Source organism: Diadema antillarum, unplaced genomic scaffold (assembly GCF_040938485.1).
Source record: "Diadema antillarum isolate AM-2024a unplaced genomic scaffold, OU_Dant_1.0 seq00000682_RagTag, whole genome shotgun sequence".
NCBI lineage: Eukaryota > Metazoa > Echinodermata > Echinoidea > Diadematoida > Diadematidae > Diadema > Diadema antillarum.
In genome coordinates this window covers 542,087-663,982 of record NW_027271587.1, presented here as the reverse complement: position 1 = coordinate 663,982, position 121,896 = coordinate 542,087, and the positions used below count along the sequence as shown (strand labels likewise).

The window sequence follows — 121,896 nt, the reverse complement described above, 5'->3', positions numbered from 1 at the left end:
TTTGAGGAAAATCGGACAATCGATGCAAAAGTTAAGAATTTTTAAAGTTTCGGTATTGAAACCGCTGGATGAGGAGACTACTAGGGGTTATGGCGTCATGTGTGTGGACAACAATATCTTCTTCTGATGATGATTAAGTCTGCCTCCTTCAATAGGCTGAAGATTCTTGCAGACTGTGTTATTTATATTATAATACAGTTTATTATACAGACCCCATTTACAAGCACATAACAAATTTGAAGAAAATGACTAGCCACTGTGATCAACCGTTAGTCGGTTACGGAATGATCCCACAGATGGCGCTGAAACAATTTCCTACGACAGGGAATTCCAACGACAGGGAATTCCAGCTCCTTATACTGTTCTTGGAAAGAACGAATGGCGATGCGATTCAGTTCTCGAGTATGACCTGATAGGAATGTGCATGGGTGCGTGACTCTCGTCAACTGAGTAACCTGTTTGATACTGTGTGCTGAAAGATGAGTAAGATTATTGTGTATTTTGTACATCATGATTAGCCTGTCATTTGTCATCATTTTTCAAAGCTATTTGTTTCTTTTTGTGAGGATGACAAAAGATTTTTTTTTCAGTTTTGATTTGAAGGAAGGAAAAGTCAGAGCATCTTATAAAGTGCTGTCAAGGCTATTCCAGAACCTCGGGCCAGTGAAAACGAATGTATTTTGGGCGAGAATTGTTCGTAGTAATGGCAAATGATATTCACTAGAACGTCGAGTAGGATAATCGTGTACCGCATCATTGCGACGAAAGATTTGATCAAATATTTGTAGCAAATGTTTATTATTGTATTTAGATATAAATTGACCAAGCTGAAATGAATATAAATCATTTATCTTTAATAATTTGTTATCACAAATGTATCGCTGTACCTCTCTTTAGAAGTAAACGCATCAGTAAGTGAATGAATTACTTTTTTTTTATAACAAGAAAATAAATGCCATCAAGTGCAGTGTTTAGGCAGATATTATGTGTCGCATAAGCATCACCCTCAGGAATTTTTACATTATAAGATAGTTTGAATCAGTGCACGTGAAGGACGTGAAGATAGGAGAAAAGAAGGTACAGTGTGGGTACAGTGTGCAGTGGTGGATCCAGAGGGGGCGCACCGGGTGCGCACCCCCTCTTTACTTTTTGTTAAAACAAAAGAAATAAAAAGAAAAATGGGTCGCTTGCGCCCCCCCCCCTTTCATTTTGTAAAGGCGCCTCCCCTTTACGGAATTCCTGGATCCGTCCCTGGCGTGGAAGTATTCCCTCTGTGACACTTGTAGTTAGGCACAACATCTTATTTTGCTCCCTTTCATTTTGTTTTCTGCAGAAGGGAATGATAAATGCATCTGGATACTTGTGATTCTTCATTGATGGTTGTTTCGTGGGTTGTGTCGTTAGTTAGCAGCTGCATAATATACCGGTATCTTCGGGGCTGTGATCCTCCGGGGAAAAAACAAACAAACAAAATAACAGAAGGGAAAAAACAGAGAAACAATTGAGACAGCAAAATCCAACCAGTTCCGGGATTACTAGTATCTCAGAGCGTGCAAACACATTTTGCAGTGTGGAGTGTCAAACAAGGACGATAAGACAGGAGAAACAACGCCCTCCCATCTAGCTAGCTACCTGCTCGCGATCGCGTTGCCTCGCTGTCGCCGTAGAGAGAGCCCCTTCGTGCACAAGTGGCATAGCACTGCACAAGTGAATACAGTAGACTTTCATGGAACCCCTCTAAAATCGTCGCAGCAAAGTTTGATGTCTCTGTAAGTAGCTGTCTGACGCACCACTGTCATGTATCTGAGTGAGCTGTGGTCATTTTATTTAGAATGAGCAGTGGCTCCTTCTAGAAGGCCAGTCTGCAAGCCAATAATGTACTCCTAGCTCGACTAACTCACCTCTTTTATGCTAAAGATAACGCGGTGTGCAGAGAAAAGGGGATTTCTGTCGCGAGAGAAAGAGCTGCCGTCGACGCCAGGCTGCCGTGGTGGGATGCTGTGCCCATGACTATGACTCTTATTAACCCGCCGTCCGAAAATAACACTTACGAGCTTTAGTTTGCCTACAGCTATGGATAACAACGATGAAAATCGGTGTTTGCAAAGGATCTGGAGTTAATTTGGATTCTATCTCAGTTGGGAGCCATCAGCAAGGTGTCGCGTATTGTGTGTGGATTTTTACAAGGGAGAAATTGTCAAGTATTGGTAACACAATACCACCAGCATCATGCCATTTATCAAGCGCATCGTTGAGCCACAATACCTGAGCAACAGGCCCCTCCCGCCTGGTTGCGATCGAGAGCTGGACACCGTGTCGAACTACACTCTGTGCGGTTTGGTCCGGCAGCTGGCCGATCTCTCGCTCCGTGCACATGACATATTCAGCGACATCAACGCAGAGTCCCATGTCCTCGCACACAAGGCAGTCTCTCTACGGTGTCGGATTACTCGACTGGAGGAGGTGGTTGAGATTTTGGACGCCAGATCGGTGAAAGTCCGTAAGTGATGGAGATCTTGTAAGAAGATTTTAAGATATAGCCTACACTCGCACGTGTAGGTTCAACTCAACTTCAAAGTTTGAGATAATGGCTGCATGCATCAGCTAACAATTATGGAAATGAAAAACCTGGGCATGACCCATTTAAATTTGGATGGGTCTACAACAACTTTGATAGAAAGTTTCTGATAACATAGAATTAGAAAACATGCCAGTTGCTAGAGCTCCTCGGATCGTACTCCCCAAAAACAGAAAGAATGGGATTGCAGGTGCTTCGTAGACAACGTTGATCGTATCAGTCTATGCACTACCCAGTCGCCTTATAAATTGCGACAGGGCTCAGAGCGGCCCACAACACAGAGCAAACACAAAGCGAATTTTACGATCGCATTGAGTTTTGATACTAGACATCATTTTTTTGTCATCTCAAACTCATTAAAGACAATCATTAATGAGACTTGCTCTATGTTATCGATATTGACATAGGGCCTACTACACAATTCACAACTTACTGAAAACGAAGGTTATGAAAATTATGCAGCATGTGCGAACGGTACATCTTCTTTCACGCCAGGCCATTTTGAGTAATCAGGAGTTCATGCGATCTGAATACACTTTTAAAGGTCACGCTGTCGACCGTGCTGCTACACTCAAGCAGCACACGCACGCAAGAGATCACTGCACTTATGGTCACGCACGCGCATGCATAATTGCAGAGAGATCAACGCGCCATTTTGAAGTCTGCAATGATGAACCGCTAGAAAGTGCGATTTTTTTGTTCCATGGACATATTGCGAGGGCTCTCTATGGACTTCTGTAATATAAGCATGCACTTTCCCTGAGTAATGTATAAATTTGTATACAAAATGTGTGTTTTGTAGTTGTGCAGTAGTTTCCCATGTGATGGCAAGGCCCCCCTTGTCTGACGCCTTGCTTTACATGACCTCTGGTCGGGCTACGTTAAAGGTTGTCTATAGAATGTACACACGTTCAGTGAAGATTAACCCCTGGGCGCTCCTTCACATACACTTTATACTGTGGGAGCGCCTAGCGCGACCAGACCCCGTGCAGAGCAGGGCGTCAGACAAACGAGACCTCGCCAACAATGCGAAAACCACAACAAAACTACAAAACTGATGAAAATTTATATGTTCTGCCAAGAAGTGTACATTAATAATACAGTACTCTCCGCGTAATCAGGTATCGCTTAAACAGGTACTCCGTTTAATTGGGTAGTAATGCCAGAGTCAGATCCAATGCACATTAGAATAACCTGATAATCGGGTTGCCTCTCCGCATAAATGGGTAAGTAATTTTCTTCTAATCTAATTTCTACCCACATTTTATTGCAGATCACACTTAAAGAAATCATGCATGTCAAATTTTCCACGACAAATCGCATTCTCTGCTTAATTTGCAAAGAAGACCGATCATTTGGGGAGTGATTGAACAAGTCATGAAAACACATTACCCATACCAACTTGCCACATGAAAACGAACATTACAAATGCAGCTGGCACTCACAATTGCATAGACAGACAGGAGTTGAACACACTTGCGCTCCTCCCTTGCACCGCAACAACATTCACAATACGAGAAGTTTGCAACGAAAGTCAGGCCATGCACCAGCTCCATAATTTTGATTTTCCCAAATCACTTCTCGAAAAGTAACCAGACGTGAGACGTGACTATAGTGCACACAAAGAGACGTGGTCATTTCAGAAAACGCCTGCGTGTTAGTGAGGAGTCTATAGTCCAACGACAAAGATTTCTGAAGACATATTTGTCCATAAAAAGAGTGTCAATTATTGCTCGTGACTGAGCAAGTGTAAGGTATGTATAATGTGCCATGCAAGCATGCACGTTATAAGCATACAGTGTAGGTGTTTTGTGCAATGTACAATGCATGTAGATACACATTGTGTGTGTCTATTGTAAATGAGACATGTTCATCTGTTAATTGGGTACTCCGCTTAATCGGGTAAGAAATGCTCTTTCCGAGCCTACCCGATTATGCGGAGAGTACTGTACTTATGCAAAGTCCATAGAACAAAACAATGACGCTTTCTAGCGCTATCCCTGACCATCGGAGTTCATCGTTGCAGATAGTACATATGTACCAAATTTGAACGATGCAAGTTGTGCGCTAGTCTGGCTTCAAGATCCTCCGCTCGTACTATTTTGCTACATAGGATACTGGTTTGCCTTCGTCTCCACGGAGGGCGCATTTTGTAAAAGGAGTTCAGTTGGCAAAGGGTCTGGAAACCAGACTAGTTGCGCGCAAATGCGTGACCAAAATCTGTGCGTGCGCCTCATAGAGTTCTGTGGCTGCGACGCTAGTGTTGCATCACGGTCGACAGCTCCGATCGCATTCACATTCGCGATCGCATGGCCGTGCGAAACTGATTTTCTGCTCACACACGCTGCATAAAATCTTTGTTTTTGGTAAGTTGTGAATTGTATTCACGTGTCAATATTGATAACAAAAACATGAAGTCTAATTAATAAAGATTGTCCTTAATGAGTCTGAGGCATGGTCTGAGGTGACAAAAATGATGTCAAGAATCAAAACTCAATGCGATCGACATGTTTGCTTTGTGTTTTGGACCTCGCTGGTACAGCCCTGTCGCATTTTGATAGCGACAGGGCTGTGTATAGTTACGGAGCGCCCTGAGTCAACAAAGTGGTATCTCTTTACGATGAAAAAAGAAACACAAATTTAAACCCCTCTAAAAGTGTCCTATTTTACCAGCAAATGGTTTACTTTTAAACTATACATGTATACGTTTTGTATCTAATTCATACCAGTTGTGCACTTGCTCATTTTCAGATTGATCCCATGTTCTTGAAAAGATGTTTTTCTACGAGTTCATCTCCATACCTCCCGTTCTTTCCTTCGTTTTTCGATTTAACTTTTGAGTGACTTTGTGCATCGGTGATTTGAATATGCATGAGTTGTTGTTGTGTTTGAGGCGCGTCATTCACTATGAATATTTGCGACTTCATCTGCGTAATATCATTAATTTACATATGATTAATTTCTCAAAAAATGAACTTTTAAATACTTCACAATTATTTTCATGCGTGCTATCTGTCTGCTGTCATACAGTTTTGGTAGATAAGTCCTGGTGCATGCTGATGGCAAACTCTGGTCAGCCCGGCTCGTTACATTGAGCAGGCTTCTCGGTCGCACACACAGACCTAGACCCCTCATTTGCCGCACTCAGGACCCTCTGCCCAACGCATATATGGTGCACAAGCAGACCCGCGAATGCGATAAAATAAACATCAAAACAATTATTTCATATGTACTTTCCAATAAATAAACATATAATTTACAAATAATTCCAATTTTACATTAAATAAGCAAACATCCACTTGTGCAATGTGCAAGTCGCAATGAGAGTCACAATGTTTTTAGCCTTTGAATAATGCCCTTTTGCTGCACGCTGTGTAGTGACGAGCAAAAGGGTTGGAGTGAACGCGCACACCAGCAGAGAGCGATCAGGCGCCACACGAAGTCAAGCAGCAAGAGTGCTTGGTCAAAAGGCTACACTGCTACTGGCGAGCGCAAGTGCATAGGTTTCCAATCTTCGTACGGAGCAGGTGTCGTTCTCACAGATTCATCTTGACCAAATCATAAATGGTCATCAATTTGGACAGAAATGGACTAATAGCAGAACCAAATGTTCACCATATCCTGTTGTCAGTAATTGGACTACAGTATCTGCATGTACTGTATTCAAATGGACGCAACTTTTAGTATTTACAGAACTGTGTAAGTTGAAATTTAGCAGCGATACTACCCTGTACGAGACCCAAATCTTATTTTCCCCAAAGCTTATTTTCCGCTGGTCGCAGTTACGGTACATATAAGGTTGTGATTTCACTGAGCGTGTGAACGATTTGCGAAGGACGCGAATGGCAAAATCCAGCATTCATATTTTAGTCTGCAAAAGATCGCCAAACAAACGTGAGGGTTCGTAAGCGTCGTTAATTGTTCGCGAATGTCGTTTTTAGTTCGGCGAGAATTTCAAAAAAGTTTGAAATTTTTTGCGAACCTTTTCCGCACACTTGGTCGTGATTTGCTCGTGAATTGTTCTCGAAAGTGTCTTTAAAGCCTCGTTATGCGCAAGACCTTCGCAAGACACGCGTGATGTTCGCAAAATGTTTGTGAAACCCCAAACAGACTCCGAAACTTTGGAGAATGTCGCACGTATGTTACGCAAAATCAGCGAAGTTTTTCCGATCATTTTACGACGTAATCGCAAACTGTTCGAGTACCTTTTGAGACGTTCTCGCGAACGTGCAGCGCACGTTTAGGGGATGTATGAGCTATACGTTTTCTACAAATAAAAATCGTAGCATACATCTAAACATCAAACAATAAATAACAACTATACTAACGAAAGAAATTAAAGACTAGCAAAGAAAGAAATGTTTATACGAAAAAAATCACAGAATACACTTGAAAGTATCTAAAGTATGTAAAATTTCATTTGAACTATAGAGATTATGTGTTGGAGGAACTGCAAAAAAAAATCAAATTCTTTACTACTTGTAGTGGAGATAGGTCGTAGGAAAAAAAATGTAGGCAAGCACATGAAAGAGAAATGAGAGAAAAGGAAAGGAGAAATAGAGGAAAGAAAAAAATCAACTCAAGACAGCTTTCACCTCTCCTTGGGTACATTTTCTCCCATGAATATTGAAAATTTTTCGTTGTTCGCATTTCCGTCGCGTGTTCTTCATGTACGTAACATGCTGTACTTTAGCAATGATACACACGACATTCCCACATACACGTCGTGGAAACTTCGCACAAATTGCGCAAGAATAGTTTTTGGCTTCATTGTCGGAACACATTCAGAGAAATCGGAGAAAAACTTTTCCGAATGTTGGATCTTGTCATTCGCGTCCTTCTCAAATCGTTCGCGTGCTCCATGAAATCCCACCCTAAGTGGAGATACAATGCCAAAATAGGAAGACAAAGATCCCCCATTCTTTTTACATTTTCTGAGAGCAGATGAGTTAAAGGGATATTCCAGGCGATTTTCATAATTTCACATCATGTAGTACATAAATCAACAGCTCTATACATTTGAGGAATTTATTGTAGTTCTTGAGCAGAGAAACAATACTTCGAAAAACCTGAAGCGACTTACACTGAACAAGGATGATGACATAGGAGGGTCACATATTCCAGAAATGTAGCAGTGTAAACTCCATTACAATACAATATCACTTGCTTGCGAGTTCACATGAGTATAATCTATGAATGCCTTCTTCTTTTGTTCTGCTTCCAAGAGCCCCAATTCATGCATTCTTATGGGGAACCTGCCATGTCATCATCCTTGTTCATTGCAATTTGGTATAAATTTCGAAAATATTCTTATTTTTCATCCCAATCATCATTAATACTGAAACTCTGTCCTCAGTATAACTAATTTATAGTGGTTCAATTGTAAAACTCTGAAAATCATCCGGAGGTCTCCTTTAAATCATTTCATGTGTTGCCAATGATGGCAAATGATTCAAAGTTATCAAATTCCAGTATGAAATTAAAAAAGTAAAATTTTGAAAATAATTTCATCAAATTTCAAGTTCACTTGAGCCTATAAATCCTTGGCCGAATTGTTAAATTGCCTTTTCGTAGACCGTACTTGACATCAAATGTTAAAATTTGTGATGTCAACACCTTGATTTATCGAATGTAACTTGTAAAATTTGACCATTTTATGTGTTATCTCAATGGCGGTCCATTTTTTTTCTCAAAATGCCAATAGACATTTACTGTCTTTATCAAGCAGTATGGTAGCAAATGGTGAATTTCTCTCAGATACTGCTATGTTGTAGCTTACACTTTGGGCTATTGGAAGTGTGCCCTCCATTTTTTTGTTGGATGTTGGGATCTCGTTGAGAAATTCAGTTGAAATTGAAGCTTAGCTTCAATGTAGGGAGAGGTTTTTTAGCTCACCTGAGCCAAAGGCTCAAGTGAGCTATTGCGATCGCCCTTCGTCCGTCGTCCGTTGTGCGTCGTGAGTCGTCCGTTGTGCGTCGTGTGTCCTGCGTAAACTTTTTACATTTTCATCTTCTTCTTGAAAACCCAAAGATCGATTTTCATCAAACTTGGCAGGTAGCATCCCTAGGGGGTTAGGAACTCAATTTGTTAAAATGGGCACCATGCCCCAACCAGGGGGCTCCCAGGGGGGCCCAAACTCCCAAAAATTAAGGAATCTGTAAAAATCTTCTTCTCTAGAACCAGAAGTGATAGAGCTATTAAGTTAATACTATGAGTTAGTACATTGATGACTGTAGTTTCAAGTTTGTTCATGGCAGAATCAGGGGTGCCCCCCTTGGGACCTAGGGGAGGGAGGTGGGAAGGGGTTCTAATGGGGCCTAAATTGTACAGTTTCATCTTCTTCTTGAGAACCCCATGACCCATTTTCACCAAACTTGGCAGGTAGCATCCGTAGGGGGTTAGGATCTCAATTTGTTAAAATGGGCACCATGCCCCACCTAGGGGGCCCCCAGGGGGGCCCAAACCCCCAAAATGAAGGAATCTTTAAAAATCTTCTCTAGAATCAGAAGATATAGAGCTATGATAATACTATGAATGAGTTCATTAATGACTGTAGTTTCAAGTTTGTTCATAGGAGATCCAGGGGTGCCCCTCTTGGGGGCGGGGGAGGGGGGGGGGTGTGGTTGGGAAGGTCCAAATGGGGGCCTGAATTGTACATTTTCATCTTCTTCCTGAAATCCTCATGATGGATTTTCGTCAAACTTGGCAGGTAGCATCCCTAGGGGGTCAGGATCTCAATTTATCAATATGGGCACCAAGCCCCACCCAGAGGGCCCCAGGGGGCCCCAATCCCCCCCCCAAATTAAGGAATCTTAAAAAAAATTGGGCCCTTATTGTACATTTTCATCTTCTACTTGAGGATGCCTGGTCAAATTTTGGTAGAGCTGTGAATAATTTAGATTAGTGACTGTGTGAAAGGTGAACTTGCGATGCTCAGGTGAGCACTATCTAGACCCGCGGGTCTCTTGTTTCTTTCTGCAACTTTCTTTGCGATAACTTGAGAAAACAGGCCCTATCACCCCCTTTGCACATGTTTAGCCCATGTCACGTGCATCATTTCATAAGAAAACGACTGCTCCATCAAGCACCATCTTGGCTATGCCAGTGTGTGAATTAAGGTCAAAGGCTATTAATGTTTCATCTTGCAACTTGGTATCAAATTATACAGTGCACTCCCATTACATAACGAACACGGTTATAACAAAATTCCTGTTACAACAAAGTAAAAATTCAGGCCGCGAAGTTATCCGCTCTTTGTTCTTTATTTTGTTTGTTCGGTTATAAGGAAATTGCGATATAATGAAAGAAAACTGCCGGTCCCTAGGACTTTGTTATAATGGGAGTCCACTGTATTTGTATGTGTAATCACTCCCAGGTAGTTTGGACATGTGAAAACCATGATTGCAAGAATCATTTCACAAATGACAACTTTTTGCTCAGATGCCATCTTGGCTATGCAAAGTGGGGTGAAAGGTCAAATGTACTTCATTCTGCATCTTTTTTAGTGAAGTACTGTATGTGATATCACCCCCACATTTTGCACACTTAATCATTTTACAAGGATTTTAAAAAATATTATAACTAGGGTACTACTTATGGTACATTTTACTCAAGACGCCATCATGGCTGTGCAACCCTGGCTATGAAAAGTGGGGCCAGCAGTCAAATATTTTTCATTAGCTGCAGCTGTACATGTACATTGCACATGTACATTGTATAATCTTCATTACTACACATTTTATATGCGGTACATCACCCCTGTATTTTGCACACCCATGGACCGCATTACAACTGTACATGGATCTTGTCATAAATTACTGCTTTTTGCTCAGATGCCATTGCAGCTGTGCAAATTAGGGTCAAAGGTCATAAAAATACCTTACTTTTTTATCTCAGAGAATACATGTCATATTTTGCACACATACATGTATGGACCACAATACTGGATCATTTTGTAAAGTAATGACTGTTTGCTCAGTTGACATCTTTGCTGTAAAATTTGGGTTCCAATTTCAGGCAAACTTTTCTTTGTATCTTGGTTAGTACACAATGTACATTTATGGCTTATTATCACACCTATACAGTGTAGTTTGCACACATGTATGCTGTGTACATGTAGTCCATGTTACATGGATCTTTTCATGAAGTGGGCCATTCTTTGAAAAGTGGCCCTAAATTTAAAAGAAGAATGAAGCTTGGTTGTTGTTGTTTTTTTTTTCTTCAGTTGAGTACATTCATACAGAACATTGTCCGAAGTTAGATGAATTATATTCTTATTTTTCTATTCAGGTCCTCGTTGTGCTCATTTGCGTATGATTTGCGTGGGCATTAAATGAAATGTGTACTCATTTTCTGCCATACATGTATTTTGGACTGATGACTGTTTATTAACTTCCTTATTGTAGTTTTCAGTTATAACATGTTTGTCCACACTTATTCAAACATATTAAGCCTAAGAATAATAGACTAAGTAATTAACATATAATTCTGATTATCTTAAAGTGTTACACATGTGACCAAAAAACAGGAAAAGGTTGTGCCCACTACTGTAAAAGTGGATATTTTCGTGCGACTAATTTTTCGCGCTTGGCCGGGTGAGAAGAGTTTCATGTGTTTTTAATTCCGCGGAATCAAGACACCAAGTACAGAAACATACGGCAAGCAAAAATATTCGCGTGCTTTTATTTTCGCGCTACAGTTTGTGGTTGCGTGAAATGCGCGAAAATTTCAACACCGCGAAAATTTCCACTTTTACAGTAAAAACCTGAGCCCTGATCAAATTTCTTTTTCATGTCACGTGCATGTCAATAGCTAGTTTGCTTGCATCTTACTTTTCACCAAAAATAAACATCCTACAGTATCAGTCTTAATTGGTAATACAGAAGCAAATTAATTGGTCACACACATGACCAAGTGGTCATGTACTTGGTCATGTGTGTGTTTGACGTACACTGTAACTCTTGTCACCTGTGTGATGGGCAATCCATTTGTATGCTCTAATATTACAAATCCTTTTCCCTCTTCATGACGATCATGTACAGCTACCAATATGTAAAGATCTACGGTCAGTCTACATGTAAGCGATGGTGTCTTCCAGTTGCAGTAGCCTGCATAGAGAACTGATGTATTGGGAAACAAGTTAGGGCAAGTCCAAGATAACACGCGCGTTACGTATGGGACATTCAGAGACTTTTATGACCTGAAAAATAGTGTTAATGGCTTTTGATCGTATCAAACTTTATCATGGTGATTGATATCTAGGAGAAGTATAATCATGCAAAAAATGGAGTAAAATGACCTTCACAATTATATTCGAGAAGAGAAAATATGTGCCGTTACGTATGGGACCAGAAAATTTTTGTTTTTTTGAACATTTTTTTCAACCTCAAAACTCTCTGAAAGTATTTCATTCTACAACTTGTAACTCACTGTGATGAAAGTCACAACACTCAAGATTATCATAGGTAAGTTTCGTGTCATTAGGTAAAAAGCTCTAATTACAGGTTCTAATTGAAGACAGACATGACATGTTACGTATGGGACAGTTACGTATGGGACAGTTTGTCCCCCATTCATTTAGTGTGTGAAAAACCATGTTTATGGGTATTTTGCATAATTATCGAAGTAAAATCAGTTGAAACTACTCAAATACTGATCCAGATTGTCAAGGAAACAATATTCCCCAAATATTCACCATCCTAATCATATTCAATCATATTTTTATATTTTTATGACCAACCCGAGTATGCATGCCCTTTGTCCCCCATTCGTTTAGTGTGTGGAGAGACACATTTATGGGTATTTTGCAAAATAATTTTGCAAAATACCCATAAACAAATTTTTGCATAATTATTGAAATGGAATCAGTTGAAACTACTCAAATACTGATCCAGATTGACGAGGGAACAATGTTCCCAAATATTTACCATCATATATTTAATCATATTCTATATTTTCATGACCAACCTGAGTATGGGGTATGCCCTATTTTTATCAGGATAGTTACTACTGAAAAATTGAATAGTTTAAAGTGTTTACTTCCATTGATGAAGGGCAGTTTGCCATTTCGTTTCAATAAAAAACAACTTGACACAAGAAATATTAATTTTTATAAATAAGCAATACCTGCTGCGTGGAACCCCAGTGATCAAGTAGATATATGATGTCTGTCTAGCAGTCAGGTCATTGATTCGAGTCACACCTCAGTATGTATACCCATGAATTTTGTCGTGGCTATTATTGAAACCTGAATAAGGACAATTTGTGTATCACTTGCAATAAAAAAAAAATCATTTTACTTTATATTCTTTTTAAATATTTATATCACAACCATTTCAAATTGGATCTCCATCACTAAACTTTGAATTCCTCTAGTCTTAGGATTGTATGCTCTTTAGTAATTCATATAACTGGTTTCCAATCATCTCATTAAATGTTGAAAACTGAATCCCCATTTCTACAAAAAACTATACCATCCCTTTAATGCTGTTTTTTCATTGTGTATTTTGCCATTTTCCCCTCCCCCTTTCTGAAAATTGTTCAGTCAAGTACATGTATTGTTTAAAGTGTCTATAACTCAAAAAGTAGCGACAATGTTGGGATGCTTTCTTCAGGATGATAGACCATTTGTGTACTGAGAGACCTTCCCAGCTAGCTACATGCATTCACATGCATTATGTATGAGGATGTCCCATACGTAACGCATTTGTCCCATACGTAACATTATTTCAATGCCTTATAAAAAATATTCCTTTTACTGTTTCTTCTTTTTTCTGTGGTATTTAATTTCTCTAAACAATAAATTAGAACTTTCCAAAAGGGCATTAATATAACCTTAGCAATTTCAGAAAAAAACCTAAAAAAATGACCTCAATATGTTACGTATGGGACATCTCATGATAGGACACGAGCTAATTTGCATAATAATTTGCATAATCCCTAAATTTTCATACCAAGTTAAACTATTTGATGAACTTCTTATGTCCACATATTAATCAAATATCATTTGCTTTCCTTTGAATTAATATGAATTTTTATAAATGTCCCATACGTAACGCTGTGTTTCACATTTATGCAAATGAAGCCCTTGAAATTTGCATAAATTTACGTAATACAATTTTTTCCTCCATGGAAATCAAAACTTCAACTCATAAGCTTCAAAATGATACCAAACATGTCAATATTGAGCAAAGATGAAATTTTGCCTTCTGAGGGGACCTTATCTTGGACTTGCCCGTTAATGGCTGAGTTCTTTTCAAGTTTGAGATTAATTATACAACAAATTCAAACAAACATACTCAGTTGCCTTTCTGTGACTCTAGAAAGCACTGAAATAAAATTTTCCAATTTGTGTACAGTGATAGTCTCCAAAACTACTACATGTGGCCCAAGATTGTATACGAGTTCTACAAAGTGTAACTAGAGAATCAACCACTGAACCTCTTTGTGTATGAGGGATGACTATACAGCATACATGTAGTTGACAAGTCTTACTCATAGAGTATGTAAACATATAAGGAACAAAGATAAGTATATTCAAACAACCATTGGCCGGAGAGAATTCCATGAGGGAGAGAGAGGGAAAAACGTGTAAAGAGGACTTGTATACAGGACAGTATTCATTGTACTTTGCACTGTGCTCAAAGTTTATGAGCCTACAACTAGTGTCAGTGTGTGCACAGGTGTATGTATAAAAGGGACGGAAGTTTAGTGATCTTGCAATCACAATGAATTGCAGCTAGAAGCAATCCAAATTGTCATTGAACAGCAATGAACAGCAGCATTACTGTTTTTAGGTGGTCTCTACACTATTTTGTACCCATTTGCACTCGCACGATTTCACTTCCCCAGGAACATTTTGTATGTGTAACTTGTACATTGCACTATAAATTTGTATGATAGAATGTGAATGACATCCTCCAATGTATGGAGAGTACAATTTAAACAGAGTTTACTTCAAAAGAGAAAATATAGAGTGAGCAATACCTCATTTGAATAAAAAGCAAGTTCAGGGAAGACACATGCTTTCAAATTTTGATCATTTGAATGCCAATATTTATAGCAGGGCTAGACATTAGCCGAAACTATTTTGGGCCACAGAATTTCCACAAAGGTTAAATTTTTTGGTGGCCCAATTGGGCAACTAAGAATCAAAATGGATTGCAATGTTTCTGTGTTTTCAGGCATTTTTGGCTCAGGTGAGCTATTGCGATCGCTCTTCATCCGGCGTGCGTAAACTTTTTATGCCTCCGCCCGAAGAGTGTCGGAGGCATTATGTTTTCGGGTTTTCCCTACGTCCGTATGGCCATCCCCATTTGTTTACGTGATAACTTGAGTAATATTGAGAGGAATTTTACCAAACTTTGTCCAAGTATAAAGTATGATGGGGCAATTCTCCATATCGCATGGAGATAGCAAAATATCATCCCAGAATGCATTGCGCAATCAACATCCTGGCTTTTATGCAGTCAGCTTAACTTCGGGTTATCGCCAAGGTGTTACGTATGCAATGCACTGCACCGCAATGCACTGCACGCCAACGCACAGTTTCACTTGCATCGGTAGCGTCTGCTCAACATCGGTCACGCAAATTTTACCTTTTCAGCGAGTGTCTTTCTAAAAGCTATTAATCATGGATGATCACGAAAGATTCAAGAACATGACAGTTCCTCAACTGAAGAAATATCTTGTCAAAAGGGGTGTGCCTTGCACTGGAAAACGACAATTTGAGTTAGAAAATCTCGCCAAAAAAGCCACAAAAGTTTATCCGGTTTTGGAGGAGTGCGACCACGCACTTCCTCTTCGCATCATGCGACCAACACATGGCTGCCTCATAGAAGAATACCATGCTGATATCTACACAAAATTCTCACTGTTGATTCTCCAATTCGGTGAATTTGCAGCGAAATAAGACTCAATCGGGTCAGACGAAATGCGAGTAAGTATATGTACGTGGTAATGCAACGAAAGTGATGAATAAGTGTGTGGGACGCTAGCCACGCCGCTGCACACAGCGTGCATGCATGCATAATGGCGCGCGGAGCGATAGCTGCAACCGGAAGTGGGGTTGACTACAAATCGCTCCAAAATACGCCGATTAAATTAGTGCGCCGCCAACGTTGGTTCTTTTATAGCTATATGCGATATGGAGAATTACTTGATTAGATTTTGGGTGATATCGGCCAGAGGCCAAAGGTCAAGGTTAAATCATGAAAATATTGTATTCATTTACGCGATAACTCAAGACTGGATTAAGCAAATTTCACCAAACTTTGTTTGAGGATGACATATGATGGGGCAACACAGTGAATGTAGTTAATGGGGATTTCAACAGTCACAATGTCCTATGGGGATACTCTGAGACAAACATTGATGGAGATCTAGTTGAGAGTTGGTCTGAGGCAAATGAGCTTTCCCTCATCCGTGATTCCAAACTATACCAAGCTCCTTCAACAGTGGCAGATGGAGGCGTGGCTATAACCCTGACTTGGGGTTCACTTCAAACAGCATTGCTAACCAGTGTGACAAAATCGCCCTCGACCCAATCCCAAACTCTCAACACCGTCCCATCGGGATTAAAGTCAATGCAGTCATGGCTCCCCGTCCAGTCCCCTTCAGACACCGCTTCAACTTGAAGAAGGCAAATTGGGAGAAATTCTCAGAAGAATTGGATACTGCAATCAGTGACCTTCCAGCAACCCCAGCCAACTATGATATCTTTGTAGAAAAGGTGAAAAAGTCATCTAGAAACAACATCCCTAGAGGATGCCGGAAAAATTACATCCCTGGCTTATCAACTGAAGCAAAGCAACTCTACAAGGAGTATATTAATCTCTTCCAGGCAAACCCCTTTGGAGATGATACTTTGGCAGTTGGGGAAAGTCTTATCGATGCAGTGTCGTCAGAGAGACGAAGGAGCTGGCAAGAATTGATTGAGTCTACCAATATGACTCACAGTAGCAGGAAAGCCTGGAAGACAATAAGGAAGCTGGGGAAGGACTACACGAAAGCCCAACCACAGTCTGAAGTCACAGCAGACCAAGTTGCTCATCATTCAACTCCTTTTGAATAGCCGGGGAAACCCAAACCATCATCCTGGAAGAGCTAAACTACCAAAGCCAACTGAAGACGACCAGGAATGTTCTGACCTCACCAGAGCTTCACAATGAACGAGCTAATTCTTGGCATCAAGACAATGAAGAACAACAAAGCAGCTGGTCTTGATGACATCCTGTGTGAACAAGTTAAACACTTAGGACCAGTGGCTCTCAAGTGGATTCTAGACCTGTTCAACAGCTGTCTGAAATCAACAAGCTACCTAAGATATGGAGGCGGGCAAAGATTGTGGCTATCCTAAAGCCTGGCAAAGATCCTGCCATCCCGAAGAACTTCATCCCATCTCCCTGCTCTGTCATACATACTACAAGCTGTTTGAGAGACTACTCCTGAATCACATGGGGCCCATTATTGATCAGCAGCTGATTCCTGAGCAAACGGGTTTCAGACCTGGAAAGTCCTGCACAAGCCAACTCCTTAACCTAACTCAATTTATTGAGGATCGTTATGCAGAGCTGCCAACCGTTCCGAAAAATTAGTATTTGTTACGAAAAATCAAAGGGAATACGAAAATACAAAAACGCCCTTAGAAAGTACGAATTCACAGTGGGAAAAAATAATGGGTAAAAAAATGGCAAACGCACGTCGCATGCGCCATGTTATCTGTACTCAGCTGGGATATCGATGCAACGCATACGCACAGTATGTGGAAAGCGCTGAATAGAAAAGTGTGCGCACACACATATTGCTGCTTGCGTACTGTGTACGCCGAACAGAACTTCGCGCACGTGAATCCCTGCTGTCTACGGACCCTGGATGTTTACATGGATCGCCGTGGTATCCCCATGTGTGGCCAGCTGGGGAGCGTGAGTATACTGCAGTAGCTACACACTGTAGCCAGCTGCCACTACAGTACCCTATTTCGTTTTGAGGCGGGGTAGAAAGCGTTTCATTGTGCAATGTCTGCTTCTTTTTCTCTTCTTCTTCATCCTCTTGTCCCTTGCCTCCCAAGTACGAAATGATTTTTAGAGTGTTGTGTGTTTTTTTTGTAACGTTATTGCATCATTTTCTGCAAGGAAGAGGTGAGTTTCTGTTTGTGTATTGATGTGCACTGTAGTAATTTATGTGCAGGTGAAAAGCATTCGAACTTTCTTTCCCGAGTATCGTGGAAACTCGATGTATTTCTAGGCCTATTAAAGGAGATCTCATATGACAGAATACTTATAACAAACTATTTTCCGGTCAAAATGAACTAATTTCCTTTGTTTTGTATCGTTTATTGACTTGATCCCAAGGATCTTGTCGCAATACCGAGTTTCCAATGTGCATTTATTTTTCGCGTAGCTTTCGGTGCTGCAAACTTGCTAGGGCATAAGCTTACTACTAAACTTCGTTTTATTTCTGTCGTTTCTCACACCTCGTTTGGTACGATTTCTTCCATTTTATATCACTTTATCCGTTCCCTTTATACTTTGAAGTATTTATACGTAATTCTCTTAAGTGTCTCGCACTGTTATTTTCGTAACGGCGATTTCTCCACTTCGCTGCAATACTTTTTCAAATCGAAGCGACGGAGTTTGATCCCAGCCGCTTTGATGTGCTCTTTATTTATTATGTAAATGTTTGTGTTGTCGGGAGGTGTTGATACTTAATATTTGTTATTTATTTTCCTAGGTATTTATCTCGAGGGATTATGCGTGTTTCTTAATGTTGATAGGGAAAGGCTAAAAATGATCTTGAGTGATGTCTGATGGTGATGATGATAACTATGCTGGTGACTGGTGTAAAAAGACGGCTTCCTGTGAATGCTGAGCATACGTGATGTTTGTTTTATTTCACTTTCCCTCTTACTCTTCTTTCCCCTCTCAAGAATGATAAAAAAAGAAATTACATACACCTCACAACAAAAAGAACCACGTACTATAGCAACCTTCGTAAAGTTAAATCTCAATGTTCAATATCAGCAAAGAATAAGGGGAAAACATGAATGACAATAAATAAAAGCGAAGAGATTGTGTATGCAGTCTCTTTGGCTCGAAGAAACTTGACACCCCACCCCTCTCCCTTGTGGAAATTTCCACAAAAGCAGGTGCCACACCCAGGTGCGTGCCAGACGAAAGAATGCGCACACTGGAATAAACAGCGTGTAAATATCCTGGAAATATCGATCGAAGAACCAGCTCATTAGTTGAATTAAAGGAATAATTGCAAAGATATCATGATTCTATTTCTATAGCCTTTCTTTTGGCGCATAGTAGGAAACATCGAACAGTCGATTATAGCGTACTTGATCGAATATCTAACGTTCCCTGAACAATGAAAAAATTGATTATTTGATTAATTGATTGTCATCACCTGGTTAGACAGCAAAATACAACGTGTAAAATGACAATTAATTTCAGTTCACGCTCATCAAAACTGATTGCTTTTCAAAGTTTTGGCTATCAACATTCGTTCGTGGGTGTATTTTGTTTGTTTGTTTCTTTTGTGTGTTTTTCCCTCGTGAAAGACGTAATGATTTCTTCGTATCGAACGTAAACTGCATGCAGTTTACCATAAACGAGCCATTCAGCGCAGCTCAGCTTTGGCGCATTCGATCCATCGAACTTGCAGTTGAGCACATGGCGCATTCCTTTAAACTTGAAAGTGAAGCCACGTGTTTGCACATCGGCGCTTCCACACACAGCGCGGCATTTTGCGATCATCATTATAGCAGACTTTCCGATTCCAGTCAGGGGAAAAGGAATTGGAATACTTCGGAAAATACTAATGTTTAAAATCCAATAAAATGAAAAAAGCCTGAAAACAATGCATGATTATGTTTTAATAGTAAACAATAATTGGAAACACAGAACAGAGTTGTGCATCCGCTCACACAGAAGCTCTCCTGAGAAGATGAAAGCATTCCCCGTCCCCTGCTAGATAGTGGAAGCTTCCATAATCAGCCCAGCAAGTTTTTGGAGACACATTACATACATACTTGCACTTGTACACATTCATTGCGAGAAAGCAATCAATCGACGCTGAACATTGCGTACAGTGTAGTTTGGCATCTTTATCGTGCTGGTAAACAGCTCGATGCTTCGGCATGTATCATAACGTTATGTTTAGAGCCTGTAGGCCTCATAGGTCGACGAGTTTAATTCAAAATAGCAAAAAGAGGGAAATTGAAAAAATACGAATTCTGGTGGAAAAATACGAATTTTGGAGCTGCTGAGTACTAATTTGTGCTTCCAAAGGTTGGCAGCTCTGGTTATGAGAAGGGACTCATAACTGGTGCTGCCTTTGTTGACTTGTCTGCAGCTTACAACACAGTCAACCACAGAGTCCTTGTGCAGAAGCTGTACAAGATTACACATGACGCCAGCCTGACTTCTCTGATCCAAAACATGCTGGAGAACAGACGCTTCTTTGCTGACCTCAGGGGAGATCGAAGCAGATGGTGCAGACAGAAAAATGGGCTTCCGCAAGGCAGCGTTCTTGCTCCACTGCTGTTCAACATCTACACAAACAATCAACCCATCCATCAGAACACCAGGAGCTTCCTTTATGCAGATGACCTGTGCATAGCCTCCCAGTTCCAGTCATTTGCAGATCTTGAAAGAACACTAAGTGAAGCACCAGAGGGCCTGACCACCTACTATGCTGAAAACCATCTTCGGGCAAATCCAGATAAGACTCAAGTCAGTGCTTTCCATCTCAAGGGTCGTGATGCAAACCGCAAACTGAATGTCCACTGGTATGGCAAGAGACTAGAATACACAGACAAACCGGTGTATCTAGGAGTCACTCTAGACCGCACTCTCAGTTTGAAGGACCATGTCAGCAAGACCAAGGCAAAGGTGGGAGCCAGGAATAACATCTTGAGAAAGCTGGCAAACTCCAAGTTGGGAACAGACCCAGGAACCATTCGCAGCACTGCCCTTGCCCTGTGTTACTCAGCAGCCGAATATGCATGCCCTGTCTGGGGACGTTCCTCACATGCCAAGAAGCTGGACCCTGTTCTAAATACAGCGTGCAGGACCATCTATGGTTGTCGTAAGCCTACCCGAATTGATGACCTCTACCTGCCATGTGGAATTGGCCCTCCTACAGTCAGAAGAGAAGTGTCTTCAAGAGTGGAACGCACCAAACAGGAAGATGACAGTCACCATCCACTTTTCCAGCATGTCCCTCCACCAAAAAGGCTAAAATCCAGGAAGAGTTTTCTACACGCAGTACAACCCCTGGATGGCAATCCCCAGAGCTGCAGGGTAGAAGCCTGGTCAAAAGATCTACAGCAGAAACCCCATAACCTTTCTTTTGAGCCAAAGGAATCCCTCCCAACAGGTGCCAGCGAGCCATGGCCAGATTGGCTCTGCCTGAATCGCCTTAGAACTGGAGTTGGGAGATGCAAAGCCCTGATGCAGAAATGGGGATACAACCGTGATGGATCCACCGAATGCGACTGCGTGGAGGCTCCCCAGACAATGGAGCACCTATTAAACTGCACCCTGCTACCAGAACCCTGTACATCACATGATCTCCACGATTATAACCCATGTGCCAGAGCCTGAGTTCTGCAGTGACTGGGAAAAGTGTAGCGACACGAGAGAAGAAGAATGGGGCGATTAATTGAAACGATTTTGAGTGAAATCGGCCAGAGGTCATAGGTCAAAGATCAAGGTCAAATCCTAAAATTTATCTGTTTACGCAATAGCTCAAGACTCGATGAAGCAACTTTCACCAAACTTGGTCCAAGGAAGACGTTGGATAGGGCAATTAATTAAGTAGTTTTTGAGTGAAATTGGCAAAAGGTCAAAAGGTCAAGGTCAAATGCTGAAAGTTTTGCTATTAGTATTTCCCCTATATCTATGCAATGCCTGAAGGTATTTTCTTTAAACTTAGTGTAGAAATGTACTACTAAATAAAGATTCTCCATAGAGAGTTTTAGGTCAAAGGTCAAAAGGTCAAAGGCCAGGTGAAAATTAAAATTTCACTTTTTTTTCCATATCACAAATGTTTCAAGGTATATTGGTGGAACTTGGTACATACACTGTATGCATATCATACTAGCAGGGATTATCTAGGGAGTTAAGGGGTCATGGGTTAAAGGTCAGGGGTCAAAGGTCAATGTCAACTCCTCAAAATTTCACTGTTTTCCTCATAATAAGCAATGCTTGCAGGGTTTTTCTTGAAACTTGATGCTACATATATGTTACCTAATGGAGATTCTCTAGGAAATTTCCTGCTAGAAGGTCAAAAGGTTCAAGGTTAAGGGTCAAAGGCCAGGCTAACATGCAAAAATTTTTCTATTTCATTCTGAAATTACACTTTTTCTTCATACTTTGAAAATTACTCAATGCATAAACTTATAAAAGGGTCAAAAGTCTCATGAAAATCATCAAATCCCCAAATACACGTACCTGCACTCTTAGACAATGTATAGCAAACCTACAATGTACGTGTACATGTAGTTCAAGGAAAGTGAACCTTCAACAGATTTGTGACAAACCTGTCATTTCAATATTTTGCCAGTTACGTGAAAGTGTTATCACATATTGTGAAGACATTGTGTACTATACACCTATTAGGAAAACCATGCATTATGCGGAGGCATACCAGTCGCCATAGAGACATTTCTAGTTACATTTTCATCTTCTTCTCAAAAACCCCATGTCCCATTTTCACCAAACTTGACAGGTATCATCCCTTGGGGAATAGGATCTCAATTGTTTAAATGGGCACCATGCCCCACCTGGAGGGGGGCGGGGGGAGGGCAGGGGGGCCCAACTCCTCCAAAATCAAGGAATCTTAAAAAATCTTCTTCCTATAACCAGAGGTGATAGAGCTAAGTTGATACTATCAGTTAGTACATTGATGACTTTAGTTTCAAGTTTGTTCATGGCAGAATCAGGGATGCCCCCCTTGGGACCCAGAGGAGGTGGTGGGAGGGGTCCTGATGGGGGCCTAAATTGTACATTTTCATCTTCTTCTCAAAAACCCATAAAGGATTTTTACCAAACTTGGCAGGTAGCATCCATAAGGGGATAGAACCGGGCCCAACCTACCCCCAGTAAGGAATCTTTAAAGTTGAAATCCAGTCCAAATATAAGTTAGTTTGATAAAAAAAGAGTATGAGTCTTACAAGTTCAAAGGTTAAAAATTTGACTGAAATCGGATGAAAAAAAAGGAAGTTTTGACATTTTAAAGTTTTGCTTAGCAAATTTCTTTAAAAGAGTTCTTGTGCAGTGGATATGAATATGCAAATGAGTGAGTTAACCATGTCATAACCTCACAAATTTCCATTGATCATGTAAAAAAAGAATAAGAAGAAAATGATGAAAATTCAATGTTTCTGTCATTGAAGTCTGAAACATGATGCTATTCCTGGTTCTGAAAATAACTTCAGAATAGTGATCGCTTGGATTTGAGCCTGGGGCATAATTGCATTTGAATGAAAAACTGGAAGTTTCACAATTTTATGTACAAACTATGTGTATATGGCAAGTTGTGAGGGGTGACATACTCACTTTGCCATTTGCATTCATATCGACAGTTTAATAATCGTTCCCCCCCCCCCCAAAAAAAAAAAAAAATAAAAAAATAGCAAAGCTTCAAAATGTCATAACTTCCTTATTTTTCATCCGATTTTGATCAAAATTATGCTGTTTAACTCCTGATATTTTACTCTTTCTTATCAGACTAACTTATATTTGGACTGGATTTCCCCTGTAAAGATTTTCTGTAGATACAGAAGTGATAGAGAGCTATGTTAATACAATGAGTTAGTATATTGATGACTGTTGTTTCAAGCTTGTTCATGGCAGGATCAGGGGTGCCTCCCCCCCCCCCCCCCCCCCCCCCCCCCATTCGGACCCAGTGGGTGGAGTGAGTCCAAATGGGGACTTAAATTATAGGCCTACATGTTTATATTCTTCTTGAAAACCCCATGATGAATATTAACTAAACTTGGCAGGTAGCATGCCTTTGGGGCCCAACCCCCCCCCCCCCCCCAAAAAAAAAAAGAGAGGAATATTTACAAGTCTTCTTCTCTAGAATCAGAAGTGATAAAGCAAAGTTAATGCCATGAGTTTGTACATTGATGACTGTAGTTCCAAGTTTGTTCATTGCAGATCCAGGGCTGCCCCTCCCTTGGAATCATGGGGTTGGGGTGGGAGGGATCCAAATGCATACCTAAATTGTACATTTCCATCTTCTTCTTCTTCAGAAAAACAGAATGGTATTCTACCAAACTTGGAAAGTAGCATTCCTAGGGGATAGGATCTCAAAGTGTTTCAGTGGGCACCATGCTTCCCTTGGGAACCACAAACCTCCTAAATTAAGGAGTACCGGTATTCAATAATATTATTCTCTAGAATCAGAAGTGATAGAGCTTTAAGGGGATTGTACAGTACTGGTTGAGGTGAGGATTCAGGTTTAATAACATTCCTAAGTGAGATAATGAGAAACCTCTTATGAAGTATGAAAGAGCATGTAATTTTAGAAAGGATTCAACGTTTATTTGATGAAAATTGGTTTTCAAATGGCTGTGATATCCCAAAAAGTGATAATAAAAGGCGACAGGCCACGACTTTTATTAGGATCTCTTTATTCACATTGTTTTTAGATATCTCAGCCATTTCAAAACAGATTTTCATCAAAGCAGAAATTTATAGAGAATCTGGAAATATGACAAGTTTGATATCTACGGAAAGCTAAGAAGCTAGTTAACAAAACTGGATATCTTTTAGACGATGTAACTTTACCCCCAAACTGTTTTTGAGATTGAAAAAACACCCAATTTCCATGACCACGTAGCTCCGTTCGCGACAAGAAGCATCGGATTTGAGCGACGTCACCAAATGTGTATGAGCTGATTTGCCGTACGGCTATATGAGACCCGCTCTGGCAAAACCCGAAACTTCTTGGCAAATGTGATTTTGCGCTACAGCCCGAAAAAGGTCAAAAAATGACCTCAGGGACCAAATTGACATTTCGGTATCATGTTGTAGGGGAAATTTTTTAGTTTCTGATTGATATCAACAACATTTCAAAATACAACCTACAAAATGTGGAATTTTGAAGAGAAAAGTGGGATGTCAATCTCAAAAGTTGGCCAAAATCTTATGTCTAAAGACCAAATCACCTTCGCTTACGGTGAAAATGACTGTTCTTTTGGTGATCGTGTCTTAGATATTCTGCGTTGAACCCTGACACATTTGGTACCTACAGAAAGCTCTACCTCTGCTTATTCCAAATATGGTCATGGCATGATGTCATGCTACTCACTTTCATTCATAAATTCGTCTGAAACATGGGTAAGTTTATGCAAATCGTCTCCCAGACGTGTAAACAGCCTTGTTACCAAGACACTTGATCGAAATACGTGCAACCTACATGTTATACTATGGGGATCGCTGCAGCAGCGGTGCATGCTTGCATGCAACACGTGTATCATGACTGCTGCTCAGCACGGAAATGTTGCAGTTTCCTGCTTTGTTAGACTGTTTTTTTAGCAAGTTGAGGTAGAAATTAGAATTTAAACCAACACACAAGAGAAAAAGAAGGTCACATTTATCTAACAAACCTTCATCATGCCATTTCGGAGAAGAATCAAGCTGAAATCACGGCATCAAGGAATACCTCTTCACTGCCGATTCTGCTGGTACTGTTGTGCGTACACCTGATCATGGCGATCGCGAATCTTGAGCTGATTATGGTAGGTTTTGTGCATTTCAAACGTCGTATTTCCGTAAATTTATGGGTGTAAAAATGATTTCCAATCAATTTCAGCTCTTTGACTTAGTTATCATCCTTCATGAGTATGTCAGAATACCTCAGATATACGCAATTCCCCCCCCCCCATGATCAATTTGTTGTGTCAATAATAACAGCAAATTGTGGCTGTATGAAGGAACAGCTGATCACGCGATCGTGAATCTTGAGCTGATTACAGTAGGTTTTGTGCTTTTCAAACGTCGTATTTCCGTAAATTTATGGGTGTAAAAATGATTTCCAATCAATTACAGCTCTTTGACTTAGTTATCATCCTTCATGAGTATGTAAGATTACCTCAGCTATACGCAATTCCCCCCACAATGATCGATTTGTTGTGTCAATGATAATGTTCAGCAAATTGTGGCTGTACGAAGGAACAACTGATCACGGCGATCATGAATCTTGAGCTGACGATAGGTTTTGTGCTTTTAAAACTTTGTTTTTCTGTAAATTTATGGGTGTAAAAGATGATTCCAATGAACACAAACAAACAAACAATTTCAAGACGTGAATATATAGTTTTCGGCGGACGTTTTATTCTAGATTGACAACAAATTACACACCAATTTCCTGAAAAGTGCACACAGTTTGCCTATAGATACGTAAATCCCACTGGGTTGCATACACATTTGGTGACGTCGCAGATTTGGCACTTTTCGTAGCTGCATCGAACTTTTTCCAGTGCTCAAATTTGATAGAAATAAAGATCAGGGATGCCAGTTTTCCAGCAATAGCCGGAATTCCGGCTTTTTCATATTTTGGTGTCCAATTTCCGGCTTTGTGATATTATTTCCGTCTGTGTGGGAAAGCCGGAAAACACAAGAAAGAAACGAAGAAAGAAAGAAAGAAAAACGAAAAAATATGATCATCTAAACTTACGGGACATTCACTTTCACGATTTCCGTAGTATGTTTCGCATACACTTGGGCGTGATAATATCACAAAACGACTGTCATGCAAAACTAGCTCGATGTTGCTGCTGCTAGCTGGGACATGCAACACGTGCGATGATAGCGATCGAACAGTGTGTGGTGTTTCTATGCGATGTACTATGTGCGGTGCATGAATCATAGTGCGTTCTCGCTATAGCTACAGCGCTGAGACGGTGTGGTGAGTGGATTGAGTCAGCTGAACGAAGCAAAACTACGGATTTTACGGCACTAGGACTTCTTTATTTTTGCTACAAATTCCTTTTTTTTCTAGAATACGACCACATTATTGTCTGGAAAGCGTTATACCAGCACGTGCGATCGCGATCGAACAACGTGTGGTGTTTCTAGGCGATGTACTATAATGTGCGGTGCATGGATCATGCTGCGCTCTAGCTACAGCGCTGAGAGAGTATGGTGAGTCGATTGAGTCAGCTGAACGAAGCAAAACTACGGAGTTTACGGCACTAGGACTTCTTTATTTTTGCTACAAAATTCATTTCTCTGGATTAGATTTGAGGGAAGAAGAGCCCTCAGAAATGCTCAGATTGCACCAGAGAGCATCTAAGAACCCCAGAGCTTCCAGGGCCCTTGAGCGGGCCCTGGACCCCGGCCGAAGGGACTTCGCACTTCGCGCTCGTGATGTGCGCTTTGCGCACATCAGTTTTCGTTCACAAAAAAATTTCCGGCCCAAGAGCAATTTGCCACTGGCATCCCTGAAAGATTCTTATATTCAAAGCAGAGACAACTTTATTGCATGATTTATGTCAGAAATTAATCAAAATAACATTAAATGATGGAAAACAGTCAATTTATATGATATTATTTCCTATAAATTTCTTCTTCAAGTAAACCTGTGATTCCCCTTAGATTTGCATGCTCTTAACATCTCATAGAGTGGTTTCTGAATATCTCGCAAAACGTTAAAAGCTAAATAAATCATCACCTCAACCAGAACTGTACAGTCTCTTTAAGTCTTTTTTTTTTCCAAACTGCATAGTCCAACTTTCTAAGTATAGTTTACTTGGCAGGTATATTTACCAGTGTGATGGAATATGCAAATGGACACCATCCCCCAGCTCTCAAAGCTGTCCCCCCCCCCCCCCCAGCCCCAAGTTTCAAATGATCTCAAGTAAGAATCTGCAAGAATGCATTGAAGGTCCACTGGCGATACTCGGGTGACTTAACAGTGAGGGCCAAAACCCCTGGGCCTCTTTTTTTTCTTCTTCTTCTTTGTGTACCATATACAATGTATATATTTGAAATTTAAAGATATTAGCGACTGGAACAACCCACCAGAGGGATAAAAGTTAGTTATTGAGCCCAGCTTATAGCATGTGGCTCCACTGTGGGCCTTTTATATTTTACAGAATGTCACCAATATCAAAATTGTCTCAAAAGATGCAATGACAGGTGAAATTATTCACACATCTGTAGACAGAGGTAATTATTTGTATTTTTCAGTACGGATATTTTGAAAATCATCTATTTCTTGTGTATTAGACAAATCAGGGATAGTACTATATTCACATTCTATCATACTAGTTTGTACAAACAGAGATTGCCTTGTTTGATAATCTGCTTTTACACATCAACTGAAAACAAAACAAAAAAGCTCATGGCCACAGCATTTTATGTTCATGTACAATGTATGCATTGATGCTGTGGCCAAGTGAAGTACATATTAGCATGAGTATACATGTACATAGTATGTATGTCAGAATACTTGCGTGTAGTATATAGGCCTCTTATTGATGCCTCAAGTGTATGGTGCGTGCTCTCCGTGAAATCAGGTACCTCAATAAAGAGGCCATGTTTGCTTGCTCCCAGCCTATCCTGGTTGTGCAGCGAGTACCTAATGTACTCATGCATGTATTGCCAGACATTGATTCTCTTTGGAAGTTTTAGATAAGAGGTCAAAGGTCAAGGGTCAAAAGTTGCAGTGTATTTAAACATGGTATTAAACTTGGGGAAACTGATCAGAAGTGTATGTACTGTAAAAGTGGATATTTTCGCGTGACTAATTTTTCGCACTTGGCCGGGTCGGGAGAGTTTCGAGTGTTTTTAATTCCGCGGAATCGAGACATCACGCACAGGCACATATGGCAAGCAAAAATATTCGCGTGCTTTTATTTTCACGCTAGTTTCTGGTTGCGCGAAATGCGCGAAAATTTGAACACCGCGAAAATTTCCACTTTTACAGTAATTCATAAGTGAAAAATTGAGCAAAGAAAATGGGATTCCATTGGGATTCGAACCCGAGACCTCTGGATGCTAGCCCGGTGCTCTACAGACTGAGCTGTAGAAAGCCCTAGTACAGTGTTAGTCCCAGAAACGCTCTTGTGATCATGGGGTGTTTCATCAACGTTTGTCAGCGCTGACAACTTGAATCACCATGGTAACAGTCAGTGACCAGAGCATCTCAGCCAATCAAAATCAAGTATTTTGCTGAAATTGTCAGCGCTGACAAATGTTGATGAAACACCCCCCAGAAGCTATAATAGAGCCTGACCACACAGGTTTTAAATCTCAGTAGACAAAATTTGTGGAAGCTGGCTGCATTAGACAGGTGGCCACTATACACAGGTACTTTGAACATGGCTTTTCTCCCCCGGGGGGGGGGGGGTTATTTTTTTAGTGGCTGCATACTGCAGGTGGCCATTAGGGCAGGTTTGACTGTATACAGTGCTAACATCAGGAACTTCTGAAGGTTTGTCAAAAGAGAACAGAGTATAGGTCTGGTCACGATGCACACCTTTGACATTTGCTGCGATGCTCACTGATAATTGCTGAACAGGTGTGTTTTTTCATGTGTTCACTTTAAAAACAAATGTTAATTTTTCAGATCCCAACCAGATTTAGAGAACTTGTGTGTATGACTAAGCCTTTTTATGTGGGCATTTTTGTTTTGGATGTGTTTTTCCTTGCACAAATGTAGTAGTTTTGGGGAAATAATGTGTGCTGTATCTAATTTTTTTTTTTTTTTTTTTTTTTTAGATCAGACATACACAAAATAATATCATCACATATTATGACGTACCTATGTAGAGTTGATGGGATCTGAGAGTAGTTAACCTTGACTAGAGACAATTAAAATTACTGATCTGCCAACATGTTGCTGGTAATGTTTGCTAGTGCAGGTTGGTATTGTGTGAACCAAGTAAACAACAATAAATCCTCAGAAAATCTGATTATTTTGGTCAAAATATCTTTCAGCTTTCAAAAACTTTAGTTTTCATGAGAGCAACTCCCCCAAAATGCACAGTATTCCTCTGAGTCACAAAACTCATAGTGCAATATTCATTAGCAAGACCAAGAAAGACTAGTTAGAGCTACATATAATTTGAAGCCGGACTGATATTTTGATTAAAGGTAAGAAAAGGTTTAATCTATTCAGTGGAAATTGCAACCGTAATAGTGAGGAAGACAAAAACAATACCTGTATTTTTATGCGTGTGGGGTAGTTGTGGGATCAACTTTTGGAAAATCAACTCATTCTCATTTCGATATATTGTGAACTTAAAGATTGTGATGTTTTAAATTTGAATTCTCAATTCCAACAAAAAATTGTCAGAAATATCATTTTGCCAGCTTTTGCCTTCCCATACAATGTACATGCACAATTCTCCCCATCACACAAAACTGTAAAACCTCAAACAGAGGTGATGCCATTTAATTTCTGTACAGTGCACATGTCAACAGCACTGTACGGGTGCACAGCACAAGCTCTATATGATCTTATATGGAAAAGATGAAGCAAAAATATATCATATAAAATGAGGTTGGTTAATCCCAAAAATGAAAGGGGGTTCATCATTCTGAAATGGGATAATATGTTGTAAATTTGAAGGGGTGGGGAGGGGCATATCATCATTTCTGTGTGACAGTAGTTATGAGGGTGGGGAAAGGTTGGTCTATCATGACAAGGGGGGCATGTGCAATTCTTCCAAAGGGGATGATCAGTACCCTGCACATACCTGTGTGAATTTAGGTGATCTGTTAAAGCTCATGTATCACCTTCTGTTTCTGTACAAATTCTTCCTTTCTTTCTTTTTTTTTAATTTCTCTATTTCTTTACTTTCTGAACTTTATTGTACAGTGTATGTCTCATGAGGTGAGGATGCTACCCCTTTTTTTTCTATGTGACCACTCCACCATGACATCGTTATGATGTATCATTATGATGTCTTTTTCAAAATCACATTATTGTCAGTATCTCTGTTTCGTATATCATTATTTTGCATTGAAACTTGATATTTCGTGTAATAATTTATGTGGACAGTATATGAAATTGCCCTGATGTGTGTCAACATTTCCAAAATGCTCTGGTGAAGCTAGAAATCAATTTGCAATATGTTTCATAGCATTTTGAGCATTTATTTTGCGCATACATGTGCAAGCCCGCATCATTTGCACCTGCTTGCCCGTACATAATTCATGGGTCCTTGAGACTGGAAAAGCAACTTTAAGCTATCATAATTCTGTATGAAATGACATCAAATTTCAAATTTATGTCATCATATCCTTGGCCAGTTTTTACCCAGCTTTAAATGGGAAAGCGCTCAAATGCACCCCTCGTGTAAGGAAACTGAACAGTCAACACATTTTTGACAAACAATTCATTTTTTTTCCCTTGTCAATTATGTGAAACTGTCATCACACATTGTCAAGACGTACTATAGATATTTTGATAGAACCATGCATTATGGCAGAGGCATACCAGTTGCCATAGTGACATTTCTCTTTCCGAATTTGCTCTTTGATGAATTTCAAAATTTACATGGCCAATTGCCCCCAATCACGAATGGATTGGATCATCTAATTTGTTAGTCTTGACAAATATCTAAACCCCCATTTTAACAAAACTTTGCACGCGCCATTGTTTTGAGAACAAAATTCCTCGCCTCGGGCAATAAAACCACAGGAGAGAGTGAGGGCTACTGTTTTAACAGACACACACCGAAAACCATCCGGCGGAAAATATGAAATTTTGCATATAGGGGTATTTTTGGGCGCTGATTTCAAATATTGCCGGATCCAAGAGATCTGACCACGGGGTCGGCCGCCATTTTGAATTCCAATATGGCCGCCATCACAAAACAAATTCAAAGATCCCTATCTTCAGTTCTGAATGACCTGTGGCACCAAAATTTGGTACACAAGAGCGTTTTGACACATTGAATTTGATGACAGATTGATTTGGAGTGTCTGACAAACATCAAATGGCCGCCATTTTGAATTCCAATATGGCCGCCTCGACGAAATATTCAAAATCCCTATCTCGATTTCTAAGTGGTGAATGACCCTGAAATTAGGTGTAAACAAGTATTTTAACATACTGAGTTAAAATATTCACTGATGTGATGTGTCTGACAAACGCAATGCCTGCTATTTTGAATTACAATGTGGCTACAAAGACAAACATCACGACTAACATTCACGGGCATGTCAAAAAGTGCAGCGAAAATCTTGGATCCGGCAATTTTTGAAATCAGCGCCTCAAAATACCCCTATATACAAAATTTCATACTTTCCGCCGGATGTGAGCATCTTTTTCACATATCTGCCCCACTAAACCCTCTACATGGACGTTTCTACGAAGGGGGTGTGTCCTCTTATGTGACTACCCTGCCCACCAGCCAGTGTTGCATGTCTGTATACAAAGCGTGGTTACAGTCACTGGTCTCAACTACATAGAGATCAGTGATTACAATCCTTGCATGTGATTGGTGTGCAGTGTGTCAGTCATTCTATGTCTGCATGTTGAATGTAACAGAAGAATGTTACTGCAGTTGCATTCTAACAGAAGGGAAACCCGGGTAATGTCAGGGTAATATCGTGGTAATAAGCCAGTTCGGGGTTCCAGTTTGAGCATGAGCAGAAAAAGGTCATTTGTACTGAGAGACAGGTTGGTTTTTAATTTCACTGAGATAAGCATCTGTAATGCTATGATTATTAATGAAATCCTTATAAATGGTGCCTGCCAGTACATCCACCTGACAGCAAGCCTGGTATTTGGCAATGTTAACAGAAAAAGTTTGTTAATGTATTCAAAACAACACAATGAAATAGATGCTTCCCAAAGTGTTGATTGATGAACCATTCTGGTCACTTCATCTACACAGGTTCATTCTTTGTTGGAATATGAGTTCCATAAATTGCTATGTTGGGCAAGCTGCTGCATTATGTCGCTTTGAATTGAGTGAAGTGCTTAACCAACTGAGAAAAATGAAAGGTCATTTGTACCCATGTGCACATGAGGTATCTCTGAACTATCTCCGAACTGGCTTATTGCTGTATCTAAGCTGGGGTAGAATTTGGCCAGAGTAACAGTGACAACATCCAAGCAACATTTTGCAAGGTTGGTTTGTTTTTAACCTGTTGAGGATGAGTCCCGAGTATACTCGGGTAGGTGTCTATGGGAAATGCGTGTTGTAGCAAAATCAAATCGTCCTCAACGGGTTAATAGCAGGCAGGGTAAAAGTTCCCCTGCACGCTACCAGGACATTGTCACCGTAACAAAGCTCTGTTTTTCTAAAAGTGAAGCTTAAGTCTGGTTTTTCCTCCTTTTTTTCCTGCCTTTATACATATACAGTACATGTGGATTGAGTGAATGCAGCGATATTTTGTAGAACACATCAGTGAAAGTTTGGGGAAAATCGGACAATCTGCTCAAAAGTTATGAATTTTTAAAGTATCTGCATAGTCACTGCTGGATGAGAAGACTACTAGAGTGTATGATGTCACATGCATACAACGATATAAGGAAAATATAAAGAGAATGTCACAAAATCTTACTTTTTGAAAAAAGCGCACATTTCCTCAACTCGTCACTGACATATGTTAAAGGGTGTGTACAGTTCTGGTCGAGGTGACGATTTAGCTTTTAACGTTTTGTGAGATATTCAGAAACCACTCTATGAGAGGTCAAAGAGCATGCAGTTCTAAGGGGGTATCAAAAATTTATTCGATGAAAATCGGTTTTGAAGTGGCTGAGATATCCAAAAACAAAGTGAAACAAAGAGATACTAATAAAGTTGGGGCATGTCGCCTTTTATTATTAGCACTTTTTTGGATATCTCAGCCATTTGAAAACCAATTTTCATCAAATAAACTTTGAATCCTTCTTAAAATTACATACTCTTGCATATTTCATAAGAGGCTTTTCATTACCTCACTTAGGAATGTTCAAAACTTGAATCCCTACCTCAACCAGTACTGTACAGTCCCTTTAAGGGTAATTTTATTTCCCCTTGCCTTCAGAAAGAGGGAAGTCAAGTGTTCTTTTATTACACAAGAAAAGTGAAAATATCTTGAATTTTCCTTATACTTTCTTTATATCGTTGTACACATGTGACATCACAAGCTGTAGTAGTCTTCTCATCCAGCAGTGACTAAGCAGAAACTTCAAAAATTCAGGCTCTTTTAAACAGATTGTCCGATTTCCCTCAAACTCTTGCTGATGTGTTCTATTAACATTGCTGCATTCACTCAATCCACATGTCTGTGAAGGTAAACTTGTCCTTTAAGCGGCCTCGCATAATAATTGTTTTTTGCATCATGCATGGCTCATTTTGATGATGATGTGTAATAGAAAAGAAGAGAAGCATGCTGTACAGAAGAGGAGAGAATACTTTTTTTTTAATCAACTATTACTGATTACAATTGTATTCCAGTTTGTCAAGATAACCGTAAATGCATGTATCATGTGTGTTTACATGTCTATGCATGTAATGGTTTATCATGGTAAGTAGTAGATAAATTTTCAACGTATGCTTGTAGTTTGAGATGAATTGCCCTTCAAGACATATTGATGCATACAACATTTGTTCAGTACCACACATTGACCTATTAATGTGTCCGGCAGTCAGCTTCCATCTACTGTGTAATATATTGAACATTTAAGAATATCACTGTAACTAGAGGTATGTGTGTCTACAATGCATCTAATGTGGTTTTATAATGAGGGAAGTAGGGGAAAAGGGGCAAGAAGAGATCCTTATGTCTTACCATCACCTGCTGATCAAGAGGAATATAAGAAAGTTCAGGTCTCTTATTAAGGTGTGCATTGCTATGCAGCTATTGATTTACGTTCTTGTGGGGAGGCAGCAAGCGCTGTCAATGTAGCAAGACAAACACTACACTGGAGGCCTCATGGCTTCAGCTTGTTCTCTCGTACTGCATGTAGTATTGCATGAGAATGCAGAGGACAAAAATGCGTTCGACCCTGTGTGGGTCATTCTGACTCTTTTTTTTTTTCTTTCTCTCTTTCATTATCCAGTATTACTTTCCATTGCCTCATCTTGCAAGAGGTTTTAGTGGATAGAGAGAGGGAGGGAGAAAGAAAGAGTAAGACAGACTGACAGACAGACAGACACTGTTAAGGCATGGCATGAGCAGTGGCAAAACAACACAATTTGTAGCCCAATACACAGTACAGTGTATGGAGATGTGGATGGAGAATGCCATAGACATGCACGAAGGGCTGGGTATCCAATCAAATCTTACACATGCCAAGCTTGTAGTCAATGCCATGCAATGCACATTGACTGGTGCTTATGAAAGCAACAGGAGCATCTCTGTGCAGCACTGTGTAGCAGCGTACAGAATTTAAAGTGGGTTCAAGCGTGCCATCTCTTTTCACCTTTCACATGAATTTCATAATAAGTGTTGCATAAACAGTGTGAATATTTTGACATTCAGTTATCAGCAATGATGTGCTTTGCCCAGGATGAACTCTGAGATGAAGATGGAGAAAAAAAGCAGTTCAGTTACACATCCACAAAGTAAACATTGCATTTCATGAATTGTGCTCTTTTGAGTTTCACATGGATATGACTGAAGTAGCATAGAGTATTTCATAATGTTTCTGTGCATTGATTTTATGTTCCTGGCATATCATTTATATCAAAATATAAAACTGAAACATGCAGACTACTTGACAGTTAGGAACACTGTTTGTCTATTAAAAGATGCCAAGACAGTTAGTGGCTTAATGTGGATTTTGGAATTTCTTTCCATTTAAAGGAAGCATCTAAAGCCTTCAGTTTCTTGCACTGCCGTCCTTTCTCTGTGAATATGAGACTACTAACTGAGCCTATCTTGCATCTTCTGTTACTGTAGGGTCTGAGATGGAAATCAGCTTTTCAGAGGCAGCAGAATATGAATTGCCTAGAAAAGTGCTTTGTTGTGAACAGATTGCAGGGTGGTCTAATAGGGGTTGTAGCATGTCTCCGAAACATGCTTGAGTTCTTGTGCAACATCCTCTAAAACATGCTATGCAGCATCCTGGAGAATTGGTGACATGCTCGTAATAAAGCATGTGCTAATTTGAAATTTACAGCACTGTATCACTGTTCACTAGTTTGTTTGTTTTTTTCATTGCATCTATGTGTATTTCAATGTTGTAATCGTATGTGTTGGAAATGAAATAAAACAAAACAAATTTTGAGAAACATAAAACTACTGGTACTACAGGGCTGCCAACTCTCACGCATTGAGCGTGAGACTCACGCAATCCAACCAATTTTGACTGTCTCACTCTGATGAACGTAATCTCACGCTAAACCCCCAAAATGGAATGTACATGACTACAAAAATAAATCTCAAAATTCTCTGATATTCTGAATATCGATATGCCCAAGCCCAAAATTTCGAGATTTTCCCGCGCGGGTGTAAAGCTTAGCCAATAATTATATAATCGTTTTCGGTTCGCGCCAAAGACGAGCTATTGGATTACGATTGGTTTCTACTTGTCAGCGTAGCTTGAACTTTTGGCAAATTGCAGTACATGTATGCATGGCTATGACGTGTGCTTTGCATCGCTTTACATACACTGACTGTGTACGTAGTACATACGTATACGGCCGCACAGCAGGCCGCCAGGCGCTAGCCAGGAGGTCGCTCCGCTCCCTCGCAGTGTCTCACGCCAAACTGTCACTCATAGTTGGCAGCCCTGTACTAGAAATTTGTGTTCAAAACATGAGTCAGAACATCAAACGTAAGCAGCTCAACAGAAATTTACATGAAGTATAGCACGCTACGCACTCATGGTACATGCTCCAGGCACATACAATTTTTGCAATATTATCACATTCAGAGCTCACAGCAGGTTCAGATTTCAAGAAGGATTGTCGACTACCCTGGACTATACATTCATCCTTGTAGTGGAATATGTCAAAGTGGAATCAGGACAAAGTGTGAACAGTTTGTGACTACTCCTGAAAGTGTTCAGCAGGGTCAAACCCACTGTCTCAGCAAAACTCGAAGTATAATGCTGCTGTCTATTCAGCCTGCATTTTAAAGAAATTAAACAGTGCAGAATGTAATTCTTGCATCTTATCTACAATTCGGTGGTTATGCTAGTTGAAAGCAGATGTGCAGAGAATGAAGCAGGAATAATGCATTAGGGCCTACTAGTACCCCTTACAGTAACTCCTCTGGCTCTGGCTAGGCCCGAGCTAAGTCGTAAAATTTTGAGTTTATGAATGAATGGATGGGGCCAAAGTGGCCTGCGCCAGGAGCGGGCTATTTTGGCGCTGCTGAAGCTAGCACCAGGCGCAGGCCAGGCTTGGGCCTGGTGCTGATCAAAGAGTTTATGGACGATAGCAGTGCCAGGCTCGGGCCAAAATTCCTTGTACGGTCAAAGGTAACAATTACTGGCCGTGCCCTCTCCCGGAGCGTGCACTCAGTTACCATGGTAGTTATCCCTTATGTGGCTGAGTTCGTGAATGGGTAATCGTAAAAGTAAGCGCGGCTCTGCTGTAGTTACTGAACGCAATTTTTACTGCTTGGCGCGGCCTAAATTAGCTCGGGGCCAGGAGCTATCCGAAAATGCATTTAAGTTACTGAGAGGGGTATGAGTGAGGGGTAATGAAATTTAAAAAAAAAACCTCACTAACAAAAAAACAAAACAAAAAATCTCGTCAGTGTAATGCATTGATGATAATTCAAAAGATATTTTTCTAAAAACCATATTAACATATAGTGCACATTTAATTGTCCATCAGAATGTGAAAAAAAAAAAAAAGTTGTCTTGCTGTGCTTTGAATGCTGTTTGTCGTCATCCCTAACTTGTTTCAAATTTTCTGTGACATATGTTGTCCTGTATTAAGGTAATACAATAAATGTATTGTGGGCACAAAAGGTCAGGTCTGTATGTTATTTGATTTTCATTTTGTGTATAATTATAATAATTATTATTATCATTATTATTGTTATTATTATTATTATTATTATTATTATTATTATTATTATTATTATTATTATTATTATTATTATTATTATTATTATTTATTCGACCAGGTAAAGAATATAGGATACATATCATAAACATTACAAACATGAAACAAAAACCAGAATGAACATTACAAAGGATACTGTACTGTACATGTTACACAAAATGAAAATGAAATGAATGGAGACTACATGAGTGTCAGGGCACACAAAAGTAAATTTACTATTGTCCATAGGCATGTGAACCCACACATGTTGCCCCTAAGAAACATTTAGCAATCATTAAAAAATTATCCCTCAACCCCCGATCCCCACCCCTTAACACCATAGCCCATATCAAACTTCAAACATAAAAACGCAATACAATTCCAATACAGTCATCCAACCATTGACTTCATTTATAAATATATTCATACATTAATCTCAAAAACTGAAAATGACATTACCCTTAGAAATTACATTAAACTATATCAACACTGATAAACTAGAATATTTCCAGCCACATATTGAAGTCACTTGGTGACAAAAATATATTTTTCTGCTGCATAGCATAAGTTATGTTACCATGGTTGGTGGTTTTTCGGAAAAGCCATTTGCATTGACCTTGCTTTATTTTTAAGTGCTGAGTGATAGAAGGTAACCAGAAGAGAAACCCCCCAAAAAAGTTGTACTAAAAATAAAAGGTACCAGTTTATACCTATAGATATATTACATTGAATCAATATTTTGTAACAGAATATTATGTAACATACATTACCAACAGACCAGTTCTGTAATGTGTTCAGATTTTATTCATGCTTTGCTCACAAAAGATGCCCTAAACAACCACAAAGCTTGCTGGAGGCTTGCCCTACCTAGCAACAACTAAAAGAATTCCTGCCGATATATCTTAATTGGAATCAAAGTCAAAATATCAAAGGTATCTCCCCATTTCGACAGGAAGAATCTGTAGGCAGAACTTTCGGGAACCTCATAAGCGTTTTAAAGAATTTTCCCCTGTATGTTTGTCTTTGTTTTTGTTTTGTTTTCATTTTTTTTTTTTGGGGGGGGGGGTGGGGGTGGAAACTGTGTATGTGTGTGTGACGGGGGGGGGGGGGGGGGTGAGGGACAACAAAACAACCATTGGATTTCAACTGGTGCTGCTAACCCCTCGAAACTCAAATTCTATAATAAAAACAAGTGGCGGGAAGATCCCATCCCATGGACCAGATCGCGGTAAGTATTCAAGGACAAGTCCACCTTCATATACATTTAAGGATTGAGAGAATGCAGCAATATTAGTAGAACACATCAGTGAAAGTTTGAGGAAAATTGGACAATCCGTTCAAAAGTTACGCATATTTTAAGTATCTGCGCAGTCACTGCTGGAAGAGAAGACTACTACAGTGTATGATGTCACATGCATACAACTATATAAGGAAAATAAAAAGAGAATTTCACAAAACTTCACTTTTTGAATAAAGTGCACAGTTCTTCGACTTGCTACTGACGTATGTTAAGGGCAATATTATTCCCCCTGCCTTCTGAAAGAGAGAAGTCAAGTGTTTTGTTATGGGAGAAAAATAGAAATATGTTGAATTTTCTTTATTCTTTCTTTATATCGTTGTACTCATGTGACATCACAAGCTATAATAGTCTTTTCATCCAGCCGTGACTGAGCAGAAACTTCAAAAATTCATAACTTTTTAACGGATTGTCCGATTTTGCTCAAACTCTCACTGATGTGTTCTACTAATATTGCTGCATTCACTCAACCCACATGTCTATGAAGGTGAACTTGTCCTTTAATAGTTGCATTTACACCTACTAACTGCGATTTTTGAAAATCGCGATATTTTGGTTCTACCGTTTACACTTGCGCAAAAGCATGCGAAGTTTGAGCTTCACGAAACATCACAATTTTTTGGTTGGTAGTGCGCATGTGTAATTTACCTCTCTTCAACACGGTAGATGAGTGGAAGCGCAGGCTATTCGTATTCACTGCAGAGTAGTCTATTTTGCTTACAGCTAGCTAGCTGGTTGGAACGTTGAGCCAGGGCTTTTCATCAGTCCAATGCACACATAAATTTAATTGTGTTTCTCGAGAGTGTAAACTTACGGTAAAACTATAATAGCTTGCTATATTAGGTCACACACGTAGCAGTTGTGTAAAACTTCAGCTTAGTATGGGAAAATCGTTGAAAGTAGCATTTATGAGGATCATGAAATTTCGCCGATATGACGAAATTGTGAAGTAGGACTTGAAGTTAGGACTGGTATTTCATCAGGCGACAGCAAGAACTCGCCATTGTTTTACCAACACTTGTTACGTACTCCTGTATTCCACAAAGTCAATGTATACCGAGAGCGCAGTATGGGCACTCCCAAAATCACAGCATTTCTGCGATGGGAGAACATTATTTTGTTAAGTCGTTATTGGGTGATGATACGTGGTTGGAAAACTTCAGGTTTGTTACTATTTTTCATAGATACAATATAGTTTCATCAGGGAGGTGAGAGACCACGAGCCGAGGATCGGCCGTTTACCTGTACAACATGTACCCTGTACTCGAACCAGCGGCCGACGTACTCTATACATGTTCCACCATGTCCACACAGGGATCGGGAGCGCGCGTAAACGCCTGGTGCAATCTGATACGGAAAGTCATGTGATGAAAAATTGCGATATTTCTGTAGCTTGGGTTGACACTCGCCTCAAACATCGCGATGTTTCAAAAAATCGCACTCCTGCTGGTGATTTTTCTGGCGATGTTTTGAGGGCATTTTGGTGTAGTTGCTTAGCAACTTGCACCCAAATGCCGCGATTTTAGAAAAATTGCAATTTTTCCAAGCAAGTGTAAATGGGCCTAATATTAAATTTCTGCGACGGGACATATTCCAATCATCGCAGTAAACTGTAACTTTTAAATCAGTTCATGAGACAAAGTCAGTGACTGGTGCCGTGCTTGTCACTGGCACTGAGTGTATAGCAGTGGTCATACTTCAATGCAACCACAATATTCAACGAGTGGTAATATTGATTTCATTGTCGGTCAATATCAATCTAACAAGCAAGATATGAAGGGATATTTTACTGATATTTTGTTTTATTTCTGTATCAATTTGTTAAGTATGAAACATGACAGTGCCATGCAAATAATCATGATATTAGTGAAATAGTAATATGTATACCTCTAGCGTGATATGCTAGAATATGCTGTATTTGAGCATATCTGTGTTATCTGGCCAAATCGATTATCCGCACTCCTGCCAGTCGGATAATCAAGGTCTTACTGTACTTTGGTTGCAAGAGTGTGTGTGATGCCCACGGCAGGCTACACTAACTATAGCTTTGAGTAATAACCCTATAGTGCAGGCATGTGAAATAGCTATGAAAAAGCCACATCTCTGATGATGATAGAGAGTGACATGCTGCTATCCTAGTTGTGCCAATTATGTCTGCTTATTTGGATTGCAAATTTGAGGTGGATAATTTGATATAGTATCAGCAGAGGGGATGGAGATGGGTCCTAATGGGGCCTGAATTGTACGCGTTCATCTTCTTGAAAACCTCATAATGAATTTTGACCAAACTTAGCAGGTAGCATCCCTAGAATCTCAATTCCTTCAAATGGGCACCATGTCCCTCTTGGGGGGCCCCTAGGGGGCCCACCCCCCCCCCCCCACATAAAGGAATATTTAAAATTTAATTTAAAATATTTAAAACCAGAAATGATAAAGCAAAGTTAATACCATGAGTTGTACATTGATGACTTTAGTTCCAAGTTTGTTCGTTGCAGATCCAGGGCTGCCTGCTCCCCCCCCCCCCCACCCTGGAGTTGAGGGGGGGGGGGGGATCCATATGCAGACCTAAGTTTCCAATGTTCTCAGGTAAGAGTGTGCAAGAATGCATGGAAGGTGAAATTGCGATACTCAGGTGAGCGCGTGACCCCCGGGTCTCTTGTTTAATGTATTGCTGCTACTCTAGATTATATTCGCACTTGCAGACTATAGGGAGCAAGGTGACTAACATTTGCCAAATATGTTTACACATCTGCTGACAAAGAGGGCTTTCACATTTTGCAAAGAAATTGTGTGAATGATGATATTTCTGCATATGTTTTAGTGCGAGTCAGGTATCGTGTAGTCAGTCTATATTTATGCAAGTATACATCATGTTTATCCCAAACGTTTCTCAAATCATGTTTGATGAATTGTAATCTGCATATGTTTTGAGGTGGTCAATCCTAAGTGCATGCTTGAACACTGGTTTCACCTCTAAGATATAAAACGACACTACAGTTTATTGGGGAGATGGAGCTGTGCTTGACATTCCTCAAATTATAGGCATGTACACTGTACATGTGCATATTTCTGAAGATTAATTCAAGAGTTGCATGTTAACAGGACATAGTGTTTTTGACATTTAAAGATAATATAAAGTTTGGTACCTCAAAAGTTTCCCTGAATTTCCTTGTCTTAGTTTGTGTTTCAGGTTAAAGTACCTTTCATATAACTAACACTGTGAGACTTACTCGCCCCAAAGTGCTCTCATGTCTTAGTAATCATGCAATAATTGTTTCTTACCAGAGCCGCCGCCGTTCGACGGCGAGGTAGTACACGTATTGTTTAACTGCGACCAGCAGCGTGCAGCCCCATACAAAACACGTGTACGCATAGCTAACTGCGACCAGCAGCCCCATACGCATAGCGTAATGGGGCTTCGCATTGTAGCATTTAGGATCATGACAGATGTAGTATCGCGGGTAAATATCAACTAAAATCCAAAAATCTCTTCAATTTGAAGACTTACCAATTAAGTTGAAGTATTGAAAACAGGCTGTCGGATAACGTTTGGTTCTGCCAATAGTCCCTTTCTGTTCAAATTGATGACTGAATGTGACTCGGTCGAGAGGACCTTCGGAGAGCTACATACACTGAATACTACGGCCAGCGCATGCGCACACATCACATGCGCACAAATTTCAAATCCATGAACTGATAAGATGTTTGTGTGCACACCGTCAGCAGCGGGAGGGTCTCTTCTATTCCCCGTCCGGGTTTCGTCCGCGCTCCGCCTCCATGTCGACGTCGAGAGTGGCGCAAATAACAAAGAAAAACAAAAACATGCGCTGGAACCCTGCTTCAGTGGCATAATGGGGTGCAGCGAAAGCCCTAGATCATCTTTCGTGATCGCCCAGCTGATTGCTTCGCAGAGAGCACACGCACGGTAATACATTATACTGTAAAACATGATATATTCGCGGCATGAATTTTTTGCGAATTGGAGCCGACGGCCTTTTTTGCGGCATGAAATTTTCGCGAACTGCCACTGGCATCCAATGCATGTAGTGTAGACAAGAACTTTCGCGCGCATTTTAATTTCGCGAATCTTGGCTCTCGCGAAATTCGCGAAATTAAAATGCATGCGAAAATTCCTCGTTTTACAGTATACACGGGAGCTTGCCTATTTCGCCAGGTGTGTGTGTGTAATACTCTACCGAGAACGTATGTCGCCCAGCTGATCGCTGGTGGAGCTGACAATGGATATGACACACGCACTATGGGTATGGGCAATATACCATCGCGAAGAGTGGCATGTATGCATTGAGCCTGTCGCTGTGTTGCATTCAATATCATGATGCGTTCTCGGACCCTCGTATGGTAATAAACGGCGCGGTCATAAAAGGGCATCTACGTACAATGTCAGGGACGTTCGCCATTAATTGGCATGCCCAAATGAAAACAACGAATGGTGTTATTTCATTGTATTTTGCACAACTGCAGGATACTATGCAGCCCGGGTACGTCATTTTGTTTACTCTCAAGTCGGGTATCATTGTACTCAGGCTGTTTAGGACGGCTAAATATCCACTTAGATTTTGATTTTTCGTTTACTGCTTAGCTGCTGTAAAACATACATATTCATAAGACGAGCGGACGTGGGGGAAAACCTCGCTTTGCCGACCGCCTAATAAAAAGGGTGGTTCTATGGTCCATCGTACCAAGTTTTGGTTATAAAAATAAAAATGAGGGAGCAATGAAGACAAAAATATTCTTTTATTTCTCCCATAACGTGGGAAAAGAAATATTAAAGAAAAAAACACGAGGCCCTGAGACCCGTGGATTCCCACGGGTGCCTAATACTTATTAAACCTATATAATGACTACGAGTAACTCCCTCTATCCAAATAATAATGATAATATGATAATAACAATAAAATAATAATAATGATAATATGATTATGATAATAATGATAATAATAAAAGTGTACAGTCTGAAGCAGATAAACGGGTGGTTCTTAGATCTATCAAACCAAGCTTTTTTTTTAAAGCAAAAGAAGGGAGCAAATGAAGACGAAAATATTTTGTTTTCTCTCAGCACAATAGCAACAAAAACACTAGGGGGTCAATGAAGTAGCACAATATTACGTATGTTAGTGCAGTGAAGTAGTTTTTTTAGTTTGCGCAGGATTTTCTTCAGAAAAGCTTTTTATCAAGAGCAGAAAAATGGGGTAAACTGATTTTTACAATTCTTAACAAATTAACATTTCCGCCTCCCTTGGTTCATTCCTATATTATGACTCTACTCTCGATCTCTTCTCCCCTAAATAATTGTAATGTTAAAGTAATAATAGATAATAAAAACAATAATAACAATGAACAGTAAAAATGAGATGAACGGGTGGTTCTATGATCCATCATACCCAGTTTTGATGAAAAGACAGAAAGGGAGCAAATGAAGATGAAAATATTCTTCGTGTATTTCTTCTCTCATAACGTGGGTGAAGAAATATTAAAGAAAAAAAATCCCACGGGTACCTAATATTTAACAAGCTTAATGACTATGATCCCCCTCCCCAAATATCAGTAATGATAATGATAATGATAATTATAAGAATGATAATATGATGATAATGATAATGGTGATGCACAGTGTGAAGCAGATAAATGGATGGTTCTATGATCTATGAAACCAAGTTTTTGGTGATAAAAACATATAGGAGGGAGCAAATGAAGACGAAAATATGTCATTCTTCTATCATAACGTGGGAAAAGAAATAAGAATTAAAAAGAAAATGGGAGGCCTTGAGACCAGCCGTTGATTCCTGCATGGAGGCAAGAGCAGGGGGTAATAAATATCAAAGTCATAGTGTAAAGGGTATCAGATCCCCGTTCCGATGGGAAGAATCTGTGGGCAGGACTTTCAGAGAATCTCAGAAGCGTTTTTGGTAATTTTTCCCTGAATGTTTGTTTGTTTGTTTTTTGTGGGTTTTTAGGTGATCCGAGTATCCTCTCGGATCACCTTCTGTATCTGTACGGATTCTTTCTTCTTCTTTCTTTATTTCTCCCCAAAAGTTGTGCAGAGGTTAGCTCAGAAAGTGCTATGCCTATCAAGTTCAAACTTATACCATGTATGTATCGTGTCCCAAAGACGGCAATCGAACTAAAATCAAAGTGATCAGTCGACCTTGACGTCACTATGACGTCATTATATGAAAACACATTCTCAATCATATCTCATTAATGGAATAAAGTTTTTCAATGAAATTCACGTCACATTTATTTCAAGTTATGCGCATTCTACTCATATTCTCAAAATTCACATTTTCTCTTGATACGTGCGCGTACGCGCGCGTTGAAATATTTGTATGCTCAAATCGAGCTCAATTTTTTTTTGCATACGTTTCAGACCATTTGGAGCATTTTTTGAAAAATTGATAAAATCGGACGGACGCGTACGCGCGCGCACATATACGCACGCACAGCTCATATGCAATAGAAATTTTCAGTTTTTTCACATGGATCGGATGTCCGAAATGTCAAGGAATATTTCTATCAAGTTTCAAGTCGATCCGACTCAATATGACGTCATACGGGCCCGTCAAATTCAAAATTCCGCGCGTGCGTCAATGGGGATACACAGTGCAACTATGCCAAAAAACCGCCAAATTTAAATCGGATTTTACTCGTCAGGATGGACGGTGACCCCCCATTTTCTTGATATATTCTAAAAGCTGATGAGTTGTACATGTCATTTCATAGGTTGGCGATACTGAAAAAATGATTACAAGATATCAAATTTCTTAATAAAGTAAACAAAGTAAATTTTCAAAATGACGTCATCAAATTTCAAATTCACTCGAGCGTATCTCACTTAAATTTCGCCAATTTTCACCCAGATTTCAGTATGTTGTAGCTTATGAAATGTTCTTTCATTAATATTAAACAACATTTTGATTGGATAACGTCATCACCTCGTAAAAATGGATTGAAAGTATCCTTGTAAAATTTGACCAGTTTACGTGTTATCTCTATGGGAGAGCAGTTTTTCTGGCAGAGAAAATTGACATGACTATCTTTTTCGAGCACTAGCTCACTTATGCTTCGGTGAATTTTTCCTAGATTTTAGTATGTTGTAGCTGAGACTTTGAGCTATCGTAAGTGTGCCCTCCATTTTTTCATACGACGTCGGCATCACGTCGAAAAACTTGGTTGAAAAATTGCATGTGGCTTCGATGCAGCGTCATTTTGCCTAATACACAGGGCCTTTGGAGCATGAAATAGGTCATTGCATAGCGCATCCGACTCGTAATCCTAAGGTCCCTGGTTCGATGCTCACCCCTGCCAGTTTTTTTTTTTTTATTTTTTTAAACACTTTTTTTCCTTCTTTTTCTTTAGTTAGTCTGAATCTCCTTTCCTAACTTTATCTTTTTCTGATTTTTTCATGCTTCTCCTTCAAATTTCTATAAAAATAACATAATTTTTCTTTATTTTTCTTTCTTTCTACTACTTTCTGTGCAATAGATGAACAATAACAATGGCTATTAATCCCATATTTTGCACATGTTTTGTTCATGTCACGTATATTATTTCATAAAATAACAATTACTTGATCGGACACCATCTTGGGTATGTAAATTAGGGTCAAAGGTCATAAATGTTCCATCCTGTATCTTGGTGAATACATGTCCTATCTCTCCCATATTTTGCACACGCAAAGACCATGTTACAAGAATCATTTCACAAAATAACGACTTTTTGCTCAGATGCCATCATGTCTGTGCAAAGTGGGGTCAAAGGTCATATATTCTTCTTTCTGTATCTTCATTATGACGTGTTATCTCTATGGGAGTGCAGTTTTTCTGCAAATGAAATTTGACATGACTCTCTTTTTCGAGCACTAGCTCACTTATGCTTAGGTGAATTGCTCCCAGATCTTAATATGTTGTAGCTGAGACTTTGGGCTATTGTATTTTACCCTTCGTTTTTTCATACAATGTCGGGATCACGTTAAAAAACTTGGTTGAAACTAAAGCTTATCTTCAATGTATTGAGATATGTCTTTCTTTCTGCAACTTTCTTTGCAATAACTCAATAAAAACAGCGTCTATCACCCTCAAAGTTTGCACATGTTTAGTTCATGTCACGTACATTATTTCATAAAATAACAACTTCTTAGTCAGACACCATCTTGGGTATGTAAATTAGGGTCAAAGGTCATAAATGTTTCATTCTGTATCTTAGTGAATACATGTAATATCTCTTCCATATTTTGCACACGCAAAGACCATGTTACAAGAATCATTTTACGAAATAACCACTTTTTGCTTAGATGCCATCCTGGCTGTGCAAAGTGGGGTCAATGGTCAAATATACTTCATTCTGTATCTTCGTTACAGTGTATACGGAATTTGGTACCAAAGATGGCAGGTCTGACTCGCTTTTGTAAATGAGATTCCAAATATCACACGGCGAATGTCCCTAAACACACATGAAACCTGTATGGTCACGCCTATATTATGTATTTGTTGCTGAATCTTCGTTATCTAGTGTATACAGAATTTGGTACCAAAGATGACAGATATGACTCCCTTTTTTAAATGAGAATCCAAACATCACACGGCCAATGTCTCTAAACACAGATGAAACCTGTATGGTCATGCCTATTGCGATCAGACCTCGAATCATTGATTAAAAAAAAAATCGGATCACCTTAATTTGTCAGTAATGACAAATTACAATCTCTAGTTTTTTTTTGTTTTTTTGCGGGGATCGAAATGTGTGTGTGTGTGGGGGGGGGGGGGATGGTGGTCATGGGTCGAAGAGAGCATGTGCACAAGTTACGAAAGAACGAGAAAACTTTTCTTTTTATTTCATCAATAAAAAAGTGCAAAATCGTATATAATTATGAGGAAAAAAATAAAAACCCTCAGACCCGTGGATTTCCATGGGTGGTGCTAGTCCTATATCATAATGGCATAAGGATCGCCCCCATGCCTTCCCGTGCCTTTTTTGTGCGGCTATCTCCTCCGAAGCCATCGGCTCCGGGCCCCCGAGACCGGTGCCGTCGGAAGCGGGAGGGTCTCTTCTATTCCCCGTCCGGGTTTCGTCCGCGCTCCGCTTCCGTGTCGACGTCGAGAGCGGCACAAAAAACAAAGAAAAACAAAAACATGCGCTGGATCCCTGCTTCAGTGGGATAATGGGGTGCAGTGAAAGCTCTAGATCATCTTTCGTGATCGCCCAGCTGATAGCTCGCAGAGAGCATACGCACGGTAGTACATTGTATACACCGGAACTTTCCTATTTCGCTATGGGCGATGGGCCATATGAGTGGAGTTCTGTTGTCGCAGTGGGCTTTCGGCAGCTTTTCTCTCTCGCTCGCCCAGCTGATCGTTTGCGGAGACAATGGATTACACATGCACTATGCATGGGTACGGGTATGGGCAAATAGATTATTGCGTAGTTAGAGTGGCGTTCTCGGTACACGGGAAGCTATACGAATGCCATATTTTATTTCGCACAACTGCAGCATCCTCTGCACCTTCCAGGTGAGTCACTGAGTTTACTCTCACAGCAGATGGTATTGTACACAGACTGCTGTATGGCTATGTGTTTGCCTTTCATGAAAGGGATTGCAATAATGATCACGCCACTGCATAATCCGAACAGACGAGTCCATTTGTGTACACGACTTTGTAAGCCCTATTGCTGGGTACTGTATTTGGAACGTACGAGCGGCATGGGTCAGCCGGTGAGAAAGTTGCTGTATATTCACTGGACATAAATTGCGAATCTAAGCATTGGTATTTTATCAAATTTTAACCAAATCCACAGAATTCTTCACTAAATATGTAAGGATGTTGTGGTGACGAGCATTAGAATCGTAGTGTTGGTCAGTACCTACAGCTGTCTGTGTACACATGATCTGAGACTTGCGAGATTTTACTCGGTGATTCACCTGCGTGCTCTGGATGGATACTGTATACATTAAATGAATACGTACACACGGTAGATGTGAGAGGACTACATGTATCACACCTCGGACATGGACGAATTAACTTTTTATTTTCTTCCCTTCCCTGAAATAATTATTCCTCCCTATAAAATATTTTTGTTCTCTTTTTTTTTGTGTTTTTTTTTATGCACATCCAAACCCTCTCGGCCCCATTCCTCCACATAAAGGGGTAAAACAGAAAGAAAAAAATGACAGTACGAAACAAAACATGAACATTGGTAAAATAAAGAAATAGGAAAAAAATAGATAAAAATTTCATGAAGTAAAAAACAAATAACAGCGACAATCTGAGTCAGATTGTCAGGTCATTTTCTGAAAGGCCTTATTGCATTGATGCAGACACGTGTTCTCGAAAGGGAAAAAAAAACAATGTTATCAGAAAAAAAGCAAAGACACAGAAAGAGGACATAAAACATTCTCTGGAAATTCGTCTAGCTCTCTCTCCCTCTCCCTCTCTATCCCTCTCTCACCTTCTCTCCCACTCTATTTATATCCTGTACAACTGAGCAGTGGAATAGTTGGTGTACTTCCACCAGTGTCAATTCTTTAAACACACACACAAACACCACAATTTTTGATGAAAACAAACAAATATGAAATGTATAAAAAATGAAGTAAAAGAATACAGCAAAAGTCTGAGTCACGTGAACGGGTGGTTAAATGAAAAGATTGATTTTGTCTATATAGACACATGTTCTCGAGAGGGAATTAAAGAACATCAGAAAGAAAGAAAGATAGAGAAAGAGATCGAGAAAGAGAGAGGAAAAATGATGAATGATCCATCAAATGTATTTCAGGAACAAGTCAAAACCCTCAGATGAGATTGTCATGGGTTGGAAGGGGCACAGACGGGATTTTCAAATTAAAACGTGGGAAAAGAAATATAAATGACGATATAACCAATTTGCATCTTTTTAACGAATCTAAAAGGTGTGTGTGTGTGTGTGTGTGTGTGCAATGTGTGTCTACAGCATGTGTGTGTAATGATCTATCAGTCAAGTCTACCAACATTAGAAACGGATGACAACCTTTAGATGGGATTGTCGTTGGGTAGGATTTAAGAAATTTTATACACGTCATAACGCCACTTTTCAGCTTTTTAACAAAGAGAAAAGATGTGATGTGTGCGTGGGGCCAGAAAGGGCTCATGTATTTTCTTTTTCAACGGGCGGGGAGACGAGGGTGAATAGCATGGGGGATGGGGAGATATGCAGGGCAAATGAAAATGGCATTTCCCATAGACACCTGCCCGAGTATACTCGAGACTCGTCCTCAACTTTGTGCGTGGGGCCAGAAAGGGCTCATATATTTTCTTTTTCAACGGGCGGGGAGACTGAGGGTGAATAGCATGGGGGAGGGGGAGATATGCAGGGCAAATAAAAATGGCATTTCCCATAGACACCTGCCCGAGTATACTCAAGACTCGTCCTCAACTGTGTGCGTTGGGCCAGAAAGGGCTCATGTATTTTCTTTTTCAACGGGCGGGGAGACTGAGGGTGAATAGCATGGGGGAGGGGGAGATATGCAGGGCAAATGAAAATGGCATTTCCCATACACACCTGCCCGAGTATACTCGAGACTCGTCCTCAACAGGTTAAAGGATGTGTGTAGTTCTGGTGGCGGTGAAGATTTAGCTTTTAACGTTTTGCGAGATATTCAGAAACTACGCATGAGATGTCAAAGAGCATGCAGTTCTAAGGGGTATCAAAAATTTATTCAATGAAAATTGGTTTTGAAATAGCTGAGATATCCAAAAACAAGGTGAAACAAAGATATCCTAATAAAGTTGTGGCATGTCGCCTTTTATTATTAGCACTTTTTTGGATATCTCGGCCGTTTGAAAACCAATTTTCATCAAATGAACGTTGAATCCTTCTTAAAATTACATGCTCTTTCATATTTCATAAGAGGCTTTTCATTATCTCACTTAGGAATGTTCAAAACATGAATCCCTACCTCAACCAGTACTGTACAGTCCCTTTAAAGTGAAGTTATTAGCCTTGAGTTGTGATAAAGCATGAACATTATATTAGAATTTTTGCAATTGCTGTGAAAGTTGTGTGTGTGTGTGTGTGTGTGTGTGTGTGTGTGTGCGCGCATCAGTAGAAGATCATTGGTAGTAATGGTGAGCAAATTTTATTAGCTTGGTAAGAAATATTTCTTCAACTCTCATTAGCCTTATTGTAAACCAAGGGTTATTCAACCCTCCCAATGTGGAAAACAAGAGCTTACAAATGTCAGAGTGGGTAAGGTGAATAGGTAACTTCCCCAATAGTTGCTCCTCTGTTATCTTCCCATCTAGAACATGTATAAGTTTTGAGGTAGAATTATTGGTTTGACCCACAAACAACACAAAAGTGGGAGTACTGTATAAGCTGTTATTTTCGCAAGGGTTTAATTTTTGTGAATTTCGCAAATCACAGTTTGATTGCAAATTTAACAACACACGAATTCGGAATCAATTCGCGGAAATGTCTATGACCTCTTTATTCGCAAAAATATCTCTACACGAAAATAACAGCATAATATGTCAAGACAAACACAGTTTGAATGGGTTGTTCACAATTCACTGTGTATCTTGTACTTCTACAGCACATCTGCCAGTTCATTGAGTTGTAGTACACAACAACACGAGTGAAAAATTTTTCATATTATCACATTTGATGCATACACTATGTATATTGTGAAGTTCTGTGTATAAGATGCACCCGTGTATAAGACGCACCCCTACTTTCGGACCTAAAATTGAAAAAAAAAAACACAAACACACACACACACACACACACACGCACGCAAATTTCCATGCAACTATTGTGTGTGTCATACATATCATTTCAGCTCAAAATTTCCCTGGAATGCAGCATATATTTGCTCTATATTTCGTTTCCTTTTAAACTTTCTTTTCACGGTATTGGTCAGACATCGGCAAAAAATGGAAGACGCAAAATGCGAGACTTGTATATGGTACTCACTTGCTATTGTTTTGCCGGAGGGCAGGGATTAACACGCCTTTCAATAGTACTATCATACATACTACCGTAAATGTGTCTCGCATATTGGTGCGTGTCAGAAGCAAAATGTTCATTACGAAAAATAAGACAAACATTAACAAGTGTAGCAGAGGGATTGTACGCCGAGACGCATGATGCATGTGGTACTTACACTCACTGCTGTTTCGCCCAGAGGGATTACCAGTAACACATGTGTCTCTTGTACCGTGCTTGTACAGTGCTAGCCTTTGGAAAAGGCAACTCGCTGTAATTTCAGCACACGCACACAGAGAGCAATGGACTTGCGCACGCAGCGCGCAACGGGCAAGCTCGCTCCAATCTGATCACTGTGTGCATGCAAGTCCATTGCGAGAGCCTCTGCCTTTGGAAAAGGCTAGTGAAGCAAAGTGAACGCCATACATGTTTGACACATCGTTCACATCACGGTGACGTAGGGTCGATCCTACTCCATATTTTATGGTTGTCTATGGCCAAATTAGTACTGTTACATCCATAAGTTTTACGGTATCGGTGATAAATACCTGTACATCGCGTATTTATTTGTACAGCAACTAGGTTGGCCGTTGGTAGCTTGGTAGACTGATATACATTGGTAGGTTTTAATGATACATTGCGTATTTATATCTAGGTTACAGCTGTTGTCTATGTATGGCCAGATTGATACATCGTTAGGCCGATGTAAGTTTAAACATTAATTGAGCAAAGAAAATGAGATTCCATCGGGATGGATCCCGATGGAATCCCATTTTCTTTGCTCAATTTTCCACTAATAAATAAAATTCATTCTGGTCAGTTTTTTCTGTTTGCATTTTTTAACGTTAATGATACATCCCGTATGTACAGCTGTTGTGTGTGTCCAAATTGATACATCGCTCGTTTATCAGTAAGTTTTAAAGATTGCTTACCTTCTGGATGCAGACGTCGATGGGCGTACATGGCCCCAAGTTGACCTTATAAAATTGGGTGTACGTGGCAGAATTTTTTCCGTGATTCGACTGTACCCGTGTATAATACGCACCCCCGATTTTTCATATTTCCCGACGAAAAAAAAGTGCATCTTATACACAGTACTTTACGGTAGTTCAGTTGTGTCACATAACACCCTAGCCATACAAAAATTTTGCAATAAAGCCACAAATATGAGGAGATACTATTTTTAGCTCACCTGAGCCGAAGGCTCAAGTGAGCTATTTCAATCCCTCTTCATCCGGCGTGCATTGTGCGTAAACTTTTTACATTTCCACCTTATGCTTCAGAACCCCAGGACCAATTTTCAGGAAACTTGGCAGGTAGCATCCTTATGGGGATATGATCTCAATTTGTTCAAATGGGCACCACACTCCACCTGGGGGCCCCCAGGGGGGCCCAAACCCCCCCCCCCCAAATTAAGGAATATTCCTCTAGAACCAGAAGTGATAGAGCCAAGTTAATACTGTGAGTTAGTACATTGATGACTGTAGTTTCAAGTTTGTTCATGGCGAAATCAGGGGTGCCCCCTTGGGACCCAGGGGAGGGGGTGGGGAGGGGTCCTAATGGGGGCTAAATTGTACATTTTCATCTTCTTCTTGAAAACCCCATGATGAATTTTTCACTAAACTGAGCAGGTAGCATCCCAAGGGGGATGGAATCTCTTTTCCCTCAAATGGCACCATGCCCCACCTGGGCTAGGGGGCCCAACCCACACCCAGTGAGAAATCTTTAAAGATTTTCTCTAGAACCAGAAGTGATTGAGCTAAGTTAATTCAATGAGTCATTATATTGATGACTGTTTGTTTCAAGTTTGTTCATGGCAGACTCGGGGGTGCCCCCCCCCCCCCCCACCCCTTGGGATCTAGGGGAATGTGGTAGGATGGGTCCACATGGAGACTTAAATTGTACATGTTCATATTCTTCTTGAAAACCCTTATGAATGTTCACCAAACCTGGTAGGTGGCATGCCAGGGGGTTTACATCTCAATTTGTTCAACTGGGCACCATGCCGCTCTTTGGGGCCCCTAGGGGCCCAATCCCCCCCCCCCAATCTTGAGGAATATTTATAAATCTTCTTCTGTAGAGCCAGAATTGATAAAGCAAAGTTGATACTGTGAGTTTGTACATTAATGACTTTAGTTCCAAGTTGTTTACTGCAGATCCAGGGCTGCCCTGGATCCAAATGGAGACCTAAATTGTACATTTTCATCTTCTTGCTGAAAACAACTTAATGGACTTTCACCAAACTTGGCAAGTAGCATTCCCAGGGAGATAGGATCTTAAAGTGGTTGAATGGGCACCATGCTTTCCTTGGGGGCCCCTGGGGGTCCAAACCTCGTAAATACAGTACTCTCCGCGTAATCGGGTATCGCTTAAACGGGTACTCCGTTTGATTGGGTAGTAATGTAAAAATCAGTTGTATTGCACATTAAAATTACCTGATAATCGGGTTGCCTCTCCGCATAAATGGGTAAATAATTTCTTGTAGTCTAATTTCTACCCACATTTTATCGCAGATATAACACTTTAAGAAATCATGAATGTCAAATTTTCCTCGGCTAATCGCATTCTCTGCTTAATTTGCAAAGAAGACCGATCATTTGGGGAGTGATTTAACATGAAAACACATGTACCAGTACCGACTTGCCACACGTAAACGAACATTGCACATGTAGCTGGCACTCACAATTGAATAGACAGACGGGAGTTGAACACACTTGCACTCCTCCCTTGCTCCGCAACAACATTCACAATACGAGAAGTTTGCAACAAAAATCAGGCACCACCTCCATGATTTTGCTTTTCCCCAGTCACTTCTGGAAAAGTAACCCGACGTTCTAAGTGACTAGTGCACGCAAATAGGTGTGTTCATTTCGGAAAACGCCTGCGTGTTAGCGATGAGTCTATAGTCAAACAACAAAGTTTTCTGAAGACACATTTGTCTTTAAAAAGAGTGTAAATTATTGCTCGTGACTGAGCAAGTGTAAGGTATGTGTAATGTGCCGTGCAAGCATGCATGTTAAGCATACAGTGAAGGTGTTTGGTGCAGTGTACAATGCATGTACATACACATTGTGTGTGTCAATTATGAATGAGACGTGTTCTTCTGTTAATCGGGTACTGGGCTTAATCGGGTAAGAAACGGTCTGCCCGAGCCTTCCCAATTATGCGGAGAGTACTGTATAAGGAATATTCAATAATATTCTTCTCTAGAATCAAAAGTGATAGGGCTTTAAGTCTCTTTTTTCCAAACTGCATAATCCAACATTCTATAAAGTATAGTGTACTTTGGCAGGTATTTTTACCAGTGTGATATGGATATGCAAATGGACACCATTCCCCCAGCTCTCAAAGCTACCCCCCCCCCCTCCCCACCACAAGTTTCCACTGTTCTCAGTTAAGAGTCTGCAAGAATACGTGGAAGGTGAACTTGCGATACTCAGGTGAGCGCAAGACCCCCAAGTTTCTTGTTATGTTGCTTATTTTTATCCCTAACTCACATTTTTAAACTATTCTGAAGCACAAGAGTGGTTTTGTTTTGTGTTTGACCCCGTTTACAGTGCGGGGCCAGGCTCGGCCGCGGCCGAGCCCGGCCTCAATTGCGCGGCCGAGCCCCGCAATTTTGTCCGTTTACACTGCCGGGCTCGGCCGCGCTTTTGATTCAAACCTTTCAATATTTTGTCGTAGTGGCGATCTGCTTGTAAACAAATGCAATTTGGTATTGTCTGGTTTTCAGACCCTTTGCCAAATGAATTCCGTGGCGACGAAGTCGCCGTTCGGGCAAAGGCCTTTGCCGAAGGAAAGAATCATTTGCAGGACAAAACCACCTTAAAATATACTAGTTTTCGACGTTGAGGGGGTTAATATCCTGAATAGCGAAAGATACAGGCAGAGGGTTTGGAAGCCAGACTAAAACTGGCCGCGCAATTGGCCGCGCATTTGGCCCAGTTTGCGTTTACACCAAGAAAAGGCAGGGCTCGGCCGCGGCTCGGCCGCGGCCGAGACCACCTCCAGAGCGAGGCCAAATGCGAGGCCAATTTTGGCCTCGCATTTGGCCTTTTGCGCGTTTACACTGAAGCGGGGCTGGACACGGCCGCGGCCGAGCCTCGCACTGTAAACGGGGTCTTTTTCATTTGCAAATGTTAGCAAGGGGCTTTAACCCTATCTTTGTCACCTGTTTGTCACATAGGCCAAGCTTGACTGCTCAGACAATTTGCAGTGCGTAGACATTGGATTGTTGATGGCCAATTCTGATTGTTATTATACATATAATGTGTCATGTTGTTATACATCATTTGAAAGCTTATGGTCTAAACTTTCATAATTTGAGTAAGAGCGCCTTGAAATTTTAATATTGCTATTGATAAGATAATCTAAGGGTAAAGATTGTCATTGAAAATATTCAGTCTTCGTACTGTCCATTCCAGTCGAGTATGCTACACTAGATCTGCAACTAGTTGCATCCCCCTCATTGAAACAGAGTTGCTCATTCATTTGAAATCATATTTCCCCATTTTCGCTGTCATTTTAAAAGAGAATTGGGCAAGTCCAAGATAAGGTCCCCTCAGAAGGCAAAATTTCATCTTTGCTGAATATTGACATGTTTGGTATCATTTTGAAGCTTATGAGTTGAAGTTTTGATTTCCAGAAAGGAAAATATGATATTATGTAAATTCATGCAAATTTCAAGGGCTTCATTTTCATTAATGTGAAATAGTGTTATGTATGGGACATTTATGTAAAATCATATTTATTCAAAGGAAAGCAAGTTATATTTGATTAATATGTCGACATAAGAAGTCCATCAAATTGTTTAACCCGTTGAGGACGGTTTGATTTTGCTACAACATGCATTTCCCATAGACGCTTGCCCGAGTATACTCGGGACTCGTCCTCAACGGGTTAACTTGGTATGAAAATTTAGGGATTATGCAAATGATTATGCAAATTAGCTCATGTCCTATCATGAGATGTCCCATACGTAACAAATTGAGATTATTTTTTTAAGGTTTTTTCTGAAATTTCTAAGGTTATTTGAATGCTCTTTGGGAAGTTCTAATTTATTGTTTAAAGAAGTTAAATACCACAAAAAGGGAAAAAATAGTAAAAGAAATATTTTTTATTAGGCAATTAGATAATGTTACGTATGGGACATCCTCATATATATTGCGTGTGAATGCATGTAGCTAACTGGGAAGGTCTCTCAGTACACAAATCATCAATCATCCTGCAGAAAGCATCCCAACTTTGCAGCTACTTTGAGTTTAGACACTTGAAACAATAAATGAACTTGACTGAACAATTTTCAGAAAGGGGGAGATGCCAAAATACACAATGAAAATCAGCATTAAAGGGATGGTATAGTTTTCATAGAAATGGAGATTCAGTTTTCAACATTTTACAAGAAGATTGGAGACCACTTATATTAAATATAAAAGAGCATACAACTCTAAGACTAGAGGAATTCAAAGTTTATTTGATGAAGATCCAATTTGAAATGGCTGAGATATCAATAAGCAAACAAATACAAAGTAAAACGAAGTGGTCCTAATGAAAAATGTGACCCACCTTTTATTAGGACACCACGTTTCTGGATATCTCAGTTATTCAGTTACTTCAGTTTTTAGTAGTAGCCACAACAAAAATCATCGGTATACATACTGAGATGTGACTTGAATCAACAACCTGATTGCTAGACAGACGTCATATATCTACTCGATCACTGGGGTTCCACGCAGCAGGTATTGCATATTTATTAAAATTAATATTTCTTGTGTCAAGTTTTTTTTTAATTGAAACTGAATGGCAAACTGCCCTTTATCAATGGAAGTAAAACACTTTACTATTCAATTTTTAGTAGTAACTGATAAAAAAGTCTGATCCTGAAATCCTGATAAAAATACAGGGCATGCATACTCAGGTTGGTCATAAAAATATGAAATATGATTAGATATGATTATGAAGGTAAATATTTGGGGAATATTGATTCCCTTGACAATCTGGATCAGTATTTGAGTAATTTCAACTGATTCTACTTCAATAATTATGCAAAATACCCATAAACATGGTTCTCCACACACTAGACGAATGGGGGACAAAAGGCATGCATACTAAGGTTGGTCATAAGAATTATAAAATATAATTAAATGTGATTATGATGGTAAATATTTGGGGAATATTGTTCCCTTGACAATCTGGATCAGTATTTGAGTAGTTTCAAATGATTTTACTTCAATAATTATGCAAAATACCCATAAACATAGTTCTCCACACACTAAACGAATGCGGGACACAGTGTCCCATACGTAACTGTCCCCATACGTAACACGTCATGCCTGTTTTTAATTAGAACCTGTAATTAGTGCTTCTTGCCTCATGACTTGAAACTTACCTCTGATAATCTTGAGTGTTGTGGCTTTCATCACAGTGAGTTACGAGTTGTAGAATGAAATACTTTGAGAGTTTTGAGGTTGAAAAAAATGTTCAAAAAAACAAAATTTTTCTGGTCCCATACGTAACGGCACATATTTTGTCTTCTAGAATATAATTGTCAGGGTCATTTTTCTCCATTTTTTACATGATTATACTTCTCCTAGATATCAATCACCATGGTAAAGTTTAATATGATCAAAGGCCATTAACACTATTTTCAGGTCATAAAAGTCTCAATGTCCCATATGTAACGTGTGCGCTATCGTGGACTTGCCCAATTTTAGCTCTAATTATAATTTTTTTCTGTTCTGAGCTCAAAATTTTGCATGACTTACAATATAAACCAGATGGTTTAGCTCTAAGACTTGAAATAGAAGGTTACAACTCCACAAGACTGCATGAATGACAGAATTTCACATGTTGTGGTTTGTTGAATTGGCTTTGCCAAATGGAGTGTGCGGGCATGCATGAGGTTCCACAGCAAGGCTGCATTCATTGTGTCTGTAACAGATGGGAAGTTCAGAGATGATGCCCTACAATACAAAGGACTTCCCTTTCCCTCCCCAGGATTTTACATGGATGAGTGCACTGCTGGCAGTAGGGAAACAAACCTTTTCTGATCAGGATACTCACTCCAGCTTTCTTCCCTTTGTGTTTTCTTTGTTTCCACTCCAGTCCACCTTGTAAAAAAAAGAGGAGGTTGATGCTGTTCCCACAGTTGAAGAGAGAGTTTGAGATTATCAATGTAGCAGACTCAACAACTAATGGCTAGGAAACATGGCATTCTGTATTCTACATATAGACATATAAGGCGTTTTCACATCTGCCCGATGTTTCGAAATAGCGCGCTATTTTTCTGACTTGGGACATTAAAAAATATCTCGAGCTTGGATTTTTATCGGGCTGATGTGAAAACGCCTATAGACCAATTCGGTTTGGGTACTGTTTTTTTTTATATGGTAATTTGTAAATGGGGGCTTCAAGAATTCCTAACAAAAGATAATTTATGGCTGACATACATGTAGCAACACACCTGGCTCATTGCATAACCCATTGAAAGTGCTTTTGTTCTTCTTTGGAAGCCCCTCAGTTATGGCTGCCATAAGTTACAGTGCAAACTTCATTTTTTATCATTGTTTAATAATGTGCTGCCATGGCAACAGCATATTTTGAATGAAAATCATACAAAAATACTGTGGATTTAGTTAACTCCATCAGTCTTTGAGCATTTAGCTGGAAATTTGGCACATGTGACCGATATGGTATGTAGATGTGCAAACTTAATCTATCTTCTTTATTGAACAATGCGTAGCCATGGTAGATGCATGGCCACATTGTAGATTCAGCTTTCCCTCAGTCTTCGAGCATTTAGCTTGAAATTTGGCAATTGTGACCACTGTAGTACATACATGTGCAAATGTATTCTTCTGTTATTGTTGAACAATGTGTTGCCATGGTAACAGCATATATTGAATGAAAATCATACAAAAATACTGTGGATTCAGCTAACTCCTTCAGTTTTTGAGCATTTAGCTTGAAATTTGGCACGTTTGACCACCAAAGTGCAAAGATGTGCAATCTTTCATCATTGTTGAACAATGTGTTGCCATGGTAACAATATATTTTGAATGAAAATCATACAAAATTTTAGATCCAGCTTACTCTCTCAGTTTTTGAGCATATGGCTACAAATTTGGCACAGTATGTTACCACTATATTACCTAGATAAGTTGAATTAACTTTTTGTCATTGTTGAAAAATGTGTTGCCACGGTAAAAGCATATTTTGAATGAAAGTCATGCAATGATATTGTGAATTCAGCTACAGAGCTACAGTGTGTAACTCCCTCAGCTTTTGAGCATTTCACTTAAAATTTGGCTCATGTTATATATAATTGTGCAAACATCATTTTTTATTTAAAATGTCAAATATCATGTTGCCATGGTAACAATATTTTTAGATGAAAGTCTTTGAAATTGTCGATTATTTATCTTACTCAGGTTTTGAACACTTGACTTGAGATATGGCACAAGTGACTATCAGTGAGCAAAATATACATACAATGTTGAACAATACATTACCATAGTAACACATTCTTTTTTTTAAATAAAAAGTGTACGAAGTAATTGCTGATTATTGAAGCTAACTCCCTCAGTGGTAGGTGGGGGTATTAATCACATTGAGTGATAGTTCTAGTTGTTTCAACAACGGGAATGTCCAAGTGTTAGCACGCAAAATGTGATGAGAAAGAGGTAGGATGTCTGATATCTGTAGAGAGCAAAGAGACCTCTCTCCACGTGCGACCTTGCAGTGATGGGAATCAGTCAGTACGTGTGTGTGCATTTATGAGTGGCATTTCATAGCTCTTTTGCTATGTCAGGAAATGTATCCGCACATACATGTCCTTTCAAAGACATGCCATCGCACCCGCCTTTATTCTTGTGTTCGCACAGGCATAACATCCCTTTTGTTGAAAACGCGAGCAATTGCTTGTGCAGAACAAGCAAAAGGTTATGCATATAAATGATTTAAAGAGATGGTACAGTATTGTTGGAGATGAAAATTGGGCTTTTAAATTTTTGTGAGAGACCAAGAAAACATTTATGATATAGTATAGAGCATACCATTTTAAGAGGAATTCAAAATTTATTTGATGAAAATCGGGTTTGGAATGACTGAAACATCCAAAAACAAAGTAAAACAAAGCGATCGTAATAAAGTGTGCGTCCCACACTTTATTCGAATGCTCTTTTTTGGATATCTCAGCCATTTCAAAACCAATTTTCATCAAATAAATGTTGAATTCCTCATAGAATTACATGCTCTTTCATATTTCATAAGAGGTTTCTCATTATCTCACCAAAAAAATGTTGGAAACCTGAAATTAGTTCTCAACCAAAACTATAGATCCCTTTAAGCAATTGCTTGAGCTAGATCATTGGGCAGATGCAGAAACTAGCAATTGCTTGTGCTAGCCTTTTGCTTGAATCCGTATGCATAAAAACAAGCAATTGCTTACGAGCAAAAGCTTTTGCTAGCAAGCACAATCAATTGCTTGCTGCCTGCAAGCAATTGGTTAGAGACCAGGCATTTGTTTAAAAACGTATGCATAATACAGACCTTTTGCTTATTCTTGCTAGCAATTGCTTACGATTTTTCAAGCTAATTTCCCTTTTTTCTTTTTTTAAAAAGAATTTGACAAGTTTGGAATTTGGCACATTTGATTGCTGTATCTTATTGATATGAAAACTTCATATTTTGTCATTATTTGACGATGTGTTACCCCGGTGACAACATTTATCAATATAAAGCATACAAAAATATGCATCACACGTTACCTCGGGGTACCGTAGTACCCCGGGGTACCACGTTGTGTAGCGCCACCTCACGTCCACTCGAGGACAACCGCAGAGAAATGCATGCACTGTGTGTGCGTGTACATAGTCATTCCCATACCACTGCATGTTACACTACACATGCATGGTACGCTGTGCCAGCAATAGCGTGTGCTTCAGTGCAGTGCAGTGCAGTACAGTGGCTAGCGCGCGCTAGCTCCAGCCCCAAAATAATATCCCACTTTTTGGCAACCCGGGATACAACCTTAAAAGAAAAAAATAATAAATCAACAAAATGGCTGATTTTTATTTGGTACCCCGGGATATCACTTATGTCATCATGTTGTGAATTGAGCTAACTCCCTCAGTTTTTGAGCATTTGGCTTGAAAATTGTCACATATAACCAGAATAATATGTTACAACAGAAGTGTAAACTTTGTGTGAAATTGTCATTGTTTGATAATTTGTTGCCATGGTAACAGCAGTTCTTAATGAAAATCATACAAAAATAAATTATGTGGATTTACCTAATTCCCTTATTTTTATAGCATTTGACTTAAAATTTGGCACATGTGACTGCTATAATATGTAAAATATGCAAACTTCGTCTCTTTTCATCGTTGAACAATGTATTGCTGTAGTAACAAATCTTTTTTAATGAAAAATCATATAAAAATATTGTAGATTTTGCTACAAATGTAATTCCCTCAGGTGTTTTTTTTTTTTTTATTTGACTTGAAATTTGGTACATGTGATCGCTGTAGCATGTAGATGTGCAGACTTCTGTCTTTGTCGGACAATGTGTTGACTGTGGTGAAAGTGGTGATTGGACAATGTGGATTTAGCTAATTCCATCACTTCTTTAGTTTTTTAATTGAATTTTGGCACATTTGACCAATATAAATTTCAGATGTGCAAAATGCATCTTTCAGCAATGCTAAACAATGTGTTGCCATGGTAACATCATTTTTTTCAATATAAAGCATACAGAAATATTGTGGATTGAGCTAATTCTCATTTTTTAAAAATTTGTCGTGAAATTTAGCATACGGGACCACTATAAAATGAAGTTGTGCAAATTTCATCTTTTATCATCATCACACAATGTGTTGCCATGGTAACAGTGTTTTGAAATAAAAATCACAAAGATGTTGTGGATTGTGCTAACTACCCCAGTGTTTGAGCAAAGTGACATAACATTTGGCACATATGACCACTGTACATGTAGTTCTAATATGAGCAAAACACATCTTTTGTCTGTGTTGAATAATGTATTGCCATGGTAACCACATTTGTTTTTCAATAAAAAAACACAAAAATATTGAGAAATGAGCTAAATCCCTCAGGTTTACAGCTGTGGGTGGGGGGTATTAATTACATTTAGTGGTAGATGTTTTTTGTTGTTTTTTTCAACACAAATGCCTTGTGCTTTGGGTTTCTATTTCCTCTAACCTAAGCTTGATTTCAATGCAGTCATCGATTAGTGAGTTTGATGAAATATTTGGTTCAGTCAGGATTACACCGCAGTGAATAAACTGCTTTTGTCAGCTTTGATTGTAGTTTTATACCATTCACTTGTGAAATGTAATTTGACCATCTATGACTATAATAGATAGCATAAGGTTTAGATTTGTAGGGCATGAGCCCAGGTAGAAGTATGGCAGAAGCACTATAAGGAGCATCATTCCAAATTGACTGTATTCAATTTGCTCTGTCTCTGTGTTATGTTGCTAATACAGCTGGCAATATTTGAATGTACTTCATAGTGCTATATGTACTTTTCTTAAAGTGAAATGTGATACATCGATATGCAGTGCTGGATTTGTTTCCATGTCCTGACCAGACAGCTTGTGAGTAGGGTTATTAGATTACTTCTAGAAATAGTGAAAATGGGAGGTGGTAGTTCATATAGGAAAAAAGGGATTAGGTTCAAACCATTTAATCCTTTGCGACTCCATTGATATCCGGGAAGATTACCCATTGCTAGCCCATAGTCTAAGTAATGCTGGCTGGGAATCAGAGCTGGCTGACAATATATTTCAGAAGATCCTAAGAACACTTTTTTTTTTTGGGGGGGGGGGGGGAGGGGGGGTCATGTTAAATACACAGTAATACATACAGTAACAATGCTAAGAAAAATAAAAGATACAAATTGACTAGGAATTCATAACATAGCCAGTGAGCACATGCTTCCCAGCAAGACCTGCTTCAAATTCACTATGGGAAAGCTTAAATGAGGCAGAGTTGGATCTGGTCTAGGCTGCATCTTTCTCACAAACAGTGTATGAACACAGGAAAGGGGCATGCATACAGGATATTGCGTAATTAAAAACTGTACATACTAGTACTATGCAGAGCTACGGGACTGACACTATCAAGCATACATGATGATAGCAATATGCAAAACATTCTCTCTGTATGCTACAGTCAGCATTTATTTCAACTTCTGCTGCAACTGCAATTTTCATGTTCTCTTTTTAATTTCTACAACTCCAATTGTAACCCGTAAAGATGGAACAAACATCTCAAACTTAGTGGAAATGACAGAAATGAGAGAGGAATTTCTTCACACATAGAAAACACAAATGAAACTTTGTATAGTTGGTTATGAAACAGCTGAAACATGCTGGTACAACATTATGGAACCCTGTGACTGGGATGAGTCAGGGGGGGACATAATTTTGTCAATAAATGGAATAACCTGTGGCACTTCTCAAAAAATTATTTTTACATCTAACATTCCTAATTCTGTATTAGTTGAATGTGTGTGCGCAATGTATTAATTTGATCCATGGTCATCATGATCATCCTAATCATATCTTGGCACCGTGGTCAAATCTAGACTCGTGACAGTTTTGATGATGCTGTGTTTTGTCTGTTAAACAAAGGTCATATTTAGATTACTGTCTTGTATACACTCCACTGACAACATATTTGATTTTTTTTTAAAGAGGCAAAATACAATATACGTTTGCAATAAACTTGACAGAAGCAACACTAGAAATTCAACCTGTAATAAGGAAAATAATGACGTTTTGCACATCAGTGCTTAAAATGTTCCAGAGTGGCTTCAGACATGTATACTTTTATTGTAAATACAAAATCTAAATCAAACACATGAATCAGTGTTTTAAGTGGTTGTTGAAGGAATCTATAAGAATCCTCTTACTCTAGAATGAGAAGTGATAAAGCTATTTAAAAGTTTATACTATGAGTTAGTACATTGATGACTGTAGTTTCAAGTTTGTTCATGGCAGATCCAGGGGTGCTCCTCGGGGAAGGGGGCTCTGAGAAGGAAGCCCCTGCTTGCCCTTTCTGGTAAGCAGATTTTCACATTGTTGCAGAACACTTTTTTGTAATGAATTTTTGCATGCCCAAAAAGTCAAAAAATGTAAGAAAATGATACAGAAAATCACTTGTAAGAGCTTGATAAATCACAATCACTTGAATAAACAGCACACATTGATTCACATGCTTAAACACATTCCAGTAACAAACTGCACACATGCACATGCTCAAGATCAAAGGTCGCTGATCAAAATCAAAATCTTTAACTTTCACTATTTCCCCCGTATCTATGAAATGCCTGAAGGTATTTTCTTGAAACATAGTGTATACATGTATTGCCAGATAAAGGCCGAGCGTGGTGGCATGAGCTCAAAGTATTGTCATGAAAATGGATGATACCAGTTCAGAAATTATTTTTGAAAAATCTTGGGCCAAAGGGCAAGGGTCAAAGGTCAAGTAAAAATTCACAAATTCCTGAATATACATGCACTTGCTCTCTTAAAGATGAAATCCACCCCAAGAATAAATAAACTTCAAAAGAAATAGAAAATTTTCCATACAGAATGATACGAAAATGACACAAATCTGATAAGAAATAGGGAAGATATGACTTCTTAAAATTTCACATTTTTTCAGAAAACATTTTTGACCTGTCCTTATGAATATTCAAATGAGCGAGTTGACGATGTCATACTCTCACAATTTCTTTCTATTCATTTCACATACAGAAATGACAAATATCTCATACTTCAGCTTTATAATTCATGTAAGATTTGCCTTAAAACCACCCCAAAAAAAACAACTAATGTTAACTCTGATATATCTTGGAATGAGAACATGCTTTTACTTGTGTTAACTAAAAGTAACAATTATTTCAAATTTCATGTATAACATAGGTCCTATATATTCCAGACCTATTGGTAGGACTGTGCTTGCAGAGGCATACCAGTCGCAGTGGCAACATGTCAATTTTTTTTTCCTGTAGTGTTCATGCATTTGGATGTGTGTCAGTGTATTATATTCATGTATGTTGCATGCAAACAAATGGAGACAAACAGTCTTATAAAGTGATTCTGATTTCTGTACTCTGTCCTTTGCCCCCACTGATGAATAGTTGAACTACCAAAGAAGCAGCGTTTACCTGTCATTTTCATAGCTTTGATGAGTCAGTGGAAGAGAATGTGAACCTTGTTCAGCCATGGCGCACAACACAAATAAAACCCTGCACCTATTTCTCATCCAGACAGACCCAGATTCAGTCTGATCTCCAGTACAAACTCTGTGAAAGATAGCACTCCCCCCCCCCCCCCCCAGCTTCTTAGTCCTTGGCTCTTCTGTGATTAAAGGACAAGTCCACCTTCATAGACATGTGGATTGAATGAATGCAGCAATATTAGTACAACATATCAGTGAGCATTTGAGGAAAATCAGATAATCCATTCAAAAGTTATGAATTCTATTGCCAAGCAATGTCTAGACCTGTAAACTCACAAAACAGTTTTAGTGTCATTCACACAGACAAGATAAAAGGATATTGATCACAATCCACATGCAGAGACTTTAAAAATTCATAACTGTTGAATGGATTGTCTGATCCAAGTAAACTGTTTGATATTGTTAATAGACAATTGCATGATATAAGTGATTGGTTGGAAGCCAGTAAGTTGATTTTTAGTAGAACTCATTATATTTTATTTGGTATGCGAATTATAACAGACCACAATTTGCAATTGTATTTTAAAAATATGAAGACAGAGTTGTGAGTACAACATTTTTAGGAGTAATTATAGATGAAAGATTATCCTGGAATTATAATGATCATATTGCCAGTATTATATTAAAAAAATATAGGGGTCTTGTACAAATTGCACTATCATCCTAGAAATGTTCTTATAATGTTATTTCATACTTTGATTTTACCACATATCAATTATTGTAATATTGTGTGGGGTTTCACTCCTAATAAGAATATTGATCAAATACATATTGCAAATACAAGGAGTATGTTTAATAACCAATTAATTCAACTATAATGTTTTCCCCAGTTTACCTCTGTTTTTAGAAACGCAGATATTACCCTATTCAAGATTTAATCTCATTAGAGTCTGCAATGTTTATGTATAAACAAGTAGTCTTCTTCCTGATGTATTCTCTGATTATTTTACCCTGAACAGTTCAATTCATGATTATGAATAATACCAGAAATGCTCAGAATACCCATCTCCCATTAAATTTCACATCTTGTACTCAATCATCAATATTTTATAAAGGTACAATTCTGCAGAATAATTTTGAATATAGTTTTCAGGATTAGTATTAGAGACCATAAGACAATTTAGAAGATTATATAAACAGCACCTTTTTGATGCAATTAAGTTACAACTTGATGAATATCTAAATATGGAGTTTTCTTCTTTTCTCTTATAATGTACACGTATTAATTTTTTTACTTGATTTCAAGTCGTGAATTTTATCACATTTTGTATTCATGTTTGTTTCAATCCAATTACAAATAATTTTTAGTGATTACACATATTTACATCATGATAATTGTTAAGGGATCATTTTCAATAAGCCTACTTTGTGCTTTTCATGATTCTACAACCATGATACCGAGCATTCTTGTTTGTTTGTTTGTCTGTTTGTTTTTTATGCAAATTTTGTAAACCAATTATGAAAGTGGAAATAATGAAATGAAATGAAATTGGAAACTGGAACTTACAGCATATATCAAACTGAACAAACCTTTATTTGATGGTGAAAAGCTTAAAGTTTTTCATCACTCTCATCATGTGGTATTGCAAGCCATAGGGGAAAAAGCAAAATATATTTGATGTTCACAAAAAATGTATGCATAATTAACATATATTCGCTATTCACAAAAAATATATGTGCTGTATGGCATGCCATACGGGAAAAAACAAAATATATTCGATGTTCACAAAAAATGTATGCGCAATTAAAATATATTTGATGTTTACAAAGATACATATGGGCTGAAAAACAAAGAGCGTCAATAAATATATGCATTGGGAAAAAATATTTGTGTTGTGAAAAATATATAAGCATAAATGAATATATTCATTGTGCAACAAACATGGGAGCATAATATAATATATTTTAAAAATGTACGCGCTAAAAATTGTGAGCATAGATAAATATATGGTGTAATAAAAAAGGAATGAGCATAAATAAACATAAGCACATTTGAAATATATGTGTAAAATATATATTATACAAGAAAGCAATACAATTGCATATGTGCAATCTAACATTTCCTTCATTTAACCCTATAAAGCCCAAGGGGGGGGGGGGGCACATTGTGCCCCCTACCAGATTTTCATTTGCCACTCCTTTGCCCTTTATGCGATTTCAGCCAAATTTGGTGACTTTTCCAGTCTTATTGCAAACATTTTGATACTGTATATGATTCAGCTATATTTGATGTTGTTGGTTGCCATGTCAGTCAGATTTTCCATCTTTTTTTTGTTCCCATTTCATTTAACAGCATTACAGTGGATGAAATGGGAGTTTCTTGGCTAAAATTTGTTGAAGGAGCAACATTTAAAGTAATTATGGTCCTGGAAAGTTTTTCTTATTATTTCCTTTGTTTTTACGTGACAAAGGCATAAAACAATAGATATAATAGAGATAATTGAAAACAATAGTATTTTCTAAAGATTGCCCTTCTATTTTGTGTTATTTTGATTCCCTCACCCAAGTTATGTCTCTGATATCATTAGTTTATCGTATTATCAATTTGCAATCTCGAAATTCCACTATTATGCAAATATGGAATGTCATAACTATACATGTACCCATCCCAAACATTTCATTTCAGGTCTCATAATGTATTATTATTATGCTGACATGAATAGTGCCCCCATGTGGTGAGCTTGAGAAATTTCAACCATAACAAATAACTAGAGATTGTAATTTGTCATCACTGACAAATTAAGGTGATCCGATTTTTTTTTAATCAATGATTCGAGTCCTGATCGTAATAGGCATGACAATACAAGTTTCATCTGTGTTTAGAGACATTGGCCGTGTGAGGTTTGGATTCTCATTTAGAAAAGGGAGTCATATCTGCCATCTTTGGTACCAATTCTGTATACACTGAATAACGAAGATACAGCAACGAATACATATGACCTTTGACCCACCTTTACACTCCCAAGATGGCATCTGAGGAAAAAGTGGTTATTTTGTGAAATGATTCTTGTGACATCGTCTATATTCGTGTGCAAAATATGGCAAAGATAGGACAGGTATTCACCAAGATGCAAAATGCAAAGTCTTAGGTACAACATAAAATCTGGGAGAAATTCACCGAAGGGTAAGTGAGAGCTAGTGCTCGATAAAGAAAAGCATGTCGATTTTCACATTAAAAAAAAATCCCTCCCATAGAGATAACACGTCATAACGAAAATACAGAAAGAAGTACATATGACCTTTGACCTCACTTTGCACACCCAAGATGGCGTCTGAGCAAAAAGTGGTTATTTTGTGAAATGATCCTTGTTACATGGTCTTTGTGTGTGCAAAATATGGGAAAGATAGGACATGTATTCACCAAGATACAGGATGAAACATTTATGACCTTTGACCCTAATTTACATACCCAAGATGGTGTCTGATCAAGTAGTTGTTATTTTATGAAATAATGTACGTGACATGAACTAAACATGTGCAAAATATGGGATTGATAGCCCTGGTTATTGTTCATCTATTGCACAGAAAGTAGTAGAAAGAAAGAAAAATAAAGAAAAAAATATGTTATTTTATAGAAATTTGAAGGAGAAGCATAAAAAAAATCAGAAAAAGATAAAGTTAGGAAGGGAGATTAAGACTAACTAAAGAAAAAGAAGAAAAAAAGTGTTTAAAAAAATGAAAAAAAAAATATTGGCAGGGGTGAGCCTCGAACCAGGGACCTTAGGATTACGAGTCGGATGCGCTATGCAATGACCTATTTCATGCTCCATAGGCCCTGTGTATTAAGCAAAATGACGCTGCATCAAAGCCACGTGCCATTTTCAACCAAGTTTTTCGACGTGATGCCGACGTCGTATGAAAAAATGAAGGGCACACTTACGATAGCCCAAAGTCTCAGCTACAACATACTAAAATCTGGGAAAAATTCACCGAAGCAAAAGTGAGCTAGTGCTCGAAAAAGAGAGTCATGTCAATTTTCACTGCCAGAAAAACTGCTCTCCCATAGAGATAACACGTAAACTGGTCAAATTCTACAAGGATACATTCAATCCATTTTTACGAGGCGATGACGTCATCCAATCAAAATGTTGTTTTTACATTAATGAAAGAACATTTCATAAGCTACAACATACTGAAATATGGGAGAAAATTGGCAGAGGATAAGTGAGATACGCTCGAGTAAACTTGTAATTTGATGACGTCATTTTGAAAATTTACTTTTTTTACTTTATTAAGAAATTTGATATCTTTTAATCATTTTGTCAGCATTGCCTACCCATGAAATGACATGTACAACTCATCAGCTTTCAATATATGTAAAGAAAATGGGGGGTCACCGTCCATCCTGACGAGTAAAATCGGATTTAAAATTGGCAGTTTTTTGGCATAGTTGCACTGTATATCGCCATTGACGCGCCCGCGGAATTTCAACTTTGACGGCCCCGTATGACGTCATATTGAGTCGGATTGACTTGAAACGTGGTATAAATATTCCTTGACATTTCAGACATGCGATCAAAGTGAAAAAACTGGAAATTTCAATTGCATATGAGCTGTGCGTGCGTATATGCGCGCGCGCGTACGCGTCCGTCCGATTTTTTCAATTTTTCAAAAAATGCTCCAAATGGTCTGAAACGTGTGCAAAAAAATTTTGAGCTCGATTGGAGCATACAAATATTTCAACGCGCGCGTACGCGCACGTTTTAAGAGAAAATATGAATTTTGAGAACATGAGTAGAATGCGCATAACTTTAAATATATGTGACGTAAATTTCATTGAAAAATTCTATTTCATTAATGAGATATGATTGAAAATGTGTTTTCATATAATGACGTCATAGTGACGTCACGGTCGACTGATCACAATGATACATTAGATTTGCCGTCTTTGGGACATGATGCATACATGATATAATTTTGAAATTGACAGGCAGCGGACTTTCTGAGCTAACCTCTGCACAACTTTTGAGGAGAAATAAAGAAGAAGAAGAAGAAAAACAAAGAATCCGTACAGATACAGAAGGTGATCCGAGAGGATACTCGGATCACCTAATAAGATTCCACTTGCTTATCATTTGTGATAAATATGAAAATGATTGGTCTATAATAAGACATATATAATGGGGATAAAAAATTACACAGAAAACTCAAATTTTTAGCATATTTCCTGCATATTTCTTCATATTTTGGATAATAGCGCCCTCCATGGGTGACCTTGAGATAATTCAAATGTACGGTCGTGTAGAGTATGAGTTACTCTGCCTATGTTCTTAATATGACAATGATACATCAAATAATAAAAAAGTTATACAGGGGGGCACAATGTGCCCCCCCTTAGGCCTGCGAGGGGTCAAAATAGCTTGGGCTTAATAGGGTTAAACTTCATATTAACTTGATACTAGTATCGTTTGGCTTTGTATCATGCATTGTATACTGAGTCAGCTGTACTGAGTACATTCGTGCGGTGGATCTGGAATCGGGACTTTAATACACGCACACTCCAAACCCAAGCCGGTCAGCTTTCAATCCAAGATCATCTATATGCACTCGATCTGCCGCTGCCTCTGCCACCACGTCCATAGCAGCCATGCCTGAAAACTATTCTCAGCTCATGGCTGAATGCACTTCTACTACTAGTAGTCCCCCTTGTACTCCTACTGGTTCTCGAAGTCGCACCGCCAGCGGTGTCACTGGCAGGATCCAAACGATGTAAACGTACCAGCGACCCCAACATGAGTTACAGCTCCTCGCGCTGGAGTTACTGTAGATGGGGCAGGCGTGGCGGGGGTGTCGCTCTGCCTCTTGTTGTTGTTGTTGAGTTTTTTGGCGCTTTTCAGTCAGACTTGACTATTTACGCCACTCTGTACGGTGCGTTTGCAGTTGTGCTTGTACAGTGGCTGACTGGGCTGAGGCTGGGGTTGTATGGGTTGGCTCGTCGAGTCTGGGTTCGTGTGTGTCACGTCGTCACTGCTGGCTGAAGTCGTTTGATGGCGCTCTGTGTCCTTGCTGCGCAACAGCTCCCGGCAAATATATATATTAGCATAAATAACTTAATTTTTGTAGTTAGTTAAAACAATTTGCTGTCAACCTAAAACAAATTTTGGTTTTGAAGCATACACACCGGGCACTTTTATCATTATACATACTACTCCATAAACAACTAGTGCTACCATATCAATACAAACTATAATATCCAATATTTACCAGTTCATCTTACCAAACAAATGATATACTTTTGTTGGGGATGATTCAATATATTACTTATAGTAAGATTACTTACTCCAAGATAATTTTGCAACTGATTTCTGTATTCTTTGTAACGCGGACATTCTAGGAGGAAATGTTGCACCGTTTCTAATGTACCGCACTGAGAACATTTACCATCAATATGTTTTCCTAATTTAAACAATGTTTCATTCAGTAAACAGCTTCCTACTCTTAATCTGTGAAGTATGTTCTCATCACGTCTGCAATACAGATTGCTTTTACATGTTTGCGTTATGTTTGGTTGTATGTGAAATAGAAATCGACCTCTTTCCGAGTTTTCCCATTGTAGTTGCCACTGTGTCATATAATGATTAAATATAATGATATTCGTCTCACTTATGCTGCTACAGACTTCTGTTTCCTGAGTGTTTTTCAGCGCGTTTTTTGCTAACGTGTCGACTTTGTCATTCCCTCTGATGTCAAAATTGACTTTAATTTGTTGTTTTGTTAATGCGTATAGTTTCTGTCTTATCTCAATAGTAAAAGGGGATGTATTTGATCTTTCAAATCACACAAAACGCTCAAAGAATCACAAAAAAAATGACTGAGTCGGTTATTTTGTTCTCTTCAATCCAATCTAATGCTAATATTAAAGGGGAAGGCTAGTAACTGATCAGTGGGAATCAGTGGAAATGCTGGGAGATGATTGTTCCAATCCTTATGGGATTCATTCAAGAGTTCATTGTATATCTATTGTTGTGTGAAAATGATTTGCTTCAGAACTGTCTCATATTCAAGTAATGTGCAGATTAATGCTCCGTCACTGACCAGGGACGCTAACCTGGAAGCATTAAACTGCACATTACTTGAATATGAGACAGTTCTGAAGCAAGTCATTTTCACACAACAATAGATATACAATGAACTCTTGAATGAATCCCATAATGATTGGAACAATCATCTCCCAGCATTTCCACTGATTCCCACGGATCAGTTACTAGCCTTCCCCTTTAAAGCTAATTGTTCGGCTCAGAATATTGAAATAGGTGAAAGTTTATGAGCGATTTTTACTTCGTGCTTTTGTATGTATACTGCTGCGCTGGTGTTCTGGTGTTGGTCTTTTGATCCATCTCTTGTTGTGGTTGACGTTGTCGCTCTTAAAAGATTAGACAAGGTGCCAAAAGTTTGATCAAGCTGTCTTATAATATGCCGCGGAATTCCCGCCATATTTGTCACATTGTTTATGAGCTGTATAGGCCTAACTCTCACTCTTCGTGGCTGGTCGTCTCATAATTAAACTTAGGTGATATCTTCTTGTAGGCGATCGCAATAGTTTAACTGGCCCGCGTTTACACAGGTGCTACACCGAGTACCCCACGGTCCACGTGTGTGTGTGTGCGTACAAGTTGTACGTGTGCTCATGCTTGAAGTCTGGTTTCCAGACCCTTTGCTATCTGGACTCTTTTTTTTTTAAATACAAAATGCGCCCCCCGCGGTGAAGAAGTCGCCGCCTCAGAGGACGAGGTCATCGCCTTTTTTGTTGAATGTATAGCAAAATAGTACGAGCAAAGGATCTTAAGTCAGACTAGCTCTTGCCATTAAAACCAAAACAACAACAACAACATGGTTCCCGCAGCGTACAGTCTAATCAGGGAGGTGGAAGAGAGACTTCCACCCCCCTGGTCTAATCTTGCAGAGCTCGCAATTGTACTTGCCGCGCCACGCCGCGCAATACTGCATGCGCCACGGAATGGTCTTATTTCACAATGCATATATTTATCAATGGTCATTTATTTCATTAACGTCATTATATATCCAGGCCTCGAATTAACCGACGGCCACCGACGGCCATGGCCGTCGGTGCCCCTCTCGTTGGCCGCAATGCCTTTTGTTTTTTGATCAAAGTTGCGGCCAAAAAAAAATGTGCCCTTTTTCATGGGGCCGTGGTGCCCTTTTAGAATGAAAGTTATTATTTATGACATATGATATGCCCTTTCTCAAAGTCTCTTTAATAAGCTTGAACAACTTTCCTGATCTCAAATATCATACCTCATCAGTTCACTCGCGTCCCGATATATCTGATTCAAACTCAAAGTATCTTTCCGAGATACGAGACGACGTGTACGTACATGTACGCCCGACCGGCTTTTACCGTCCCGACTGCCTCCGCAGCGCAGCGGCCGCGAGTATGTACTAGCTAGGCAGCGCATATTCAGATAGAGTAGTAAAGAGTAAACTCCAAGTTCACCAAGAAAAAAGAAAAATCCCGCGATGCCAAGGTGTGCCAGACTGGGGAATGGGGAGGGGTGGAGAGAGAGAGAGACCAATCAACAGAAGAAACCGCGCGTACTGGCGCATTCTTGGAGGTCATGAACTGTCTGTCACAGACTAATCATAGCAATCTACACGCGCGCGCAAATTCCTTTGCCTTGTGGTTTTGCCAGCCAGCTGTCGGAATGTGCTTTGAAGTTTCATGGCAGCCTGGCCTGGCTGGCCTGAAAGGGTGTCGAGTTTCAATCAATACCTGCTGTTGTTTTATTCCTGTTTTAAAAAATGTCGTTTCACCTGATAGAAACGCGGAGATCGGGAATGTGTTACAGCTGTAGGGAAGAGGTTTTTGTTGTGTGTTGCACTTTGTGTGTGTGTGTGTGTGTGTGTGTGTGTTTGTTTGTTTTTCTTCTTTCTTTTTTCATAAACACCAAACATGCCCTTTCCAATGTGGCCTTGGTGCCCCTCTGACTGACTAAGTGCCCTGGCCTCTTGGAAAAAGTGCCCTTTTCTAAATGGCCTTGCCCCTCCAAAATCCTATTTCGAGGCCTCTATATCTATATGAAATATATATATTTTAGTTGCGCATATGTATCTTTGGAAACATCGAATATATTTTAATTGCGCACATATTTTTTGTGAACATCGAATATATTCTAATTGCGCATATATTTTTCATGAACATCGAATATATCTTAATTGCGCATATATTTTTGTGAACATCGAATATATTTTAATTGCACATATATTTTTTGTGAGCATCGAATAAAGTTTCAAGTTTCAAGTTTATTTAACCAATTCATTAAACATTTGACATTTTACAAAAGGATACAGCATTAAGAATAATGAATGGTTTGGGACCCCAAAAGAAGCAGAGCTTGTAAAAAAGGGGTCCTGGATAAACATATAAAACAAAGCAAAACATACTAAAGTTTTAAACATATTAACAAGAAGTATAATAGTAACATATTTACATAGGACAAATGCAACACAAGCACACACACACACACACGCGCACACACACACATTCAATCACACAAACACGTGTCACAAAAACTCTCATGCACATACATATAATTTACATGAAATTGCAGAAAGATACTTTCTATTGTACTATACTTTTAAATTCAGCTACCCTGATCATTCTTGTTTTACAAATTTCCCTCAAGATAAATGCGACATGTACGTTTAAAGTTGGATAGTGATGAGGCTGACCTAATTCTCAATGGCAAATTATTCCATTCTCTAATACAAACATATACAAATGAATTTTGGGCAGTTTGAGTTCTTGCAAATGGTTGATGAATGAGATTACTTTTACGCGTATTATAAGCATGAACGGTAGAATTTAACACAAACACATCCTTCATGAAAGATTTCGGATCACCTTGTGTCTTAAACATAAAAATCAAGCAACTCAAGATAACTAATTTTTCAAATGGCAAAATATTAAGTTGAATAAACAATGGCAAACTTGGACTTCTAAAGTTTGAATTTGTAATATACCTTACAGCTTTTTTCTGAAGAACAATCAACTTATCTATATGAGTCTTATAAGTATTTCCCCAAGCTACATTACAGTACATTAAATGAGGCATAACTATGGCATTATACAGAGTAATTAAGGTTTCTTTTGGTAAATAGAGACGTAACTTGGATATGATACCAACACTACGAGAAACTTTAGTACAGACGTAACTGACGTGGTCTTTCCACGATAAATATTCATCGACTATAACGCCTAGGAATCGTACATTTTGGCTTCGATCAATCTGGTTACCGCCAATAACAAGTGGAACAATGTCATTTTGGATTCTTTTCCCTCTTAATCTAAATACAACATATTGAGATTTGCTAGTATTCAATAATAGTTTATTACAACAAAACCATTCAAATATATATATAATATACTAGGTGTTTCAAAAAACATTTCCCACTTTTGATCATTAATAGTGCAAAACCTATTCATCCGATAAAACTGTCATTAATATGAGTAATAGCTGAATAGTGTACAATTTTGTTGAAGGTGATTTGAATGTGAAAGCATAAATCAGTTTCATTAAATCTAAGATTGATTTTGAAGTAAGGTTTCAGATTTTGGTCAAATTTTAACCCTCTGTACAAAAATTGAACTTTGCACAAGAACCAATGATGTGTATGTGAGTGTGTGCTGACAATGGCCATGAACAATGGACATGCCTGAACCACCTGTTGCCTAGGTGTCAGTCTCGCGCTCCCTGGCACATGAATGCTTAATCAATAATTCATGTGGATTGCCCTGGGCACTGCTAGTCTGAATTCATGCACGGTAAAGGGTAAAATGTATGCACATGGAAAAAGTAAGCACATGTTTCCATGTGCTTGCAAACACCACATTTCATTCCAGCTGGCAATCATTTTCAAATTTTGCTTCACATATCACTAAATTTGGGATATAAATAAGCATAAATGATCTAAAGTTCCTCATTTTAATACAATTGTCTTCTAATTAGATAGTTGACAAATTTTTCACTTTTTTGATAAAAAGATATTATTTTTGGTAAAGAGTTCAGCAGCATTTATCATTGGGGCGATTTGTTTCACAGTAGATTTATTTAAGGCTCCATATACACAAGTGTATAGTCCAATTGATTTCTTTGCTTCGTGTCACCATGTTTACGATAGAACAGAAGGTATTCATTGTAATTTCGTTTTTCAGAAGTAGGGAGAACACTGTCGCGACTCAACGACAGTATTGGCAGGCGTTTGACTTTACACAGATACTGCCAGAGGCTGAATAAAGACTAGTTGTGATAGTGAAATTTCTCATGAATAAATAATGAAGCATTCAAAGCCTGGCCATTGTTCAGGACCATTGTCAGGGTGTTAACCACACACTCCCATACACACCCATTTACCCCTGTGCAAAGTGAAATTTTGTACAGAGGGTTGAAAATAGAGCAAAATCTGGAACCTAACTGTGAAATTAATCATGAATTTCATGATACTGATTTATGCTTTCATATTTAAACCACCTCCAACCAAATTGTACACTATTCAGCTATCACTCATATCAATGACAGTGTTATCTGATAAATAGTTATTGAATTATTAAGAATCAAAAGTGGGAAATGTTTTTTGAAACACCTAGTATATATATATATATATATATATATATATATATTTTTTTTTTTTAATTGCGCATATATTTTTTGTGAACATTGAATATATTTTGTTTTTTCCAGTATGGCTTGCCATACAGCGCATATATTTTTTGTGAACAGCGAATATATTTTAATTGCGCATATATTTTTTGTGAACATCAAATATATTTTGTTTTTTCCCCTATGGCTTGCCATAATGTGGTTATGAAAGCCAGCAGCAGTATCATGACTTGCGATTCATCCTCAGCAGGGGTTCAGGCTTTGTCAGCACAGGAAATCATGGAGTAGGAGGGATCCATGACCAATCCACTCCCCTTATGGTAGATGTCAATCCCCTTATAATTGGCCAGATGCCATGTGTGCTGAGTCATATGCATTTAAAAAATCACAAGATGTTCCAATTCTTGACTTTGCTAAATATATCCATGGTCACGCTGCAATAATTTCCACACTAATAACAAGGATTGTTATATTATTGTGGGTTTTTTTTTCAGATTTATTTATTTTTATTTATTTATCATTATTTTTTTTTGCTGCATACATGCTTGTGAGATTTCGTGGCACTTATTTTGAAAGCAAACCCTTGACAAAATGTATCCTTCTGTGCCATATGAAAGATTATAACAACATTTGTGTTGAAATGATATGTAAATATTCTACAAATCCTCGACATACTATCCAGAGGTAAATCAGGATGACAAAATTAATTTCATGAAAGAAAAAAAAACAATGCAAGTGACACTTAATGTATGTGAAGACTTGTGAATGCAGGGGCATCTGGTTGCCAGATCCCTATCGATTGTATTTATAGGTAGAACACATCTACACATACATTTCTTAATTCCCTGACATATGCATACATGTGATATACTTATGTTTTGACAAAAGTATACAAATGTGCACACACATATATCATGTCTATCTTACATCATACCCCTAATTATCTTTACTGGCACCTAATGGCATATAATAAATAATATTCATTATGGTCAGTTTTTCTGTTTGCATTTGTTACATACTGAAAAAGCTGCATCACTTCGGTGATCCCTCGCATTAATCCCCAAGTTGAATTATCCTGCGGGTTTATGCCAGGTTCAAGTGTGTATACTGTGTGTCACACACAAACACACTGCTATAGCTTCTGACCATCTGAGCATTGAGCAGTCCAAGCAACTACCCTGTGAAGGATAACGCCGAAATACCCTATAAAGGATAAAACGGGAGGACCGAGCGAGCTCGCCGAACTTGGCTCAGTGCCAAGCGAATCGCCTTCACGTGTAAAGTCTATGGGAACCGACAAAACCGCTTCGACATGCGTGTGTTTAAACACACACGGTGTATTTTGCTCCCCACGGCTTGCGCTCGTTTTCCCTCAGAGTGAAGATTATTAGTCTTTCCTTTCATAGACCCTTTTGCAGGATAATCCGCGGGGAGCAAAATTCACACGCTCTCTGTCATAGCACAACATGTTCGAAAATTTTGTCCACTTAGCCTCATTCAATCCGGCCTGACTTTGTCAGGCTATCCCTACTGAAACAGAGAAAAATGCGCACACACCGCGTGCCTCCGTGCAGTTAGCCCACGTGGAATGGTGATCGTATTGCTCTCTGGCTCGCCTTGCTTGCTTGGTTGCTGCTTTCGTGGGCTAACGTTCGCTGCTGTACGAAGGAACCTCACTCATATCACATTTGATACATGTAATCACAACTGTAAATTTTGGAAATACATTATGTAGGATGAAATCGGTGCTTACATCTTTATAGTATGATCTTCAGGGGACATTAAAAGATGGTATCAACGCAGTTTATCAGAAAAATCAAATGTGCATTGATCACGTCCCTGCGTCGATCTTGGGAAAGTGCTGTGACATTGAAAAGGCAGTCTCGCTCGGCGGAGTGTCTGCTGTGGAAAATCACTGTGAAACACATACACATACCATCCAGGGTTCTTCGGTGGGGGAGTGATGTTGTTTTTGTGTTTTTATCTCAATTCCTTAGTCGGGTTTCCTTGATACCAGTCAGCTGCCACTGAGACCATTACAGCACAATACAGTTTATCCCTGTGCACTAACTAGGCATAATTGTTCAATTCTCTTTCCACCTCCCTGCGGATGGTATGGAATATACGCTGCCATGACTGCATCAATAGCATTTTTTGAAGACTAAGATGAAGTTTTGTGTTATATCTACTTGGGACTGTGATAGAATCATAACTGAAAATACAGCTGTAGTTCCAGTTGAGGAGATGTGTGATACATGTACCATCGTCTTTACAGTTCGGCAAGTGTACCGGCCACGGGCAGGTGGGAGAACGAAATCCATTCAGTTGCCAAAACTGGGTTTTGAAATTGCGTTTGATCGTCTATAGAAGATGTTCTTACTCTTTATTATAGATGCGTATATATTAATATGTTCACACTGCAGATGGCTGTTTTCTCAGTCACAGAGTATTACAGTTTGATACTGGATGTGACTATTAAATACAGATTAAATAATTGATACATCATGAACATGATTTGAAAAGGAAAAAATGGTTATACATTCTGAATGATGCCAGTTTTCGTTTTGTTTTTGCTTTTGATGTTGTTGACACCCTTGTTGTTTTTGCTGTGGGTGCTTGTGCTTGTGTGTGTACGTGAGTGTGGGGGGACTTTGTATTTTGTTTATTTTTCGTGTTATCATCCTGCAACGACTATGTGCACTTAGTGTAGTTTTCGATTTGTGCAAATTGTTAAAACCATCTTACCACGGGTTACTACAATACTTGATGGATGTGAAGACTGTGTGTGGTATCTCCCCGGCTGTTATGTGACGCTGCGACTTGTCCGGCCTGCATGTGGGTGTACAAGGCCACCCAGCTCACGGCGAGCGTACAGCGCTCGCACGAGCCAGCAAAATCCGCAGAATTTCCAGTCATAAATCGGAACGACCGGCAATGAGAATAGAGATAACGATCGCAAAGCTTCGTTGAGCCGCTGAATAGCCCTGAGAGGGTATTTCAGGTTTATCCCTCACAGGATACTTGCTTGGACTGTTGAGAATTTAGGGTTTCTGGGACGAACACTGAACTAGGGCTTTCTATGACTGTAGCTCAGTCAGTAAAGCACTGGGCTAGCATCCGGATGTTTCGGGTTCGCATCCCGATGGAATCCCATGCTCATTTTTCCAATAAAGAATCAAAACTTCACAAAATATTCAGTGTATACAGTAATTGAGAGGATTTTGGAATCAAGCTTTATCAAAGTTATCAATACTGAAGTGTATGACTCTAATTTGATATATTGTAATATCTGAAAATGTTAAAAAATGAGAACATGTATGCATACTCTGAGACATATTTCAAAGAAAAAATTGTTGACTATTATTCAGCATAATAGCACAATTTCATTGTAAACTCAGTGCGTAAATTCCGTTGTCATAACATTTTTATGCCTAAAGTGAAAACTACTATTCTGCTGGTATGAAAGCCATTATGCATCATGGCAATCATTTCAAACTGATAGAAGCCTTTCTGAAAACCTAGAGCTTCAGTACTTTAAAGGGATCGTATAGTTTTGGTTGAGACCTAATTTCAGGTTTCTGACATTATCTGGTGAGATAATGAGAAACCTCTTAAGAAATATGAAAGAGCACATGATTCCATGAGGAATTCAACATTTATTTGATGAAAATTGGTTTTGAAATGGCTGAGATATCCAAAACAGAGCGATTCTAATAAAGTGTGGGACCCACACTTTAGCACGATCGCTTTGTTTTCCTTTGTTTTTGGATGTTTCAGTCATTCCAAACCCGATTTTCATCAAATAAACTTTGAATTCCTCTTAAAATGGTATGCTCTGTACTATTTCATAAGTGTTTTCTTGATATCTTGCATAAACTTAAAAGCCCAATTCTCATCTCCACCAATACTGTACTATCCCTTTAAAAACAATGGGATTACGGCAGTACTCCAGGGACCTGTTTCATAAAATATGTTAAGATGACAACTCTTGCTGGAATGGCAACTTCCAGTAGCAACAGCCAATCAGGAAGCTGGATTCTTGTCGTTACCATAACAACTGCCATTCCAGCAAGAGTCGTTATCGTATCAACCTTTTATGAAATGGGGCCCAGATCTGACTGTCTGCAAGCTTAGTATACAACAATTTAAAAGTGAGATATTGTTTATGATAGCATGTGTAAAATAAACTATATAGCCATATCATATCCATTACTACTAATCTGTTTGCAATGTTTCAGTGGAGTAGGCCTACAAGGACCCAAAGATCACAGACTACTTAATGAAAGCTTTTAGTAAATTCCTTTCTTTTTCCTAATATGCACTTGTCACAAATTAGTTGTTAAATGAATTATTACTGTTCGTAGACCTTTTACCTTTTAAAAGTCAGAAGATAATATATACAATGTTGTACCATGCATTTACACTCATCTCAAGGGTGAGATTAATGTCAACTATTGATGTCTTGATTATAATTTGTGTGAGTAGCTGTATATCTTATTTAAGAGTTTGAGGATACTGTATTTATAACTAGAAATTTCAGATACACAGTTTATGATTTGCAACAAACTACCAGGCAAGCTACTGACCTGAATGTACCACCACACATAGGCAGCCCTAAAGGACTCTGGGTCCCGTCAAAGTTTATGCATCTTCTGACAATCTCCACAAAATAGTTTACCTCATTTGTGGAACCCATGTGTGTTGTGCATTGTATTGTGCAGTATGGAATGCTATGTGTTGTAACTCCATGTATGTTGTCTGTCTGCCCTTCCATCCGTCCGTAATGAATTTTGTGGACATTGTAATTTAAAAACCATTTGAGGTGTCCTAATGAATCTGTATATATGAGTGGGCGAAGTTGTGCCTATCAACATTTGGGTGCATATGCTCAAAGTCAAAGGTCAAGGTCAAATTCTCAAAATTTTGCTTCCCCCCCCCCCCCCCCCCCCCATACAATGCCTGAAGTATTTTCTTGAAACTTAGTGTATACATGTGTTACACAACAAAGATTCTCTAGGAAAGGTTTTTGGCCATGGGGTCAAAGGTCAAGTGAAAATGCTAAAGTTCCAATTTTCCCAAAATTAGACAATAGATATATAGCGCATACAGTATACTGTAACAATCATGAGGTAGCACTCTGGTCTCGCCTCCCTGCACTTAGCTAAGCTGTATGTGGTAAACTGCATAATATATTATCATATACCTGGGCCCCTTTTTATCAAAAGATAAATTCAACGTTAAGTCAAGATAATCTATGATTAACTTCTCATATCAACTCTAAGTCCACTTAATCTATGATTATCTTCCAAATAAACTTCAAGTCTATTTTATCAAGAGACCCAGAGTTGAAATCAACTCCAACTTCCTCCCAAATCAACATATAAGTTTTCTCAACCGCTCCAAATCCATGATAACTTTACAGTTGATAAAATATATAAAAAATAAGTAGAGACAGTCTAGGTAGACTCGGGCCGCGTTCATGCGAATTTCGTAGCCAGAATCACAAACATGAGTCATGATTCAAAACGGCATTTCAAATCACGGTCTCGGCGGAAGAGCGTTCATGCTGGCTTTCGCAACGCTGATTCTGGCTCTGCTCATCCTTTGCCATTGCGCAGCGCACTGCGCAGTTTGACCTTGTCTCTGCAACTCGAGCCAGACCTCCTTATGCCAACTGATCAGTCAGTTTATTATAGGCCTTTTCGTTTTTATTTCGGTGAATACTTTCCAGTAAGGTGTGGCATTCAGGCTCTACCCACAGATCGAGGAATATTCCTAATTCTTCGTCTCTCCAATTGTTTCCCTTGGTAGACACAGCGCTGCAGCTATTATTTTTATCAACTCAATCGGAGAGTAATTACATGTATTATTATATTAAACAGCTAACGTTAGATACTAGCATAGAATCGGTGTATGGCGTTGATGTAAACAAACAAGTGCAAGTATGGGACCGAAACACACGACTCATAAGACGTACACAAGTGCGTGAACAGAGCAAGAAGCTGTGGGATACCCCACGAGACGCGCATGCACACAGCACACAATGACGTCATAGAATCATGATTGAAATCACGGTTGCATTCGTGCGGTTTCTGCGATCATGATTCTGGCAGAATCATGATTCAAAATGCCCCTTTTTCTGCGTTTCAGATCAGCGTTTTGAAAGGCGTTTAAATGGAAAAATCGCATGAACGCAACGAAACTAAACACGTTTAGTGACTAAATGTGTTTAGAAACGCAATTCTAGTTTCGCATGAACGCAGCCTCAGTTGTAAGGCAATTTACAGAAGAAAGATGACTTTCATACTTTCCTAGTCTAGCTGGGGTCTTGTCACAAATGTTTGTCTGTTAACTGCTCACTTTCTCTCATTTAGTTGCATTTCTTTCATGTAATTATGGTCTTTTCCTTGTATGAAATTCACGATCGGCACGCATTGCTTACGCGACTGCTGCACGCAAACTCCCTAGACAGCAGTCTCAATCCCAGCCTGCGTGCCCGGCGCCTCGGCCCACCCGCCCGCCAATCAAGCCATCGCCAGCATGGGCAAGTAACTGAGTAACTAGAACCGCGTCTGTGTGCAATGCATATCTTGCCAAAGAACCCATTAATGCGAGGAAACCAGTGATTTCTGACGTGCGTAGGCCTACGGAGAGCTAGTTCGTCAATAGATACTAATAATGAGTTTAGTAGGCCTATACAGAAAATAAAGAGTTTAATTCTATAAGCACCGAGTACGACAGTAAGATCTAACCAGTGAATAGGCCTAACGTAAGGCCTAAGTAACATTACAGCGAGTCATTTGTACTTACCGTAACACTGCAGACTAGAGCGTCTACTAGGTCTAGAATTTCGATGTGTAGACTTGCGATCTATTCTTTACAAAGCCGATCTGCGCCGTAGAGGTAAAACAAACTACTGTATAGTCACCACACTCTCACAAGTTTCCATAATCCTACAAGTAAACTCACAAGACTTGAAACAATGCATCTACACGACCCTCACCTTGGACAGTCAGATGTACGTTTATATCCATAAATGAATACTGTTATAACGTTAGATTTACTGACATCCTACATAGTGGGGATCTTTACGGTACTTGCGTACATAGATTTTCGTTGAGCTCAAGATGTGCTAGATCTATCGACCTACTTTCTTCAATACAATGCAAAACGGCGTACTCATATTTTGCGGTTCTGTTGCAAACACTAATTCAGCGGCTGTAGCGCTAATAATACTGCGTCGCACTAGCAGATGCTTCCGTGGCCATGGCAAACAATCATGTATTATACTAGTAACTATCGTTACATGTTTTTGCTGTTTGTTTTGCTTTATGTATTGTATTGTTTTTAAGCAGACAGTAACGGAAACCAGCCTCGTCCTGTGTTTTTTGTTTTGACTAAATCAATAATTAAGTCATGGTGATCAGCCATAACTATAATCGACTATTAAGTCTCTTCGTAAATTGGAAACTTACAATTGATTTAAAGTTATAGTGGACTTCAAGTTGGATAAAGTTAGCATTGATTTCACAATCAACGCTAACTTTATCTTGATAAAACGGGGCCCTGATAAACTTTGGGGGAAAAAAGGAAAAAAACAGTTTGCTGCTTCATGATAAATTTTAGATTAATTAGTTCCTAGATGTCTGCCTACTTAATTTGTTGGTAGTACTAATATTTTCTATATGATTAGATTTGATGCTTTCAAGTATAGACTTACAGACACAGCTAGAATAGTCTACTCTTTTAATTATCTAACTAGGTGCTGTATATGGTTTACCATAAAGTGTTTATTTATACCGAAAGAATCATTTGTGTTGATAATAGAGTGCAGATGAGGTCTGCCTTAATCATTATGTAGTATTCATTCTCCAGAGCACTGATTGAACTCGAGAGTAGTGATAGCCAGCTCAAATTGCATGCCAAATACTCTCCTCATAGCTATGCAACTTGTCTGATGCAAAGTGCATTGCATAGGTACTGCGATGTTGAGGTTAGCTTTCCACACCCTGAACACGAGATCACTCACAAAACTGATCACCTGGCATGGTATGCAAGATATTGGCACTGGACATGTGGTATGGTTCACTTCCAACATGTTAGGTGGAAATTTGATTTGCTGCTAGTGCTACAATGTACAAGTTGATATGTGAGTGTATGAAATTAGCCCTGTTGACTGCCATACCACTTGCTTTGAAATTCACCTACAAGCTGCATGTGGCTGTTGCGGCTCCACTTTAATGTGACAGTGCTACTGTGACAGGAAGTTTATCAACAGTTGCTATCCCATGGCTGTCACCGAACGCACCCCTCTTCAGACCCTTAACCCGTTGAGGACGAGTTCTGAGTGTACTCGGAAAGGTGTCAGATGGAAATGCGTGTTGTAGCAAAATCAGTCCGTCCTCAACAGGTTTTAAAAAAAGTTGTACTTGTTACCACTTTGGTCTGCAAGTGACTCCCCCCAAACGCTAGATAATTTTTCCCTCAATATTTTTTTTTTCATTGATATTTTGCACCAGGGACAAAAATTTGTGGCAAAAATCAATTCGCACCCCAGGCTTGACCTGGCAGCACTGATTCTTTATTCTATATATTCTATTATGTCATAATAATTTATCAGAGAGTGTGCAGCAGATCTTTCACTTACAAAAGTTCCCTCAAATGCAGCCGTAGGTGTCGATCGGGGGGGGGGGGGGGGGGAGGGTGGTTGCCCCTTTCCCCATAAAATTATTGGGGCAAACATATCATTTTGCTCCCCCCAGCAAGTCCCTTTGCTCTCTGCTTTTTTGCTTATTTGATAGAAAACTGTCCAAATATTTTATCCAACTTGTGCACCAGATTGCTGAATTTCAATTCTGAAAAAGCAAGATCTCTCTCACGTGGGAGGGAGATACCCCCTCCCACACCCTCCTCCGTTCGGTCCTTTTCCTCCAGACTTAGTATAGATTGACAGATTTCCAAATGTTTCATCTAAAGTGTGCACCAGGTCTGTCATTTCAGTTAAAAAGAAGCAAGCAAAAGTTCCATCAGAAGGGAGGGGATATATTCTCTCAATTAACCCTTTCCCAGCTTTGTTTCCCTGTAAAGCTTTAGTACACTTTCAGGATTGACAGCTTCCTGAATTCCATCAAAAATGTGTTCACAAGATATTTTTATTTGAAATTCTAAGAATGCAAAAGCTCCCTCCTATGCATGGGTATCAATCCCGGAGGACAAGGGTTGCAAACATGTCATTTTGTCCCCCCAATAATTCCCAAAATCAGGAAAATTTTCTTGCTTTTTTGATAAAAAGTGTCCAAATATTTTATCTAAATTGTGCACCAGATTGCTGAATTTCAATTCTGAAAAAGCAAAATCTCTTTCGTGTGCGAGGGTGATACCCCCTTCACACCCTCCCCCGAATGGTTATTTTCTCATAGACTTAGTGCACTTGTAGACTGACAGATTTCATAACGTTTCATCCTAAGTGTACATCAGATCTATCATTTCAATTTTAATAAATTCAAAAGTTCCTCTTTTAATTTACCTTTCCCCTGCACGGTTCCTATCCATTGATATACACACTGCACACTTTGGGGATTGACAATTTTCCGAATATTCCACAAAAGTGTGCATCAGATCATTCTATGTCAATCCTAAAAATGCAAAAGCTCCGTCGTGTCCGAGGGGGCTACCCCCTCCCACACCCTCCCCCTTCCTCTGACAACTTCCATGTATCACTTAAACTCTGTGTGTGTGTGTGTGTGTGTGTGTGTGTGTGTGTGTGTGTGTGTCTGTGACTTAAGAAAATAGTAATGTTTCCATAGTATTCCACTCTTTCTTTTCTTCATTTTTTTCCCTTTCCTTCATTCCTCCTCCTCTTCTTCTTCTTCTTCTTTTTTTTTTTTCTCTTGTGTTGTTTTGTATTTTCTCCCCCTCCTTTCCCATGCGTTCCTGTCAGCCTGTTGGCGGGCTGATTATATAACTATATTTACTATATTGTGATGTGTAGGCAAGAGCAGTTAACCAAATTAGGTGCATGTGTATGTGTGTGTGTATGGGTGTGTTTGTGTGTGTTTGTGTGTTGCATGTGTACAGATAGGGGTGGGGGAGGAAACAGGAAGGGAGGGAACTGGTGGGGGTGGTCATAGGGACTCAGTAAGGGATATGAGTTAGTAGGTGGGCGGGTATTGGTTGATAAATAATATGGTTCCATTATTTATTACTGTATAATTTTGCTGCATAATTCATTTGGATGATTATTAAGATTAATGCTAGAAGAACTGAATTATCACTGTTAAATTTAAGCAATTTTTTTGAGAGCATAGGGGAAGTGACTGTATGTAAATTGATAATTGTTCATGAAAATGTAATTTTTGTTATGTCATTATGTACAGCAATAGCAAATTTGCTATCATGATCACAAATGTATATTTTCGTCATTTCAATTGTAGCAAATGAAAATTGTTATTTTTTTCTATTACTTTGAATGGAACAGAATAAACATCGTTGAAAAACAAAAAAAAAGTGTGTGTGTGTGTATGTGTGTGTTTAATCAAACCATGGCTAATTTTCAGTTTCATACATAACGTACAGTATGTAAACTTCCTGTGGCAAACAGGATAACATATTGAAGTAGTGAAAAGAAGCATTACTTGTTTATTAGACATTTAGTACATCATCTTGCCTTTTTTTCCAGTCAGAATGATAAGTGGTACCAATATATTATGAATTATGCTTACTGTTATGAAAAATCATGCATTAAACTGTACAACAATCCTGAAGTGATAGTTTGCTGCAGTGAGTGTGTGTGGTGTTGGCTTTTTGTAGATGCATGCTGTTGCCCCCCCCCCCCCCCCCCCCCCCCCGTCTTCTTGTGCAAGAACATATTATTACAGGCATGCGTGGGTGTATAGAGTGTGTGTGTGTGTGCCCACCTGCATGCAGGGATAGGCGTCCATCCTTGGCTCTTTCTCCCCAGTAATATACCTCATGCACGTATGGGTAGTCGTGGTTACAAGCAGCCAAGCAGGAACATATCCTTTCGTACCATAATATTGCACTTATGGGAGTTCATAGATAATTGCAGTGGTACTGAAAAGTACATGGTTGATCTGAATGGATACATGATCTAGGTGATTAGTGAGTTATGGATCAAGGTTATTGATATTTTTTTAATTTTTTTTTTTTGTACCTGGGAAGAATTTATGGAGACAGGACAGTCAAGCTGGAATGAGGACATGCAGCACCTATGAAAAAAAAATAGAAAGAGGGGAACCTTGAGAAAAACAGTGAGAAATTCAATTTTACTTTCCAAGAGCACAAACACACCATAAAATATGAACTATGTACAGATGTAAGAATTCAGCAACATGTGTTATAAATAGTATGTTACCTGTTTAGTATACAGACACACATACACACACACACATGTATGTGTTGTGCTATTAATGTCATATACCTATACATATGAATTTTGTATGAATTTATATAGGTCTAGGTATATTTCATATTTTGGCATGAGAATTTACAGAAGGGATGCTGAGAAGGGAAAATATTTGGGGCAGGTAACTTCTGTAGACATTATCTCATTAACCCTTCAGCAACTGATTATTCGGTACATAATGGGTATGGTTCCGTGGAAAATACAGCAATATTGCTCTCATTTCGACAACTTTCTAAATGACAATTAAAATAGCTCTCTGCATGTTTATTTTTGCCTGTCATAAGTTATGTTTATTTGAAAGCCTATGAAGACTTTACTAAAAGTACGATGTGTCATGAAGTAATTCTGACATACTATTGTTGACTTTTTACCTCTTTCAAATCACATAATTATATATTTGTATGAAAACAAAAAATTGGTAAAGCATAAATATTTTTTAAGAAATGGACTGACAGTTTCAAGCATTTTAGGGAGTATGGATAAGACAGGCAGTTTCAGGCATTTCAGTGACTAATGAATGGGTTAGTGCTATCATACCTTTCTATTTGCCCTCTGTGCAGCCTACCTTCATGAAGAAACATGCAAATAGCAGTCTTTTTGGTACATCCATCAGGGTGGGAAGGAAAGTAAATAATATGATAGCAAAGGTCAAGGAGAGGCTTTCGCAGCCAGAATTGACAGAGGTCATTTGAGGTTACTTTCCCCTCTTACTGACCAATCACAGGACTACATGGTGCTAAACACAAGAACTCATCTCTTCAAGGGGGTTTGATGTGTATTTGTGTGTGTATGTGTGTCTGTGTCTGGGAGAGAGAGAGAGAGAGAACAACTGAACAACTCCAATCCTATCCTGTGGTAGCGCATTCACATTGCAGATGGTCATTTTGCAATGAAGCACACAATATCTGTCTATGTAGGAGTCAATGGGGGCTTTGCTAGTGGGCAAAAAAAAAGAAAAAAGAAAAGAAGAAATAATGATTGCACACATGCATTTGCTTTTATATGGCAGTTCCAATGTTTAAAGAAAAAAGAAAAGCATGGGAGGAATAACAGATAGAGACGGAAGTTGATGGGGAAGGAAGAGAAGATGAAGGGTCAGAATCCCCCCCCCCCCCCCCACTCAGCCGGTCAACCGTACACACTTGCTTGTTCCACATTCTTATACCCCTTTTATATTGCCCACGACTTTTAGCTTGCCTCTGAAGCGAGCCAACTTTAGCTCGGGCTAAGTCGTTTTATACTGCCATTCTCGACCACTCAAGGTTACGTGCGAGACCAGACCTATCGCCCCCACCATCAGTCTGCTGTCCTTCCCACCAGCGCGAAAATTCAGTGACAGTTTTCATGCTTAAGCCCCTGTTTCACTATGCCGTCCTCGCTACAATTTGACAATTTTCTCAGATCGGAAAGGATCGGGTAAAACCTGAGCCGATCTGGACACAGTACGATGTTAGAACGCTCTAAGAACGCTGCAGTTACGACTTCCATGTGCTTGCTACGCTCTTACTACAATGATCGGGAATGAGACATTACAATCTCTGTCGCTGCAGTTACACTTTAGAACGATGTAGCTACGCTGTCAGTGCGATGTTGCCGATGTTATCCAATCGATGCGCGCTGTATTTACGCTCTGAACGATCTATATGACCTATCACACTGTTACCCCGTCGAGAGAGCTGAAAAGTGCCCGATGTGCCCCGATGTACCCCAATTCGACTGTCGATTCGCAGTCAGTCAACTTATTAGCATGCAGAACCAAAGAAATATATTTTGGACCTCAAAGAGGCTCCTCAACTCACGGTTCTTTTGCAAATCAATTGTTAATCAAAGACATTCTGATCTTTCCAAGGCTTTCCTGATGTCCTTGCTTTTATAGTCCGTCTTCCTCCAGTTGTAGATGATTTCATATTCTTCAAGATTCTACTATGTCCTCTTCCTTCTCTTTTAGCATCACGTGCAGTCTCTCTTTCTTCGCCTTTTGGGTATCAGCAGCTGCTTCGCTGCTTTTTTGTCTTCTTTTTCTTCATCTCTTCTTCTTCTTCGAAAATTTGAGCTCCTTCTTCTTCATATTCTGCCTCGAGGTGCAGGGACAATGTCCTCCTCCTCAACAGTTTTGCCTCTCGATCTCCTTGATCTTTTGGCAGACATTTTGGCTGCGATTTTTCCAGCGTATCGGCTACGTCTCTTTTAGAGCGTAATTGAATCTGGGAAGGCGTAGGAACAGCGTAGCTAAAGCGGAAACAGCGTAACTAAAGCGGGAATGAAGAGTACTGAGATCGTCGTAGGAACGGGCCTTGACTCTATACGAGAGTTGAGAACATAGTGAGAGTGGCGTTAAGCGGGAAGATCGTGCTTTGATCAGGGAAGATCTGCGCAGCAGTGGGACCATGTCGGTGTATAAGTTTACTTCCTGTTCTTGTGCGGATGTTACTACGCTCAGAAAGACCCTGTTACGCTCATCCCGTGGTGTTTACACTGTCACTACACTCTCCCTGCTTGCCGTATGATTAAAAATAGGTCAATTTTGATCGGGGAGATAGGGAAGAAATTTTGAACAGGTTCAAAATTTTTTCCCGATCTGAAAAAATGCCCGCTCCAACCCTGACCTCCAAACGCTGCTCCTACGATGCTTCCGATCCCCGTGCGCATTTGCCGCTCTCTCCCGATCTGATCGGGGTCCAGATAGTGGAACGGGGGCTTTACTTAATGATACGAGTACAAATTCAGTTCTGTTGTTATACGTTACTCGCGAAATTCAACCAGTCATCGGCATATATATATATGTACGCACTGCGCCGGTCTATTTCTTTTTTCGCATGATTTAATCATGTCGTTTGCTAGTTCAAAGAGTTCACTGAGAGTTTTATCGAACAGCGAGCAGAGACAGCAGCGTAAAATACTATTAATACATTCAGTGCATGCAAAGCGTAATACACATGGTATTCTTACGGTTGTGAGTCAGTGATATCTGATCTTCTGCCAACACTTCGTCATTACCATTTTAACCACTGCAGATTCGCACTTATCTGGATAATGTCTTTTCTGCAGATTATAAAGATTCACATTACTATGCTAATAGATTTGATTTCCATTTAACAATGACATTCCAAGAAGGAATATGATAATATATAGGTAATTGCAGTAAGGATTGAGAGAGAAGGATTGTATATTTGTGAGTCATGATATTCCATGAAGTGATTCAAAATAAACATTTGATTCTTTGTTAGATTACTGTAAAAGTAGATATTTTTGCATGAGTAATTTTTCGCGCTTGGCCGGGTAAGATGAATTTCACATGTTTTTATTTCCACGGACTCGGGACATTACCCACTGGAACATGTGGCATGCAAAAATATTCATGTGCTTCTTTTCTTCTTTTTTTTTGCGCTAGCTTCTGGTTCGTGAAAATTTCCACTTTTACAGTAGTTGAAAAACAAATGGCAATCCTGTCTATACATCTTTCTTGTTCTGCTGTGATGTGCCCATGATACATGTAGCTGTGACTTTGTGAAGCTTTAACACTTCCTTATGATGTTGCTCTAATACACCATAGGCATTATATATTCCCTTTTGTTAATGAAGCAAAAAAAAAAATCGTCTCACTGCACTTTTCCACAAGGATTATTCTTCTTCATTTTCTTGCACTGAGATGTACAGACAACCAAATTTACAAGCAGTATATATCATCCTGATGCCCTGCTGATACATCAAATGTCATGGACGTCCATCTCATTAGGCTGAAGTCCAAGGATGCCTTTAGAATATATTTCTGCTGTGTAGTTCATCTGCTCTTCTTTCTCAAAGAATGTATTACACCTGTGAGGATGATGTGCTGTTGCCATGGCATAATTGCAATGAATCAGTATTGAGATTGTCTTTACAACTTAGTTGTTTTTCTTCTTTTGCAAATTCGAAAGGCCAGAAATCACTCTACAAACAGCATTTCCCAGCAGTGTCAATGTTGTCAAATATCAGTCAAAGTATAATTATTTCCTTTGCTTCCCATAGCATTCAATAGCATATGACCTCTTCATTGAGCTGTCACAATGCCCATGTTGGGTACTGAAAGTGCATGGGCGGAATTTCGCATAAAAGATGTATTTTCTTATGTAGGCAATGATGAATGGAAATGTTTTGGAAATCTTGGTAGGTTCCCAAAATGTTCACAGAGGTGTCTGCATTTGTGGCCTAAATTCATGTTTATTTGTGTTATTCTGACCACAAAAAAAATAATAAAAAATGACTGATTGAAAGATGAGTTTCTTCTATCAGTATTTTTCTTCACCTGTATGAAAACTGTGTATTTTTGTCTAATTCATGTTTTTCCAATATTAGTAGTGCACTTGTTTTGCTATTTACATAGCCGTCAATGTTGAGCGTACTAGATTTTGACTTTCACAGACTCCGTTCAAGTGCCCTTGATATAGTGTATAACAAAAGAGTTTGCAAGCCTATCAGCGCACACTCTATTTGTAGTTTCAGGTCCAATCGATATTTTGCATTGTTTGATGGCACATGCAGTCGCCCGTGGAAAGGGGAAATGAAACGTGTACTGTTGGACTGCATTCGCACAGGCAGATTACCAACCTGTCTGTTTTTTATGGCCAGGCATTAAAGGAAACCCAAAGAGAAATGTGGGTTGAGTGAAAGCAGCAACATTAGATATGTTATAAGTGAAAGTTTGAGGAAAATCGGACAATTGATGCAAAAGTAATGAATTTTTAACATTTTAGTGTTATAACCGCTGGATGAGGAGACTGCTAGAGATTGTGACGTATAAGGAGATGTGTGGACAACAATATAAAGAAAATATAAAGGGAATTCCACAAAAATTCATTTTTCATGAAAATTACACATTCCATGAACTTGATACTGACATATAAGGGTAGCAATTATTCTACCTGCTTTCTGAAAGGGGTTAGTCAAGTGCTCTTTCATTATGCTAGAAAAGTTAATTTTTGTGGAATTTTCTTTATATTTTCTTTATATTGTTGTCCACACGGTAAACTGGCGCCTCGTCTACAACCATACTGTCCACTGTTCACCTAGTCTAATGCCACCTCGTCTAAACTCGCTTCGTCTACTACCAACTCGTCTACCAACCATTTTGTCTAAATGCCAATTAGTCTAATTGTCATTTCGTCTACTAACCATTTAATCTAATCTCTAATTTGTCTAAGTCACATTTCGTCTAATACCCATTATGTCTATTGACCATTTCGTCTATTAATCATTAGGTCTATGAATGAAATAGTCTACAGCTCATTTTGTCTAATAGCCAATTGGTCTACATCTACCTTGTCTAATACTCAATTAGTCTAATAACCAGTTAGTCTACTCCCAACTGGTCTACACCCAACTCGTCTACTCCCAACTGGTCTACTCCCAACTCGTCTACTCCCAACTGGTCTATTCCCAACTGGTCTACTCCCAACTGGTCTACACCCAACTGGTCTACTCCCAACTCATCTATATACTCCCAACTGGTCTACTTGTTATATAGTTTTTGTTTTTGTTTTGTCTACTCCAAACTTCTTACTTAAGTCTACTTCACCCAGTTTCCTTTCCCATTGAAATAGGTTGAACACTCTTGGTTCCCCATTTGGTTTACATTTTTTGTTCTAATTATGATAATTTTATTACCTTTTATAAAAGAAAAATAATGTCACAGTGTGAAAAACTTGCTGTGTTACATTTGTGCTGGATGTGTAATTTATATCAGAAGCAATCATGCAGCATTTATATGTCCAAACTTCAACACTCCATCCATTCACCTTTGATACACAATCATAAGTATGGTAAAAATGAAAAGGCACACATTAGACGTACATTATCAGTATTCTGGCTGCCACGTACTGATGTATGTAAACGGTTAGATGCCATGGTATGATCAGTTTGGGTAGATTGTTGAGAGTATACCAGTCGGGAGTAGACCAATATTGGGTATAGGCGAGTTGGGAGTAGACATGTTGGGAGTAGACCAGATGGGAGTAGACGAGTTGGGAGTTGACGAGTTGGGAGTAGACCAGTTGGGAGTAGACCAATTGGATATAGACCAGTTGGGTGTAGACCAGATGGGTATAGACCATGTTGGGTATAGACGAACTAAGGGTTGGACGATATGATAACTAGACAAAGTGAATGTAGATGAGATGACTGGTAGACGAGGAGGGAGTAGACAAAGTGGCAGTAGGCGAAATGGATATTAGACGACATGACAAGTAGACATTGTGAGTATAGAAGACTTGGCTATTAGATCAATTGCTCAGTAGACGAAATGCTCCTGAGACGAGTTGGGTATTAGACAGTACGGGTAGTGGGCAAAGTGACTATTAGACAATATGTGTACTAGACAAAACAAGTTGTAGACCAAATGGGTATTAGACGAATCGGTAATAGACGATTTGCCAGTAGACCAATTGGAAAATAGACAGAGTGGCTGTAGACGAGGTCACTATAAACCGTCCACACATGATGTCATAACCTCTAGTAGTCTCCCTATCCAGCAGTTCCAGCGCCAAAACTTTAAAAATTCATAACTTTTGCATCGATTGTCCGATTTTCCTCAAACTTTCACTGATGTGTTCTACTAATGTTGCTGCTTTCACTCAATCTACATTGCTCTTTGGGTTTGGGTTCCCTTTAAGAATTTTTGGGGGCATTGAAGGCTCTAAGAGAATTACAGGAGGAACAGGTTAAGCACACTTTGTAGCAATGCACGAAATGCGACATTGGAGAATACACAGATGCAGTGCTACTCGGCATCACTCTCCCATTGATCAAACTTTTTTCACCAACTTGCACTTGAGGGTTTTTTTTTTTCATAAAATGTGCAGCTGTTTGTTCAAGGGAGAAACTAAATTACCAGTAGACACCACCACAGACTGCAAGTGAAAGCCTCTTCAGTTACATGTATGTAAAATATAAATATGTTTCATGTGAAATGAATCTTTAACATTTTCTCAAACCATTCATATTTTCAAGGACATGATGAAATTCTTTATTAGAATAAATTAAGTAGGAATGTTTTTTTTTTCTACTCCATATAGAGATTGGTCTTCTGGCCTTTCTCACAATTGTCTTGGCGACAGGTTGCATTTATGCAGATTGATGATTCTCTTTCCCATAGAACCTCTGCCATGTCCAAGACAGCCTTCCATCCAACTAAGGAACGGAAATGGACTTGTTGAGCCAAACAAGATTCTCTTGTTGTCGGTGCCCTTTTTTCTGGGCTTCCTGATTGATTGAAAGGCCACTTTTAATTCGACTCCCAGCACACTTCAGGATGCTCTCTGATGACTGCAGATCGTGATCGCCAGCTAATGCTCCCTTATTTTGTAGTCTGGACCTGGAAAGCCTTCACAGACCCTGAGATGACAAAATGAGCGCTTGTCTCCTCTTCAGTCTAAACTCCCTACAAGCAATCATGATAGTTTGGGTTTCGCATTCATCAGACCAACAAATGTATATATAAGAGATATAGTGAAAATTACCTCAACATGTACATATTCTTATTTGTTTGATTTCTCTGTTGCTCTCAGTACAAATGTGTGGTGTCTTAAAGCATTCAAGTGTGTCCTTTCCATGATATGTAGATACATGACAATCACATGTAGAGAGCTCAATTGATATACTGATATGTATATAGCACATGTTTGTGTCAAACAAGTAAAATTTCGAATGACACATTTGATACCTAAATGTTGATACAAAGAGAAATGAGCGTCCATGGGAGAATACTTCAATAAAGACAGAACTGTTTAGTGTAATGGACAGACCAATCAAAATAATGCTAACATTCTTCTTGCTACAGTTGTCACTTATGAATTACAGAGAGTAAAACCAACAAATATATTGTAATACATCTACCATAAAAGATGTAATATCCCATGAAATTAGTATCTGGAATTTATTCAAGTTCACCTGCCCCACAGGTAGGTTTGACAGTGCCTTTTAGAGATTTCAGCTTTCTCTTGAATGTTTTTGCAGATTCTTAGTATTAATTATATCTTCTCTGCTTCACTTTTTCTCTACAGCGGAATCCACATTGGAGCAATTCAAGAATACTACCAATCACTATAAAGCAAGCCACAAGATAGACCAGGACTTATTTGTGCAAGGGACAAGACCAGGATGCCTGCAGGCCATCTATGATGGGGCAAGCACTGACCTCAAGGTAACATAGAAAATAACTAAATACATAACAAGGATATACCTTCTATTAATGAATTATTTGAAACTTTTCACCATTGGCTATGTTTGAGCAGTCAAACGAACCAAACCATATTATACCGTACCATGCCAGGTTGGGAGCATTCAAGTGCTATGTGGAGTACCTCCTGAGTTATTTTTGGACTGAGTCAGAGGGGTCACACTTGTTGTAGCAATGAGATCATTCACCTCATACACTTACAGTACATACAGGTGTCCCTATAATCAAGAGAATCAGGTCTTTGTATAATGATGTAGTAAGCAAATAATCAACTTTGGTGAAGGTGATGGGACAAACTATCACATCCGAGACGATCTGGATGTATAGCTATCTTTCCAAAGCACAGCTGAGGAAAGATAGGGTACACTTCTTGCCGAGGAAGTGATAGTTTGTCTCATTGCCTGAAACTAAAAGTTGATTATTTGCTTTATATTCCACATCTAGGGTCCTAGATATCCCCATTTTATTCCACATCTGAAACCGATTTAGCTGGCTTTAGGTATCCTTAGGGCTTAGGCTACGTATAGATGTATGCGCGTAGATGACAAAACAACGAATTTGCTCCACGCCCCGCACGTGGCACCGAAATAAAAGTGCGTTGCACTGTGGTCTATCACTTGACCCAGGTCAAATGATAGACCACAGTGCAACACACTTTTATTTCGCACGTACTCAAAATTGTAAGTTCTATCATGCGTTACGACTGTGTGGACTAAGAGATCAGCGAAACAAAATGACTATCATCATAGAGTGTAACAAACTTTTCTTCTCAGGTGATGTGATGGGCAAATCTATGCTGTATCACATGATCAGCTCTTGACCAATCCTATAGCAAGATTCTTAGTATGTGCAATATAATGTGTCTTACATGCACAGAGCTACCAAGTCTCACGCATTCTGCATGAGACTCAAGCATTTAGGATCTGTCTCACGATCTCACGCCTGGCACCCATTTTTCTCACGCATTGGGCAAAGTCTGCAACTTGGGCCTATAATAAGGAGCATAGCTTAAAGGATTAAAGTAATAGTTGCAATTGAAGGTATATTTCCCTTACGTCTTTCAAAATAAGTAAGGTTCAGGGTTAAACCCCCCCCCCCCCCCTTGTGCTGCCTAGTAAAAATTTAATGTGCATAGGAAAGAAAGAACACACACTGGAGAGGAAAATTTCAAGTGCAAATATTGTGAGAAGATATAATATTATTCAACTCATCGGGTAACTTGATATTAAGTTGATAACCAGACACATGATAACTCTGGATATAACTGTGTAAAATGTTACTTGATCTAAAAAGATGTTATCATGGACTGCTTTTTACAGTCTCCATTGCGTTAGTAGATGCCAGGAAAACATCATTTACGGGGGTTCAAATACAGAGCTGCCAACCGTTCCGAAAAAATCGTATTTGTTACGAAAAATCGAAGGGAATACAAAAATACGAAAACGTCCTTAGAAAATACGAATTCACAGTGGGAAAAAATAATGGGTAAAAAAAAATGGCAAACGCACGTCTCGTGCCATGTTATCTGTACTCAGCTGGGATATCGATGCAACGCGTACGCACCGTATGTGGAAAGCGCTGAATAGAAAAGTGTGCGCACACGCACATCGCTGCTTGCGTACTGTGTACACCAAACAGAACTTCATGCGCGTGAATCCCTGCCGCCTATGGACCCTGGATGTTTACATGGATCGCCGTGGTATCCCCATGTGTGGCCGGCTGGGGAGCGTGAGTATAGTAGCTTAGGCGTGACAGATTTTATCTCACGAGCGTTCGCCCGCGTCCGGCATGCCTTCTTATCTGTTAAGTAGCCAGCTTGGCACGAGCTTGGCATGCGCCCATGCCGTCCGCGTTCCGGGAACGCCAGCTTAAAAGTCTTTTGTTTAGTGCCTTTGTTTCGAACACAATAGCGTCAACTTCACTGCACCCAATCGACCACGAAGCCATCGCTCCATGTAGCCAGCGTTCGGGAACGCCCGGATTAAGTCTTCCCTTTGTCTTGTGCTTAACACTTACACAGTTGATTTCATGGAAGCTTAAAAAACGGACAAACTAGCAAACAAATGAAACCACGAAAGGCATTGCACTATTACGCGTTAGTAACGCTGATTACCTTAATTTGCGTCGACGAGAGGCGTAATCAAGAAGTATCTGAAATAGTATCCGAAATATAGTATTTGTTCCCCTTACATGAGCGTGAGACCCCTCTTGTAAGCAGCTTCTCAGGTGAAGCAAAATGTGTGAAATGAAGTGACAAGTGTATAAGAAAAACATTCACAATAGCTAGGTAGATTGACGGAAACTTGACACCCATGGCCGTGCCAGCCAGGCAACAAGCTGGTGGAAATTTCCAGGAACTTCAAAGCAGGTTTGCCGCCAGGCAAAAACCGCAGGGTAAAGGAATTTGCGTACGCGCTGAATGGGTCGTAAACATCGTGTCAATTGCATGGGGCCTGGGAGGGAAGAGGGGCTATGATTGTATAGTACATGTATTAGTAACCCTGTGCTGTGTGTGTGATACGTGCATGCTGTTGGAGACACGTGCTGTAGTTGGCGAGAGCTAGCTGATGAGAGCTCCCTGCACCTGAAACCAAGGAGGTACCAGGCGAGCTCGCCTAGTACCTCCTTCCTGAAACCAGGGAGGTACATACACATCTGGCTCTGCTGAAACTATGGAGCTTTAGTACAGTAAACCTCGACATTGCTTAAATCGACACGATAAAAAAGTCCCGATTTTTGTCTTGTTATTCCTTGAAAATTTCTTCGTCTTAGTCGACATTTATAAGTCCACAACTCGCGTAAGTCGACCTGATTTTTTAGTGCCAACTGAGCTGAAATACGTGTTTATTCCCTCGTCTAAGTCGACATAATTTTTCGCTCAAAGTCTTATCGCCATTCTCTTAAAAAAGAATAAATTGTTTTCCCGCTCTGATTCGCTGCATTTCTAATCGGTAATTCCCTAGTGTATGGCGTGGTAGCGTTCGCGCCATGCGTCCATATTGTCTTGTACGCCAGAAATGAAAGGGCATACATTCATTTACATTGGAGAATTACATGTAGTTGGCTACCCAAAGCAGTTCACTTTCCCCCTTTTCTGCTCGTTATTCTCAAAACGCAAAAACTTTGTACACATAAAGGTCCTAGTAGAAAATCATTATCAGAACATGAAATACACGTGTAGGTGTTTCTGTTTATCCGAATATTCTAACGTTAATTATTCCGAAGCGTTAATAGAAACCTGGGCCCGTTTTTAGAAAATTCATCAAATGCAACTACATGTAATTAAATGCAGCTGAAAATTAAATGCAGGTGTATCAAATCACGAGCAACTTTGCACATAAACGCAAGTGCGTTGCTGCCAAAAGGCTTGCGTTTGATATAGTATGAAACTAGAAAATAGTTGTATGAACCTGAAACTCAATTGCGTTGAAACGCAACTCTAAAAATCAAATGAAGTCCATCAATCACGCGCAACGCTGTATTCAAACGCAAGAGCGTTGCAGGGAAGACTTGAGGTTTTCGTAAAGAAACTATAGAGAAACTGCGTTTAAAAGCATCTCTTAACATCTACGGAGGTGCGTTATTGTTGAAAAGTCTTGCATTATTTTGTTTGTTTTTTCGTATGCAAAATTAAAAGTTAAACGCAGCTCTGAAAATCAAATGCAATTGTAAGTCCATGTTATCACGCGGAACGCTGAATAGACTTGCGTTTGATATACGAAACTTGAAAATTGTAGGGAACTTCTTTAAAACTCAGTTGCGTTTCAACGCGATTCTAAAAATCCAATGCAAGTCCATCAAATCACACGCGACGCTGTATTTAAACGCAAGAGCATTGCAGAAAAGACATACTTTTTGTACGAAATTATAAGAAACTGCGTTTAAACGCATCTCTAAACATCTACGGAAGTGAGTTATTGTTGAAAAGACCTGCATTATTTTTTACTTCTTACGCAAAATTAAGAATTAAACGCAACCCCCAAAATCAAATGCAAGTCCATCAAACACGGAACGCTGAAAAGACTTGCATTTCATAATCATCCGACACTAGAAAATTGTAAGAAACTTAAACTCAATTGCGTTTAAACACTAATTCTAATAGTCAAATGCAAGTCCATCAAATCACAAGCAACGCTGTATCTAAAACGCAAGAGCGTTGCAGAAAAGACTTGCGGTTTTTGTACGAAACTAAAAACTGCGTTTAAACGCATAAAAACTATAAACCGAAGCGTGTTATTGTTGAAAGACTTGAATCATTTTTTATTTCGTAACGGAACTTTCGCCATGATTGAACTTAGTCTGCACTAGCAGGGGAAAGACATCGCAACATTAACACGTTTCAAACTACCGAAACGCATCGTGCTTCACGAAATGTCGATGAAAAAAATAGTAGCAAATTATTGTTACTGTAGTTCGCTATTCCGAAGGTTTAAATCTCAGTCCAAAGTTAAATAAGTTCGACGATGGAAAGATGTTAATCTTTACGAAGGTTAGTAATCCGAAAGATGTCGTTTCCGGATTAACAATTTTTCTTGTTTTTATTTCAGACTGGCCCGCGCCGTACAGAGCGGTAATGTTGCGAATCGGAGCGCGAGAACAATTCATTTTCAGAGTATGGCAATAGAAATGTAAGCAAAACAAATTTTTTCATATCAAATTTAAAACGTACAGTGTCTAGAAACGGGTCCATGTTTCGGATCCCGCTCTTTCAAAAGCTCTCAAGATTTTTGTGTTTTGTGCATTGCCGTTACTAACTTCGCGTATATGTGCTTCTTTCGCAATAAAACTCGAATTAAGATGTACACAGCGATAGAGGCTCAGCTCAGTAGATACTTGCCTCCAGTGACAATATTCTTGTGTACAACAAAAGAGTTTGTGAGCCCATTAGCGCAATGTCTATTCATACCTATACCTGGTGCCCGATCGATACTTTCATTGTTTGATGACACATGGTATTGTAGTTGACCATGGAAAGGGGATACTGTCATAATAGGCATACAGCTTGACTGTTTCCGCACAGGAGGAATACCAACCTGTCCATTCTCAAGTCGACCTGCAAAGAGAATCTCGCTTTTGAGCATTTCAGGCTCTTGGAGAATTATGGGAGGAACGGGTTAAGAAAACTCATTTAAACTATGAATAACAGAGTGTGGTTGGAAATGACAAATTCAAGCATTGTCAAGTTTTCCCAAAATTCCCTTACAAACCACATGAATCCTCCACATGGCTACAGGTTAGTCCAAGAGGTGAAAAGTGCTGAAATTACACAGCAAAACATGACAATCCCCTTGATTTTCCACAATTCTCAACACTCCATTTGCATCATCAGTTTTGCTGCAATTTCAGTAAAACTTGGTGAGTGCATCTAGGAGGGTACTTACTTCAGGAGTACTGATATCAGCAGAACAAGTTTTGCTGTAATTACAGCAAATCTCTTGGACCATCACACATGCTCAGGAAACATGATGTATGTGCAGGTCATGCAGACCAAATTTTGCTGTAATTTCAGCAAAATTATATAGGCCTTTGGACAGATGCTGGAGTGCATATTGTAGGACCTAATCATGTTTATGATTTTTTTTTTTATTATGCATATGTCATGGTTTGTTGAAATTGACAATATTAGTATGTAAATCCTCACCTTATTGTCAACTAAATGCGATGACTTTGTCTCATATGATGGATTTCAAACATGTTTAGGCTTTCACTCTCCATGATATAGCTGACAGAAGTAAGACAAGTCACTCATCAACTCAATTTTTTGTCTTTCATTCTATTTCCTCTTTACTCCACAAAGCATATCTCAGTACATCTATCAACAGATACCAAATAATTGTAAATGATATAGTAAGATTTGTGTTTATTGTTGAAATACATTTCTTTATTTCCATTTTTTTTTGGGGGGGGGTGTTACAGTTTGGTACTTGATATGTAGCGTTTGTAATACAAATGGGAATTCATACAAGAAAAAGAAAAATGCTTTATCAGAAAAGAAGAATACTGACAGTTAAATCTAGGGCAATATACATGTACATTTACAGACAGAAGTCATGCAAAATACTAGTATGCTGCATGTGCTTTCTCGTCATTTCAAAAACACTGCAATCATTATGGCATCTTGGATATGAATTGCTCAGATGATACAAACTTAGGATAAATAAAAGACATACACAATTTCATTCAAAATAATTTTGTCATATTGTTAACTTTTAAATAGCTTCAATGACTAACAGTCAGGCCTTATGAATAATAATTGTTCAAATTTTATGAAACTGCTCCTATTGATTGATTGAACAGATAAAACAAAATAAAAAAATACCTCACAAAAGTTTCCTTCTGAGAAAGGTGGTTAGTCTTTCTAAATAGAGATAATTAGCTGTTTTTATACTTTCACATGATTATGAGGCTTACTCAACAAACTTATAGAAAAACAATAAAACACAAAAGGGACCAACTCAAAAACAAATCAAAATGGAGGAAAATGGATACTTTTTTTTCTTTCAAAATATTTGATGAGCTTTGCAAATGATTTCTTTGCTCTTTCTCATATTTTAAGTGTTTGTATTCATTTTATTCATTTATTTATCTATTTTTGCATGTAAAAATTCATGAAATTATTAATTAAGTCCCCAACATCAGGGACAATTTAAGGCATGGAGGTGCCAGTGACCCTGTAGAAATATTATTTTACTCACCTTTGAAACACCTGTAAGTTCACTCATCTACATAACATAGCGGTCACGTGTGCCAAATTTCAACCTAAATGCTCAAGACTTAGGGAGGTTTCCACAGTATTTTTGCACGATTTCCATTGAAAATATTATGCTGTTACCATTGGGCATCACATTGTTCAACAATGACCAAAGATCGAGTTTGCACATCTGTGTAGCATGGCAGTCATATGTGCCAAATTTAAATCTAAATGCTCAAAGACTGAGGGAGTAAGCTGAATCCACAATATTTTGTATGCTTTATAGGGAAAAAATGTTGTTACCATAGTAACACATACTTCAACAATGACAAAAGATTAAATTTGCACATTTTTGTACTACAGCAGTCACATGTGCCAAATTTCAAGCTAAATGCTCCAAGACTAGGGAAGTTAACTGTTTCCACAGTATTTTCGTAGGACTTTTATTCAAGATATGCTGTTACCGTGGCAATTCATTGTTCAACAATGGCAAAAAAATTAAGTTTGCACATCCACATTTTGTACATACCAGAGTGGTCACATGGGCCAAATTTCAAGCTAAATGCTAAAAGACTGAGGGAGTTGGCTGAATCCACAGTATTTTTGTATGCTTTTTAATGAAAAAAATGTTGTTAGCATGGCAACGCATAGCTCAACAATGATGAAAGATTCAAGTTTGCATATATCTACGTACTATAGTGGTCACATATGCAAAATTTCAAGCCAAGTGCTCAAAGACTGAGGAAGTTGACTGAATCCACAGTAATTTTGGATGATTTTCATTCAAAATATGCTGTTACCATGGCAATGCATCATTCAACAATAACCAAAGATAAAGTTTTCACATCTATCATAGCAGTCACATGGGCTAAATTTCAAACTAAATGCTCAAAGATTTAGGGAGTTAGCTAAAAAGCATATAAAGGTATGCTTTTCAGTGAAAAAAATGCTGTTACCAAGGCAACGTATTGATAAACGTCTAGATAGAAGATGTGTTCTGCACTTCTGCACAGTAGTCGTCACATATGTGCCAAAATTCAAGTCAAGTACTCCAAAAACACAGGGAGTTAGGTTAATCCACTTTTTTTTGGTATGATTGGTACAAAAACTGCTGTTGCCATGGCAACATATTTGTTCACATATACATCAATGGCATCTTGCACAACTACACCTTACATTGACGGCATCTTTTATCCCAAATTTGAACTGAATTGCTGTACAAGTGATAGAATAGTTTGATCAACCACAATGTATAAGATTTTGTCAAAATTTGCTGTTGCCATGGCAATGCATTATGCAACTCTAACAAAAAGCGTTTGCACATCTTCCTTTGAAAGTGAACATACATGCCAAATTTGGGGTCAATTACTCAAAAAATGAAAGAGTAGTTCCATCCACAACATTCTGTATTTTATTTTTAATTTGCTGTTGTTATGGCAATGCACCAGGCGATACCAATGAAGAAAGTGTCTTGCACATCTTCTTTTGATAGGAGTTACACATGTCACATTTGGGGTTAATTGCTCAAAAAATGAGAGTAGTTCAATCAATAATTTATAAAGAAAATTTGCCATTGTCATGGCAACGCATTATGCGATACTAACAAAAACGGTGTCTTGTACCTTTGTATCTCCATGGGTCAAAATAGTCTAGGACCCTGTTTAATCAAAAGATAAAATTGATTTTAAATTGCTGCCACAGACTTATGATAGAAGTCAATTTTGCAATCAATTCTAACTCTTCATAATACGAGACCAAGTACAGTTAGGATTTAAGGCATGGCGTTAGAAATCGCTGTTTCATGTTCACAAAAAGTTTTATGTCTGGTTTCGATGACACTTGTGCAGTCTGGTAATTTTCATCTTTATTTCCTTTTTTTTTTTAATTTCTATTTGCGCATCCCTGTGTCTTAACCATCATAATTATATCACCTGTCCTTAATAAGAAGGGATAGCAAAAAGTAATTACCATCACAAAGATACCAGTACACATCTTCCCCAGAGAGTGGCTGGCGATACAATGAGACACGAGTCCATTGTATTCCTATCTGCGCGGCAAACCCAGTTTGGCACATGCTTTAAATATTTTGAGTGGCAGCATCGAACATCTGGCAAAGGATATAAGATGGTTGTGACTCCATTCTTTTTAACCTCCTTGGATTTATATATCACACTTTGTATCATTCTGTGATAAGGCAAATATTAAGGACATGTCCACCTTCATGTACATAAGGATTGAGAGAATGCAGCAGTATTAGTAGAACACAAAGTTTGAGAAAAATCAGACAATCCATTTAAAAGTTATGATATTTTTTAAGTATCTGCACAGTCACTGCTGGATGTGAAGACTGCTACAGTGTTGGTGTATGATGTCACTTGCATACAACGATTGAAGGAAAATAAAAAAGAGAATTTCACAAAACTTGACTTTTTTAATAAAGTGTGCTTTTCTTCGACCTGTTACTGAAGTATGATAAGGGTAATATTATTCCCCCTGTCTTCTGACAGAGAGAAGTTGAGTGTTCTTGTGTTATGCGAAAAAAATGGGAATATGTTGAATTTTCTTTAGTCTTTCTTTATATCGTTGTACACATGTGACATCATAAGCTATCGTTTTTTCATCGAGCTGTGGCTGAGCAGAAACTTCAAAATTCATAACTTTTGAACGGATTGTCCGATTTTCCTCCAACTCTCACTGTTATGTTCTACTTATTTTATTTTGCTGCATTCACTCAACCCATATGTCCATATAGATTTTTTAACTCTTATGTTATAATGATCTGTACTACCCTAAATCATGTGGCACACTAGTATGCATTCTGTATTAACTGATGCATCTGTTAAACTACCAGATACTTGAAGGTGCGACCATTATGCCCCTGGATTTACATCAAACTTTGGACTGATGCTGCTTGTTGGTGATGTTGCGTGAAGCTGGAATCCATCAAACTGATACCCTAGAAATGAAATGAACAAATGAGAAGAGTTAAAATTTGTACTGAGGAGAGTTCTGCAAAAACTGCAGCATGTATTCTTTCACAAAGCAACAGTATGCTGCTCTGTAAAGCTTACAATAATGTACTGCAACATATTTTTACATTAATTTTCATTTTCATTTTCTTCCCTTAAAGCTTAACATTGCTCTGATGCCAGAGACTAAACAAAGTTGTAAACAAGCAAAATACAAAATGCGTGCTCCTTCGATTCCTAATTGTATGAGAAGTTTTCTACAAGTATCCTTAATTAATTACAATATTACTTCTATTCAAATCTTTAAGTCCTACACAATAATGGTAAGTCTACCACAGATCACATATTAGTGCCTTGTTGCACTGTTTTGTAACATTTGCTATTAAGCAGGAATTCCATTCCAGGTTCAAGCTGATTTTAGAGCTTGTAAACCTGGCAAAGGATGTGAATGAAAAACTAGCAAACTTCAACATTCACATTTTTAATAATTTCCAAATGATTGCAAAACCTAAGCAGGGGATTGAAAGTGTTGTGAAATATTTGTGGGTGTCCATTTTTAGTTTTTGATTTAAAATAAAACAACAAAAATAGGACAATTTCTTGTGCACTTGCACATTTGTTCATGATCTGCTCATAATTTGCTCTGAAAAAGGGTGTTAAAGCCTTGTCATATGTGTACATGTATAACCTTCACAAGACGTGCATAATGCTCTGGAAATCTTTGTGAACTTCCATATGGAACTCAACAGTTTTTTAGAATATCTCACGTATGTTAATAGCAAAATCTGTGAAGTTTTTCTGATCATTTACAACATATCTGCAAATTATTCGCATACCTTTTGAGGCATATACCTCCGCCAAGGGAGGAGGTTATGTTTTCATTACCGTTGGTTTGTTACGTAGTTAGTTTGTCCATGCGCAAAATAACTCAAAAAGTAGTTAACGGATTGGGATTGGGATTAATGGATTAACTTGCAGGAAAGGTTGAGAACGACACAAGTAATAAACAATTAACTTTTTGTAGTGATCCAAGAATTTTGGGGGAATTTATAAAGGATTTTTGATATTTTGGCGGGAAGGGTCAATGAACTTGGGAGTTCAGGCTGCGCATATTTGAGGTTTGCATGCAGGCACTTTAGTGCGCACTCTAATCTCTGCTAGGGCGAGGCGCGCCGCACATCTGAGGGTTTACGGCGTTACAAAAGCTTACTATATTGTGAAATCGGGCGATTTTTCAGAGGACGGAAATCACTGATCTCTGTGGAAGAGCAAGATCACGGTGGAAAGTAGCTGCTTGATGGAGGTCTGCGCTCTCAGAGTGCTTTTCTACTTACAAATGTTTAGCTGTGTGTTACTCATGATGAGAATTATTTTCAGTGCCATTGTTGCAACAAATAAAAAAAAAGAAAGTGAAAATTTCAGAATGTTGGACTTTGCCTTTTTTTGACATTTACATCCTTTGCAAATGGTTCACATGCTCAGTAAAATCAGCCTGTATAGTATGATAAGAGTAAAAACTCGGGAGGACAACAGTGTAAATTTTTTTTATCAGAATTAGATAAATAATGAAATAGGGAAGTTATGAAATTGTGAAGTTTTGTTAATTTTTGCAGAACAGTTTTCAAACATTTGAAAGCAGAACTGTTGACTGCAGAACAGTTTTTATACATTTTCATACATGTATTTGACATGAATATATGCAAATGAGTGAGCTGATGTTGCCATAACCTTACAATTCTCTATTGATCATGGGGGGGGGGGGGACTTTTTGGCCCCACTTCAGATCTCATTTGTGGATCATGTGATCCTCGCAAAAATTTGCACTAAGGTAGAGGCCAAAGTAATCTACAAGACTGTATAGTTCGATTTTTCACATTTTGATTCATGTATCTTATATTAATAAATGCTATTATTAAATTTATGCAATTTTTTTTACACACAAATAAATTTTTTCTTAGGTGATCATACTATTTTCAATATTCGTAACAATGATATTGAAGCAAAAATTTGGCTTAATAATTACTTCTTTCGAATTTTATTGTGTATTGAATGTCTTATGTATTTCTTTGTTGTTGTTTTTTTTTTTTGTCAAAATTTGTCGCAAAACTTTTTAAAGCAATAGTAGCCTAAAATAAATTTTTGTCAGCCATTGAAAGTAAAAATATTTGTTTTTGTATGAATTAAATGCAAAAACGCAATCTACATTGGATTGTTACACAAAATCATGTTTTTGAGCAATTTTTGGGTCAACAAATTTATTTTTCAAAGGAGCGGACAGGGTGGCTTCAAAACGGTATGTCCGAGAGCGACAAATTTGGTCTCAAAAGTTATGTGATACTTGAAAGTAAAAAGTTATAGAATGTTGCAATGAGAGCATCATGCGTTGTGGAATGATCATGCGAAATGTCAAGGGGGGCCAAAATGCCTCCCCCCGGTGGGAATAGGATTAAAATGCCATTCATTCCATATTTTTCATCTCATTTTGATAACAACAGGAAAAAAAAAAATCAATGTTATGCTAAATAGATTGTACTCTTTTTTCAAACTACATTTTAACTGCATTTCTGTGTAATAGAATACAGTAGCACTCTTTATCAATGCATTGGAAATGCAGATCTTCATTATTATCCATTCAATCCATTTGAATTCACCCCCCCCCCCCCAATACTTTTGAATGAAGAAAAGCTGAGTCTGGGAGACAAATATAATCTAACTTCATGTAGGTGTTGAAAGTGATACGCTCCATCATTGAGGCTTGTGCATACTATATATTTCCAAATCATTCAAAAATTCATACAAGTTCATTACTCAACCTGGAAATTGAATGGATAGGAACACATTACATTGTAATTCAATAACAAATTTAACTAGAGAAGCACTCTAAGAGCGCAGACCTCCACCAAGCATGCAGCCCTTTTCCATCACTGATCTTGTTCTTCCATAGAGATAACTGGGACCTGTTGCATAAAAGTTACAATGATGATAACTTTGCCATACAATGGTAACTTCAATGGAATTCTTGATTGTGATTGGCTGTTGAGTATTATTGCCATGGTGGTTACCATTGGATGGCAAAGTTATCACCACTGTAACTTTTATGCAACGGGCCCCCGATTTCCACCCATACGTACTCATAGCATGCTGAAGTATTTATAGTATGCTGAAAGTCGCCCAATTTCACAATATAGAAGCTTTTGTAACGTCTTAAACCCTCAGATGTGCGGTGCACCGCGCCCTAGCAGAAACTAGAGCACATGCTTTAGTGCATGCATGCAAACCTCAAATACGCGCAGCCTGAACTCTCAAGTTCATTGACCCCACCTGCCAAAATATCAAAATCCTTCATAAATTTTCAAAAATTCTCGGATCACTACCAAAAGTTAATTGTTTGTTACTCGTGTCATTCTCAACCTTTCCTGCAAGTTTCATCCCAATCCGTTCACTACTTATTGAGTTATTTTGCACACGGACAAACTGATGAACGAACTAACAAACAAACCAACTGTAATGAAAACATAACCTCCCCCTTTGGTGGAGGTAACAAGGTACAATACAATGTGTGTGATTCTGCATGCAAACAAAACTAGTTCAAAGGGGTATGCAAAAAGTAACATGTCAGCTAACAACATTAACATTCTTGCTTCATTCAGATAGAAATACTGTTGCCTGACACTGATAAAAGCAACACATTTATCATTCACTATTACTGTGGTCTCACCTGATGGGCCTTTGCAGTTTGAGCAGACAGCAGCCAAATACCTCCCTACATAGCATGTTCAGTACTATGAAGCATTCCAGAAAGTTTGGTCTTGTTCCATGAGCTAATGAAAGAGAGCTGAATATACACTGTACATCTATATGGAACTGGAAGGAGACTGGTGTTTGCACAATCAGGGTTAAATCAAACTTCCCTCCTGCCTCAGCTATTGTCCTTGAAGTTGGCAAGTTTGTTTGATCTTGGCTTAAACTGCACAGAATGAACCTGACTGTACTTGCTACATGTAAGACTGATGTACAAAGAAAATGAAAACAGCATATTCATGGAGTAGCTATATTCACAACATGTAGCCATCAAAAGTACAGGCATCTGGTATGATTGCTTCACAAACCGGTCCGTTAGAAGGCAACAGTGCAAAATGTAGCGTGCACACATATGTCATGCAACTAGTCATCGTGGAATATATCGCTAGAGATGATTGAAATCTTATGTAACAACTGAAATGCAGTCAAACCAATCAGGAAAGAATGTTTATGATGTAGAAATAAAAGCCTGTAGATATTTGCTTAATGTACTCAAGTAGTTTAGATTCATATTTCTCACAGTAAAAGACTATTCCTAGTGGAGTCTATGGAAAAAATATGTGTTTATCTTTACTACCATGACATTTACAAGAAAATGACCATAATTATGATATGGTTGGTGCTAAGGTAAGCTTTCAGATATTAATAAGGAATATTATCCATGACCACACTAATGATGATCAAGCAATTTAAATTTCAAGCAATGTAATCATCTTAAGTCATGTTTTCTCATTATATACCTGTGTATGTACTCATGTCAGCACGTTTTTACGTCTTGTCATCATTGACAGCAGGCCTTAGTTGGGTATAATTTGGAGGGATTTATACATATATGTACCAATAGTATATCAACTAATTATTTTGATACAAGACAAGCTTATAGACATGTTCTCTTGATATCTTTTGAGCCAAATCTATATGGGCACTTTCACAGTAAACACTAGTACTACGGGGATGTCCCTTTATTTTCCACAATGCATTACCCCAATATCATACAAACTTTTTGTAGAACACTTGAATGAGAGATAACTTTGTCCCAAAATTGCTTCAAAGAAGCAATGTAGTAAAATCAGTTTTGCCAATAAAATAAAAATTTTGGCGTAACACACGCAGATACATATGAAGATCAAATAATGAATGCTCATTGAAACTTTGCTGTTGCAGAGCTACCAAGTCTCACGCATTGTGAGTGAGACTCAAACATTTCTGGTCTGTCTCACAATCTCACGCATGACACCCATCTTTCTCACGCATTGGGAGCATAGCTTAAAGGATTAAAGTGAGAGCTGCAAGTGAAGGCATATTTACCTTTTGTATTTCAAAATAAGTAAAAAATAGTCACTTAAGTATGGACCAGCTAAAAATTGAAAAAGCTCCCTACTGTGGGAGGGCGGACACCCTCCTTCAACATCCTTCCCTTGCTCAGTCGCTTCGCTCCCTTGCTCATGCACATGCGCGCTCCCTGAGATGCTGAGTCATGAAATTCTCACTCATAAAATTTCTTTGAACTTGGCATCTATGCTGTTGTTCAACTGAATAGCCTATCATTGGTTAGAAAAGATAGCAGCCCTACTTTTCTATTGAAAGTTGCATTTTATAGCTGAAGTTTTCACAGAAGTGTACAGTGTGTGCAACATAGACTAACAAAAATGCTATAAAGAATAGTTTGGTATGTCCAAGGTAATTTTGTTAAACTTAGTTTAGAAATGCTATAAAACACAATTTTCAACAGATTTTTGGAGCTGTTTAGAAATGTTCTATTCTATATTACATCATTTACTAGGACAACAACAAAGTTTCAAGGAACATTTATTATTCTTTTGTATATTTTTCATATATTATCTAAGTAACACTTTAGGGTGATATAGTTGGAAACTAATTGTCCTCTTGCACAAGGCAGGTGAGACACATGCCTCACCTCCCTGCTCATTATAAAACACACACAACACAGAATGCAAGAGAGTTCCCTTCACTGTAACAACACTTTTCACATGTACACCTTTAATACATGTAGGCCTATCCAACATAGTGTATTATGAAGTACATGTTGACTGTTTGGATTAGCTGAGGCCAGGCCTTGCATTTTAGGTGTAGTTGCTTCAACAGGAAAATGTTTGCATCCTTAAAGGGATTGTTTATGGAGGAGCTAATCCCTGTGTAACTACACAGTAGGCCTTTCTACTTGAACTTGGATGAAGACTGTGCAAGTTGAACTTGATATGTAGTCAAATGCATAGCAGCCAAACTGGGCAGACGACACTTTGTAGTACAATCCTGTTCCCACATACACATGTAGCTACAAGTACAGAGTATTGGTTATGTGGAGTTGTGACTTTGAAGACAAATTTACTGGAGAAAATACCTCATTCTGGCCTGCCAAAATTGACAGTGAAGTACTGGTTGTGGCACTACCTCATGCCTGCGTTAGCAGATATGGAAATCTGTATACTTCGTTTTCTTTGAGATGTATGTCACTCAACAAGACATATTGCTACTCATCAATTAACCAGGATACTATGGCAATACTGTATTGCTGACGAAGAAGATATTATGGTGACATGGAAGCTGTCAGTTGTACAGTTCATCTCATTCACACGGAATGAGCATGAACAGTTGGTACAATGGTGTCAAGAGCAGGATGGGACTTTAGAGGAACCATGGCTAATGGTGTTTTACTGGATGATACTGGAATGATACTTTCATCAGACTGGCAGTAAAAATTTGTAAAGAATTTCCAAATGCAAAGGTTTGAAATTTCTGTTGGATTCTGGAATTGAGTGTTAGAATCCAAAAAGGTGCTGGTTGTGACTTGGCGACATGACTACTGGCAGATCTGATATGGAATAAAAGTAGTGGTCCCATAACATCTAGTGGACACACTATCTTGCTGATCATGTGCATTGTGATCATCTGGAATATATATAAATATGTGACCTATAGACCTTTGAGAACATGGTGTTGGAACCGCTGGATGAGGAGTCTACTAGAGGTTATGATGTCATGTGTGGACAACAATAAAGAAAATATAAAGGGAATTACACAAAAACTCACTTTTCTAGCATAATGAAAGAGCACTTGACTTAACGCTTTCAGGAAGCAACGGAGAATAATTACTACCCTTAATATAATGTATATACATGCTTTAATATACATGTATCAGTAACAAGTTGATAGAACAAGTAATTTTCATGAGAAATGACTTTTTTGTGGAATTCCCTTTACAGTTTCTTCATATTGTTGTCCATGCATGACATCATATCCTCTAGTAGTCTCCTCATCCAGGGGTTCCAACACCAAAAATTTTAAAAACTCATCACTCGCACCAGATTTTCTGATTTTCCTCAAACTTTCACTGATGTGTTCTACAAGTGTTGCTGCTTTCACTCAATCCACATTTCTTGTTGGGTTTTGGTTTCCTTTAAGTCTCTTTTAATACATTCAGGAGTCTTTTCCAAATACAATTATTTTCAACACATAAATGACCGAAAAAAAAGTGTGCAAGGAAAGACCCCCACCTGCATGGTGTTCACTGTGCATCTGCAGCGGTCCAACAGATTTGCTGTAATTACAGCAAAACTTGTTCTGCTGATATCAGTACTCCAGAAGTACCCTCCTAGATGCACTTACCAAGTTTTGCTGAAATTACAGCAAAAGTGTTGATGCAAATGGAGTGTTGAGAATTGTGGAAAATCAAGGGGATTGTCATGATTTGCTGTGTAAGTTCAGCACTTTTTACCTCTTGGACTAAACTGTGGCCATGTGGAGGATTCATGTGGTTTTTAAGGGAATTTTGGGAAAACTTGACAATGCTTGAATTTGTCATTTCCAACCACACTCTGTTCATCATACATCATCCTCCAACAAAGTTTGGTGAAATTTGCTCCATCCAGTCTTGAGTTATCGCGTAAACGGATACAATTTCATGATTTGACCTTGACCTTTGACCTTCAGCTGATTTCACCCCAAATCTAATCAAATAATTGCCCCATCATACTTCATACTTGGACCAAGTTTGGTAAAATTCCAGTAAATATTTCTCAAGTTATCGCGTAAACGAAAGCGGACGTAGGGCCTACGTACGGACGGACGGACAACCCGAAAACATAATGCCTCCGGCACCACTTCGTGGCGGAGGCATAAAAAGAGCAGCCCTGATCAGGGAGAAATAGAAAGTAATATATCTCATTGTTCAACAAGTTTTACGCAAGTTTTCGTTAATGGCTACCGGTGCAATTTGTACAGTAAACATAATTAGTTTTGAGCATTAGCAGTCGGCGAGATGGTTACTAAGTATTTGCGCTCGCTTGCGCATTGGCACTGCTCATGCACTGCCATACCATGCAATACATGCAAAGTATGTACAATGTTACTGTTGAAATGCATCGTGTAATTCCCCGACTCCCGCTTGTTGTTTCGTTTGCTTACGATCGGCGGTCATGCCAGACAAGGAGTGTTGATAGAGGCGCACGCATTTCTGGGTCATTTTACTCATGATTTTTTAACACAAGATCTGATTACGGCTTCGCAGCAGCGTGGCAGTTGACATGTAAGAACCAATTTACTTGTGCCGAATTTTAGAAAAAGAAAAACATATTCAGCAGTAAATAGATCTGATAGCGTTCATTTTCATTTTACACATTTCACAAATGAATATTTTCATTCCTACAGAATGGTCTCATAATGAAGATAGGAGCAAAAAGGATCACGAAATCAGTCCTGCCTTGTATACCTTTCAAGAACGCATGCACAAAATGTGAGGAGATTATTGGGAGATTTAAAAAAAAATAATTCATGAAATCAACGCAGTCCCATTTAAATTTGAGGAAACAAAAGGTGCAAAAAGGATCTTGAATACGGTCCTGCATGCCGTGTTGGTTATCAAAAACGCATGCACAAATTATGCGAAGAGACTATCGAAAGAAAAGTAAAGAACGCAATTTCAACCCTTCTGGTGCGTGCGTCACAACAGATTACAGCCAAAATAATTCATGAATTCATCGCAATCCCGCTGATATTTGAGATAGAAATAGGCGCAAAAAAGACTGAGAATTCGGACGAGTCGTATACCTTTTAAGAACGCATTTACGAAATGCAAAGAGATTATTGGGAGAAAAATAAAGGACACATCTTCAACCCCTTCTGGCGCGTGCATCATAAAGATTACAGCCAAACATCAAATCATCGCAATCCCGTTGAAATTTGAGGATATAATAGGCGCAAAAATGATCTCGAATTCGGCCTTGCATGCTGTGAATTTTTCAAAAAACGCATGCAAAATGCAAAGGGATTTTCAGGAGAAAAATAAAGAATGCATTCTCAACCCTTCTGCTGCATGCATCACAAAAGATTACAGCCGAAATAATTCATGAAATCATTGCAATCCCGCTGATTTTGAGGTAGAAATAGTCCCAAAAAGGATCATGAATTCGGCCATGTCGTATACCTTTTAAGAGCGCATGTATGAAATGCAAAGAGATTATCGGGAGAAAAATTAAAGAGAAATTTTCAATGCCTTTTGAAAGATTACAGCCGAATAATAATTCATGAAAATAACATCGCAATCTTGTTGAAATTTGAGGAAACAAAAGGCGCAAAAAGAATGATGAATTCCGCATTGTCGTATATCTTTTAAGAACGCAATTTACGAAATGCTAAGAGTTTATCGGGAAAGAATTAGGGATACATTTTCAACCCCTTCTGGCGCACACTTCGTAAAAGATTACAGCCGGTGTAATTCATGAAATTGTCACAATCCCGCTGATATTTGAGGTAGAAATAGGTGCACAAAGGATCATGAATTTGGCCATTTTGTATATCTTTTAAAAACGCATTTACAAAATTCGTAGAGTTTATCGGAAAAAAATTAAGGACACATTTTTACCCCTCCTGGAGCGTGCATCATTAAGATTACAGCCGAATAATAATCCATGAAACCATCGCAACCCCGTTGAAATTTGAGGAAACAATAGGCGCAAAAAGGATCTCGAATTTGGCCCTGCATACCGTGCATTTTTCAGAAACGCATGCACAAATGCGAAGAGATTATTGGTAGAAAAATAAAGAACGCATTTTCAACCCTTCTGGTGCGTGCATCACAAAAGATTACAACCGTTTTAATTCATGAAATCATCACAATCCCGCTGATATTTGAGATAGAACTAGGCGCAAAAAAGGATCATGAATTCAGCACTGCATGCCCTGTACCTTTCAAGAACGCTTGCACAAATGCTAAGAGATTATCGGTAGAAAAATAAAGAACGCATTTTCAACCCTTCTGGTGCGTGCATCACAAAAGATTACAGCCGAAATAATTCATGAAATCATCGCAATCCCGTTGAAGTTTGAGGAAACAATAGGCGCAAAAAGAATCATGAATTTGGCCGTGTCATATCTTCTAATCCGAGAGGACGGATTTACGAAATGCGAAGAGCTTATCGGAAAAAAAATTAAGGACACATTTCCAACTCCTTTTGGCGCGTGGATCACAAAAGATTACATCCGAAGTAGTTCATGATATCATCACAATCCCGCTGATATTTGAGGTAGAAATAGGCACAAAAAGAATCGTGAATTCGGCCGTGTCGTATATCCAGAGACTCCAACCCAAAGTACCTTCTGATCTGGAGATTCTCCCGGCTGAAATCCCTGGCAAACGGGAGACTCAAAGTTGATGTGTGTGAAGCGCGAAATTCCCAGGGTTCTAGATGCTCTCTGGTGCTATCTAAGGCTTATTTTTTCAACATACGATAGAAATATGTAAGAAATCCTTTCCAACGGGAGACAAAGAGCCAGGGCGGGAGAAATTAAATTTCAAACGGGAGAACGGGAGATTTTGCAAAGATGGGTTTTCGGCGGGAGATCTCCGGTCGAAAACGGGAGAGTTGGAGTCTCTGTATATCTTTTAAGAACGCATTAACGAAATTCGAAGAGTTTATCAAGAAAAAATAAAGGACCCATTTTCAATCCCTTTTGGCGCGTGCATTTTAAAAGATTACAGCCGAAGTAAATCATAAACTTGTCACGATCCCGCTGATATTTGAGGTAGAAATAGGTGCAAAAAGGGTCGCGAATTCGGATGAGCCTTATATACCTTTGAAGAACGCATGCACAAATATGAAAAGATTATCGGGAGAAAAATAAAGAACTCCTTCTGGCGCGTGCATCAGAAAATACTACAGCTAAAATGATTCATGAAATTGTCACAATCCCGCTGATATTTGAGGTAGAAATAGGCGCAAAAGGAATCGTGAATTCGGCAGTGTCGTATATCTTTTAAGAACGCATTAACGAAATTCGAAGAGTTTATCGAGAAAAAATAAAGGACCCATTTTCAATCCCTTTTGGCGCGTGCATTATAAAAGATTACAGCTAAAGTAATTCATGAAATCGTCAAAATCCCACTGATATTTGAGGTAGAAATAGGCGCATAAAGGATCGCGAATTCGGCCCTGCCGTATAGAATACTTTTGAAGAACGCATGCACAAATGCGAAGAGATTATCGGGAGAAAAATAAAGAACCCCTTCTGGCGCGTGCATCAGAAAATACTACAACTAAAATAATTCTCGCTATCGCCAATGACGTAAAAAGTCCCCGGATGTTGACTTAAGCGTCATTTACAGTGCATTACGGGATAGTCCGGTAGCAAAGTCACTTCCGTTCGTATGCGCGTAATACGTGACTAATGCTATTTACACACACAACTGACTGTATTCTCCGTGTACTTCCTGTTTTCTCGACTTGAATTTCAGCTTTAATATGATTTGAAATTTCTCCATTCTTCAGAACTTACTGTAAATACGACTATTGGTTGTTGCTGCAAAGCTGCCACGTGTTGTTTGCACGACAATAAATGAAAAAATTCTACAGAAATAGGACCCTTACTGGCATGCGAGACGTGACATGGCCGCGTGGGTGACGTTTGCTGGTGACTCCACAGCGCAGTACGTGCGTGCGCGACTTACTAGTAGTTGTAGTACGTACTTGCTCAGAAGAAATTGCTTCGGAGACAGGATAAGTTCGAGATCACGGTTCGTTCCCGATTGTGTTCGCGACACTTCGACAGAGAACAAATAAAACAAGAGACCCGGGGGTCATGCGCTCACCCGAGTATCGCAATTTCACCTTTCATGCATTCTTGCACACTCTTACCTGAGAACATTGGAAACTTAGGTCTGGATATGGATCTCCCCCCCCCCCCCCCTCAACTCCAGGGTGGGGGGGGGGGGGGCAGGCAGCCCTGGATCTGCAATGAACAAACTTGGAACTAAAGTCACCAATGTACAAACTCATGGTATTAACTATGCTTTATCATTTCTGGTTCTACAGTAGAAGATATTAAATATTCCTTAATGGGGGGGGGGGGGGGGGGGGAGGGCCCCCAAGGGGCCCTCAAGAGGGAAATGGTGCCCATTTGAAGAAATTGAGATTCTATCCCCCTAGTGATGCTACCTGCTAAGTTTGGTCAAAATTCATCATGAGGTTTTCAAGAAGAAGATAAACATGTACAATTCAGGCTCCATTACAACTGTAGGACTTCTCCCCATCCCCTCCTGGGTCCCAAGGGAGGGGGGCACCCCTGAATCCACCAACCCCATGAACAAACTTGCAACTACAGTCATCAATGTACTAAGTCATAGTATTATCTAAGCTCTATCAATTCTGGTTCTAGAGAAGATTTTTAAAGATTCCTTAATTTTAGGGGGTTTGGGCCCCCTGGGGAACCCCCAGCTGGGCCATGGTGCCCATTTGAACAAATTGAGATCCTATCCCCCGAGGGATGCTACCTACCAAGTTTGGTGAAAATCAGACATGGCAATCTCAAAGTGAAGATGAAAATGTACAATTTAGGCCCCATTAGGACCCCTCCCCACCCCCCTCCCTGGGTCCCAAAGGAGGGGGGGGGGCACCCCTGATTCCCCCATGAACAAACTTGAAACTACAGTCATCAATGTACTTACTCATAGTATCAACTAAGCCCTATCACTTCTGGTTCTAGAGAAGAAGATTTTTAAAGATTCCTTAATTTTAGGGTGTTTGGGCCCCCCTGGGGTCCCCCAGGTGGGCCATGGTGCCCATTTGAACAAATTGAGATCCTAATCCCCTAGGGATGCTACCTGCCAAGTTTGGTGAAAATTGGTCATGGGGTTCTCAAGAAAAAGATGAAAATGTAAAAGGTTTACGCACGATGCACGCCGGACGACGCACGCCGGACGCCGGACGAAGAGCGATCGCCATAGCTCACTTGAGCGGTGAGCTAAAAAGATGGGCATTCCATGACGACATCCAGGTGGGTGAATATTTTCCAGCATATTTTCAGCGTATGCAGAGATGACTGATCAGTGATGTGCACATCGATCGCATGATCAAGCAGTACAATGTACTGGTATGTGTTAGCTTATGCATGCAGTGGTGCATGCTATAATGCAAGGCCAACCAGCTAGTGTATGACAGGCCTGGCCACTCGCTGGCTCGGGCGGTACAGCCGACTATATACTGTACTAGTATCCGTGGTCGGCGCGGCGCTATAGGTAAGGTACACGTATGCACATGCTAGCGCTGTGCAAAATATGCCCCGCGCCGGAAGTGCCCTTGCCCATGAAGTGTACTAAATCTTGACGAAAAAGCCACTTCGGGGTACTTTTTATGTCATTGGCGATAGCGGGAATTCATGAAATCATCGCAATCCAGCACCAAGAGTGTGAAATGCGCAGCAAGTTAAGTAACGCATTTCACTCTATTCGACCCTGCAGTGTACTTTCAAGAACGCAAACAAGATATGCGAAGAGATTTTCCGAAGGAAATTAAAAACCGTATTTCAATCCCTTCTCTTTTTACTTCTTCTTCTTCTTCCTTTCCGTATGAACAAATCAATTTGCAAATGATCAAAAGCGATGTAAAAATCCCCAGATTGGAGTGTAGAGCCTGAAGAAAGGGCGAGTCGCGATGTAAAAAGTAGCGAATATCGCGAAGTATAAAATCCGAGAAAGTGTAATAATCCGTGTTGAGTATAATCCATATGTAATGACAGTCCACGGCGCGAGGTGTCGTCCGCAAGAAAAGACGTGGGGAGTAATGTAATATACGGACGTGATGTAATATGCAGACGTGACTCCAACGATTAGAATGTGCTCTTAGGATGAAAGCTAATCGTGAAGTGAGGAAGCGTGGAAAATGAAACAGCGTGGTTGGAGAAAAGTCGTCACGGACAGGAGCTTTGAGAGTAGTAATTGGCTGGTGAAAATGCACAGCTCGCAACTAATTGGTAGTTCGTGTCCATGACAGCAAAACAAGAGGTGTGTTTATGGAAATCCGACTACTGTTGGAATGTGAGTTACGCGTACCTCGGCACGATGACAAAGGCGAAGAATGTAGTGCGCACCTGTCTTGTGTCGGCGCACAAAAAAAGTTCGCGTGGACGTTGACAAAATGCTGGGGTTGCCAGACAGCGTAATTTACAGCAGCCAGAATACCAGACAATATAATACATGGATATTGGAAACTGCTACAAATGCTTTTTGAGGTTGTTGTTGACCAGAAAATGTTCTGTTTGGACCAATAAAAAATTGGTAAAACGGGGTATTTACTGGTCCCACAGAGACAGGTCGGACCGGCAGAAAAAAATGGGTTAGTGTACAGCCCTGCTATAGTTCCTAGCTTAGATCTAGATCTGGATACTAATCTGAAATTTCCTAGATTTTGGACTGTGCATAATCGGCCAATGTGATTGTTTGCAATAAACATGAACAGTATGTGTGTTGATTACACAATATGCATAATACAAGGTAAGAAAAAAGTTCTTCAAATTTTCTTCTTAGGTATGCACCAGGGGGGCATTTCATGAAGCAGTTTGATCGGATATTTTTCTGACAAACTGTTACAAGCTACTGAAATCCTTGCAACTGATTGGCTGAGAGCAAGTTTGTTCGACAACTTTGTCGGACGAAATGCTTCATGAAATGCCCCCCAGATTGCACAATTTCTTGTTAAAAATCCCGAAAGCTCCCCCCCCCCCTCGGTCGCTTTGCTCCCTCGCAATGGTCTTACCTCCTATCAAATTAAAATTACCTTCTTTATAAAAAATTACCACCCCTG

General features: G+C 39.0%; 1 protein-coding gene across 1 annotated transcript; it reads left to right on the top strand.

The window, feature by feature from the left end:
- Positions 1 to 1,727: 1,727 nt before the first annotated feature.
- LOC139737093 (actin-binding protein WASF1-like) lies at positions 1,728 to 97,630 on the top strand. Its single transcript, XM_071647770.1, has 2 exons — positions 1,728 to 2,500; positions 97,167 to 97,630. The coding sequence occupies exons 1-2, from the start codon at positions 2,230 to 2,232 to the stop codon at positions 97,313 to 97,315; spliced, it is 420 nt and encodes a 139-aa protein (XP_071503871.1). The 5' UTR covers positions 1,728 to 2,229; the 3' UTR covers positions 97,316 to 97,630.
- Positions 97,631 to 121,896: the final 24,266 nt, after the last annotated feature.

What these genes read in the sequence shown, in the direction of transcription:
- LOC139737093 (XM_071647770.1), top strand. Translation starts at nt 2,230, where the DNA reads ATGCCATTTATCAAGCGCATCGTTGAGCCACAATACCTGAGCAACAGG. An exon ending in CGCCAGATCGGTGAAAGTCC is followed by an intron (nt 2,501 to 97,166) that starts GTAAGTGATGGA and finishes TTTTCTCTACAG; the next exon opens with CGGAATCCACATTGGAGCAA.